The 126,417-nt window shown below is 32.3% G+C and overlaps 6 protein-coding genes and 1 pseudogene across 9 annotated transcripts in view; 5 read left to right on the forward strand and 2 right to left on the reverse strand.

Moving 5' to 3' along the window:
• The window catches only part of LOC127698502 (cdc42 homolog), a 6,421-nt gene extending 3,132 nt beyond the window's left edge, over nt 1-3,289 (forward strand). The window contains exons 2-3 of the mRNA XM_052202011.1: nt 1,125-1,213; nt 2,599-3,289. Of these exons, the coding sequence (XP_052057971.1) occupies nt 1,125-1,213; nt 2,599-3,012 (503 nt within the window). The 3' untranslated portion in view covers nt 3,013-3,289. The remainder of the gene's footprint in view (nt 1-1,124; nt 1,214-2,598) is intronic.
• An 11,980-nt stretch (nt 3,290-15,269) lies between these two features.
• Nucleotides 15,270-30,379, forward strand: LOC127698489 (arginine-hydroxylase NDUFAF5, mitochondrial-like). Its single transcript, XM_052201988.1, has 11 exons — nt 15,270-15,593; nt 17,068-17,108; nt 17,785-17,896; nt 18,124-18,230; nt 20,821-20,860; nt 22,454-22,564; nt 22,981-23,067; nt 23,777-23,837; nt 25,656-25,739; nt 26,296-26,375; nt 30,223-30,379. Exons 1-11 carry the CDS (start codon nt 15,369-15,371, stop codon nt 30,331-30,333), a joined length of 1,059 nt encoding a protein of 352 aa, XP_052057948.1. The 5' UTR covers nt 15,270-15,368; the 3' UTR covers nt 30,334-30,379.
• Nucleotides 30,380-34,471: 4,092 nt separating this feature from the next.
• LOC127698486 (threonine aspartase 1-like) lies at nt 34,472-56,629 on the reverse strand. The gene is made up of 13 exons (XM_052201981.1): nt 56,529-56,629; nt 52,766-52,833; nt 49,956-50,024; nt 48,876-48,996; nt 45,899-45,983; nt 45,450-45,529; nt 44,995-45,101; nt 44,107-44,253; nt 42,978-43,056; nt 41,018-41,131; nt 40,457-40,540; nt 34,970-35,043; nt 34,472-34,569 (listed from the first exon to the last, which is right to left on the reverse strand). Exons 1-13 carry the CDS (start codon nt 56,545-56,547, stop codon nt 34,492-34,494), a joined length of 1,125 nt encoding a protein of 374 aa, XP_052057941.1. The 5' UTR covers nt 56,548-56,629; the 3' UTR covers nt 34,472-34,491.
• On the forward strand, nt 56,598-82,687 carry LOC127698456 (protein transport protein Sec23A-like). Of its 4 annotated transcripts, XM_052201909.1 has the most exons (22): nt 56,598-56,729; nt 59,326-59,553; nt 60,384-60,441; nt 61,201-61,287; nt 61,844-61,921; nt 62,583-62,741; nt 63,211-63,305; nt 66,991-67,135; nt 67,509-67,667; nt 68,331-68,446; nt 68,653-68,776; nt 69,565-69,735; nt 70,146-70,252; nt 71,112-71,265; nt 71,524-71,675; nt 72,454-72,541; nt 73,064-73,150; nt 76,574-76,729; nt 79,087-79,152; nt 79,524-79,538; nt 80,259-80,288; nt 81,864-82,687. In XM_052201909.1, exons 2-22 carry the CDS (start codon nt 59,333-59,335, stop codon nt 81,954-81,956), a joined length of 2,361 nt encoding a protein of 786 aa, XP_052057869.1. In that variant the 5' UTR covers nt 56,598-56,729; nt 59,326-59,332; the 3' UTR covers nt 81,957-82,687. The 4 variants fall into 4 exon arrangements, with proteins under 4 accessions (XP_052057869.1, XP_052057871.1, XP_052057870.1 ...); XM_052201911.1 differs by lacking the exon at nt 80,259-80,288; XM_052201910.1 differs by lacking the exon at nt 79,524-79,538.
• A 7,352-nt stretch (nt 82,688-90,039) lies between these two features.
• On the forward strand, nt 90,040-92,256 carry LOC127698460 (macrophage-expressed gene 1 protein-like). Its single transcript, XM_052201919.1, has one exon. It carries the CDS (start codon nt 90,040-90,042, stop codon nt 92,197-92,199), a length of 2,160 nt encoding a protein of 719 aa, XP_052057879.1. The 3' UTR covers nt 92,200-92,256.
• Nucleotides 92,257-96,896: 4,640 nt separating this feature from the next.
• On the forward strand, nt 96,897-99,430 carry LOC127698461 (macrophage-expressed gene 1 protein-like). The gene has a single exon (XM_052201920.1). The coding sequence runs from the start codon at nt 96,919-96,921 to the stop codon at nt 99,067-99,069; it is 2,151 nt and encodes a 716-aa protein (XP_052057880.1). The 5' UTR covers nt 96,897-96,918; the 3' UTR covers nt 99,070-99,430.
• A 19,416-nt stretch (nt 99,431-118,846) lies between these two features.
• LOC127736985 (uncharacterized) lies at nt 118,847-120,210 on the reverse strand (annotated as a pseudogene).
• Between the last annotated feature and the right edge of the window lie 6,207 nt (nt 120,211-126,417).

Raw genomic sequence — 126,417 nt, forward strand, 5'->3', positions numbered from 1 at the left:
ACATCCTAATTATTACAGTGATGTTATTTATCGAGCCCGTAAATTTAGATACGATCCGGGTAAACTTATCGATCCTTCGTATAAGCTTATTCTAAAAGGTTACTAATTCAACACTGTAATTAGATCTTTTAATATTCTTTTATCGATATAAATATTGTTTTTAGTATCAGTAAATTAAAACCAAACTAAATATTAGTTGTTTTACAAATATGTACTTTATTTACGATTCTAGAATCTGTCGATAACTATATTTTGCCATTGCACAAGGTCGTAAACTTCTCTGACTGTTAAAGTTGTCTTTACACTTAATCAATTGAACATTGCATGTGCATTGATTGATATTTTAGTCTTAGACACATGCTTTTCTATTAGTTGTTATTGGCTTTTAACTTGCTCTCAGTAACTGCGAGTACTCTCAGATCTGTACTTTGTTTCTTTTGTGTTTTTGTTAGGATTTGTATGTTCTTTGTATCGATCTAATGAGTGTTTGTTCTTTTGTCGTACTGTTACACCACTGTTTAAGGTTAGGGGTGGATTTGGCGCCAGCAAAAATGAACATGTTTAACCCAGCCACATTACGCATGTGCCTGTCCCATTAGACCGTTGGTTTTCCTATTTGAATTGTTTTACACTAGTCATTTTGGGGCCCTTTATAGCTTGCTGTTCGGTGTGAGCCAAGACTCCGTATTGAAGGCCGTATTTTGACCTATAATTGTTAACTTTTTATACATTGTGACTTGGATAGAGAGTTGTCTCATTGGCACTCATACCACATCTTATTATTTATGTTGTCGTTGTTTTCTGTATATCATATTTGTTTTTCTTGTATTGCTTTGTACTTAAATCAGGCCGATGGTTTTCTCGTTTGAATTGTTTTACATTTGTCATTTCGGGGCCTTTTATAGCATATTATGCGGTATGAGTTTTGTTCATTGTTGAAGGCCGTATGGTGAACTAAAGTTGTTAACTTCTAGGTCATTTGGTCACTGGTAGAGGGTTGTCTCATTGGCAATCATACCACATCTTATTATTTTTATATCCGATATCTCGATCGGAAACGAGAGTCATTAAAATGGTGTATGATAAGTTATTGATCAGATGTGATATATATCTATGTTTTTCAGCTGGAAACAGTAACTCTTTTGAAGTGCCAGTGGTTGTTGATGTAGATGAAGAGCAATATAAACTTGGTCTTACGGATACAGTTGGTCTGGTAGGTTAAGTATATACACTCTTTGAATCAATGTTTAAATAAACAAATATATATTGATATAAAATACATTTGAGTGGTAGTTTAATTACTTTTGAATGATTTTATACCTCCATGATCTAGAAAACTGGTACTGTTTACTGAAAATCAAGTACTTTGGATTGTCTGGTTATTCATAACATTTTATTAGACCAGTCTCCGAGTGATACTTGGTCAATGCCTATTATATCTGATCATTTGCCAACGGTTCTTTTCACAAAATACTCTTAACAAATAACGAGCCTTGCTAATCATGAAAACAGTTTTACTTCGATCAATTCTAATCGACAGATTTTTGTTTTAAAACATAATTTATTGAATATACAGCAACATCAATGTATTGCTGCCGGTATATCAGTGTTGTAAGGCCACAGCCGAAAATAAAAGTATGTATATATAAGGCGAGAATTACTTCTGTTATACTTGTGTTGTAAGGCCACGGCCGAAAATAAAACAATGTTTATACAATAAGATGAGTATAACTATAGAAAGACCATCAAAGGATGAGAAAGGGAAGATCTAAACATCTACAAGTCACCATACGTCCTCAGAAACGGACCCATACCATTTGATTAGCAATAAGATCCAAAGTAATACAAATCTAAAAATTCAGAAGAGGTGGGGTGGTATACTAGAAAAACTATAATTTATGATGGCGTGATACTAAACACCTAACGGGAGGGATTGTGTATTATTTTTATATGATGAAAACATAATCTTTCGATATCTTTCGATCAGTTTAACTGCTAGTAGTCCTTTGTTAAATCATATTGATCATTGTCATATTGCTTAGTTTTTTCTGTTAACTATTCTAACATCGGACTTGGACTTATTTCAAACTGAGTTTTACTGTGCGTATTGTGTGTTTGTTTATTCCACATTGGCTAGAGGTAATGGGGAAGGGTTGAGATCCCACAAAACATGTTTCACTCCGCCGCATGTTTGCGCCTGTCCCAGGTCAGGAACCTATTGTGTGTGTGTTTTTTAAAAATTTTGGTTCATTTATATGTTTCGGAGTTCAGTGTGGCGTCCATTTCGCTGAATTAGTATACATTATTGTTTACTTACTGTTGGTGTTTATCCGTAGTACAGAGGCTTTTGATGTCTTCATTTTTATTCGTATTAAGTTTAATGTTCTTGACTGAGGCTGTTTGTTGTCTATCTACCTGGTAATCGGTAGTCCCCACCCCATCTACTGTCAACATTGATGGAGTTACTAGTAACTCTTTTTATTTATTTTTTTCTGTGCATTACTACTTATATATTGTACTTAAATATTCTTAATATAGAATACAGATAATTAATCTGGCTTAGCTGTAAGAAGCTTATATTGTATAATTCTATTTTAGGACGAGTACAGACGGATGAGAGAGTTATTTACTGTAGGGACTAATGTATTCATGGTGTGCTTTAGTGTGACGGACCCATTAAGTCTAGAAAATGTCAAGAAAAACTGGCTCACTGAAATACGAATTTTATCTCCTAAAGCCTCATTCATTCTTGTTGGAACTAAAACAGATTTACGGGAGGACCAATCGATAATAGATGAGCTTCAGTCAAGAAATGAAAAGGCTATTTCGATTCAGGACGGTATTAAAACTGCAAAGGCTGTTGGTGCAAAGACATACGTTGAGTGTTCGGCTGTTAATAGTATTGGTTTAAAGGAAGTTTTTGAGACTGTGGTGAAAGTAGCAACGGATAAATTAAACCCCAAAACTACAAATGGTAGCAAGAAACCAAGTAGTCCGTGTGTCATATCATAGGTTATCAAAAGTTCACTATTAGCAATGGGCTTCTTTATGTATATATTGTAGATGTTCATCATAGTATGAGGTTGGGAAATGTGCAATTGAGAAAGTGTAGTTATAAAAAGATTGTGTGCATAATGTAAATAGCAATTATATGTGTGTTGCATATTAGGATAAATAGTGATAGTGCGGTTCCTTTAAGATTTCAGCAACTCCACAAAAAGTCATAAAGCTTGCATGCAAGATCATACTTTTGCCGAATACTACTAATTAAATCTTATTTAAAATTAAATGTAATTCTTTTTTCTATGTTAGATCTGCATGTTTTCATTAGTAGAATGGTATATAGGACGTAGTTTTATTTACAAATATAGATACTTAGTACGGAAACTCATCTGTCAAGAAGCCACGAAGCACGATCGGAGATAAAAAGGCTTGTAGATTTAAGACATTTTCATGACGGGTAAATCCCTTGGCAAAAACCTTGCTTGAATTGAAACTTCTACATAGACATCAACCATAAACACCGGTTATAACTGTATGATTAATTGATTGTTGTTTGCTTAATTAGCGTCGGGGCAAATATTTCATGCATATCCAGGACGAGAACAAGTAACAATAAATTCAATAGGTATTCGGCAAACTTGGTCTACCGGGATAAAAGCGGGAATTGTTTTACTGTCAATGGACCAAAGACCGTATGATAGAAAGGGACTAAAAATATGTCTTGAAAAAAGCCACCTATGTATACAAAATAGTATACGGATACACCCACATACTATCAGTGCGCATCAAATTTTACGATACATCGATAAAGAAGTGGATAATACTTCAAAATTTTCTGAAATTTAAATTTACCAATAAAATTATGAATTAGTTAAACATGTTAGGTTCAAACGTTAATAACATGTAACATTTTGATAATGAAAAACTACCAGTAATTTCGTACTCGTATACACATTCTACCAGATGTCTTATCTTCAATTATTCGTCTTTCACATCAGTAGTAAATATTAATGATAATTATCCGGAAACATTGTAACTGCTCAGATTCATCATATATATCTATCATCCATGTACGTGGTCATTACCGGTAATATGGATATCATTCAAGTCCAAGATATTAAGAAATCATGTTTAAAGGGAACAAATTAGAAGGCATCTTGATAAAATATCTTTTGATATAAAAATAAGAAAATATTTCAGATAATTGAACGAAAAAGGGAAAAAAGCTATTAAAACGCTTTAAATAAATTAAAAAATAAAGTGAAATTACATTGTTGACAAACGTATCAGTACTAAGAAACTAAATAGAGACTGATAATCAAAAACTGTTTGATCTAAACTAAAAGACAAAATAATAAGTATGCTCTGACAAGGCAGCAAACAACTTGTGTTTGTTTGACGTAAGTATTACATCGACGTCTAACGTTAAGAAATTCTAAATTGGGAAAACTTGTTTCGTCTTCAAGCGTCAAGTCAAAACCACAGTATCCTTAAAGTGTCACTGCTTAACTCAATTACACAAAACAGCTTATAACTCTAACTTTTCTCAAGTGTACTACTATTAAATTGTATGCCCTTCTGACTAGTTCACTTTCTATCATTAAAAATCTTATTATTCAATATTGCAACAAATTAAGTCTATCAAAACCCATACTAAATTCTCGTTTAAAAAAAAATGAAAGTAATGATTTTCTGCCATATACACTACTCTACCACATAATCTGAAGAATAATAAACTTGATAAGCTAGTTTAATTTACCTTTGATAAATAAGCTAGTCTTGATTCGTGTGTTGTAATAATAAACGGTCTTTGTTAAATCATTGTCCCTTTCGTGTGTTGTAATAATAAACGGTCTTTGTTAAATCATTGTCCCTAGGTATACGCGTAATACTTTGATCTTCTTGCTTGACAATATTTTTTTTCGTTAGGGCAATGTTTTATATCGCCAGTCAACTTATCGGATTCCTACGGCTACGAACTGCGCACCTTAGTCTAATGGCCGATATTTTCTTTGTTGTTATGCATTTTCTTTCATTGAAAATTTTAGATAGCAAAAATGAAAACTTCTGACAAATTAATCGACATTTTTATAAGTCGGAAATAAACTGACAACGTCATGGCTAAAAAAAGAAAAGACCAACAGTATACAAAACACAACATAGAAAACTAAAGACGGGGCAACACGAACACTACTAAAAGCTGGGGGTGATCTCAGGTGCTCCAGAAGGGTAAACAGATCCTGCTCCATATATGACAACCGTCGTGATGCTCATGTACGTACAAATCTGGTGATAAGTCTAATTCGGTAGGTCACATTCGGGGAAAAGGGGACGGGATTGTAGTTATGATAATTTGAACATATCCGTCGTCATCTGTGAAACAGATATTCCATAACGGTCAACCAACCCGTGATGGCGTCCGTAAAATTTACGAAGGGATGATTTCAACTTAACCCATTGGAACTCTTGGTTTAATAGCTTCCTTGTGAGCAGCAACCCTCAATCAAGGAAATCATGATAGGAAATACACGCCCTGGAATATCGTATCAACTGGGAGATTAATACAGGTACTGCTGGAATGTTGCTCCATAGAAATGGAAAGTTCACAATAAGGAAGCTGAAATCATCTCTTTTGTCGTAAAGTTTTTGTTTTCAACCGATCCTCGTTGTCAATTTCTAGATGTAAGTCAAGTTATGAGGCAGACTTAACTGTATCTGTTGTATCCTTTATCTCAAGTTTTATGGGATAGATGCGTTCAACATAGTCACCAACTTTTGAATTATTTAATGACAGAACATCATCTATATAGCGGAAAGTGATGTTTAAGGATATTGTTAACTTCTTTTCTCTCTTCCTAAGAAGACCCTGTATGAAGTCAGCCTCATACGAATAATGGACCAAGTCGGCAAGAAGAGGAGCACAGTTGGTTTCTATGGGAATGCCGATTTTTGTTGTTGAAAAAAACACGTCCTCAAAACGTAACAAATATGTTGTAAATATTAGTGTTGTCAACGGTTGACCGATTAACCGGTTAACCGTCGGAAGGACCGAATATCGAATACCAAAAACGCTAACCGGTTAACCAGACCTCCTTTCAATTTTAATAGATTCGATATAATTGTGTATTACAGTCATTAAATTTGAATTTTGTTTGAACTTTTTAATAATATATTGATTGCTTTTCAATTACCTTGAAACCATTCTAATTTTACAGAATTGATTAGCACAAAAACAACTTTTTTATCAGCTTGGGGTAAGATCTAAAGTAAACATAATTAGCATACATGTATTTTGAACAATCATAAGCTGATAAAATTTTACTATTTACTTCATTATTCAATTTTTGATTTAATATTGCGTAAATTTGCCACCTCCATCGTCCAAGGCTTTCTCATAATTTAGTCGAATCCTCCGCTCAGAAACGGGGAAATGTAAATTCTGTGAATGGAACTAACATATACTATGTGGTACGAGTTACACGCTAATCATCTCAAATTGAAACACCCAACAGAATTATCATACTTTGTCAATTCCCCGAGATCAAGAAGATTTTCATCTTCTCTGTCTGAAGTTATTACAAACGGTACTGTAGATATGGTAGTATTTGATTATTAAAATAAAAACTTCACCAGGAATTCTTAAAGCCAAGCCATATAATGGCCAAGAATTAACTTTAATTCATCGTATCATGAAGCCGTGCATTTTACCCCCGCCACATTCTATATGTGCCTGTCCCAAGTCAGGAGCCTGTAATTCAGTGGATGTCTTTTGTTGCTTTATATCATATTTGTTTTTCGCACATAAATCGTCGTTAGTCTTCTCGTTTCAATTGTTTAACATTTTTCATTTCGGGACCTTTTATAGCTGACTATGCAATATTGGTTTTACTCATTGTTGAAGACCGTACGGTGACCTAACTTCTATATCAGTTTGTCTCTGGTGGTGAGTTGTCTCATTGGCAATCATACCACATCTTCTTACTTTTATATTTGTAGAGTAGTGTAGACAAAGATTTTAACAATTAACTTTACTACCGGTACCGTTAAATCGGTTGAAATATTATCCGACTAACCGGTTAGGTAACACTCTGTAATTTGACAACACTAGTAAACATGTTGTCAATCAAGAAATCAAGCATCTTGATAATGTCAGTTTCAGAGAATTTTTTGTTTAAATCATAGTGATTTTCTACAAAATACGATTTTTCCCTTCCTAAGACAAGATACTTGTATCTACTTTGGCCATTCATTTTTGTGAAATACAGCAGGACCAACTCTTTTAATTTGTCTTTTAGTTGGAATGGAGAATACTTGTGTTAAGTGTGGAAAAGTCAAATGTTTTAATAGTAACTTTATTAAGCACAAATTACACCCATAAGGGGGTACTATTGCGAGATGAAAGAGTATTAGATTGTATGTACTCTAAAAGATCTTTGAATTTTTTTAGTATCCACATCTGATTCACGCCATCTCTGAAATTAGTAGTTTCACAATAACTTTGAAGCCCGGCTTTGATTGCTGATGAAATTTATGTTAGTAATTTAGAAAGAGCTCTCGTTGAGCATTTGAATGACCCAACAATTTAACGTTGTTTGTAAGGACACTTGTGTAGTTAAGTATCCAATACAGTTCTTCATCTTTGGTTGAAATACCAAAAGGAACATAAAACAGACCTATGAGTATCCAGGATTTCCTCCTTGGTAAGTGTCGTGGGGGTATATGTTGTGTTTCCAAATGAATTGACAATACCTAATTTATTTATCAAGTAGTTTATGTAATGTGATTTACAAACAAAAACGATGTCTGCGGGGACAACAACATGTTTGTCATGAAGGTATCACAGGTGTTTTGCTACATTTGGGTCTTTAAAGATTGATGTAGCATAAATGTAGTCATCCAAAAGAACTTCAGTTTAATTAAAGCTAATAAAAATAGTCGTACATGTAATTGTCCTTATAGACACATCTGTATTCAAGAGTACAAAAAAATGAAACTAAAAATAACAAAATTCCCTTTTAGTCGGCGATGTTCCTCTTGTGATATCCTATGGCGTGTACATTACCCAACTGGTAAGGTATCTAATGAAGATGACTTTAATGAACGTTGCCGTGCTACTACATTTGTACTTGAAAACTAAATACAATTGCTATCAGCATCTTTTCTGTAAATTTGACAGTATTTCTCACACTATACCTTTTATTTTACTTTCGTTAACAGAATAAAAAGATCGATAATATTCATCTTTCAACAGGATGAGCCGTACAGGCGTCACTTATTCAATTTGAATGATTTTTCCTTCTGTTGGTCTAATGAGTATACATACTGGCTTCTCGCAGATACAGCAGATTTCAATTAAATTTCATGACAATTTTTTGTATACTGTGTACTACTTTTTTGCTTAAATGCATGTACATATGCTTGTAACTTTGTTAAGAAGGGTTATAAGAGGTTATTTAAAAGTTTGAACTCGTTGACCTGTTTCAAAGAAGAAAAACAAACAAAACATATCCGATTGACCCTTTTTTCAAAAAGGCACTGTATCGGATTTTGAAATGTTGCCCACTTGCTTTGGAAAACACGCCAAAATGGAGCAAAAACGGTGTTTTGACAAAGTGATGATTTACCGTCAATATTTATAATTTTGGTGTATTTTGTATGTGCGTTTCCTGTAAAATCTACAATCTGGCGTTTCCCCAAAAATTGTTTGTGCGTCTTACCTGTACAAAACACAACTCTTAAGATTTCTATCCTTATTCTGTCTGCGGTATCCAATCAGATTTGTGATATCTGTATTTTGGGACAATCGGAATTTCGGGGTATCACCTTCTCACGTTTTCAACTTTTCCTTCATATTTTGTTACTCGATGAACTTTTCTAGGCAATGCATTAACATAAATTTTCTCAGCATCCCTTAAATTTGTTAATAGTTTTTATCATCATGCAAATCAAATACGCTTTTGACAATAAACTCATCATACTAGTAGATACCAGGATTAAAATGTTGTACGTAAGACGCGGGTTTCATCTACAAAAGACTCATCGAAATGCTTTCTACTTCTTGTCATTTCTATTGCACCTTTCCCTTTTTCTATACAACCGTAATGTATTTGGTCTCGTAGTAGCGTACTCTCCTCGGGTGCGAGAGGTCTTAGATTCGATACCCCGGTCGAGTCGAGCATTACATTTGCTACTTCTTCACAAAGCACACGGTTTTTAATAGTAAGAAAAAAGTCTGGTCAGCTTGGCGTCCCTCAGAATAAAGTCGTGAGTATGTCTCGGAAAGGATTTAAATTGGTCTTGGTAAGACATTATTAATGAAAAATTAAGTTTGAATTTCAGCAGGAAGCATTCTTAAAACGAACTTTTATATATTTTTAGTGCAGTTTCAATCACTTAACAGGGTTTTCCATTGAATCCCTATATTTTCAATAGCATACGGTGGAATTTAAATGAGTTTTTGGCAACTCTGGTGGGTTTTCAGTGAATATGACAAGATTCCACGGGTACAAATGCGTTTTGTTTGTAAACAGACATTGTTTTTGTCGAGCCTGCAACATTTATGTAGAGAAAGCGAGACATATCGATCCTAGATTCCGTCGTCGGCGTCGTCAACATTTAGGTCAGTCTGAACTTTCTCAAACCTTCATGGAATTTTAGGAAATTTGGACAGAAACTTGTTTATGACCAAAATACAGTATCCAGAGCAAACTTTTGAAAATATCTATTTTCATTTTCCGTATTTTACTGATAAATGGACTTAGTTTTTTTACAGTTAACATTCAAATTTAGCCTGAGGTTAAAGTTTTTCAGTCATCAATAACTTTGTCAAACCTTCATGGAAATTTAGGAAATTTGGACAGAAGCTTGTTTTGACCAAAAGACAGTATTTAGGGCAAACTTTTAAAATATTTATTTTAATTTTTCGTATTTTACTGATAAATGGACTTTAAGATTTTTTTTACAGTTAACATTCAGATTCAGTCTGAGGTTAAAGTTATTCAGTCATCAATAATTTGTCAAAACTTCATGGAAATTTAGTAAATTTGGACAGAATCTTAGTTATGACAGTAGTCAGAGCAAAATTTAAAAAATAGTTATTTTTATTTTTCCGTATTTAACTGATAAATGGACTTTTTTTTTATATTTTAACAAATAGATACAGTCTGAGGTTAAAATTTGTTACACATCAATTACTTTATCAAATCTTCATAGAATGTTATGAGACTTTGGCAGAAGCTTTTTGATGATTAAGAGATAATGTCTGAAGCAAACTTTTGAAATATTTGTTTTCATTTTCAATTTTTTGTTCTGATAGATGGACTTAGTTTTTAACAGTAAACATTTACAGACAGTCTGGGATTAAACTTTTTTGACATGATAAATTTGTAAACCTTCATGGATTATTATGAAACTTGGACAGAAGCTAATCTTCAAGACCATGAAATAGCATTTAAAGAAAAAGTTTGAAATTTTTGTTTTAAATTCTATATTTTACTGATAAATGGACTCACTTTCTAAATCAACATTACACTTTAACACTGACAACAGCAATCGCAAGCGAGACACAGGGTTCCGCGGAACCCTTTTACGATTTTTTTACCAGCTTTGTTGGTGAATGAGCTATCAGTCTCAACGCTTTTTATATAGGTGCAGTGGTCTGCTATATAGGTGTAATAAGAAAAAAAATAGTATAGTGTATTAATTCATGACACAAAACACAACATGCACATTAAAAAATAGCAAAGGAATAGCGCTTTTATTGTTCATCATCTCAAAGTTACCGTTAGGTCTTTAACATTGAGCAAAAACTCTCATGTTACTGCAAATTCAAGAAAAACGTCAACTTGAGGAGAAATGACAACACAGGCGTATCAAAATCTGAAAGTAGAGAAAAATTTGATAAGCGACAGAAAAAGCAGAAATACTGATCCGATCCACCAATTTAAATCGGCGGTCACAATCGAGAAAGGAACAACAAAAGCATGCAAAGAACGCAAATGAAACAACAGAACCCATCTAAATCTAACCATACGATAAGAACACTTACAGATTATCGGGTTTTCTAGATATTGGCTTCGCGTTATGTCGATTGGCTAATCAGGAACAGTACTAGGACATCAACTCTTACTATGTTTAAATGATAAAAAATTATCCTGTCTCCAAGTACCTATTATGCTGGCTAACTATATTATCGGTGACCGCTGTGGATAGTAAATTAGGAATTGATTGTAAAAAGTAAATGCATGTTATTTCTATTATATTTGTGTTAATATATCGGAAAAATGCGAAAATAATTGAATTTAAAAGAATAATAACAAAATAACGGATTTAAGAAAAAAGGGGGAGGGCTAAAAAAAAAGCTCTGTCCCCAAGTACATATTGGGAAAATAAGTAAAATCAGTGGTTCAACACTGAAAAAAAAAACCTGGATAAATAACTTATGACTATGTCAACTAAACCTGAACCTGAACCCCAACACTATCAAATCTGATAAATTAAAAATATCCAGCAATGGATCGTCGACTGAACAAGCGATACAAAACTGGTCAGATAAGATAAGATAATCTGTATTTCAGACACATATATTTAAAATTTGATGTAGCGGCTTGGTAATTAGCATGATCATCCTTTACGACAGACAAAATAGCTGATCTGAAAAGTACACCATCTACTTGCCACTATACATCATGTACTGTGTTACAACCCTAGATAAAGCCGACGAGGAAAGGTATTACATCGACCACCGAAATCTATATTTTTATGTAGCCTAGGTGGTCGAGTGGTCTAGGGCGCTAGACACGGAGTAGGCTGTGTTGCCATTATGTCACAGAAGCAAGAGTTCTTATTCCGCTGAGGGAAGAACAAAAATTTGCTAACGTAAATTTGAAGATCTAACATTGTTGGGCTAAATTTGAGACGAAATATATATATATATAAGTTTGACCTATAATGGTTTACTTTTATAAATTTTGACTTGGATGGAGAGTTGTCTCATTGGCACTCATACCACATCTTCTTATATCTATATAAGTGCCTATAAATAGCAACACATAACATACAAATCTATTTGAGTGTGGATTAATCAGTACAAAGATTAATACAATTACACAAATGATATTATAAATTGCCTAAATATATATATATTAAAAGTCTAAAGATTTGCACAACGGTACTTTTTAGATGGTAATATGCGAAGATGATTTTATAAAATCGTAATGACAAATATTTCGGCTTAACAAATAGCCTTCGACAGTGTCAATATTTTTTATAATACTAATTGTTTGTGTAAAATAACTCCGTAATACATTTCTCAAGTACTCCGGAAGGTTAAACAGATCCTGCTCCACAGGTGGCTTAAAATAGATTGATTTATTGCTTGTTGCATGCTTAACACCTAGTGGCGAACAATTCATGCATAGAGATCCGTAAAAGTAAAATTAGTTAGATGTTGAACTTGATACGTGTACATGTATCATGAGACATATGATTAAACTTTGTTATTTGTCAGAAGAAGTTCTCGATATACCTCTGTCCGTTTGAATTTCAATTATTTTATTAATATTCCTAGAAATGGACGCAATATTAACACAGTTGTTTGAATAAGAATTACTTTAACTTCTGCTCAGATTTACAACATTTTTACAATGGAATAAAACTTTTTCTTTAATTACTTACGACATCCTTTTCAATTTTTTTCGATGGTGGACGAAATTTTAGAAAGTTTATAACCTTTCAATCTTGAACGATGTTGAAGTCTAATGTAATAGCACCAGTTGAAATAGAAATAACATCTTTGATGTTGGACTGTTAATGTCATGTTGAAAAGGGTTATTTTCTATACTGACAACTGATATAACTGCCGCATAATTGATTGAAAGTTACTCCTCAATTTGTTTTTTGTAAGTGTATATGTTATTTTGAAAATGAGAAAAACAGTTTTGAACGATGGAGTCATCAAATATAATTGCTTTTTTAATTGAAGCGATATCTGTTAATGTATTTATTAAAAGACAATGCCTTTAAGGATCTTCATGTTTATCAATACGAAGGAACAGCCTTTCGTGTAATTGTATATTTACTACTTAGTATTTCACCTAGTGTGTATAATAATTGAAGCCTTTCATTAACATTGAACAACAGTTCATTTAGGGATTGTAGCATGTTCAACGTCCAGTGACGCATGTTTCGTGTATAGTGGTCATTAAGTGTAAAATTCGATGTAGAAATAGTTTATTTCAGTTGTGTGAATGTTTTAAGAGACCTGCAATTATAAGTTGTCTTTAATCAACAAATGTGTCCTACATAATGAATACCAAATTGTACGTTTTGTTCATGTAACCAGATTAACAGGGTCAAGAATTTTCAAATTGTGCCAAAAAGAGTTTTTAAAAAAGTATTCCGTTCGCTGATGACCGCACAGTACTACATAGCTATATTGTGAGCTTGTCTGTTTAATTTCTGGTTTTTCACGGGAATATTGGTGTATCTCCAAGTGTATATAGTATACGCTAAAAAAATGATTCTGATAAAAAAAAAAATAGGAGGTGCAAAAAACATTATATAGTTAAGATTATGAGAAAGTTTTAATTTATTGTAATAAAGGGTCTTAGAGGATTTGTGGATACACACTGGATACCTCCCAAATAAACCTTTGGCAAAACAAGTCCATGTTTTAGTAAAGGAATCAAAAAACAATTCTAACCAAAAACACTACTAGCATATTAATTGCACTATGACATTATATGGTAAAGATTATGTCAAAAAAATATTACATTTTGATTAGGAATTTTGTAACAGAAGGGGATATATCAATGGGTAATATAATGAGCAGATATGATGAAGTCCATTTCCTCCAAAAGTAAACACAAAGACAACTTGGAGACAAAGATACAAACAAAGAAGAAATGAAATACATGTTGTGTACAAGTTATCATTTTGTACAAATTATAATTTGTACACAAAAATTGTGCAAATTATGATTTGTATTTTGACTTTTTGTAATTTGTCCAAAAAGTGCTTGTACAAATTACAATTTGTACAATATAAGACTTTTAAAATTCACTCATAACTTGTAAAATAATTTCTGATATGGAATGGGTTAAAAAAAGCATTGAAAAACACAACAGAATTTTTTTTAATGACCCCACAATAAACTTTATTACAAAATAAAAAAATAGTTCTGTACATTGTATCATTTGTTTGAGCATGTGAGTGAAGTATGGCAACATCTTTTACTTTTTACATTAACAGTTAGAAGTGCTGCAACCCTTTTGGATTTACATGAAAGAAATCCCTTACCACCAGTTTTTGAAAGCTTTTTCACTGATACATGTAGCGAAAGTTTAAGCTCAAGAACCGTTCCTGGGAATAAATATGTGTCTTTAACAGCTTCAATTTGATTTATAGATCCAATGGAGCTAAGCCGAATATCTTACCAAGAAAACGAAAAGCAAACTAAGTTATCAGAACTTGCTGTGGGCGATAATATCATTGTAATGGAATTGTTAAATCTAGAGGTTTTGGGTACTGCAAAGGAACAGCAGCATAGGAATTCTAACAGCTTATTGCCTACAGTATATGTTTGATCAGATATCTTCGGCAACGTATTAAAACAACTGACCCCAAAAAAGTGAACAGTTGAAAAGTGTTCAAGAAGAGTTGAATACAAAATTGTTTTCCCGCGCAAGGCAATAACTGTTAAAAATACATAAAAGATCATAAAAGGCCATCATTTTTATCATTTTAAAATATCCGGCATATATCCTTTGTACAAATTAAAAGTGAATTTTAGTAAAATTTTGTACAAATTGTAATGTGTACAACCATCTTTTGGACAGATTATACTTGACTTTGTACAAAGTTAACATAAAATTTTTTTTTTTTTTGTACAAATTATAATGATGATGTATGGCTGATTTACGTCCAGCGGCAAATTAATATACATATTAAGGACGAGAACATGATGATCATATATGAAACCTGAGACTACTATATATGTGTTATAATGGTCTCTGATGAAACTTATCTTTAAAATTAATTGATATTTGTAAATAAAAATTTACTAGCAGTTACGAGAGTATGGTATTCTAATTTTGAAAGAAATCGGCACATTCGCCTGTCTGAGAGAATTTCAAATCATTATTAATGGCCGTTTGATATAACAATAAATAATTGATATTTGTGGTCTTGAGATAACTACAATACAGTGTCAAGCAATTTGATTCGTTCAAATTACCCAATCACAGGTACTTTAATGAAGAATTTTCGGTGTCATTACAAAGATGGCGGCCGAGGAAAGTTGAAAGTGACCTGGTCCTGTCTGATTGTCATAAACACTAATTGCAAACCAAGTGAAAGAGGTGACCATGGTCTTAACTGTATCATTTGGTTGTTCTTGGTGCCACCTTACATGGCTATACAGAAACTGTGCTAAAACAATTAAGAACCCACATTTTATGTTGAGGAGATGTTTAGCAACCAAGAAACCAGAGACAGTTATGAATGTTTTCGATAGAAATGCGAAGAAGCTTCAAAAAGAGCGGACTACACTTTTGAAAGACTACAAAGTGTATGATTACGTAAAAGAAGAGGTAGTTAGATTTTGCTAAGATTAGCTGACAACAAAATGCTCGCTGTTTTGTAGCCTTCTTGCTGCCAAAGAGACATAATGTCCTGGCTTGTACACACAAAAATGTTACTATATATATGTTTAGGAATCACCCACAGAGAACTTTCAATGGTGGAACTTATAGTATAGAATCATTATTTCAACTGTTTAAAAGTATTAATAAATTTTATACATTTTTCAATACTCTTAAACAGGTCCTGTACATCCAATCAGGTAATAATGGTAATACATACCTTTATAAGTAAATTATTTGTAAGATTTTTCTTTTCAAGGTTTGAATTATCTCCCCTTAGTCTTCCCCAAAAATTTACTTGTGCAAGTAATTCTTTTATTTTTTACAACTCCTTAATTTCTCAAGTTTTGGAAAGTCAAAACATGCCTTAGCTTTATTTTTGTGGTTTGTTAATTATTTTTTTTTATTAAAGTTCAATCTTTTTATCTCAAAAACTTAACAAAGAAAATCTACTGCACACAGATGTTTACATGTAGTAAATGTACATTTTGTAACTCTGCAAGGCCTTCAAAAATTGCTCCCTGGAGGGTTGTAAATTAGCAATATTTTGAAGATAACAGACAAATGGGATTTTCATTGTCCATGAAATTATACTTTTATGAATAGTAAGGACAACTATTCATGACAGACAATTAAACACCATTAGAGCAATGTAGTCAAGATGAATTCAAGAGAAGAATAAGACTTTTTTACTCGTATAATTTGTTTGTAAAAATCTGAATGTCTAAGGGATATAACTCTACCTCCAAAATAATTTACCTGTACAAGTTAATAGAAAAAAAACACTTGTATAAGTATTTCCCCTGACTGACATCTGCATCTATATCACTCTAATTAATATCCTGTGTCCAAAGAGTTTTTTCTGGATTTTCCTCTATTGCAAGGACTATATTCCGTTTTTCCATATTTTTCTATTTTCACCTTCACTTAGATTCACTGTTAGAATGTTAGATGATCTCTACAAGGGGAAATTTCAATTTTTAGTTCAAATTTCTAACATTTTAAGTAATTAGAGGTAATGAGGACTAGAGCATGTTTTGTTTCAGAATTGAATATAGAATAATGGGGAAAACAAAACAGCAAAGAGAAAAATGGACCAAAAAATAAAATTAAGAATAATGAGGTGCTAAAATGTAGAGAACATAGAGTATATTTCAGTCATTTGGTCTAATATTTACAGAGCATTCACAATTGAATTGATTTCAAAAACTATTTTTTACCCCAAATTTCTTAAGAATGACTTAAAAAGAAATGTCGAGTGCACATCAACTAATACCAAACTAGACTACGGTTTCATTATAAAATTTTGTTTCATTATAAAATTTTGTTTACCCGGATGCCATTTGAAATTTCTGACAGCAATACTGTAATTTGGGAATCACAATTAGGCAAGTTTTGTTTAAATTATTTTATTGTATTTTAGATTGGATACAGAACTTTTGATAGAATATGTGACATAAAAAGGTAAAGTAGATTTATATAAAGTTTATGCTTCTTTTTTAGATCATTATTTTTGTATAAAACTTTATTTAGCTGTGCCTTATAACATGTATAATGGTAAGGTAGATGTACAATGTATTTAATAAAACCTTGAAATTTTAGATTTATTTCGTGTTCAGAAGTCTAATTTTGATTTTAGGTAAATAAGTAACAAAAAGAGGAAAAAATAAAGGTTCATGACTCATAAAATGAGCTAAAACTCATGTACCTATGAATTTGTTATTTAAAAATAATATTTATTAATAAAATAGTTTTCTAACATGTATGACTGCTTTTATTTTTGGGGTGCCTTCAACATCGATTAAGAAACATAATATGTTGAAAGACATCAAAATTATGTAGTTTAATTTATGCAGACTTAAAAAGTAGAAAGAAGCAACCATTTTGGTAATAAAAAACACAAGGCACAAGTATAAATAAAACCAACACTATTGTCAAAAGGTAAAAGATGAACAGACAAACAACAGTGCACAAAGCACTACACAACTAAAGAATGAGCAATAAAAACTATGCCTTAAACTGGGTTCAACTCAGATAATGAATGTGTAGTTAGCAATAATCAAACAGACAGCAATAACAAGTTTGCATAAAAATCATGTAGACTTTTTGAATATGTAAAAATGTATTTTTTCAATTGCAGGGAATTTGATGTTCTTGTAGACTTGGGCTGTGGTAGAGGATATGTTTCAAAACATCTCCAGAAAGAAATGGTAAAGACTGTCTACCAGTGTGAAATAACTGAATTACTACTGGTAAGCATAGCTATTCTTCATTAGGACAATGCAGTGTTTATGAGGAGATTGTAAGTATTTATTTTTAGGAGTTTGACTTCCTTGTAGAAAATTAGTAGAAAATTACTTCATAATAATAAAGACTCTGTCAAGTGGTTTAGCCATTTCAGTGAAAATTGTTTATTTTATAAATGCATACAAAAATGTCAGAGAGCACAAGCATGATGCCTTTCTGTTCTCTTTTACAGAAACAATGTGAAAAACCAGAAGATGTTATAACACATCATATGGTTGTAGATGAAGAATTTATACCATTTAAAGAAAACTCTATAGATATGTATGTTAGTAGTTTAAGGTATGAACATCATGAACATTATTATTTACTGTAAATTCAGAAATTATTGCGTGCATTTATTATTCCGATTTTTGGAGAATGGACAAAAATGTGAGACTATTTATTGCGATTTCAGGAAAATCTACATACTAATGTATGTATCAGATATCTGAATGCGAGTTCTTATTATTGCGATACTCACCTTGTCGCATTATTCGCAATAATAAAAACCTCGCAATAATTTCTGAATTTACAGTATTGTATTGAAAATACACCTTTTGGTGTCGAACCAGAACTCGTCATTTCTTGAATATGTAAGTGAAGTACTGAATCATTATCAAAAGGCATAGCAACATGTCAATTTGGTCTGATGAGTCAGTGTTGCCACCAAAAGTGTCAGTTTTGATGAATTGGATTAGAATAAATAGCTTTTATTTATAGACACTGAAATATAAAATGATAAAATGGAGAAAAAAAATGATATTTGGTCTTTTATCAATAGGTGAAATATAACATCTGAACTAACTGAAAAAAAGGTAGATTTTTATGCCCCCGCTTATGCCCCCGCCGTAGCGGTGGGGGCATTAAGTTTTACCCTTGTCCGTCTGTACGTACGTCCGTCCGTACGTCCCGAAATTGGTTTCCGTTCTCTAACTTGAGTTTGCCGCAACCAAATGTTATGAAACTTATACACAATGCTTATTACCACAAAACACAGATCCGCCGTAGCGGTGGGGGCATTAAGTTTTACCCTTGTCCGTCTGTACGTACGTCCGTACGTCCGTCCGTACGTCCCGAAATTGGTTTCTGTTCTCTAACTTGAGTTTGCCTCAACCAAATGTTATGAAACTTATACACAATGCTTATTACCACAAAACACAGATCAAGTTTAAATTTTGGTGGTGTCACTTTAACCGTTCTAGAGTAAAGTCCCTTTATAAATGGAAAAAATGCAAAATTTTTAGTTTCCGTTCTCTAACTTAAGTTTGCCTCAACCAAATGTTATGAAACTTCTCCACAATGCTTATTACCACAAAACACAGATCAAGTTTGAATTTTGGTGGCGTCAGTTTAACCGTTCTAGAGTTATGCCCCTTTATAAATGGAAAAATTGCAAAATTTTTAGTTTCCGTTCTTTAGCGTAAGTTTGCCTCAACCAAATGTTATGAAACTTATACACAATGCTTATTACCACAAAACACAGATCAAGTTTGAATTTTGGTGGTGTCACTTTAACTGTTCTAGAGTTATGCCCCTTTATAAATGGAAAAATTGCAAAATTTTTATTTTCTTCTAAATATCAAGTAATTTTTAAAATTGGAGTTATCTTCCTTTGTCCATGATTATAGTTGAATCAACTACAATCATTGCTTTATACAATGCAATGTTTAATTTTGACTTCCACTGATAAAACACAGATCAAGTTGAATTTGGGTAGTGTCACTTTTATTATTTAGTTATGCCCCTTTATAAATTGAAAGATTGCAAAATTTTTAGTTTCCATTCTGTAACTTAAGTTTGCCCCAACCAAACATTATGAAATCTATACACAATATTCATTACCACAAAACTAAGATCAAGTACAAATTTTTTGTTTCTGTTTTCTAACTTTAGTTTGCCTCAACCAAATGTTATGAAACTTATACACAATGCTTATTACTACATAATACAGATTAAGTACGAAATTTGGTGGTGACACTTTTACCATTCTTGAGTAATGTCCATTTATAAACATAAAAATTGCTGAATTTTTCGTTTCCGTTCTCTAACTTTAGTTTGTCTCAACCAAATGTTATAAAACGTATACACAACCGTTCTAGAGTTATGCGTGTTTACAAATAGAAAAATTGCTGAATTTTTAGTTTCTGTTCTCTACTTAAGTTAGCCTCAACCAAATGTTATGAGACTTACACACAATGCTTATTACCACAAAACTCAGATCAAGTTCAAATTTGGTTAGCGTCACTTTTACCGTTCTTCAGTTATGTCCCTTTATAACTATATGATATGCAAGCGGGGGCATCATCTGTGTCCACATGTGGACACTATCCACATTTATTTTTAATTGATTTTCAAATATAGGCACATTATAAAACGGTACACTTTAATTTCAGTCAAAAATTGTAGAAGAAATTCCTGGAAGCTTTAAGTGTCAGGGAAAAAGATTTAATGCATTGTTTAGACAATTATCAGAAGACTTTCAGAATATAAGGATAAAGTGATAGTATTAGAAGGTCTTGAGTAACTATGAAAATGTAACACTATCAATTCCAATGCATTTAAGGTATGGGTAATGGAGATAAATGATTGTTTCTTGATAATCTTCATTTACATTTAAGATAAGGAGATATTGTATGAAGTAAATTTTCAACTTTCTTTATATGACTGGTTTAGATTGATGGTCAATATGTTTACCATATGTAAATATCTCATTAACATATCACTACTTTTGTAATTTCAGTTGAAACTTCTTTCCAGATATCTTATACAAGTAATACCGTAATAATATTTAAACTGATCACAAATAGCAAGGTTATACAGATATTTAGAAGTTAAACAATTGAGATTTATAACAAATGTAAAAGAAAATAGTTTGGTTTTTATTTTTCAGTTTACATTGGGTTAATGATCTTCCTGGTTGCTTTAGACAAGTAAGTTTATTTTTCTGACATCACTGACATGACAAACATATGTGGTGTATTTAGACGTAACAACAAGCTTAGCTCTCTTTTTGTTGTCTTGATGACATGTATATTACTTGTTACCTTCCATTGTATGCTCTTAATTTATTTATATGTTCATCTGTATAATTGTTACCTTCCATTGTATGCTCTTAATTTATTTATATGTTCATCTGTATAATTGTTACCTTCCACTGTATGCTCTTAATTTATTTATATGTTCATCTGTAAAAGTTTTTGTAAAAGTTAACCATAGTAAACTTACAAATCATAATCAAAATAAAAAAAAATAAAAAAAATTACAAAACATTTATCACATGTTAATAGGCGTTCTAGGTTTCAGCTCATGAAAATTTCAAGATGCTCTTGGCAACTATTAGACAACATTTGAAAAAGTAATTTAGATGTTTATTATTTCCACATTTTGATATCCTACTTTACCCCATTATGGAACCGTAGTATTACAAAATCTGTTTTAAGTGTCTAATTTTGAACCCAAAAGTGAATATTTCTAGACCAAAATTATACAATGGATTTTTTTTGTCCAACTTGCGACATTTTGTTGCAAAAACTAGACAAGAGTGATCATACATTCGGTCAGTAGCCACAATAGGTTCAGCCTGTGGTTACAGAGTTTTTTTCTCGTCTGTGACAAATGTTGCAGAAGGTGAGACATAGGTGTTGCTTTTCAGGCTGACGGGGCAGTGTCTTCGTCATTAACCGTGTCACCAATTGTTAAATTTTCTGCTGAAGTCAGATTGATCGGAACTACTTGTTTTAGATGTCAATATAAAGCTTTGACAAACCTACTTTTTTCAAAACTTGGTATGCCAGATGCACGTTTGGTTTACATAAGACCCATCAGTGGTACTTGAATCAAAACAGTTACAAAACAAAATCATATATTATGAAGTTAAAGAGCATTTATAATCTAAAATTCAAAAAGGACAAACAGACAGAACTCAGAGCAAAACTTTAAAATATTATATATAAATTTCAGAATTTAACAGCTAATGGACTTAAATTTTTTTGAAGTTTACATTAAGAAACAGTATTAAGGTTTGAGTTTTTCAGACATCACTAACTTTGTCAAGCCTTCGTTGAAAATTTAAAAAACTTTTTTTAAGATCAGGAGACTGAATCAAAGGAAACTTGGAAATTTTTTTTTCAATTTTTTTCTGTATTTTTACTGATAAAATTAGGTTGTTTTTTTTTTTGCAGTTACTGTGATTTGATTTTAAATGTTTCTCTCCACTTATTTCAGTTAATTCTTCCTTTCCCAATTGCAATTTGATTCATCAATTGAAACTGTTAAACTGCTGTAGACAAGTCATCAAAGTGCCAAGAGAGGCTCCCAATACAAATTTTAGTGCTTTTAAAGCCCAAACATTGTAAATTGTAATCTACCTTAATCTAGTGATTTTTATACAATGTTTAAAAAAAAGCACACATTATTTCCTTTGGTTTGCAAAGTTTGTTTTGTTTTATTGCTTATGTTTTATGTATGTTGATTATAGATGGAGATAATGCATACATTCATGATTGATTCTATGTTTTTTACAGGTGCAAAACTCTTTAAAAAATGATGGTGCTTTTATTGGATGTATGTTTGGAGGAGACACATTATTTGAATTAAGAGTTTCATTACAGTTAGCTGAAACAGAATTAGAAGGGGTATGTAAAGTATTAACTGTTGTGAAATTAGTAAGCATAATAGGACAAATGCTTCTGTTCACAAGATTAATGTTTATCTTTGGTTCTCACTGACTGTACTTCAGTGTAAGGATGACTTTTGGTAAAGATAGTACCTTTGTAGTGTTTTATTGAATCACCATAACATATATGCTCTGTTGTTTCTGTTTTTGTTAAATTTACTGAATGTGTTGGATTAAAATTGCTTAACTGATTAACCATAATCAGGAAAGCTCAGTCACTAATTTGGACAGCCAAAGATGTATAAATGTATATGATTAAATTTAAAAGTGCTAAAAAAGAATATAGTCAGAACTGAAAAGAATTTATTCTATTATTTCTCAATATTCATGATATTGAAATAATGAAATGTTAAATGTATCAAGTTTTCTTTGCAGGGATTTGCACCACATATATCACCGTTTACAGATGTTAGAGATCTAGGTAGTTTATTAAATAATTCTGGCTTCACCTTACTAACTATAGTAAGTAAGTCATTTTATATTACACTCTTTCATATAATAAGTGAATACTATTTATTGAATGAGTTTTTTTTTTTTTTTAAGTTTATTTATATTTCATTTAAAGCTTAAAATGTAAATTTTGAATTAAATATATCAAAGACTGGAATTTAATCACTTGCATATAGGAATTTTAATTGCTCTACCAATGTCACAGATATATTTCAGAATTATTTCCGTGTTGTTTGGATATCAGTTTCATTATTTGCACTGCAAACGTAATTTTTTGTCTTCAAAAAAGTTTTTAACGTTTCATTTCTTCTTTGTTTATGTTTAATGAAATAAGAATATAACATTATATCATTGATGTATAACAAAACATGTAGATTTCATGTTAAAAAAGAATTAATCAAATATTTTTTAAAATGATATATTTCAGAATTACAAAATTTGCATATAAACCAGTATATTTATGTGAAAGCACATTGCAAAATTAATTATGATTGACTTGTTTTCTTAACATCCAGTGACAAATAATAAAATTTGAAAACAACAGCTGTTTTAAGAACTAATAAAAAGAGTGTTATAAGTATGTCTACTTGGAAAGCTTCTTCTATTTAAGAATTACAACATAATTCCGTAATAATTAGGCTATTTAAAGGACACTTGTCCAGCATGAAAATAACATCAGTCATGAAAAGATTAGATGTCAATTTATGCTTTATGTTTGTAGGATGTTGATGAAATGACAGTTATTTATCCTGGAATTAAAGAGTTGATGCATGATCTCAAAGGTTAGAAATTTGAAATGTATTTTTTTTTTTGAAAAATCAATCAGACTGTGTGGATATATGCATACAATCACAACATTGTAGTGTTGAAGGGGAGATAACTGTACTTATTTGATTTGTAGCTCATATTTCCAAACAATTGAATTAAGATGATCTTGTATTAAACTTGTTTCAAGAGATTTGAGAAATTGAGGCACTTATCAACCATAGTCTTTTCAAGTGATATATACTGTAAACCAACTAATTTTCGCGAGTAGAAAAATAACATGAATATAAATCGTCGCGAATATGTAAAACTGAGATCTTTCCTTATTTAACTACATCAAGGAAATTAGAACGTCACAAAATTAAATCGCAGCAAAGTGGACTAGAAAGGGCTTAATGCGAAATAAAGTATCTGTGAAAATTAGTTGGTTTACAGTAAGTAAAAGAAAAGGTATAATAAGACCATTTTTGGTAACTTGAAATTTTAAATAAAAAAGTATTATTCATCTATCAAATAATGTCCCTCAAATGTTCACAAGTTTGTCAGATTTCATTATTTATGTTTTTGAATTTTATCTGACATATTTGCTAAAAGGGTTCAAACTTCTTTCATTCAATTAAAAAGCTGACTCACAATGAGATCTTTTCATTGATATTTATCTATGAACCACAGTCTTACCTAAAAAGACTTTTAGCAAATAGATGTCTTGTACAAAGATGTTGATGTGGTTCAAATATTTGGGAGGCTGAGGAGGCTGTGGCTCATATCTGAGTTTGCCAAAAAAATACGTAAAATTATTTAAATGGCCATTTTATCAATTTTTAACTTGCTCATGACATTGTAGTGACAGTATAATTAAAATTTCAGCACTGGAGTGTTTAGACTACCAGATTATCATCCTATTGATTTATAAATAAAATTAGAATAATTTGAAAGGAGGAAATAGCACTATTTTCAATTTCAGACGTAAAACAAATGGCTCTTATTATACCCCTTCTTCTTTATGTTTGTGAAAATTCAGTATGCAAATAAAATTAAAATTGAGAATGGAAATGGAAATGGGGAATGTGTCAAAGAGACAACAACCCGACCATAGAATAGACAACAGCCGAAGGCCACCAATGGGTCTTCAATGCAGCGAGAAACTCCCGCACCCGGAGGCGTCCTTCAGCTGGCCCTTAAACAAATATATATACTAGTTCAGTGATAATGAACGCCATACTAAACTCCAAATTATACACAAGAAACTAAAATTAAAAATGATACAAGACTAATAAAGGCCAGAAGCTCCTGACTTGGGACAGGCGCAAAAATGCGGCGGGGTTAAACATGTTTTTTTGAGATCTCAACCCTCCCCCTATACCTCTAGCCAATGTAGAAAAAACAAACGTACAACAGTACAACAGTACGCACAGTAAAACTCAGTTTAAGAGAAGTCCGAGTCCGATGTCGAATAGGAAACAAAAAAAACAAAACAAAAAAAATAAATAAACAAAATGACAATAATACATAAATTACAACAGACTACTAGCAGTTACTGACACGCCAGCTCCAGACCTCAATTAAACTGATTGAAAGATTATGTCTTCATCATATATAAAAATATATTTTATCATGTAATGCTTTAAAATTGAATGGCATTGGTATGGGTCAATTTGACTTCTTTTACTTTTTGTTTGGAAAACCACTTTAGTCTTTCTGAGGTGCTATAAAGTGTCTGTGGAGTTACAATAAAAATGTCTATCATTTCTGTTTTGTTTGAAATTCTTGAATGAACATGAAATTTCTTTAAAATAGCAGTATTATTGATAGCAATCTATCTTTTTATCTTTCAGGAATGGGAGAAAATAATTGTGCCTGGTCAAGGAAGCCTATGTTGCATAGAAATACTATAAAACTAGCTAATGAAAAATATAAAGGTATGACAATTTGATAGAACAAGTTACATAATAAAGATATGAACAATAAATTACAAGGTTCAAAATCAAGGAGAAAAATTTAACTGCAAACACTCAAAATCACAAAAAATTATGGTTTGGGTTATTTTGGCAGGTGTTCAGAGCTTTAAACTCACCTTTTGAAAACTAGCAAAATAAGAGAATGTACCAATGGAAAATTTTATTATTTGGGTATATACAAATGAGACTGAGGCTTTGGCCTATTTTTGTCTTTGCATGTATGTGATTTTGTCATTTAGGCAAGAAATACTTCTGAATTAAGTTTATTAATTGTATGAGGATTTCCGTATCCCTTATTTTGACAATTAAAAGCATATGTATGGCTCTAAATCCTAATCTGACAAGATATATATCCAGTTATGTTTTTTTGAATGGTGGAACATCAATATTTTTTTACTGAAACTACATTATAAGAAGTCAAACATCCAGAAAGATATTCCTGATGATATTCAGGAACATAAAAATAACATTATAGAAACCATAAATACAATGCACTCAATATGTAACTTCATTTCAGAAATGTTTGGTAAAGAAGGTGGTATCCCTGCAACTTTCCAAATAATAAATTTTATAGGATGGAAACCAGATCCTTCTCAGGTAATTTTTATACGACCGCAATATTTTTGGGTTTGTATTATGTTAGGGCGAAGACTGTGTCGTCGTCCACAGACATTTGTCGTCCAAAGACATTTTGGTTTTCAGACAATAACTTGAGTATAAGTGTATGGATCTCTATGAAATTGTAGCACACAGTTCCATAACACAATAGGAAGGTTGGGATTGATTTTGGGGGTCATGACTCAAACCTTTTAAGAATTAGGGGTCGAAAAGGGGCCTCAAACTAGGATTATCTGGTTTCTGGACACTAACTTGAGTATAAGTCTACGGATCCCTATGAAATTGTACCACAAGGTTCCATACCATCAAAAGAAGGTTGAGATTGATTTTGGGGGTTATGACCCAAACTGTTAAGGAAAAAGGGGCCAAAACAATACTTTTGTAATACTTTGTATAAATTGCTTATTTCTTGACCAATTTCAATGGGGTTTAATTCAAAGTCTGGAATTCTTGGGGTTTTTAAATATACTGAATCTAACCGTTTTTTTAGAATTTGGAATTTAGGAACCTATTTTTGAATTGGTTCATAATAAGATATAAAGGGTCCAAAATTAAACTTTGTTTGATTTCATCAAAAATTGAAATATTGGTGCTCTTTGATATACCGAATCTAACCGTGTATTTAGATTTTCAATTTTGGGGCCTGTCTTCAAATTGGTCCACATTAAGGTCCAAAGGGTCCAAAATTAAACTTTGTCTAATTTTAAAACAAATGAATTCTTGGGGTTCTTTGATATGCTGAATCGAACCGTCTTGATTTTTGGGGCCTGTCTTCAAATTAGTCTACATTAAAGTCTAAAGGGTCCAAAATTAAACTTTCTTTGATATGCTGAATCTAAACATTTATGTAGATTTTTGATTTTGGGCCCAGTTTTCAAGTTGGTCCAAATGGGGGGCTAAAATTATATTTATTTAATTTCAACAAAAATTGAATATATGAGGTTCTTTGATATAATGAATCTAACCTTGTACTTAGATTTTTGATTTTGGGCCCAGTTTTCAAGTCTGTCCAAATCGTGGGCCAAAATTAAACTTTGATTTCAACAAAAATTGAATATATGAGGTTCTTTGATATGCTGAACCTAACTGTATTTAGATTTTGGGCGTTGTTATCAAATTGGTCCACATTGAGGTCCAAAGGGTCCAAAATTAAACTTTGTTTGATTTCATCAAAAAATTAAAATTCTTGGGGTTTTATGATATGCTGAATCTAACCTTATATTTAGATTTTGGATATTGGACCATAATAGGTAAGTCCAAATTTGAATGTAGTGTCCATACTTGCCCAAACTGTTCATGGTTCGTCCTCTGCGGTCGTTTGAAGCTGCACCCAGCAAACTGGTTTTTGTTTGATTCAAGTTCACTGGCCTTTCAGAAATTTTGATATAATGATCTTTCCTGCTTGAGGAAAATAAGAATTATACAAAAATATTGCAGACCAATCTGTTTTAAAGAAAAAGGAAACATTTTGACTTTTTGGATTTATAAATGGTAATGTTTACAAATCAAACCTGAAATTTGGACATACCGGTATATGAGAAATAGTCAGTCGTTTGAAATTATGAAAAATGGTAATTTTGTCATTTAGTCATTAACAGATCAATTTATCATGAATGGAATATGGCCTTTATGTGATCAAACTGACATTCTTGCTATTCTTACAATTTGACTGTTGGTTTATTGGACATCACCTTTACCTAGCTATATATCGGTGTTTAAAATACATGGCAAGCAATTATTGGTAAGAAACATCAACACATATAACTTCCATTGTTTATTGATTTATAAATGAATTGTAAATTATCAGTCATTGCTTATATATAATTAAGTATCAGTATTTTTATTTATCATTCACAACACTACAAAATTGTGGAGGTATAAGATTTTTTACCCATTTGTCTTTCTGTTTGTCCATTGCCTTTTAATATGTCAGTCAATCAGTCAATAAGGATTTCTGGGTGACTAGGAAATCTTACATAGGATTATATTATAAAGCCATTAGATTTACCCCCAAGGCTGTCATTTTTGTCTCGCCTTGACAGAGTCAAAAAGCGAGACATAGGTATGCTGTTTCCGGCGTCGGCAGCGGCGGCGTCAACAATGTATTAGTTTGTGATTAGGTCTAGTTCATGGTGAACCACTAGTGGTAGGTCAATGATATTTGGTATGCAGTTGTATTAGCATTGGCACATCTCATTACCATGGAGATTATTTGACCCCGCCCCCTCAGTCAAGGTCTATTGAATTTGAAACTTTTCATAGTTTACATGTATTAGTTTGTGATTAGGTCAATTTATGGGGAAACACTAGTGGTAGGTCAATGATATTTGGTATGCAGTTGTATATGCATTGGCATATCTCATTTCCATGGAGATTATTTGGCTCCGCCCCCTTAGTCATGGTCTATAGACTTTGAAACTTTTGCTTAGTTTACATGTATTAGTTTGTGATAATAGATCAGTTTAAGATGAACTGCTAATGTTAAGTCAATGATATTTGGTATGCCAATTTATTGGCATTTGCAAGTATCATTTCCATGGAGATTATATAGCCCCACCCCTGATCATGGTTCATTGACTTTGAAACTTTTACATAGTTTACAAGTTAATGTTCGTGTTTAGGTTTGTTTAAAGGGAACAACTTATAATAAGTCAATGGTATTTGGTATGCAGTTGTATTAGCATTGGCACATCTCATTCCATGGAGATTGTTTAGCCATGTACCTTCAGTCATGGTTCATTGACTTTGAATATTTGCATAACTTACATGTTAAAGTATTGCTATTTTAATTTCAACATTTGCATTATCAAAATTACAAAAAGACGAGACATCTCTCTGTAATAACAGTTTATTTGTTGACGAACAGCAAATACCCTCTGTCCCCCAGCACCTCATCAGAGTCATTAAACAACTTCTTTTTGGTTAAGTTCATGTTTTACAAATTGTATAATTATACTTGCACCTTGCATAAGAATGATAAAAGAATCAACCCTAGTTTTTCAACACAGTTTGAGTTTTCATTTCACTCTGTACTCCTAATACTTGTGTTTATACCAATGCATATGAGCACAACAAATCATAGCTTAGAAAGCAAAATAATTTGATGTAGGTACTCTAAAAGAGATCCTTTCTCCACCTTTTTGTTATTTATTGAAAATAAGTTTCTAAAGTGGTAATTACATTTAGAACAGTGGTAGCCAATCAAAAATATTTATTTAGGAATTTGAAAAATTATGAAGAATTCCTTATATAATCATGATATATATATATATATATATAAGCCTATTATTACCCTTGCATATGAAGAACACATTACTAAAGGGTTTCGAAGGAAATAAAAAGTATAAAGTTGCATTACTATCAGTACATATCAGATTGACGATTATTTTCAGGCCATGCCTACTAGAAAATGGTCCAGCGTCGGAATAAATAAATCATGTTGCTGTCCATCAGATTGTCTTTTTCTGAATTTTCTACCAACAGAAGAGACATATCTCTGTGTCAACAGTTTATTTGTTATTAGGGTCAAATTTTCTTGGTCTCCACTGATTTTGCTCTGGTGACATCACAAATAAAGGTGACGATGTCTGATGGAAGCTTGAGGAAGAATGTATATTTTTGCATATTATTGTACCTATGTTGACTAAAAAATAACTAGAGAAAGAGATTCTACTATCTATCTAAATTTTAAATATTTAAATACCACAAGTAGAGAATTATCACATTTCACTTTATGCAGTGGTATAATCCATATACACTTAAATTGCATATTTAAATGATATTCTTTGATGCTGATTTTTCACAATCTTCACATTTTATTTTATAGGCTAAACCAGCGAAGAGAGGTAGTGGTCAAGTTTCCTTTGCTGATTTACATAAAATAAATGAAGATACCAAGGAGAAAGATATTTCTAATGATGAAGACAAACATTCTTAGTGATTTAATATTTATTGCTGGCAATAAAATATAATAATAACAGTAATTTTTTTTTTGCTTTATAGTGAAGTCATAGACAGGGTGTATGAAAAAATTCATAGGGAAAGTGAAAGCTTTATGAAAAAAGCTTTAATAAAAACTATCAAGGCTCACAGTAGTTTTATAAGGTAAAAATGTCAATATAATAAATATTGCAATTAATATCAGGATGCACCATCAGGTCAACATTTCAATATAAAACATGTGATAATATTCTAGATGTAAAGGCTTCAAGGAGCAATATGAATCATTGTATTTTTATAATTCAAGTAAATCCATAGTGGTCTCCACAAATTATTCCTATGTTCTTCAGATGGAAAAGTAACTTCATCTTTAAAAGACAGGATTGTTGTACACCATTCTATCTAATGAGGTCATATGTATCAACTTTATATGCAATTATAGCCATACAGGATGTAGGGGAAAATGTAAACATTGTTTCTACTACAGTATACTTTGAAATGCAAGGAATTTGAACAGTTGTTCACCATTACTTGGAGAAATTTGTATGGTCACTTTTATCAGTTTTTCTAGCCTTATTATGCTACTATGTAAAAGGGGTATATTGTTGGAATTTTCATAGATTTTCAGATTATTTTAACCCTTTGTTAACCTACTCCATTGAGTGTCAATCTTATGGAATATATCTCAGATAAACAGAATATTGACGAATGAATCATAAAAATGAGGTCAAGGTCAGATGAACCCTGCCATACCACATGCAATCATTCCATACCAGCATAATTATAGTTGACCTACTATTTATAGTATCTGAGAAACAGACATAACAATGAAAACTTGACATTAACTTATGAACTATGAAAATGAGGTCAAGTTGGATGAACACTGACAGACCAACATGTACACTTTACAATCATTCTATACACCAAATATAGTTGACTAATTGCTTGTAGTATCTGATAAACTGACAAAACCATGGAAACTTAACATCAACCAATGAACCATGAAAATGAGGTCAAGGTTAGATGAAACCTGCCAGTCTGACATGTACACATTACAATCATTCCACACACCAAATATAGTTGACCTATTGCTTATAGTAGCTGAGATACAGACTTGACCACAAAACCCTAACATTGATCACCGATTCATGAAATGAGGTCAAGGTCAGGTGAATCCTGATATGACAAAATATAATTTTTGAACAAGCAGTTGCTGAACCATGATAATGAGGTCAGGGACAATGCTGAAGGAAACTTCATAACATTTTAAAGGCATCTGCATACGAGGTATGAAGCATCCAGGGCTTCTACCCTCTGAATTATATAGCTTTATACAAATAGTTTATGCTATCCCCATCCATTGCTGGATTGGTTTCCCTATATCACGAATTCTGTGACTCATTGCAGGCAAGACAAAAAAAATCTTGAGTAATGATGGCCTTAGTTGTTGGCAAGTATGGGTGAATTGATGCAATTGTGAAAGTTGAAAAACACTAATGGAGTTTTTCCCCATCATTAATCTGAATTGGCTTACACATAGGATAACAGAACTTCAGAAACATAGTAACTTTTAAATCATGAGACCTTAATGTATCATTGAAAGCAGAAGGACTTTCACTTACGGTAGAGTTATTTGACAGGGGTGTAAAAATACACAGCCTTGTCGAGTTGGAAAGAGCAATTTTAACCTTTTATACTATGCTTTGAAAGTGCCACAGTTTCTGTGCAGTGGCTGAGTGGTCTCGGTAGTCAAACTGCAGTATCACTAGCCTGTCAACACTGAGGTTGTGAGTTCCAACCCTGTAAGTGGCAGGTGTGCTCAACTCCAATCTTAATTGACTAGATTGTCATTTTTCCTGCCTAGGGTCTGTGGTTCTTGCCGGCTTTCTCTACCAATAAAAATTGACCATTGTGCAGAAGGTGGCGTTAACTACCAATCAATCAATTTGTTTCTAAAAATTATAAAACCGTTATGACAACTCTTTATGTGGAGTCTATAGTTTAACTGTTGACCCTACTATTTGTTGTCTAGTGGCAAAGTACTCAACTATTCTCTTCATCAACTAAAAATAGTACCTACTATATTTATAAGTTGTACAAATTTTTCTTGTCCAGAATATGAATAATTTAATTGCCATTGAATATTAAGCAAGCAAAAATCATCAAAATTGGAGAGCATGAATCATAATACAAATTCACTTTGTTTACTCTGGATCTTTGTGTAACAACGCAGTGTTCTAACAGGCCGAGTTAAAGAAGTACTTCCCTAGCTCAACCTCTTATGGCTGGCTTAGTATCTACTACCGAAGGAATGCAATCCCGTCACAATAGCTATATTGGTATCTTCAACACATATTCCAAGCGCTAAAATCTTAACACACCAAAGATCAATAGTTAATTAGCACTTTCAGCCATATGACTTAAATATAGATCTTCTATTGCTGATCATTTTTTGCAGTTCACATTTTCTGTCTATCTTTTAGTTTACAAGTTAATATAATAGGAAAAATGGAAAAATTAAACAACAAAAAAACCCTAATTTCAGGGCAATAACTCCCTTACCTATCTAAGATGTCTTGGTTATCTGAAACCATGTTTGCCTATTTTATTAATAGGAAAACAGAACTGAAACCTGCAAATAATTATCACAAGAGTGCACATGCTGAAATGTCTCGCCTTCTTTACTAACCATTGATTTATGTTGATAGTCCTAAATACAAAGCTTTACTACAAGTAACACATACACTTAACATGATCCAAGAAAATGAGGTCAAGGTCAGATAAACCAAACAAGAAATACATGTACACCTTACAATCATTCAATAAACCAAACATAGTTGACCTCTTACTTATTGTTTCTAAGAAACAGTCTTAAACAAGAAAACTTAACATTGACCAATGAACCATGAAAATAAGGTCTATGTCAAATGAACCATGCAAGACAGACATGTACACCTTACAATCAATTTAGGCATTAAATATAGTTGACCTATTGCTTATAGTATCTAAGAAACAAACTTAACCATGAAAACTTAACATTGACCAATGAACCATGAAAATGAGGTCAAGGTCAGATGATACCTGCCAGACAGACATATACACCTTACAATCCTTCCATACATCAAATATAGTTGATCTATTGCTTATAGTTGAAGAAAAACAGACCAAAACAAAAACAATTAACACTGAGAAATGAACCGTGAAAATGAGGTCAAGGTCAAATAAAACCTGTGAGACTGACATGTACATCATAAAATATTTCCATACACCATTTATAGTTGACCTATTGCATATAGTATTAGAAAAAAAGACCAAAACTCAAAAACTTAACTTTAACCACTGAACCATGAAAATGAGGTCAAGGTCAGATGACACCTACCAGTTGGACATGTACACCTTAAAATCATTCCATATACCAAATATAGTAGACCTACCGCTTATAGTATCTGATATATGGACTTGACCACGAAAACTTAACCTTGTTCACTGATCCATGAAATGAGGTCGAGGTCGACCTTGCAAGGTACACACATACTAAATATAGTTATCCTATTACTCATAATAAGAAAGAAATTAACATTACAAAAAATGTTGACTTTTTTTTCAAGTAGTCACTGAACCATGAAAATGAGGTCAAGGACAATGGACATATAACAGACGGAAACTTCGTAACATAAGGCATCTATATACAAACTATGAAGCATCCAGGTTTTCTAGCTTCTAAAATATGAAGCTTTTAAGAAGTTAGCTAATGCCGCCGCCGCCGCCGCTGCCGCCGCCGCCGCTGGATCACTATCCCTATGTCAAGCTTTCTGCGACAAAAGTCACAGGCTTGACAAAAATTACTATCCAGAAAAAACTTTCTTATGGTAATTATCAAGTGAACCTGTTGAATTCATGAAAATGAAGATAGCTGATTAGGTTCCATCACAAAGAGAAATGTTATTTTCATGAAAGACTAACCGTTAAGTACAATATTTTTTAGTATAGCTTGTCTTTCCTTACAAAATTTTAGGATTTTCTGATTCATGTTATAAAACTAAATACACCTTAGTCTTCAATGTAATAAATGTGTCTAGACAGATGGATGGCCGTGTTTCAAAATATCTAGATAATAGTTTTGCACCGATACAAAATAAAATTGCCCAAAATGATTTTATTTATAAATCTGTCTTCCTTCCATTGTGAATGATTTTCCAGGTATGCTCTGTGGTGGAAGTCTTGAAAGGAATACCTAAAAGTAGATGTAAATTTACAACAGATTTGTCTTTATAAAATGCAAGTAGAGGATAGATAGATATTGAATTTTCTGTTTCCATGTATCTTTTTTTTAACTGATAAAACACTATTGTCAATTCTTATTCATAGGTTTATCTACTATATGAAACATGTAAAGAATATAAAAAGACCTCCAAACTGTGTATCAATTTCTAAGTCCTGACAAAAATTTATGTATGCAACATATCAAAATTTATTCTAATCCATAGATTTGCTAGCTGCATAAGTCTGCCTGACAGGTGTGGTCTAATCAGAACTAAGATATCAATGATTCAATAGTGTTTGCAGATTATGAAAAGATGTTCAGAAGATAACATTCAAGTTAATTTACAATCTAATGGTAGGAAAAATCTTACCTTTGGTTTTTTATCTGATAAAGACATAAAACCTATACACATGCTGTCTGTTGTATGTCCCCATATAAGTTCTACTGCAAATAGTACACAAAGAATTATTAGAAAACCATCAATACACATTTTCTGAAGTACTGTGTTTAGTAAATATAAATATTAGTTTTCATTTGACCTAACAGTTATTTTCTCTGCTTCATGCAAGTCATTATAAGACTAAACACTAAATAAATAGATTCTATTTTATAGGACATAAAATACAGTTACAGATGTCCAAGCTTATAACTCTAAATTAACAAATTTGGTGAAATTTCATTGAATATTTGAAATCATTTGAAAAGTTGTGCTTTCAAGATTCAAAGGACAGACATGCGCAAAGCAACTCTTATGTACACTCATACTTTAGTTCCAAGATAGTCCATTTTGCTGAGTCATAGCATTTTACACACAAACGTCACATGATAATGTAAAAATTTTATGCATTGTAGGGATCAGTACAACATTGTCTACAAGAAACATCAACATATGGATGATGTCACCATACTATAGGTTTTCAACAGGGTGAGGAAGTCAAACTGGAACAGTGTAGTCGACTTTTTTATGTGGGAATCCAATTAAATCATTACATTTGCTTAATGTGCCTGTGTAAAAATCTCGGCGTTTCCATAGAAAAATGTCATGTGATATATATTTTTTTTTCTAATCTCCACATTGTAACAACAACTATCCCTTAACGTTCCTATTCCTTCAATTTGGGATATCATTATGGTTGTTGTCATTCCAGATGCTTTCAAGTAAAGTAATTTTTATTTAAATCTAAAATCTAGCACATGTGCTGATAACTTTGGAGTATCATTAAATTTGAAGATAATGTTCACCTTCAATTTTCTGCAAATTTCATTTAAAGACCAAACAGCCTATTGTTGATGCGCATCAACTAACGCAACTTGGTAGTGACATAAAAGCTCTATGACGTTGTTTCTAGCCATGAAAAAAAACGTCAAATTATAACGTCCTATTTCGCGTTTTTAACGGATTCCAACATAGTACACGCTTAAAACTACGTCTTCCAAGAAAAGTAGAATTAAGCGTCGCACTGATACCTAGTGGAAATAAAACACAAATGGACACAAAAGATACTACACTATCTGTAACCTCCGTTCTAATAAAAATAATAATAAAAATATAAATTTTGAACTCGGCTTTTTGCATTTGCGCCGATCTGCATTTCACTTTTTTTCCTTCACTTGCGCCGATTTTGTCTTTCATTTGCGCCGATTGTGTACAGGTAAATTATAGGTGAAAGTTATTTTTTTATTTATCATATAAACCTCTTCCGTTAGCCAGTTGTACATATGTTTTGAATTGTCAATTATAACATGTATATAACTGTTGTCCCCTGCTCACAAAAGGGAGGTGGGAGTAGAATTTCGAGCAAGATAGGTCAATTTAAAAGATATTTGTGCACTGTTTACATCCACTAAAATCACGGAGTAAAATTCTATTTACAGCATTTCAAAGCACCACAATAAAATCCATAAAAATGTAATACTAGTACAAATGAATTATTATCTTGCCGAGAATTTATATGCCACACATCTGATATATTCCTTTCTTGTCATTTTATCTTTTCTATACTTGTTGTACTTGCCAATAACGAAGTCCATCTTTTCTTTCTCGTGTCAAAACGAAGTTCTCGAACAATATGACCAACATTATCTTAAACATAAGGGAACACTATTTATATCCATATATTACCATGCAATATACATTCTAGGTTTACTACATGTACATGTATTTACTCGTATAGCAAATAAAGTATCGGGGCTAGTGATAAAAAAATAAAATAGGCGCTAATGAAAGAATCAAATTAAACATCGAAATTTTTTTTTAAATCGGCGCAAATCTCGTACGCCCGTGTAACTTTACACTGGTAAATTTATATGACTTACGCTTAGAGTTTTAACTTAATATGTGATTTTCAAAACTGAGTTTTCAGAAGGTTAGGCCGATAAACAATACTTTCTAGAAGTTTCGATATACTGGCTATATGCATGTTGAGATTAACTTTCTTCTTTAAGATTCTCGTAAAATAATGGTGATCTTGCAATGAAGTTAAATTTTATCTATACTGCTTAATTGACAAAATCTTATAGTAAAAATAAAAATGATAAAGGTTCATTGTCTTTTGTCATTTGTTTCATTTCAAATTGTCTCAAGGGGAAATGATAAAGATTTCGCCTGATCTCACAGAAGCTTAAGGCAAAAAATATAAGAAATAAATATATACTCAGTGAATGTGAATTAAAATAAAAATTTACGGTTTTAAAAACTAAACTTGTTGTAAATTTAACTTATGACAAAAAACAATTGCTTCAAGAATAAAATCCAACATAAAATTTCTCACTTTCAAAAAACTACAATGACCGGAAAGATTGAAAACAAATTTCGATTTTCAATGCCGGCAATCTATACATACAACCTTGTCGTTGTTTTAATTTCCAAAATGAGCTATTTAGATTCATAATATTTCATCCTGTTTTGAGAAATACTTTATATAGTTTTCAACGGAAAATTATTTCTTAGATTCTAAACCAATTTTTGAATTAAAAACTTATTTGTATTTTATATTTACTGTCTCGTTTATTCAAAACACGTGAGGTAGTAATAACGGGGATCGTATTTTATGATAGGTTAAATGGATGTAAAACGTTTTAGAATCAAAAACTTTAATTCATATATTATACCTATAATTTTAATTTTCTTATATTTTAAATATTCAGAAATAATGAATCCACAAACTAGATGGAATAATTTGTATACGCTCGTCTTAGTCGGGACACATAATGGTATAAAGAAGTCCGTCCGTGCTAATGTCTGTCCGTCTGTCAACAGTAGCGAAAGAGTGCGCTAGGGCGAAGTTCTGAAACTGACGTGACAAAAAACCCACACATCTAGTCTAATATAGTCAAATAGTCTGTAAGTAAGCCAGTGTCATCTTTCATTTCTCTTTTTATTTCCAATGTTTTAGCTAATGAGAGGGAGAGGACAAAACTAGATCTAGACTTTCCTTTCTAAAGCGTCGTAAAAGGTTATTTCGAACAATTTTTCATTCCGACGGATGATTTGTCTGAAGGTTAATTTTGTGCGGCAACAACATCATGAGATCTGATACTGATATATACATATGATCTCTTGTATTACCGGATAATAAAGTAGGTGAATATAGTTGTTATTCTTGATTCTTGAAAATTTAAATGTGGGTTTCAAACGTCCAATTTGCAATTTTTTTCAAACAGTACGCCAGCAATGAAAACTTGTACTATGACGTCAGATTCAATGTTCTGAAGAAAGACAACTCTTTTCTTCAAAACGAACGAGAAAAAAACATGAAAATTCATCATAACTTTTTTGAAAGGTCGGTGACATATACATTTTTTTGCTTTATTTTGAAGAGTACACATGGCACTTTCTTTCCTGAAATTTTTATGAAAAAATCACTGGTAGATATTTTTTAATACTTGAAACGTTTTTCATTCTTGCGTTTTATTTTTGGCGGGAATGAAATAAATCATATTTTTTAAGATCAAAACAATAAGAGTCTTAAACTCTTGAACTTGTATTTGATAGACACAAATCTACTGTTTAACGTGAAACAAGAATTATGCTTGTAGGTTTGATATAATGGGATTTTTTGAGAGTTTAAATAACAAGCAAATATCATGTTAATATTCGGGAAAACACGAAACTGAGGTTGCTATAGTGACAAAACTAAGTCGGTGACCCCCAATTTTTTTTATCATATTTTGTTCCTCAAATCATGAAATACCTTCACACAAAATTTTAAGGAAAAATCACTGGTAGAACTGAATAGGCTGTTTGGTCTTTAATGCCTGTACAATACTGTATATAGCAAAAACTTTGATTGGTTCAATGATTTCTAGCTTATAAGTTGAAACAAGACTTATTTTACTAAACTTTGTTATTAAAGATGTTGGCTACTCTGTTTCAAAATAACAAGCTTTTTAAAAGACTGTTATTGTTGTCAAGTCATTAAGGATTGCATATTTTGGTATTAATATTGATTCACTCATAGGGTCTTTGCATGGGAAATAAACACATTTATTCTAAAACCAGTTGTTGACATGATACGGGTTATGTTCTTCTCATATATTTTATGATGGTATGATACTAAACCCCTAACGGGAGGGATTGTACTTGATTTTCATATGATGAAGACATACTCTTTCAATCAGTTTAATTGAGGTTTGGAGCTTGCATGTCAGTAACTGCTAGTAGTTCTTTGTTCATTTATGTATCATTGTCAGTTTGCTTAGTTTCTTATGTTACCTATTCTGACATCAGACTCGGACTTCTTTTAAACTGAGTTTTACTGTGCGTATTGCTATGTGTTTCTTTTTTTCTACATTGACTAGAGGTATAGGGGGAGGGTTGAGATCTCACAAAACATGTTTAACCCCACCGCATTTTTGCGCCTGTCCCAAGTCAGGAGCCTCTGGCCTTTGTTAGTCTTGTATGTTTTTTAATTTTAGTTCATTTATATGTTTTGGAGTTAAGTGTGACGTCCATTTTCACTGAACTAGCACACAATTTTATTTAGGGGCCAGCTGAGGACCACCTCCGGGTGCGGGATTTTCTCGCTGCATTGAAGACCCATTGGTGGCCTTCGGCTGTTGTCTGCTCTTTGGTCGGGTTGTTGTCTCTTTGACATATTCCCCATTTCCATTCTCAATTTTATAGTACATGAATGAATAAAAGAAACTGAAAAAGCAGAAAAAAATTAAGGGTCCGTGTGCTTGTTTTCGAGATATATCCATTGAAATTTTGGTGGGAAATAATTCTCACTAGATTTTTTTGGTACCTTTTTTCTTTCGAAAACGATGAAAAAATAACAAGGATTTTATAAGATTTTAAAAGATTATATTTCAAACTATATGTAATCAAATTATGGAAAGAAAAGTAGGGGTTAATGGTCAAAATTTTTTAATGGCACTACATGGATAAAACCAGAGGATTCCGAACATCTGACAAAAATTCAAAAACCCAGAGGAGTCAACATCCTTAATTTCTTTAAAGTGTCAATTTAAACGGAAAAGATTCTATTTGGAAAAGTACATTTTATCATTATTTGGTATTTATGATAACAAGGATTAAGACTGAGATATCTACATACTAATAAAGCAAAATTTCAGTGCCATTTTTTTTTGGTGTGGCATTGCAGGGAATAAGCTTTAACATCTTCATAATGCACTGGTCTATCCACAGCATGTTAATGACATTATTTTTATCAAATGTAACCCCAAGACTTGATCAAACATGACAACTGTGAAAAATCTGGATAAAAATTGTGATGGCCTGACAAAACATATTTGTCATAAAAAAATTGTGTCCTACCAATGTGTTGTGAAAAATTGAGTAGTGTGACAATATTTTAACAGTTTAACTGTTTATTATAAATAATTATATTCATACCAGACTGTTTATCATTGTATTTATCTTGTCTTAAAGCTATAGCTCCACCAAATTTGCAGTCAAGGTGTTTCAGGAATTCAGACTCTAAAAAGATATATATATATATTTAAAGATATTAGTTCATATATACTTATATCTATAATGCCACGGCCAAGCTGTCTATAAAATAAAGTTATCTGAATGAAAGATATTTTTTCATCCATCAGGTAAAGGAGTTTGAGGTTTAAGTTACCATCAAACTATATTAAATAGCTTTTAGCTTGTTAGCCCAATAATTTTATGAAAGCATAGAAAGGACATATTTTCTAAGAAGCTAAACATTTGTTTTGTTATGTTTCATAAATTAGGAAGAATTGGACATGAATAGTAGGTCAAAATACAGTCCGGAATATATTAAAGGTTCGAGAATGTTTCTTATCATTACTAAAAGCTCAATGGGGCCTTAATAACATTAATACCATTCTATCATTCATCCTTTAGGACCCTTTGGTTCTTGTGAGCTACAAAAGAGTAAAAACAGACATGTAAGATATATAAATTTAAACAACACAAATTAGTCACCTAAAAAGTGGTCTTTGAAAGCCAGACTAAGGCCAAGACTTCCACTGTCCATATTCTGTATACAACTGGCACACTCTTTGCTAAATAATGTTTTCATAAGATGCTCACCACTTCCTAAAACATGCAAAGAAAAATAATTGGTTTTACAAAAATGTACCTTAAAGGAGAAAATATTTATCAATTCATTGAATCTATTTTATGATTAAATTAAACTCCGTTTGGTGAACCAACGCCTGTGTGAATCATTTCCATAGAGTCCCTGAAGTGGATACCTTGGTATGCGGGGTTGTCAAATTATGCAAATGAATGCACCATTTAAATAATACTCAAAATTGACAACAACACTTTAAATGGTCTGCAATTTTATTTGCTATGGTCTACATGTTTCACCTGCAGGGCAGGCGTCATCAGGACAATTTTCATACAGAAATTAATTACTGAAGTACTCAAAGTGGTACATTGAATTTGACGTTGTCATGGTGAGAGAAACAATGAAAAGTGAAAGTAGCAATAAAAAGTTATAAGTAGATAAGATAAATATAGAAAAATAAAGTTTGTTTACAATGTAAATTGAGTTCGTTTTACTTTTATATGATACATGACATTGTTCTAAAGGCTTGGTATCTAAATGGACGATCTTCCCATGGTTGAGTATTATTATATGATTAGTTGAAAAAATATTCTTCAACAAAAAAGTTGATTGATTGTTGGTGTTTAATGCCACTTTCAGCATACTTGGCTATATTGTGGCGGCCAGTTTTCATTGGTGGGAGAAGCAGGAGTGCAGGAGAGAAACCAAAACCTTTGGAAGGATAACTGGTAATCCAAGTCTATTCGGATGGGAATCAAATGCACCTACCACATGTATGTCAGTATGGACAAGCTAGTAATTGCTGTTGATGAACTACTACTCCACCAAGGTCGCTTTTAACTCATGAAAATGATAAATATAAAATTGATATGCCATAGCAAAATTTCCCTTTTCCCTTATAGTGCATTGCAATAATCTCACATGTAGCTACTATAGACTGTAAAGAACAGTTTCATCCATTAAATTATCATCCTAGTTTATAGCTTTTGTAATTATCCCAGGAACTGCTGCCATTGCCCAAAAAACGTTACCACTTTGAGAATATAAAGAATGTTGTGATATTTTTTTTGGCAGAAATTGTCAGACAATTTAAGGGTTTTCCTTAAAACAAAAAAAAAGACATGGCTTCCGAAGCTACACAAAACACCTTACAAATATAGATTCATTTCGACTTCAAGCCATTGTTCCACTACTAAATTGTCTATTCTTCTTACCAGTACACTTGGTACAATCAAAAACCTGATAATAAATTGTTCAAATAAGGCCTTCGAAAATAGTGGAATTAATAACTTTTGGAGTGTCAAGAACTCGTTGGAAGTACTTGATAAATTACATGCATATATTGGTGATTTTGAATCTGTTCAAAGTTTTGATTTTTCTACCCTATATACCACATTGCCTCACATTCTCATTAAAAAAAAATTCACACACCTAATTAAATGGGCATTTAAAAAGTCAGAATGTGAATATATATGTTCAAACTCTTTTAGGTCATTTTTTAGTAGCAATAAACAAAAAAACTATGTCAATTGGACATGCTTTGATACTATATATGCCCTTGAATTTTTACTAGATAACATTTTTGTTCGCTTTGGAGATTCCGTATATCGTCAGGTTATCGGAATTCCAATGGGAACTAACTGTGCACCACTTATCGCGGACCTTTTTTTGTATTGCTATGAGTTACAATTTATGACAAAAATCAGCAAAGACCCATCGAAACAACATCTGATACACAAATTTAATAATACTTTTAGATATTTGGATGATATTTTGGCTCTCAATAATGACGAATCTAAAAATAAGATTTGCAATGACAAAATGTACAAAACAATTCCATATATAACACATTAAAGATTTATATCATACCTGATGTTGCTATGGCAACCCCTGGTTTGATGTCTGATGACCAGTTGTAAGCCCAACATCCTGAACCATAGGTTGCAGCCTACAGAGAAAAGATACTGCAATGAATGAATGAAGTAATTTAATTTTCAGTGGAAATAAACTGAAAAAAAGTTATTTGAAAATATTACAACAATAAGCGGTAAATGATAGCGTGAAAGGATTACAACAGATAACGGTATATGATAGTTTAATATTGAATGCATACATCTTTTAAAAAACTGTTTTGTTCCACAAGTACCTGTTCTTCCTATTTTATATTGACTTATTTTTGTGAACATCTGATGTGTACTGTTTACTCTCTCTCATTTTCTGTTATAAATTAGAATAAACTTATTTCTTACAATATCAATGCAAATGGATTGGAACAAGTTTCCTACCAACTAAGTCATCTTAATATGTCATATAACCAAAACAACTGAATCTTGATAAATATATTTAAAAAAAAGTGTTATTTCAATGAAACAGTAACAGTTACACAAATCTGATAATAAATTAAGATTCTTTTTGGACAAGTATTGAGGAAAATAAAAGCTTTATCCACCCTTGTCCTATAAGATAGATTGCAAAATTATAAAGTCTAAGCAAGGATAAAATGTTCTGATGTTCACTTTCTACGAGTGTTGTTTAAATCACTCTTCTCTACACAGAATCAAAGTACTAGAATATTTAATGGAGTAGAAATGAGAATTTAGCAAATTAAAGAACACTTTAATCAATGTATAAGCACTTTTAAGTTAGTGGTTGAAGAGAATTTCAACTACTGTAAATTCAGAAATTTTTGTGATGTTTATATCGTTGCAAAAATTGCAATGGGATAAGTTTTGCAAAAAAAGTTGCATTTTACATTTTGAAATAAAATTGAGAATGGAAACGGGGAATGCATCAAAGAGACAACAACCTGACCAAAGAGCAGGAAAACAGCCAAAGACAACCAAAGCATTATTTATATGCAGTATTTCCGAAAATCACAATAATAAATCTAGCATTTGATTTGTGTCCATTATTCAACAATCGCAATCATAAATGGATGCAAAAAATTTCTGAATTTACAGTATTAAACTTATTTTATCAACAACAAAAATTTACAAACTGGTCCAAGTCTGCCTGGTTGTTTAAGGGATATACCACCACTTGATACAGCTGCTGCTAGGTTTCCACAAGTATCCACGGCGATTGCTCCAACTGTGTCTTGTATAAAACTCTGATCACTGTCTCCTTCCTCATTCTCACCTATTTCCTACAAAAATATATTGATAAACATGTACATTTACAATGTATATTTAACATTGTGTAAAGTTATGAATGAACATGTCAATAAATATCAAAGAGTATTATCAAAGTCATCTTTTGTCTTTTAGAAAAGGTTAATTCACATTTATTATTGAAGGTCTTATTAAACAGCTAGCTAAAGATATACAGTTTAACCTATTTTCCCATACTTCATATATTTTTATATCATGTATAATTACCACAAACACTACCATTTTTTGTTATTTAAATTTTTCTTTTCTAGCACATTTTACCATTTTTTTGCTGACATAACATTCCATTCTGCTATTGCCTTCACTTAGTGTCTGACATATATTTTTTTAATTTGAATTTTTACCTATGAAACCATAGGCAATCATTCTGTGTCCAAGTTAGCAAAAAATAGAGATAAAATGAAGAGCTTGTACAAAGAGATAGGACTATGGTGACATAGAATTTTATTTTTTATCTTACTGTGACTTGACTGTAAGTGATGCTCTCCACCTATTGCAATTTATTCAAAACTCTGACCAAATTGCAATTTGTTTTATCAAACCAAACTGTTCAGTAACAGTAAGAAAACCCTCTATTACCAGTTGGTGCTGATCCTTGTGCAGGGTCATTGTAGATACTACCAAGATTAGCATTGCAGATCTATAGAGCCTTAGTTTATGAAGTCTATGAATTTCAAACGGTAATTTAAACATTTTTTGTTATTATCTAAAAAGACCTCTTGTTTGTCTTTATTCTGATGAATCTTTCTCCTTTTGTTGTTCACTCTATCCTCGTGAAGTTCTAGTCTTCTTTTGTACTTCAGAAACATTCTCTTTGATTCATCTAAATTAAACATTACAAAAACCAGATAATTAGTATGTAATAGAAAGTGCATGATACTTAATATATAAGGACAATCTTTATATGTCAGCAAAGTACATTGTTTGCTAAATGTTTTTTTAAGCATTTTTTTATAATACTGAATAGCATAAATGCAAGTTATGTTCATTCATTTTATAATTAATTACTTGTATATAACAAAAACACAGTAAAACTGGTAAGGCAAAAACATTCCAAGCAATGTTATTCACTGTTCAACTAATGTAGAGGTTGAAAAATTTAGAGACTAATCAATGCTATATTCTAACTGAGTCTATAAATGAATTCTTTATTTCCAATCAAAAGAGTTACCTGTAATCAGGTTGCAATTAGTGTTGACATGAGGATCATTTTCTAATATCCATTTCTCTACTCTCCCTCCTACCAAAATGCTAAAATAAAATAGATTCAAAAGAATGTTAACTATATAATTTTTTTATATTCATCCAATATATTTGTTTATGAACCATTCATCAAAATCTGTATCAATATGTAAAACTTATGATGTTGGCCTCTTAGGGCCTCTTATAACTTGAAAACCCCATAACATGAACCAGTAAAAACTTCAGACCAGGATTACACTTTCACAGTTTTACAATTTTCAGTGATTGTTTAGTAAAAATGTATCTCTATTCTAAAAGTATCATTTTACATAATATACAAGCTATTGAAGCAATAACTCATACCATTTTCCCTGACCGTTCCCTTTTCTGATTCCCTACAGCAAAAAAGAGAACCAGTTATATATATTCCTTACCTACCTTGGTGGAATTCTTCCTAAGGATAAATTGCCTTGTTTTTGTTTCTCCACAAGTAGCCTAGCTGTTTCCACTGGATTTTTAAATCCTGTACAAACAAAAATGATTTTAATTATTTTTCGTACACATTTTCAATAATAAACTGTTCACACAGAGATATGTCTCGCCTGTTTGTTATTTTGATAATGCAAATGTTGAAATTAAAATATGAATACTTTAACATGTAAGTTATGCAAATAAAAAGTCAATGAACCATGTCTGAAGGTACAGGGCTAAACAATCTCCATGGAAATGAGATGTGCCAATGATAATACCACTGCATACCAAATACCATTGACTTTTCATAAGTTGTTCCCTTTAAACAAACCTAAACACAAATATTTACTTGTAAACCATGTAAAAGATTCAAAGTTAATGTATTATAATGAGGGGGTGGGGTTATATAATCTCAATGGAAATGAAACTTGCAAATGCCAGTACATTTGCATACCAAATATCATTGACTTAACATTAGTGGTTCATCTTAAAGTGACATAATCACAAACTAAAACATGTAAACTAAGCAAAAGTTTCAAAGTCAATATACCATCACTCAGGGGTAAGGACCAAATATTCTCCATGGAAATGAGATGTGCTAATGCTTATACAACTGCATACCAATTATCATTGACCTACCACTAACGGTTCCCCTTAAACTGACCTAATCACAAACTAATACATGAAAACTAAAAAGCAAAAGTTTCAAAGTCAATAGAGCATGACTGAGGAGGTAGGGCCAAATAATCTCCACAGAAATGAGATATGCCAATGATTTTTCAACTGCATATCAAATAATATTGACCTACTGCTACTGGTTCCCCATAAACTGACCTAATCACAAACTAATACATGTAAACTAAGCAAAGTTTTAAAGTCAGTAGACCATGACTGAGGGGGCGGGCCAAATAATCTCCATAGTAATGAGATGTGCCTAGCTCCTAATACAACCGCATTCCAAAGATCACTGACCTACCACTAGTGGTTCACCATACACTAGACGTAATCACAAACTAATACATTGTTGAGGCCGTCGCTGGAAACAGAATACCTATGTCTCTCTTTTTGACTCCGTCAAGGCGAGATAAAAACAAATGTAGTAATTAATTTTCTTCAAAGATATTGACAACATGGAATCATTCCATGTATTTTTCAAAATGTATCACAAATCTAAAGTAAAAATGAGGTCAACTGAAATACCATCAACTCTGATGTAAACTTTTCAAAGGACTAGTGAAATTTAAGCAGAAAAAAAGAAGCAAATTTTAATAGGACACCATGCTGGCTTACACTATCATATTTCCATGTTCATTCAATCTTAACTTCTGGGTCAAATCCTAATATTCCATATAATTTTAATAATTTCACATCATCATAAACATGTGCACTAAGTTTCAAGTTGATGTGACCACAACTTCATGCCATGACTAAGACTTAGATACATGATTTTTTTATTTAGTTGTTATTGGCTTTTACCTAGCTGTCAGTAACTGCAAGTATTCTTTGATCTGTATGTTGTGTATTTTTTGTTGTTAGGGATGTAAAAATACCCTGTCACATCCAGACTGTGTTATTGTTAAATCTTTTTCTGCTTTGTATCAATCTGATAAGTTAAACCCTTTTCAACTGATTTTTAGAGTTTGTTCTTATGTTGTGCTGTAACACCACTGTCCCAGGTTAGGGAGAGGGTTGAGCAATCACATTTAACCCTGCCACATCCTTTATGTGCCTGTCCTAAGCCAGGAGCCTGTTGCTCAGTGGTTGTCGTTGTTCATGTCTGTCATATTTGTTTTTGGTAAATTGTTTTGTTATAAATTAGGCCGTTAGTTTTCTCAATTGAATTGATCCATATTTTTCATGTTGGGGCCTTTTATAGCCAACTATAAGGTATGGGTTTTTCTCATTGTTGAAAACGATACGGTTGCCTATAATAGTTTACATCCACTTCATTTAAACTTAGGTGGATAGTTGTCTTATGGGCTATCATACCATATCTCCTTATTTTTATATTGTATAGGACAAATGGACAGAGGTATAAAGCAGAAAAACATAATGTGCACCCCTTCTTCCCCAGAATGGATACTACAAGGCTGATTTGAAGATTTCCTCCATTCCATTTGATTGAAACATATTGAAATCTGATTAAAATACATATCCTGTGTCCAAGCTTTGCTTATAAGGATCTTAAAATGGCTCTTTTTTCTGTTTTAAAGCCAATAAGGGATCCTCTGGTTTTGTCGGATAAATACATACCTTCAAAAATTTGAATGCTGAAATTTCATTGGCTGATGTAATAATAACCAGAACAGAAAGTAAAACAGAGGGTTGTCAGATCCTTGTAAGCAAAGCTTGGTCACAGAATCTATATTTTAATCAGATTAAAACATATTGTAACATGCAAAAATCTGATTGCAACCATCTAACTCTGACCTCTCAATTCTTAATCCTAATTACCAACTGGATACCAATTTTCATATATTTTGATGCATCAACAGAGTTCTTCAAATATTTTATCCCTGGTGGTTCTTGAATTAAGAAAATCTGCTGGTCCTCACTATTACTTCTATTGCAAAATACTAAAATTGTGTCTATCCTCTGCAAATTTTGGTGGTCCAAACAATCAGGATGAGAACAGCTTAATTTGATATGATTATCAACCCTTTTTGTACTTTATATGCCTACATTTTGAATGAGATCTTTAGTGTACAACTAGTTGTTCACAAGGAAAAAGTCTGCAGGAAGACATTTTCTCCCTTGTGGAGACATTATTCTGACTCCAGGCTGATCAGTCTTTGCTCATAACGACAAGTTTTTATTATTAATTTTCAAGTCTTTGGTTTGACTTAGTAGGGGATTGAACTTACAACCTCACACACTCAAGGTAGGCATGCTTCTACAAGACAACAGAGGTGGTGATATAAAATGTAGAAGTAATGTTACCTACCATTGACACAACCGACAGCTCCAAACTGAAGTGACTGGCCATCCATAACACTTGCATCACACTCAACAGTCCCATCCATGGTCAGATTTGATCCTAATCCTGCATTTGTATTAGGAGAGTCCTAAAATTGAAAAAAATGGCACATTATATCTAACCCATAATGCTATATTGACTTTGAAACAAGTGTAATCAATAAGTTCAATATGAAAGTTTCACCTGCTGAAAATATTTGAAATACATTGTATGAACATATTCTGAAACTGAAGGTCAAGGTCAAATAAAACTGTCAGAGATCCATGTACTTTTCAAATTATTGTTATCCAAGCATGTGTAATATTTAAGAAACAGTAAAATAGGTTTAAATCCATTTGACAAAATGAAATTTGGATAAATTGTTGTGGGATATTTGGGTGGCTTTACTAAAAACAAAGTGGTTAAATGCATTAAAATGAGGTTATGAATAAATGACATATGACAGACATACATACTCTTTACAAAAAATCCCATAATAAATATTGATGCCCTGTCACACAACTTACTGAGGAACAAATCTAATCCTGACAACTTAACATTAACTAAAACTAAAGGTTGACTTATATAGACATTTGTCTATTATTGAATACTGTAGGTTGGTCTCAAGATGTGTTTTGCCTGTTGTCCTTGGGTTGCTGTCCAATGGACATATTTACAAAATTTCTATTCATACTTTTAACCTGACAACGGACCACAAAACTGAGGTCATAATAAGGTGATAATACTAAATGACAAGAACACATTAATTATCAATCTTTGACAAATTAAATTTAACATGTAAGCAACTAAAAAAACTGCATGGAAAGTAATAAATAAATCATTCTGTGATATTGTTGCATGCCATAAATCAATTACAGTAAAAAAGTTATTGCCCATGTACATCCAGAGTCACAAAATTTAAACAAATTAGGTTACTTTGTTTTCCAATTTAAAAAATATATATTACAGCAGTTTGAAATGTTGGCACCTATGTATTACAGACTTAATGTGTTACATATAGGTGTGAAGTGTGATGTGTAATAAATTAATACAGGTGTGTTTACTAACCTCCAAACATTTTACAGCTATGGTTACACAGTCTACTGCATTCTTCCCACTCTTTATTGCTTCAATAGCCTAAAATCATGTTGAAATGTTGATATTAGTTGAAATTACATCAAATTTCAAGAGTCTTGTTGGTGCCAACTTAAATAATAATGAATGATACTTGTAATGAAAAGATATGGGATAAGAAGAGAAGGTTTATGAATGCCTTATGTAGATCTTTAATATCAAAGCATTGCAAAGACATTGTTTATACTGTCTGATCAAACCAAATTAATGATCGAAAGATGTAGGTGTACAAGGGAAAACATAGTATCTGTAAACTAGAGGCTCTAAATAGCCTGTGTCGCTCACCTAGGTCTTTGTGCATCTTCAACAATGGCAACTCTCCAAAATAGCAGACACAAATGTAATTCATGATTTGAATCTCTTTATGTATTGCTGATAATTTTTTTATAGATTAAAAAAAGTATCATTTTAGGACAATAACTCCTATAAGAAGACATAGTTATTTGCAGACCTTGTCTGACTGATCATTTTAGCTGTTTCAATTTTATATCTATCTATAACTGCACATGTTTTCAAGATAATAGGAAAAAACGCAATATAAAATGATAACAACAGTGCACATGCTGAAATGTCTCACATGCTTTACTGACCATTCATTTTATGTTGATAACTTGATAGTCCTAAATATAAAGCTTTACTACAAGTATCACATGAACTTAACATGATCCAAGAAAATGAGGTCAAGGTCAGATAAACCAAACAAGAAATACATGTACACCTTACAATCATTCCATACACCAAATATTGTTGACCTTTTGCTTAAGGTTCTTAGAAACGAACTTAACCAGGAAAACTTAACACTGACCAATGAACCATGAAAATGAGGTCAAGGTCAGATGAACCATGCCAGACAGACATGTACACCTTACAATCAATCTATGCATTAAATATAGATGACATATTGCTTATAGTATCTAAGAAACAAACTTAACCATGAAAACTTAACATTGACCAATGAACCATGAAAATGAGGTCAAGGTCAGATGAAACCTGCCAGACAGACATATACACCTTACAATCATTCCACACACCAAATGTAGTTGACCTATTTCTTATTTCTTAAGAAAAACAGACCAAAACATAAAAACTTAACACTGAGCAATGAACCAAAAAAATGAGGTTAAGGTCAAATAAAACCTGCCAGACTGACATGTACATTGTAGAATATTTCCAAACACCAAATATAGTTGACCTATTCAATATAGTATTAGATAAAAAGACCAAAACACAAAAACCTAACTTTAACCACTGAACCATGAAAATGAGGTCAAGGTCAGATGACACCTGCCAGCTGGACATGTACACCTTGCAATCATTCCATACACCAAACTTAGTAGACCTATTGCTTATAGTATCTGAGATATGGACTTGACCACGAAAACTTAACCTTGTTCACTGATCCATGAAATGTGGTTGAGGTCAGATGAAAATTGTCTGACAGGCATGTGGACCTTGCAAGGTACGCACATACTAAATATAGTTATCCTATTACTCAGAGAATAATTAACATTACAAAAAAAATCTTAACTTTTTTTTCAAGTAGTTGCTGAACCATGAAAATGGGGTCAAGGACAATGGACATATGACAGACGGAAACTTCATAAGATAAGGCATCTATATACAAAGTTTGAAGCATCCAGGTCTTCATCTTTCTAAAATATAAAGCTTTTAAATAGTTAGTGAATGCCGCCGCCGCCGGATCACTATCCCTATGTCGAGCTTTCTGCAACAGAAGTAGCAGGCTCGACAAAAATGTTTCTATCTATTATGATTTTCAAGATATTAGGGAAAAATTGAAAAAAATGGTAAAATAAAATATCGTCATTTAAGGGCGATAATTACTAAAAGAAGTTGACTATTTTGATGAAAATGAACAGTAGGTCTGAACATTTTTTCCACTGTCAGATTTTCTCTGAAAAGCAGTTTTCAAGATAAAAGATAAAACTTGCATTTTACCTCTATAATAGAAAAACAAAGGATACTGTAAATTCATAAATTATTGCGTGCATTTATTATTGCGATTTTTGAAGAATGAACAAAACTGTGAGATTAATTATTGCGATTTATGGAAAAGCTGCATACAGATATATGTTTCATATATCAGAATGCGGGTTCCTATTATTGCGATACTCACCAGTCGCATTATTCGCATTAATAAAAACCTCGCAATAATTTCTGAATTTACAGTATCTATGTTCTGTGTTTTTAGCAATTGGCAATGTTGATTGGCAGGCATGCAGGGTCATCAGACACATTTTTAAAACTAGATACCCCAATGATAATTGTAGCCAAGTTTGGTTAAATTTGGCCAAATAGTTTAAGAGGAGAAGATTTTTGTAAAAGTTAACGCATAACAACAACTATAGATGATGGAAGCCAAGTGATGAGAATAGCCATTTTGGCCCTTCAGGCCAGGTGAGCTAAAAATAATTTGTTGAATGTAGCCAAAGCTTTACAATATAAAATCTGTCAAGACATAGTCAAAAGATCGTTTTAAATAATTTTTCTGATCTTTTGAGTAAGAGTAGATAATAACGATAGCATCAGTCAAGATAAGTTATTGAAATGATTTTTGCTGTTGATTTGATACATGAATATAAAAATAAATTCTTAAAATAGTGTCATATTTCCAAGTTGGAATTTTCTTATGGATTTTCAGTACTTTTACTTACCCTTTGTAAATTTATTAGTATTCTTTTTTTTTCAATTATTTCTGTCATAAACATAGATTTACTTCAACATACCATTAAACAGGCTTGTTTACAAATACTTTTGTACAAATCTGATTTTGATTCTGAATGGTAACCAGCACCTGCAGGATGAGAAGAATATGACAATAACTAATTATTGAAAACATGAAAAAGAAAGTAAAGAAATTGTCTTAATTGATGACTTCAAACCAAGGTTATATTCTTATATGAACTGGAATGTTGTGTCAAATTTTTACTTTAGAACTGGAAAGGGCTTAACCTTCTTCAGGCAAAGTATTTCTTTATTTCAAACAATGGTAAATTCTGCACAATTTTTGGAAAACATTAATTTAAAATAATGTAATAGGGTGCCCAATAGGGGATAAACTTTGCCATGCATGATCTGTCATATTGGTGGGCAAAAAGATTCGTTGGAGGTAATTATCATCCTAGAGACTTTTTTTTTCATATGCAACTGTTTTAATACAGATGAGATGAATATTTGATCATTTACTGCATTTTATCATGATGCTAGATTTTTTTAAAGAAATTAAACTCTAATGTATATTATAGTTCTAAATTGCACTAATTTTCACCAAAACTATTGAACTGATTATGACAAAACTTGATAGTAATGTTTAAGAGTATTTATAACAAGTATTTCAAAGGAAAAATTCACATAAAATTTATTTGACATTTTATGTATACTTTAGGCACTATCTGCATGACCCATAACTACTGCAATTACAGTTTATCTAAAGTCCTGCTAAAATTTGACAGATCCTAATCTAAATTTTCTTTGTTTAATAATTGCACATGTCTAGTTTATTAACACAAGATTTAGTGTATTTAGGGTTTGTTCAAAGAGGCATAACTCCTAGAAAAAAAATTGAATCAAAATTTCCTGTCGATGTGCACATCTAATTCATGTAAATAGTATGTCCTAATTATCTACTAAGTTTCATGAAATTCTGTTGTGGTGTTTCAGAGGAGTTGCTATGACAAACTGTTGCAGTAGTATATTAAGGCAAAAGTTGTAAGTTCAAAGGGCATAACTCCTAGAAAAAATATTTTAATCATAATTCCCTGTCAATATGCACATCTTCATAGTATGGCCGTATTATCTAGTTTCTGTTGTGTGGTTTCTGAGGAGTTGCAATGACGAGAACAGAAATGACAGACAGACAGACAGCAACTGTGTTGCATGGGGTATACTTAGATATTTTTCAGATGTATATATATCAAAATATTTATATTTTCATGAATAAAAATTCATGATTTTTGTTTATAAATTATTTTTTACTGATTAGTTGATTGATTAATTGTTCATTATTTATGATTACGGTTTTTTGGTATTCAGTGCTGTCAAGTCTCACGCATTTTGCATGACACTCACGCATTTTCATACTTATTTGGCAGCATTTTCCTTTGATCTATTGTTTTTTCTCTTCCATCTTTACAATTTTTGCCAGATCTCACACATTTGCTTCATGAAAACTTGACAGCCCTGGGTATTTACAAATCTATAAATTTGATATTATTGTCATGATTGTTTAATATGTGTCTGAAAAAATCATGATTGTTGTTATACTAGCTTTGATGTAATGTAAAATACATGTAGTTAGCTTGGAATTAGTAAAAACAGTGAGGATTTTAAATGAAAAACATGAAAGATAATTGTTGCCATGGCATAATGTTTTCTTTATTGAGCCTCCTCGTGGGGTTTTTGATTATGTGATTACTTGGCTGTTTTTATAGTGATTATTTGATTACCAGACCAAATACTTCATGGTTATTTGATTATTTGATAATCTAGGACTGTATTTTTGATTATTTGATTATCTTGTTTAAAAAAATAATTAATGATTATGTGATTATATTGGCAAAAAATTTGTGATTATGTGATTACTTGGACACCCCCATGAGGGGCCTCATTATGTTCAAATGTTAAATGAAATGGATTTCTTTACTCTGTAAAATAGTTCCTAAATAATTGTATATATATATATATATATATAAACAAGTCTAAATTGAAAACAACGTTCAAACCTATGATTGCGTTGGATAAAAACCGCAATTTTTATACGTGTGCATGCAAAACAAATTTCTTGGTAGAGGGGTCCAAATACAGCACAAACAACATTTTCCAAAAGACCAAAAAGTGAAAAAGTATATTTTAACAAAACGCATTTGACTAGCAGGTCGAACAACGGATGTTCTTAAACCCTGCTAACTGCCATGGCGATTGCCAAATAAACGGATCACAGATGTAACAAAATGGATCTTAATTTTAATTTAATACCAAATAGAAAACAAAAAACTTGCGGAAAAGATGGTATACCGCAAACATGAGGTGCAAAAATTTGTACACCATATCCGGATTTCGACAATTAATGTCTCTTCAGTGATGTTAGGAATCGAAACGGTATTTGGAAGGCCATATAATTTACCTCAATTTGGGATTGACTCTTGAATTTTGAAGAGTCGAAATAGGATGAACGGATCATATAAACCCGAAGGCAAATATAATACAAGCCCAAACGAAAAAATATAAACAAGTCTAAATTGAAAACAACGTTCAAACCTATGATTGCCTTGGATAAAAACCGCAATTTTTATACGTGTGCATGCAAAACAAATTTCTTGGTAGAGGGGTCCAAATACAGCACAAACAACATTTTCCAAAAGACCAAAAAGTGAAAAAGTATATTTTAACAAAACGCATTTGACTAGCAGGTCGAACAACTGATGTTCTTAAACCCTGCTAACTGCCATGGCGATTGCCAAATAAACGGATCACAGATGTAACAAAATGGATCTTAATTTTAATATACATTAAAATATTTGACAGTTTCATGCATATTTTAATGTATATCTTTTTACATGAAGCCGTTTCAGAGATTTGCTGTAATCCTGTGACAGCAAATTTTCTTTGATTTTCATTCAGATAAGCAGACAACTTTTTGCGCACAGGGGAATACTTAGTGTAAATTCAGAAATTATTTCGTGCATTTATTATTGCTATTGTTGAACAATCAATAAACATCGAGTTAAATTATTGCAATTTCATGAAATGCTGCATACAAATAATGCTTTCAAAATATAAAATAAACCTGTGCGTTTTATACCCATTTAATTGGGCCATTTTGTCCGAGCAACCTTAGGCCATTTCCTTTTATTTGTACCTAGTGTGGAAAAAAGTTTTGCCATATGGAATTTTTTACGAATTAAAATTGGGACTGGGTAGGCTTGCAATACCCCAACTATGGTTTCTTGCCTGCTTATCGGAAACTGAAATAGTTTTTATTGTTGTGATTCCAACCTTTTCATGTTAAATCAAATCACTCTTTATCTAATTTCGGTATCCAAGTTCTACGACAAATTAGTGAGCCTCGTCATTAGGTTTTTGGTTATGTGATTACTTGGCCGTTTTTATAATGATTATTTGATTACCAGACCAAATATTTCATTATTTGATAATCTAGGACTGTATTTTTGATTATTTGATAATCTAGGACTGTATTTTTCAATTATTTGATTATCTTGTTAAAAAAAATAATTAAAAATGATTATGTGATTATATTAGCAAAAAAGTTGTGATTATGTGATTACTTGTACACCCCCCATGAGGGGCCTCTTTATTGTGGGTTTTTTTTTGCCAATTTTCCGGAAAGAAAACAGAGTTTCTACGCCTTTGGTTTTAACCTTTACACACTTTATTTTCGATTGTCGCCCGAAATAAAGGCGCTTTTCCTTTTGTATTCCTTTTGTGTACCAGAAAGTATTAAGGATTTTGTGTAGCTTGTTATTTTTCTACCTGCATGAATAGCTATCATTATTATGATCTAGATCTGTAGTAAACTCAAACGATGCAAAAATGAAAGTGCCTAAAACCGGAAGGGATATCCCAATTGCGTCATAACTTGCATTTTGGGAAATTTACGTGGCATCACAGGAGATTTCTCGTGTGTGGATTTGACAACTGGAAAAATTCAACGTCATTTCGTTGTCTGTGGAAGTAAGTATTCCAAAATACAAATAAAAATCATATGTTTGAAATTCTTGGTTTATTTGTTAAGTGAAAGACACCACTTAAACTTCAAGTTTTGTAATTTATATAATTGAGAGCACCGGCTTCCATCTGCAGCTGACAGTGACAGTACCAGAATAATTTTTTACAGTTTGTTATAACATATTTTAATAAGTATAGTTCGTTTACAGTACAATCATTGTTATTCAAAATATCGATTTTCACAGAGAATGAAAGTAGAATTTTCACCCAAGACCAAGTAAGTATACCAGGCATATTTTCTGTACACTTTATATTTTTATGTCAATATTTTTTTTACCACTACCAGTGAAGATTGAATGCTAGTCGTTTCGTAACCTGGTCGATTCGTACCTGGTCGATTCGTAACTAGGTTGATTTGTAACTGAGACGTTTCGTACCTCGTGTAATTATATATGGTTATAAAGTGTGTCTCTATTAGTTTTGTCTCTGGAAGTGTTTATATTTCAAAATTGTCTATATATTGAAGCCAAAATAAATTTCTTGAGTTTTGTTCTTGTTATTTATACTTAAAAATGATCAAACTGTGCATCTAATAATAATAATATTGTTATAATTTAAATTCTTGGCTAATTAATGATTACGCTTAATGGTTTTATGACAGGTGATAAAAAGTAATTAGGTGTAAAGTGATTAAGAAGAGGATTAAAAAAATGGCTTATGATCTGAAAAAAAATATTTTCTACTTTTTTTCCTTACTATTACATGCAATTATTGAATAACATTCCTCCTTTTCACGCAGACTGGGGACCGGTAGACCGGCGTTTTTTTTTTTTTTTGTTAATCGTCATCCTTTAGAACATTAACTTCACTATGTTGTCCTTTGTTTGCATGTTTATACTGGCATAAAGCCTGATTTATTATTTTTAATCGAAATATTTAATAAACATTATTTCCATAATCTACAACTCATATTATTAAATATTGGTATAAGGTTACTAAACGTTTCAGTTACAAAATGAACTAGCTAGTTACGAATCGACTAGTTACGAAACGACCAGGTTACGAAATGACCTGCACCCTGAAGATTACTGTATGAATATTTTTAGTTATGTACAATCTGATTGAAATACATATGCTGTGTCCACACTTTACTTAAAAGAGTCATGGCTTTGGTTTTGATTGTTTTGAAGAAGTTTTCGGGATTCAGGACTTGAGGGGGTTTATTGTAATGATAATAAATATAATAATAACACACAACACCTTCAAATATTTGGAAAGATGAATTACATACTTACATGTACATGTAGCTTATTATATTCTTATAAGGGAACCATGTACATATGATATGTATTTTAACATATTTAATCAGATTGCACAATGACATTATATTATGGGACTTAGCATCTTTGACTGACCATAACCAAGATAACTTTTCAATGGTTGGCAAACTTTGTTTTAAGAATCAGTGATCTATCCAGGAGCTTGATTATAGCAACATGGTACCATTGTGGAACTTCCGAAGCGACTAGATATTAAAATAGAGTGTATTACAAATGTGGTGTCGATGTAATTTTGGGGAAAGTCTGAAATACTGCCATTTTAAATCCCATAGTGCTACATGTACATGTATTTAAAAATATTGGGGAGAGCACTGAACAAGTTGGAAACTATATTTTTGAAAAGTGATGGCAGTTAAAGCTTGATATTTTATAATTGGTTGATTTTCTTTGGGATAACTCCTTTTGCCATATTCTTCATGCATTTAACATTTAAGATTTTAACTAAAATGCATTTATTATCTGTTGTCTGAAATAATTGAGTTAGACAGATTGCAGGTTGTGATTGTTCTTCATACATGTACATGCAGTGTTCTCCCCAGGGCCTTAAAGCACCATGGTACCCTGGTACTATATTTTCTACCATGGTGCTATCTTGGATGATTTTGTAATGGAATGTATAGGGGCCATGCATGGTGCTATATTTTTTTGAAAACCAGTATTATGTTAATTTCCATGGTACTATTTGAAAATTCTGGGGAGAACACTGGACTACATGTCTAAAATTTCATCATAAAACCATTCTATTTAAACAAAAAGAAGGTGGAATCGAATGTGTGTGGTTTTATTGTACTAAAATCTACTTTCTTTGTGGTAAATGGCAAATTGGGATTTTGATGACACTGCATTTGTAATCTTTAGTTGTGTATTGTACAGTGTACTTATGAGTTCTGTACATTGTAATATATAATGAATAAATATTATTTGATTTAATTTGATTTATCTAGTTTGATAAATTGTATATTGTTTGAATTTGTAACAGACATGACAGAGTTGCATTAAAATACCATAAATTGTGACTGTAAGTGACTTAGTGTCAATATTTGAATGAGTTTGATAAAATTAAAAAAGGAAAATGGATACAAAATTATCATTGGTATACAATATTGTTACATTGTACATCCATGTATTCTTTCATGTATTCAAGAAAAAATTGATATGAAGATATTCATTGATGCTTACAAATTCATGTTCAAAACTAAACTTAAAATTTAGTTTGTGATGTTTGTTTTACAACATTTTTCACTTGTTTACTTTATTTATAGAGCCAACATGGCAACATATCAAGAATTCATTCAACAAAATGAAGATCGTGATGGAACAAGATTTAGTTGGAATGTTTGGCCATCTAGTCGGATAGAGGCTACACGTATGGTTATACCATTAGGATGTTTATTGACACCTATTAAAGAGAGAGCAGACTTACCACCAATACAGTATGATCCAGTATTGTGTACAAGACCTGCATGTAGAGCTATACTTAATCCATACTGGTAAATATGATAGATATTCAGATTCAATTGTTTTGAAATACATTACATTGATATTGCTCAAAGATTCAATGTAGATGTACTGACATAGTGGATTGATTGATTGAATGGTGTACATGTTTTAACACCACTTTCAGCACTAGAGAACCATGACCTTCGTTAGGAAAACTGGATTTGAACTCACAACCTCAGTGTTGACAGGCTTGTGATACAGTAGTTCGACTACTTACAAAATGTAGACCACTCTAGTACTGTGGATTTAAGATTTGCCACTTTTTTGGTGTTAGTTAAACTAAACTAAACCAAATAAACTGTTCCTTAGTTTTGTTGTGGCATGTCATTATATACATGTTAATTATATGTATAGTGTCCTGGTCCTGGTACTCTCCGCCAATAAATATCATATGGCAGTTTACATTGATTATATTGAAAAATCCTGTTTATTTACAATGACATTTTCAACCTGTCAATTATAAATAATCATGGCTTTCCACCATAACAATAGTGGAAAGAATTCAATTGCCATGACACAAGAGTTAAAAATCTTAAATCCACCATGTTTAATAGTACTGTAGCTCTTTGGTACTTTTGATATTTTGAGGTCCGCAGCTAGTTAGTATTGTACCACGAGGTAAATGTGTAATATGCAAGTACAATGTTTATGCAAGGTAGTGTACAACAAATTTCCATCTTTAGCAATATTTACAGACATGACAGAAGAATAAGTTTTATATAAAACGTCTATATTTTTTTATTATTCAGTGGCAATTATCCTAGATTGTCAGACCTAGAAACATTTTTTTTTTCATGTATAGATGTTTATGTCTTTTCAGCCAAGTGGATTACAGAGCAAAGATTTGGGCATGTAACTTCTGTTTCCAAAGAAACCCTGTAAGTTGACATCTACATTATGACAAAATAATTCACTGTAAATGATATGGGTGATTGTTAGTGATTAGCATTGTGTATTCTCTGTAGCTTATGTCAAAGGTGTACATTATAAATCCATTTCTTTAATCAAAAACCCATTTCACAGTAGTTAACAACAGACATATTTTAACTTAATCAGCCTGTGTGACAGTACATCAGTTTAGATCTTAGATCAAGTAAAAATTATATGTATTTTAGAACACTTTCTATTTGAATGTTCATTTACATGTTTAAAAGTGTTAGACTTTGTGATCTATAAGGACTTGATCCATGTAAAAACATAAAAACCTGTTTCAATTTGCAATTTAAAAAATGCAGAATACTCAGCAGAAAATGGATTGTGAAATACATCTACAAATTACAGTGTACTAAAAAAATTCAGTAAAGTAACTTTGAATTTTACTTTCTGAAATGAAATGTATAAAAAATTTGATTTAAGATGAATACTGTACATGTAGTGTTATATATATATTGTGCATGAAGCTTCATCATGACCTGATTCATGGTATGCTAGCATTCAGGTGATCATCAATTTAGTTTTTCCATGGAAGTCCTTACTGGGACTTAAAAATTATAGTTTTTATATCTTTGAGTGTATGTTCAAATGGACAACCCATTTTTTTCTAAATAGCACAAATATTCAGTTAAATAAACAAAAATAACCATAACAAAATGTTTTAAACAAGTTTGTTATTAATGTATAACTGTATTTTATTTCAGTTTCCTCCACAATATGCAGCCATCTCAGAACAACATCAACCTGCAGAAATAATACCTCAGTTTTCTACATTAGAATACACAATTACTGTAAGTATATCATTTTGCCTGTTACTTGCATTAATTGTACCACATGGAACAGCTTCATTCATTACTGTAGCCATTCCAAGTAATAAATGAATTTATTAACCACTTTAAACCATGTTATCAAAGACAATTGCAAAAAGCAAAAGTAAAAGATACTAGATTATGAAATAAGTTGTTACAACTTTTGACATTTTCAATACTTAAATTTTTTCCAGTTAAAAGAATGGTCAAGAAACTTTACAGGTTTCTTCCACATAAAAATTGGTTTTCATGTAAAACATTGAATGAGTGTCATGTAAAATACTATTCAAAATAGTGATACACCTAGATGAAATGACCCTTGTTCAGATTACCTCAAAAGAAAAGTTTTAAGAATATGTAGCAAACTTGTTAATTATACCAGTACTCATTGAAAATGCTGCATAAAATATATTTAAAAAATTGTTCTGTAAAATGCATCATAAAAAAGTTATTCTAGGAAATGAGATAAAGTAAATGGAAAATTGTGTGACATTTTATTGCACTTAAATGAGTAATATATTGATTTCTTTCATTGCAGAGAGCCCAATGTCACCCACCTGTGTTTTTAATTGTATTGGATACATGTATGGAAGAGGAAGATTTACAAGCTGTAAAGGTAAAGTCTTTTTTTTGGGTCAGCATATAAGAATTGTCAGGATATGCTACATATTTATAATCATATACAAACAGTATTTACCCAAACAACTGTTCCTTTTTCAAATTTAAAGAGTAATGTTTTCTGTCATGATATTTACTTTCCTTTTCTATGAAGTGTTTAAATTAAAAAAAAACTATTTTCAAGGATGTTAAACCCAAATAGATCAGCTTAATTTGTCAGAAATTAGAAAGTTTTCAAATATGAAAGTAAATTGGGGAAAAAGGAATAATGGAAATAGTTCTATCATGATTGTCCTAAGCTATGTATGGTGCAAAACAGTTGTAGCCTCAACTGGATCTGATATAGCATATATGATTTTAAGCTACACTTAATAATATTCATTCATACAAGAGTAACATTGACACAAGTGTATGGTTAAAGTAGAAAACTGGGAATCAGATATTTACATAGATTATTAGTGACGTCCATCCTAAACGTGTTTAGGAACATAATTAGCTGGATTTTTCTGGTAAAATAGAAGACAAATCAGTAATTGAAAAATGTTCAGTCAACAATTAAAAATACATTGTCTTGTCAGATGCTTGAAGAAAGCTATGTAAAGTCAATACTTTTTCTAATAAGATATGAAAACCACCTATCATATGACTTTTCTTTACAGGAATCATTGCAAATGTCCCTGAGTTTGTTACCACAGAATGCCTTGATAGGATTGATAACCTATGGTAAAATGGTACAAGTACATGAACTAGGGTGTGAAGGATGTTCTAAAAGTTATGTCTTCAGAGGAACCAAAGATTTGAATGCTAAACAAATCCAGGTAAAATTACATACAAATATCCTATATATACCATGAAAAGATTGTTCCAAAATATTTTACAAGATATAATTCGCACAAGCAGTTTCCAAACACTTTATGAACTTTAAATTCTGTCATCTATATTAGTATAATTTCTGCTACTGATGTAATTTCCATGGGTTTATCTTCGTGGAATTATAAGTGTATATACAGTGATTTATTATGTATCAAAATTTTGTTGTGGTTTTCAGTTTCAATATATTGATAAATCCTTGAATGAATGATTATAATATTTCCTGCACAGTGAATATTAAATGTTACAGTAACATGTTACACAAACTTTTAGTTGATGTTTAAGTTTTTTACATTCACTTAATTAACCATCTTATTGAATGAAATAGAGAAAATACAATTACATAAATTAGAAAAGCTTTCAGCTATCACTTTGTTCTAATTCAACTCCATGATGAACTTGTAACTTTGCTTTAAGGATATGCTTGGCATTGGCAAGGGACCAGCCCCAGTACAACAACAGAGAGGAGGAGGACCACAGGGACCTCAGCAACATCAGCTTCCATCAAATAGGTAGGGTGGAAGTATTATTAAAACAAACTGTTGATTTTTGTCTCACCTTGACGGAGTAAAAAAGCAGGACATAGGTATGCTGTTTACGGCGGCAGCGGCATCAACAATGTATTAGTTTGTGATTAGGTCTAGTTCATGGTGAACCACTAGTGGTAGGTCAATGATATTTGGTATGCAGTTGTATTATCATTGGCACATCTCATTACCATGGAGATTATTTGGCCCCGCCCCCTCAGTCAAGGACTATTGACTTTGAAACTTTTCATAGTTTACATGTATTAGTTTGTGATTAGGTCAATTTATGGGAAACCACTAGTGGTAGGTCAATGATATTTGGTATGCAAATTTATTGGCATTTGCAAGTATCGTTTCCATGGAGATTATATAGCCCCACCCCTGATCATGGTTCATTGACTTTGAAACTCTTACATAGTTTACAAGTTAATGTTTGTGTTTAGGTTTGTTTAAAGGGAACGACTTATAATAAGTCAATGGTATTTGGTATGCAGTTGTATTAGCATTGGCACATCTCATTCCATGGAGACTGTTTAGCCATGTACCTTCAGTCATGGTTCATCGACTTTGAATATTTGCATAACTTACATGTTAAAGTATTGCTATTTTAATTTCAACATTTGCATTATCAAAATTACAAAAAGGTGAGACATATCTCTGTGATAACAGTTTATTGAAGTCTTGAAATTAAATTTGCTTTCAACTACATCTTCCTGGAAGTTGGAAAGGGTTTCAATATTAATGGTTCAGAGTGTTTGAAATTAATCCTGTCAAAAACCTAAATATTATTTTTTTTAATACTGTGAAAGTAATTTTATTCGTGGTGTACCAATTTTCGTGGTTTTTGTGGATGGCTTTATCAACAAATTTAAGTGTCCAACAAAATATAATAACTGTTGTACAAATCAAGACATGGAAAAATCCCCATGTAGGTATTACTACACGGATACAGGCATATAATCTAGAGATTACATCGAATATCAGCAAACATACTATGAACTATGTATACAACTTCAGATAGGATTTTATCCATTTAAGCTTCTAAAAACCTAAACTGTACGACTTTTAACCTTTTAATTCACATGAAAAATTAGTTTTAATCGATGAAAGTTGGACTTCTGCTGATGATATGCAATGATGAAGTGTTCTTTTTATCTCCTGATAATTCTCATATGAAAAAAAAATCATTTTGGCTTTTCTTTTTTTTATTTCATACGAATTAATTCTACAATTCAAAGTATTGTAGCATTTTTTTTAATGTAAATTTTTTCTTTAAGTGACACGTTTATGGCCCAATTTACACCTTTGATGATCGTTAATCTTTTGATCATTCAATCTAGGGTTAGTTAGTGTCATCACTTCTGATTACATGTGTGCAACAATCAAAATGTTTGCTTTGCAATTTCCTTTAATCGGGACAACTTGTAAGCAAAGGTGAATCAGCTTATTTCCGTAAGCAATTATTTTATTACAAATTTGATGAATGTTGTCAGTAATGAAAGACGAACAAGTCAAAATGAAAACTTGATTTTGCAACGTCCACAAATCATCTTTGAACAACCTACGATTATTTTCAATTATCTTCGTTTCTAATGGCTTCAAATTCTTTACTTGATTTTTGTCGAGCCTTCGACTTTATTCGAAAAAGCGAGACATAGCGATCCTACATTCTGTCGGCGTTGTCGTCGGCGGCGGCGTCCACAAATATTCACTCTGTGGTTAAAGTTTTTGTAATTTTAAGAACTTTCTTAAACTATCCTGGATTTCTACCAAACTTGGACAGAAGCTTGTTTATGATCATAAGATAGTATCCAGAAGTAAATTTTGTAAAAAAAAAAAATCCATTTTTTCCTTATTTTACTTTTAAATGGACTTAGATTTTCTGCCAGGAAACAACACATTCACTCTGTGCTTAAAGTTTCTAAAATTTTAATAACTTTCTTATACTATTTTGGATTTGTACCAGTCTTGGACAGAAGCTTGTTTATGATCAAAAGCTAGTATCTAGAAGGAAATTTTGTAAAAAAATAAATCCATTTTTTCCGTATTTTACTTTTAAATGGACTTAGATTTTCTGCCAGGAAACAACACATTCACTATGTGGTTAAAGTTTTAAAAATTTTAATAACTTTCTTATACTATTTTGGATTTGTACCAAACTTGGACAGAAGCTTGTTTATGATCAAATGCTAGTATTTTGTTTTCTTCCAGTTAACATTACATTTAGTCTGCAGTTAAAGTTTTTAAACATTTATTAGATTCATAAACTATCATGGATTTTTACAAAACTTGGACAGAAGCTTCTTACAATCAAAAGATAGTATCAAGAGGAATATATTTATTGATTTACTTCCTCATTTTTGTTGAGCCTGCGATTAACAGAAAAAGTAGGCGAGACACTGGGTTCCGCGGAACCCTTACGATTTTTTTTTCAAAAAACTAAAATCCACGAATTTAAGAACCCATGAACATGTAACTTTTGCTCATACCATAAAAATTGATACCCAGGAATAAAAGTACTTTCACAGTATATAGTAATTATTGATGCAATCTAAATAATGCGAAAAATGTCATTTCATGGAAAGATTAATTTGTTTCAAAGTTATATGTTAGTACCCTTGAATTATGTGTACGTTTTATAAAGGTTGAATACACAGATTTCGATGAAAGTAATTTGTTATAAGGAAATAACTGGACAAATACAGTCGAACCTCGTTGTGTCGAACTCGGTTGTGTCGTAAACTCGGATGAGTCGAAGTAATTTCTCGGTCCCTGTTAAATTCCCGTTTGATCAATGCATAATTACCTCTGATGAGTCTAACTCGGTTGATTCGAATACTCGGTTATGTCGAGTAAATTTTATAGTCCCGTCGATATAAGATTAATGTAAATTGACCCCGATGTCTCGAAGTTCGAAAGTGAGAATTTTTGAAAGATGCAGACCTAATGATAAAAACTCAAATCGGATGTATTTCTTATGTAACCTAATCATTTTCAAAAGAGATTAAAGCTGAGTAAACATACTTGTTTGTATAACAGTTAAATTGACATGTTTATGGTTGCCGGTAATTAACACCTTTCTTGATTGTTCAAGCAGAGGAACTTTAGTGTGTTGAACATATTTCACATGAGATAAAAACGAAACAAATTTGAATGACACTAGCCGAGATTAAATCAATCGTTAGAATTAAAACTCATTAATTACAATAAATAAAGGATTAAGACAATTATGATAAATTCATGATAATTTAATGTACAGCAGACACCCTCATCAAAGACCGTTCAGAACTTATTTCGTTCCACGAATGATTTCATAATTTATAGTGACTGACCTTTATAAATATTTGTGTAGACTATTGATTTTATTTGTGCATGATTTGTTTCTGTTCTTGTGTGCTTGATTATTATGAAGGACCAACAATGGCGATTGCATACACAATTATGAAGTGTGTCATATCGAAAAAAGGCACACTGTTCAAAGTATCTAGTTTATTACGCAAATCTCATACCGTATTGCTTGCATTACAAATTTTTGACGACACACTCGACCTCGGATGAGTCGAATACTTTGGTTCCGGTCCCTTCGACTTCGACACAACGAGGTTTGACTGTATTGAATTTAGGAAAAATCATTGAGAAAAATAGTTATATTCTTAATATTGAATTTCAGATTTTTGCAGCCAGTACACAAATGTGACATGAACTTGACAGATTTATTAGGAGAGTTACAAAGAGATCCATGGCCTGTAGCACAAGGCAAACGTCCACTTAGAGCTACTGGTGTAGCTCTTTCAATAGCTGTTGGACTGTTAGAGGTACATAAGTGATTGTTCATGCTTTTTCAATGTAATATGTTAAGCATTTCAAAAAATTTTATTTCAGTTTTAGTAGTAAAAATATAAGCACATCATTTATTATCTGACCTGAAATTTTAGAAGAAGCTTTGTATTAGTAAATAAGTACATATTTTATTTTTTATCTGTCTTTATCACATGTCCAGTTTGTACTTTTAAATGTTATTAAGAAATTGTCCACATGGTTTTTGGATGTTTTTTTTTTTTTAAGTCATCTATATTCAGTATGTTTCTCTCGATTACGGTTACATTGTCTGTTTTTTAAGCACTAGCTCGATATTCAGATAAATCTTAAATTTCTAAAAAAATTTCATACCGATATACATTTTTTCAGTGTACCTTCCCTAACACAGGAGCTAGAATAATGTTATTTTGTGGTGGACCATGTACACAAGGTCCTGGTATGGTGGTTGATGATGAACTTAAACATCCTATCAGATCACATCATGATATAGAGAAAGACAATGTCAAATATATGAAAAAAGCAATGAAGGTATGTTTGTTTAATATATGTCACAATGTTTTAAACAGCACTCTTACATTTTAAGTGTATGCAAGATATTACATCTTGTGTTTGATACAAAAAAAACAATTACAATATCATATAAACATAGTTATATTATTTTATATATTTTCTAAGGGCGGGTCAAGATTTAATGTGGGTGGTTGCATTTTCTTTATAAGAATTTTTTAAGAATTTTAAGTAAAATGCAAATTTTATATTTTGGGTAGTTGGGTTCTAAAATAAGTGCCTCCCATCCCCCAATGTGTTTATATCATAATATATGGAACAGCCCCACAATCTTTGAATTAGATGTGGTATTTGCATGCCAATATTAAGTATTTTAGTTTGGTTTTTGGTTTTGTTCATTGTAGAAATGTCTAAAATGTCAATAATATGGCAAAAATATATTTGCATATCATTTAATAGATAGAAACATTTAGTATATTTGAAGTAAAGGAGATGTGGGGTATATGACAATAAAATACAATACTCCAGCAAACTTGACAACACAATTAACCAAAAGATCGCTCTGAAACTGATTACAGAAACTCTTTATGGTGTATTATGATTTCCTGTTAATTATAAATTTAACATATAATCTAAGTGATGTAATAATTGAAGATTTTTTTTTATTATTTTTTTTGGTATCAGCACTATGAGGCCTTGGCTAACAGATCAGCAAACAATGGACATATTGTAGATATATACTCCTGTGCTTTAGATCAGACAGGTTTACATGAGATGAAGTTTTGTCCTCGATATACTGGGTAGGTATATACTAATTGAAAACTAAGAATCATGAAGGAATTTTTTTGGCAAGAATGGCTAATAAACCAGGTAATGTTGCTCTGATATTGTATTGTGTTTTTTTTCTTAAATTTGTGATTAAAAGTAAAAGGACATTGTTAATGGTTGTGTATAAGCTTAAAGAGCTCAATTCAACGTATCATTTATGTTTTTCTTCAAATTTTAGGGGCCACATGGTAATGAGTGATTCTTTTAATTCATCCATGTTTAAACAGACTTTCCAAAGAGTATTTTCAAAAGATGGTCAACAAGAATTCAAAATGGGATTTGGTGCAACAGTGGAAGTCAAGGTAAGGCCAAAAATAAAATTTAAATTGTTTGATGTTGCCTACCTACCCACCTAAAGAGCAGACTACCCGAACATATTTATTCAACATTTATGACGCAAATTTTTTATAACCGATTTTTTCTTGCCCTTGCATCGTTTTCTTGTCTAAACCATGTAACTTAAAAAAACAAAATCCCTACCTACCTACCCAACCCTACAAGGCATGGGTAGGCAACATCAAACAAAGAACTTCTTAAGGGTGGCCTTATTGTTTAGAAATAAATTTATCACATATATTTTCTTACAAAATTTGTGGTGTGTATTTTCTCATATGCATGCATAAATAGAACAACACTTATCTGCACCAGTAGGATTACATAAGAGCTTATGCAGATTCCTATAGAACCTGAGTTTGAAGTGTGTATGATCCATCATGTGCATTGAAATATTCTTGCTATCAAGTATAGAGATCCAGAGATCTGTTGAATGTACTTGTTTTGTTTAAAATTTTAGATCATTCAGTGTTGAAATCTATAAATTACCATGCCGTTGATGCTTTAGAGCGTATGTTATTCTTTAATGCAAGGGAATTCAATATTTCAAGTCCAATAAGAATCACTGGTACTGATGGTGGCTTTTTGATATGTCTCTTTCAGAAAATAAGTAGGTGATTTTCCAATGCTTATATGAAGGACCAGCTTAATGTTAAAAGCAATGATCTTTTTATTTTCTTGTAAACTTATAGCAGTAGTCTTATCAATTACATAAAATACACTGCTTACCAGGATGGATTTATTTTTTGATTTTCAGACATCAAAGGAACTTAAAGTATCTGGAGCTATTGGTCCATGTGTATCTTTAGGTGTGAAAGGGGCCTCTGTGTCTGATACAGAAATGGGCCTAGGAGGTACATCTCAATGGAAGTTATGTGGACTATATCCTAACCTCACTCTAGCATTCTTTTTTGAAGTGGTTAACCAAGTAAGTGAATTAGTTTTATTTTATATGAATTAATAGGGCACTTCAACTTCTGTTTTATTATTTTAGAAATAATTTGAGAGATACTGTAAAGAAAATTGTTTTTAACTTTTATTTGGTTAATTTAGATAAAAGTTATTGATGTTGACTGTCATAAGAAGTTGTAGAGCTGCACTGTGTTTTCAAGACGTGTAAGAAAAAACATGTCTACAAATAATACTGGCATTGAAAAATTGATTTAAGTTTAATTGACTGGTCATTGTATGAAATTTAGAATTGTTAGTCTGCTATATATCAAATTGTTTTTAATTGATTAAATTAATATGAGACAATTTTGTGTTTTTATGCTTTTAAACATAAAAATCTATTTGAAAATGGAAATAACATTATATTCTAAATGATATGTGTTTCAGCACAATGCCCCTATACCACAAGGAGGTAGAGGTTACATACAGTTTATTACACAGTATCAACATTCTAGTGGTCAGAGAAGAATACGGGTATCAACAGTAGCTAGAAAGTAAGTTATAAGTTGTATACCATCATCTATCTGCTATTCAGGGATGTATACATGTAAGAATTTGATATTCACTTTTATATACAGTGCATGATCATACTTCTTAACAAACTGGAATAAGCAGACTAACCAACTTTGGTTAAATGTGCTGTATTTCATATCTGAGAAACAGACCATATATGCCCTCAATTTTAGAATTCATTCATACATTTTTGTATTATTCAAAATTATCAGTCAATATGTGTTCTACAAGGATCACCAGTCCCTTACCTTTCATTTGATACCTTAATTACTAAAATATATTCTACATAGTTTTGATATTTACACCTATGCATGGGAAATGTTTTGTTTTAAATATGTACTACTTTCCAGTATGTTCTTTTTTGACCCGGCCCAATTTGGTGGTTTGGCATCTTACAAAGTCTATCCGAATTATTTTTGAAAAGAATTCCACTCAAGCTGGTGCTAGGGGCCGTCTTTAACTTGCAGTGAGGTGAGAGTTTTTTTGCTCCTTGTGGAAGGCCTCACTGTGAATTTGAGATGAAAAACAGCAATAAAAGCGCTTTTCCTTTGCTTTTTGTATGTTTTTTGCCGTGCATGTACTGATTTTGTGTCATGGATGGATACCCTATATCCTTTGTTTTTCTATTGTAGACTAGTAGAAGGTCTCAAATGGATGAAATTGAGTAACATCTAACCACCCAACTTTATGTGAAAATATAAGTGGTATATAGGCTATTTCTATATAAAGTTCTTGTACTTAACTCTGACTTGTATCAATCCATATTTAGTGGTTTCAGGTGAAAGCGCTTATATGAATTCACTTACATCTAATTAATTATCAATCCTTGTTTTATTGTAGTTGGGCAGATGCCAGTGCCAATATACAACATATATCTGCAGGCTTTGACCAAGAGGCTTCAGCAGTTTTAATGGCAAGGTTAGCAGTGTTCAGAGCTGAAACTGATGATGGTCCTGATGTTCTCAGATGGTTAGATAGAATGTTAATTAGGCTGGTAAGTTCTCAAAACCTTGACTTGCTTTAGAGCTTTGTTGTTCAATTTAGATATAAAATCAATGAAACAAGTGAAAAGTTCTGAACATACTATTTGAAACTTAAAAGAAATGTAGGCTAATAAAGAGCTTTTTTACATAGAAATTTTTTTTTTAAGGTTGTCAAGCTGTATTAGAAATGTAGAAATTCTAAATTCAAATTACCATTCAGTGTTTCTTTTTAAAACAGATATTTTATGTATTTTTCATTTTATTTTCAGTGCCAGAAATTTGGAGAATACCACAAAGATGATCCAAACTCATTCAGATTTTCAGAAAATTTTTCATTATATCCACAATTTATGTTTCATTTACGAAGATCACAGTTTTTACAAGTATTTAATAATAGTCCTGATGAAACATCATATTACAGGTAAATATTATAAAATTTGTATTACCTTTTATTTAATTATATAGATATAGGAAGATGTGGTATGAGTGCCAATGAGACAACTCTCCATCCAAATTACAATTTATAAAAGTAAACCATTATAGGTCAAACATGTTAATTTATTTTGAAAATATCAGCAGTATGTTCCCGTGAAAATCCCAAATATGATTATTTGTGTGTCTGTGGAATAAATTTGAATGTTAAAATTGATACTTCATTAGAAAATAGTTTTTAAAAAGAATATCATATTTATATAATAACAATATCTTGTATAAAAGTTTTCTGTTTGATTGAGTACAATCAGCATGTTTTTTAACACCATTTAAAAGAATGTACCGAAAGGCATTCAGAAAAACTTGTCACTCAGTTTGATTTGAAAATAAGAATAGTATTCTGATTAAAGAAGTTCTAACTTGAACCCTAAAATGTACAATAAAAAAGTAAGAGTTGTGATGTTGCAAGTTATTATTTGACATGTTCCTCGCAATAATTGTTATTTAAAATGACAAATCAATTTCAAATTCATACTTGGGAATACTTACAAGCTTGTTTTTATCTCCAGGTAAACTGGAGCATGTTAAAATTACAGTAACTAAACATATGTAATAGATTGATCCAGCATTTAGGAACATTTTCCAACTTTAAGAAAAATGCATTTTTTACTTTTGAACAGCAAGAAGTATAACCACTATGAACTTGTAATGAAATAAGACTAAACATTAAAAGACAAATTACATATAAAAATATATTTGTGTTTTAGACATATGCTGAATGTAGAAGATTTAACACAGTCATTGATAATGATACAACCAATATTATACGCTTACTCATTTAGTGGTACACCAGAGGTAAGTTTAATAGTTAATCATGATTGAACCCCATAATCAAGTTTTCTACAAATTGACTCTTGATAATGCAGAAAATAACCAAATTTTAGGTTTTTGTTCTATAACTTTGGTATGCTTCAATAAAATCTTCAATAATTCAACACAATGCTAGAAACCTCTATTAAAGCGCATATTCAATAATAACTTTACACATTTCATGTTTATGATTCCTAAATAATGCCATTGATAATAAAGTTCAAATGTTTTTTTTTTTCATTTTGAAACCATCTGTATGCTTTTGAGTAATGTATCCATGTCCAAGGATTCATTCTTCTCTTTTTGTCTTCATTTTAATTGTTAAAAATACAAAATTTTAATAAAGAAGTTGCCTTTAGGAATTTTTTCTAGTATTGCAAGATCTCATTCTTCATAACTGTTTGAAAATACCAAAAATTGGTATATAGAGTTATATTCTTATATTTTATATTTTAGCATTGTTGTTACTGAATTATGATATTATATGCAATATTATTATGATTTCAGCCTGTATTATTAGACACCAGTAGTATACAACCAGATAGAATATTATTAATGGACACATTTTTCCAGATAGTTATCTATCATGGTGCTGTAAGTATTCTATGACAAGTAACATTTACTGGATTTTTTAAAAATATTTTAATATTACCACCTTTTCTTAGCTCATTTCATATATCCAGAACAAATCATTTTCAGTGAAGAAAAGGTTTCCTCTTATAAATGTCTTTCTTCTTTTAAACTATCCCTACAGATTATGTTTCAATTCTCCAATGATAATAATTTCTCAGTAGTTATACCCCACGCAACGAGTTGCGGAGGGTATAATGTTTTTGACCCGTCCGTCAGTCCTGTTTCTTGTCATCGCAACAGAATTTCACGAAACCTTTTTAGATAATAAGGACATACTATGTAGTTGTGCATATCGACAGGAAATTACGATTCAATTTTTTTTCCAGGAGTTACACCCCTTTGAACTTATTTGCCCAATATACTACTGCAACCTTTTGTCATCGCAACTCCTCTCAAACCACACAACAGAATTTCATGAAACCTTTTCAGATAATAAGGACATACTACGTAGATGTGCATATCAAAAGGCAATTACGATTCATTTTTATACGACCGCAAAAAAAATTTTGTGGTCGTATTTTGGTATGACGTTGGCGTCGTCGTCGTCGTCCGGCGTCGTCCGAAGACACATTGGTTTTCGCACTCTAACTTGAGTTTAAGTGAATGGATCTTTATGAAATTTTACCACAAGGTTCAATACCACAAAAGGAAGGTTGGGATTGATTTTGGGGGTTATGGTAATAACAGTAAAGGAATTAGGGGCCAAAAAGGGGCCAAAAATAAGCATTTTTGTAACTTCCAGACATAACTTGTGTGTTAGTGTATGGATCTCTCTGACATTGTACCACAAGGTTCCATATCACTAAAGGAATGCTGGGATTGATTTTGGGGGTAATTGCCTCCAAATTTTAGGAATTAGGGGCCAAAAAAGGGGCAAAAAACAAGCATTTTTCTAGTTTCATGACAATAACTTGTGTGTAAGTGTATGGATCTTTCTGAAATTGTACTACAAGGTTCCATATCACAAAGGGAAAGCTGGGTTTGAGTTTGGGGGTAATTGCCCTAAACGTTTAGGAATTTGGGGCCAAAAAGGGGCCAAAAAACACATTTTTTTCTAGTTTCCAGACAATAACTTGTGTTCAAGTGTATGGATCTCTCTGAAATTATACTGCAAGGTACCATACCACAAAGGGAAGGCTGGGATTGAGTTTGGGGGTGATGAATCATAATGGGGGTTCAAAAAATTTGGGGGGGGATTTATTTTTTTTTCCTTTTTTTTCTTTTTTTCCTTTTTTGTTTCTTTTAAAATTTTCCATTTTAAGTTGGTTATTTCTGATTTATATTTAAAATCAAATAATAATGATATGGTAGGAGATACACACCAAACAGGATGTGTAAATTATTATATAATAAGTATTGTGCAATAGCAAGAAATTTTCAATTGCACAGTATTGCACAATAACAAGAAATCTTCAATTGCACAGTATTGCGCAATAGCAAGAAATCTTCAATTGCACAGTATTGCGCAATAGCAAGAAATATCCAATAGCACAATATTGCGCAATAGCAAGAAATTGTCAATTGTACAGTATTGCGCAATAGCAAGAAATATTTAATAGCACAGGATTGTGCAAAAGAAGATACTTCCTATAAATTGCTTATTTCTTGACCAATTTCAATGGGGTTTTATTCTTGATTTCATGGGGTTCTTTAATATGCTGAATCTAACCGTGTATTTAGTTTTTGGATTTTGGGCCCCGTTTTTAAATTGGTCCACATTGAGGTCCAAAGGGTCCAAAATTAAACTTTGTTTGATTTCATCAAAAATTGAATTATTGGGGTTCTTTGATATGCCGAATCTAACTGTGTATTTAGATTCTTAAATTTTGGTTCCGTTTTCAAATTGGTCTACATTAAGGTCCAAAGGGTCCAATTTTAAACTTAGTTTGATTTTAACAAAAATTGAATTCTTAGGGTACTTTGATATGCTGAATCTAAACATGTATTTAGATTTTTGATTATGGGCCCAGTTTTCAAGTTGGTCCAAATCGGGGTCCAAAATTAAACTTTGTTTGATTTCAACAAAAATTGAATATATGGGGTTCTTTGATATGCTGAATCTAACCATGTATTTAGATTTTTGATTTTTGGGCCCCGTTATCAACTTTGTCCACATTGAGGTCAAAAGGGTCCAAAATTAAACTTTGTTTGATTTCATCAAAAATTGAATTATTGGGGTTCTTTGATATGCCGAATCTAACCGTGTATTTAGATTCTTAATTTTTGGTTCCGTTTTCAAATTGGTCTACATTAAGGTCCAAAGGGTCCAAAATTAAACTTAGTTTGATTTTAACAAAAATTGATTATTAGGGTTCTTTGATATGCTGAATCTAAACATGTATTTAGATTTTTGATTATGGGCCCAGTTTTCAAGTTGGTCCAAATCGGGGTCCAAAATTAAACTTTGTTTGATTTCAACAAAAATTGAATACATGGGGTTCTTTGATATGCTGAATCTAACCATGTATTTAGATTTTTGATTTTTGGGCCCCGTTATCAACTTTGTCCACATTGAGGTCAAAAGGGTCCAAAATTAAACTTTGTTTGATTTCATCAAAAATTGAATTCTTGGGGTTCTTTGATATGCTGAATCTAACCATGTATTTAGATTTTGGATATTGGACCATAATAGGTGAATGTCCAATTTAAAATTTTTAAGTTCTTAGACCACATTCAATCTGTGTTAGAAACCTATGCTGTGTCAAATATTTAATCACAATCCAAATCCAAAGCTGTATCAAGCTTGAATGTTGTGTCCATACTTCCCCCAACTGTTCAGGGTTCGACCTCTGCGGTCGTATCAAGCTGCGCCCTGCGGAGCATTTTATTTTTTCCAGGAGTTACGCCCCTTTGAACTTATTTACTTTAATGAACTACTGCAACAGTTTGTCATCGCAACTCCTCTCAAACCACACAACAGAATTTCATGAAACCTTTTCAGATAATAAGGACATACTACGTAGATGTGCATATCGACAGGAAATTACAATTCAATTTTTTTTCCAGGAGTTATGCCCCTTTGAACTTATTTGCCCAATATACTACTGCAACCTTTTGTCATCGCAACTCCTCTCAAACCACACAACAGAATTTCATAAAACTGTGTAGATAATAAGGACATACTATGTAGATGTGCATATTGACAGGAAATTATGATTAAATTTTTTTTTCTGATACAATTTTTTTTCTTACACTTATTTTATTTCTCAAATGACAATGTGGGGACGTGGGGTATGTGAGCGCGCTCACTAAGGTTCTTTTATTGTTTCATGTTAAATGTGTAGTAGTAAGTTTGATTGTATGGCAATATCCAAAGTCTATTTTTACTATGACTTACTATTTGATATAAGTTGGTTAGTGGATATTTATAATTATTATTTACAGACTATACATGAATGGAGAAAGCAAGGCTACCAAGAACAACCAGAGTATGAAAATTTTAAACAGTTACTACATGCTCCGGTAGATGATGCACAAGAAATATTACAGACTAGATTTCCAATGCCTAGATATATAGATACTGAACATGAAGGATCTCAGGTAAATTCCTTATCCTTAGATATACAATCCTGGAGTCGGTTTCACAAAAAATCTTACGACTAAGATTGGTCGTAAGTCATGAACAATTCAGTATACTTACGATCAATCTTAGTTGTAAGTTTTTTTGTGAAACTGACTCCTGACTGTTAGTTCTGTTCATTTAAAGTTATTTCAACAAAATGAACTGACTAAAAGGACAAACGAAATTAATGATTGTATAGATACTGAACATGAAGAATCTGTGGTAAATATATTATAATATGATTATGATTATAGAAATACGATAATGATGAACACAACAATTGTTCATAATGACATATAATTTTGAATACATGTAAAACATGTCAGCACTGAAACTGAGGAATAACACTTGTTAATATTGATTTGGAAAACTGGTCAGTAAATATTACACATTAAAGTACTAGAAATATCTAATTAATTTTATTATACGACCGCAAAAATAAAAAAATTTTTGGTCGTATATTGGTATGACGTTGGCGTCGTCGTCTGGTGTCGTCCGGCGTCGTCCGAAGACACATTGGTTTTCGCACTCTAACTTTAGTTTAAGTGAATGGATCTCTATGAAATTTTACCACAAGGTTCAATACCACAAAAGGAAGGTTGGGATTGATTTTGGGGGTTATGGTACCAACAGTAAAGGAATTAGGGGCCAAAAAAGGGCCAAAAATAAGCATTTTTGTAACTTCCAGACATAACTTGTGTGTTAGTGTATGGATATCTCTGACATTGTACCACAAGGTTCCATATCACAAAAGGAATGCTGGGATTGATTTTGGGGGTAATTGTCTCAAAATTTTAGGAATTAGGGGCCAAAAACAAGCATTTTCCTAGTTTCATGACAATAACTTGTGTGTAAGTGTTTGGATATTTCTGAAATTGTACTACAAGGCTCCATATCACAAAGGGAAAGCTGGAATTGAGTTTGGGGGTAATTGCCCGAAACGTTTAGGAATTGGGGGCCAAAAAGGGGCCAAAAATAAGCATTTTTCTAGTTTCCAGACAATAACTTGTGTTCAAGTGTATGGATCTCTCTGAAATTGTACTGCAAGGTACCATACCACAAAGGGAAGGCTGGGATTGAGTTTGGGGGTGATGAATCATAAGGGGGTTCAAAAAATTTGTGGGGGGATTTTTTTTTTTTTATATTTTTTTCTGTTTTTCCTTTTTTTTTTCTTTTAAAATTTTCCATTTTAAGTTGGTTATTACTGATTTATATTTAAAAGCAAATAATAATGATATGGTAGGAGATACACACCAAACAGGATGTGTAAGTTATTATATAATAAGTATTGTGCAATAGCAAGAAATTTTCAATTGCACAGTATTGCGCAATAGCAAGAAATATCCAATAGCACAATATTGCACAATAGCAAGAAATTGTCAATTGTACAGTATTGCGCAATAGCAAGAAATATATTCAATTGCACAGTATTGTGCAAAAGAAGATACTTCGTATAAATTGCTTATAACTTGATCAATTTCAATGGGGTTTTATTCTTGAATTCTTGGGGTTCTTTAATATGCTGAATCTAACCGTGTATTAAGTTTTTGGATTTTGAGCCCCATTTTAAATTGGTCCACATTGAGGTCCAAAGGGTCCAAAATTTAACTTTGTTTGATTTCGTCAAAAATTGAATTATTGGGGTTCTTTGATATGCCGAATCTAACCGTGTATTTAGATTCTTAATTTTTGGTTCCGTTTTCAAATTGGTCTTCATTAAGGTCCAAAGGGTCCAAAATTAAACTTAGTTTGATTTTAACAAAAATTGAATTTTTAGGGTTCTTTGATATTCTGAATCTAAACATGTATTTAGATTTTTGATTATGGGCCCAGTTTTCAAGTTGGTCCAAATCGGGGTCCAAAATTAAACTTTGTTTGATTTCAACAAAAATTGAATATATGGGGTTCTTTGATATGCTGAATCTAACCATGTATTTAGATTTTTGATTTTTGGGCCCCGTTATCAACTTTGTCCACATTGAGGTCAAAAGGGTCCTAAATTAAACTTTGTTTGATTTCATCAAAAATTGAATTCTTAGGGTTCTTTGATATGCTGAATCTAACCATGTATTTAGATTTTGGATATTGGACCATAATAGGTGAATGTCCAATTTAAAATTTTTAAGTTCTTAGACCACATTCATTCTGTGTCAGAAACCTATGCTGTGTCAAATATTTAATCACAATCCAAATTCAGAGCTGTATCAAGCTTGAATGTTGTGTCCATACTTGCCCCAACTGTTCAGGGTTCGACCTCTGCGGTCGTATCAAGCTGCGCCCTGCGGAGCATTTTATTTTAGATCAAATGCTATAACTTTATTTTTCTATATTCCAGGCTAGGTTTTTATTATCAAGAGTAAATCCATCACAGACACACAATACTGCTTTTGGTTGGGGACAGGTAAGTTACACTTATAATTTTGTTTGGTTTGATTTTCCATATTTAACCTACTACAATGAATTCATACTCACCAAATATATTTTACACACAAATTATAATTTTATGCACAAATATAGCCAGCAGTCTAATTTGCTTGCCTTATCATATTTTAAGTAATAAAGATTTCTTGTTAAGCTTTTTAATACGTAATGCATTATGATAAATAATTGAATGATACTTAGATAAGATCTTACCAATATGAAGCACTTTGCTCCAACATAATGTTATAGAGCTGTTTAATAGCTATAGGATTCAGTGCATGGATTTCCACACTTTAGTAATTGCATTGCAATCTTTAAACCCTTTTTACTAATCATTATTTTAAATTTTAGTCCACAGCAGGAGGGGTGTGTATATTTGTAATAAAAGTTTTACAAGGGGAAATAATTCAATGTTGTCAAACAAATGCATGTTAGAAAAACCCATTAACCTTATTTATGATACAAAACCAACTCACTTTTTTCTCTAGTATACTGAAGTTTAACATTTAACATGTGTAACTTGTTAATGAATGATATATTATTTTAACATGAAAATCACCAGTTAACCAATAGTTAATTAATTTTTATTCGTCCATTTATGAATGTTATGATTACAGAGAGAGAGAAAGACAAAAAATTTCAACTTAGAAATGAAAAATCCAAAGTTATATACCTCTTCTGATATATGTAGAAACAACTTTGCATACAAAAAAGCATACATCCTTGAAAATTTAAACTGTGCCCAGCACTCTTCCTAGAAAAGTCCATACAAATTGATAAAAGTCTTTTTAAAGGATAGAATTGAGTCTCTATGCAAATATCATTGAATCATGAAGAAAAAAGAGTCCAAGCTTGATTCAGCCACTACTACTATGGGATGTTTTCCCACCTTGACTACCTTTAAGGGTCTCACACTGTCAGCTGATTAAGGCATTGCCTAGTACATTGAAACAAGTGTGTTTCTTCTGAACTTTGTTTCAGAAGGCAATGCTATTAAAAAATTCACACAATTTTTTTATAACTTTTTAGTATTATCCCCTTCACTATGCTTAACCCTGTATTAACATGCACCCTTATTTATGACAGATAATATCATTTGGAGGTGGTAGTTCTGAGGTAGTAATCATTATTTACTATTATTGGGTGATAGTTACCAACAATATATATAATAAAAATGAGCTGTACTGATATGCATGAATTTTACCATCATTTAAATGAAAAGGCTCTGATATTACAGGATTTTCAACAACAACAAAAAACAAACTTGAAATGAAATATTGTACATGAAGTGAATACTTTAAGTTCTGAAATTTTTGCTATGTTTTTGTTATCGCAAAAATTGCAAAAGGATGGGTTTGACAAAAATATGAAATTTCACTTTAATTTCCCTTAGCATTATTTTTATGCAGCCTTTCCTGAAATATGCATTTTTGTCCAATGTAATACAATTCCAATGAATAATGTAACCCAAAATTTTCTGAATTTTACAAGAACTTACAATGACATTTTGCACCAAAAGGAAAAACAAAAAACTATAAGCTGACCACTTAAACTGGCAAAATAAAACTGCTCTTAATTCATTGGTTCAACTTGGTTAAGATTGATTGATTGGCCAGCAAAAACTATGGAACTGATTAGTTTGTCATCTACTATGCATGAACTGAATATGTGTACCTTTAAAACCTAATCAATTAACAACAACAAAATCCAAACTCTCCAATAAAATAGTATAGGAACAACTGAAACTTGTTTCTTTACATGCATAGTAAGCATCTGAATGTTATTTTTAAAAATGTGACTAATTGCATGTTAATATATGGAATGTAAATGAATGTAGTGTAAATGTGCTTGGTCATGGGCTGTCTATGTATACTGAATATATGGTTGTGTTCATTCGACTCAAAAATACATGTACTTGAATAAGTTCTCATATTATTTCTTAACACTACAATAACATGTAATTAAATTATACATTCTGGTAATTTAAAGAGCAGAACTTAAAAGAGCCTATACAATGATCAAATATCTAAGAAGGCTGTCCTTTAACATACCAACAATTAAAAATTATTCATAATTGTTTCAGCATCAGTTTCGGTTGAATTAAGCATTTAACAATATTTTTTATAATTTAGCATATACAGTTTGTATCATGCTTTTGCATGAAGTGCTTGAAATATTGTTTTTTTTTTTCAGTTTACGCTTAATATGTAAATTAGTCCTAAGATTATACTATGAATTGTAATTGAAAGATTTTAACTAACATATGATAAAATGGTATTCATGAAAAGTCTGCATGCAAAGTTTTTAGCTTTTTTATTGAAGGATAGATTAATTGTGTCAGTTTAAGTCACAAATGCTATACTGCAGATAAAATGCTTTTCCCCATCAAGAATTGAAGCAAAAATAGATATAACAACTACGATAAACAGCACACAAAGGTACATGCGAATACAACATAGCTAAAATGAAATAGACAAGTAGAAGAATAATGTTATTGGCACTTGAACTACTTAGACCAGCCACATAGGCCCTCTTTCAGTTTTGCTGCTATTCCACCTCACCAAACTTAAAAAAAAAAAACCCACATTAATAGAGATTTTCCTTCAACAGTCTGGTATACCTAATAAGTGATAAAGGATATTCTAATTTCATATTTATTTGATTTTACATATCGTGTATTATATTTTTCAGGATGGTGCGGCAGCAGCTGTACTAACAGATGATGTCAGCTTACAAGTATTCATGGAACATCTGAAGAAATTAGCTGTATCAAGTTCTTCTTGATGATGATGCTAGTATAAACTTTGAACATTGAATATCATTAAGAGGTCATGACCAGAAATAACCAGGAAATAAGTGACCAATAAGCATGTTGTGATAAGAAATGTTTATATTTGTTGATGGAATTTTGTTTTAAAGGAAGATACAAAATTGTACTTATTAAAGATGCAACATGTCTTCATTCTCATTGTGTGACAGGTTGTTTATATGAACTACTCAGAAGAATACAAGGAATTGATGGTTGTATGTTGTTATCCCAGAGTAAATGTGTTGTAGATTATATGCAGGACAATTTTTTTCCTTTTTTCCTTTTCTATTTTGAAATGTAAGTACTGAATCAAAGTACACTTACTGTTCTAATTCTTGCAGTTAAATTTTCAAAATTAGCAAGCAAAGTAAATGCATTACAGTAGTATTGAATTTGATATGACGTGTTTACTCTTGTAAACAAAAATAGATAAACTTAATAATTACTTGTATAATGGATGAATGTGTACAATAATCGATGTTTAAAGGAAAAAGCAGTTTCAATAAAATTAATCGTAAAAAGATGTGAATCGTTTCAATACATTTACATGTTTGAATGAAGTATTAAGTGCTGTTTCATTTGTTTATAATGATCATTTGTCTATAGTGCCATTATTTATTTGTTTTTATGAAAACTAAGTCTAGTTGATGTTAATGAATCAGCAGCATTTTATCATTGATGAAAATAAAATATTGTAAATAACAGATTTTTTGCATTCTGTCTTATTTGATCATAGAATGTGAACTGTTACATATAAAATCATTTGAGTGGGAATTGTTCTATTTGAGAGAAATTACAAAAGATTGATACACTGTTCATTAAAACTTCTTTTAATTGAGAACTAAATATATTCCCTTTGAAAAACTTAAATTTTTCAGTCCAAATATATAACGTGGACTATGAATAAAGGTAATAATTTGGGCTTTTGATTCTATGCATGCCTTGAGAACTGTTAAACCAACTGGCATTCATTGTAAAGAGATAAAATTCCGGAGTTTTTCCAGATAAGATAATGGATGATCATGGCTTGTATATTAGAGAGATATATTTCAGCATCTAAGAAGGAAATTATTACTCCATTACATTTCACAATTAGAAACTGCTATGCATTTGGTTATAAAGTACAACTGCTCAGCATTCTGTTATAAAGTGCAATAAAAGAAAATTGCTAATTGTAACACTGGTGTCCAACTCATTTGTGGCTGACATCATAATTCAAGGGTTTGATGTCACTAGGGATTAATGTGTCTGTCGACTTTACCAATAAAAAATAAGATACAGAGTTTTAGTGCTCCTTTCATTTTTCTTGTAAATTTTATCAGATATAATGGACAAATAAGATATAAACTATTGTGAAAACCAACACAAAACAGGAGATAACAGAACAACCAAGACCATATCAGGTCAGCTACAAAGAATCAGTTCACTTTCTATTCAAATGTAAAATAGACAGTATATGTATATGAACTTTTCATTTTACAATGAGACGGATGGTAAATAAAAAAGTGGTGTGTTTAATTTCTGGTGATGCTAAACCATATATGTATAAGTTAGATTGTATTTCTTGTTCTATAAGCACCCAGCATTCTGCAGAATGAGTGAGGCATACACAACTTGTAATATAAAAATTAAATTCTGTGTGCAAGCAGTAGTCTGGTACAAAGAAATGTTAGTATTGCATCAGTGTTGGTATCCTCAATATGACAGAAAGATTACAAATATCGATTGTCCATCAAAATGTGCTGTTAGTGGATTAACCTGATGTAAGGATGTCTGTATTCAGTGACATTACTTGACTAAAACGCTGCAACCACAAACAGACAAATTAACCCCCCTTATAATCTGTTGTGTGTAATTTTTATTTATTACTGCATGTGAATCAAAGATGCTGATATATATCAATGACTGATCAATACAACAACACACAGCCAAAATACTACAGATGACAAGATGGTATAAACAAAGAGTGAGTGTCGATTGCATATGACATTCATTTAAAACCTCAGAAAGTACCAAATGTTACATACACACTTAATTTTCAATAGACACACAAAAGATTATGACATGATATTTCACATTTTTAGCGTCAGTTTGAACATAGATAGTAAACTATTGTCGTATAAATTTACTAGTTTTATAACTATTTATGATCCTGCACCATAATTTTGTCCTTTTCCTATTTTACAACTTTTTGCCAAAACTCAAAATGGCCGCATCAAGTACACATTTTAGTCTTTATGGCAAAGATTGAACTGTATTTTTTCATGAAATAGCAATGATGAGTGATATTTTTGAGACTATTCTAACCACTTTTTTTGTAACTTTTATCTTAAATATTTTCGTTTTCACCTCTAAAACAACATGGCTATGTGGGACTAAACTTAAGCTAAATTTTTTCTAGAAGTGAGTAGCTTTGTTTTTGGGAATAGTCAGCTTTAAACCATCAATTCCCTATAGGGTTGGCCAGAAGTTCTACTTTGCAAGCCCCCCACAGGTCAACCATTTTGTATTTTATAGTTCGAAATACCTAAAAATTTCATACTCATTTGATGAAGAGATAAACAAATGAACATATTGACTTTAAACACTGTGTTACACATTTCTCTTCTTTTTATACGTGAAATTATCGAATCTCGAGCTCTATTTTTGACTATTTACGTTTTTTTTACAATCCCGAAAAATCAGTATTGCGAAATATTTCAAAAATATCCAACCTAGTGACGTTATGGTGGTATTTCCACACTTCGTAAAAACAGGGATATCCTGTGCTAATCAGTAGTGTTAAAATCATTCGCAGAAATCGTGTACGATTATAAAATTGGTATTTGTTTATTAAACACAATTATAAATGAAGTTTCTTCATGAAACGGACAACTATCTTCGTGTGGTACTTCCAAATTATGTTGGACGTATCTTAACCTGGAATAGACGTATCTAAAAGAAATTGGAAGACACATTTTTCAATTTTAATGACAAGAAAATTTATTATGATCCGTTTTTGTTACGATTTGCTGAAACATTCCACAACCTTTCCGAGTAGAATTTTCAATTTATTATCATTCCGTCGACAAAAAAAGCAATGTCTGAATATTCTTCCCAAGTACTTAATGTTTGCTAGATAAATAGAATTGCATTAGCATAAATTACTCTTCAATCTTTTAAATCTCTCTGGCAAATTTCAAACAAAAGAAAAGTATGCAAAACATTTATTAGGCTTAGATCAGCATCTCAAAAAACTTAAAGGTCTACACAACATAAACTATACACACAACACAAAAAAAACAAATGAGTCACAATAGAGGTCGTGTAACTTACTAAAACAGAAGGTACAAAAACCTATCTTTCAAAAAACCCGCTATACACACGGGAGAGAAAATTCTGAATGAAAATATAATTAAAATAGGGCTGGGTTAGCGGGTATTTCAAAAATTATAAATTTAAGTCGATCGACGCGTCAACTTAATAAAAATTATGACCTGTTCAGAGAAAAGTGATTAGAAGAATGACTATACGAATATAGTGACTTGAAAGGAAAACTTTACTAAGTAGAAATTACAAGCAGGATCAATTGAAATGGACCAGCGAGGTAAAATGTAAAATTCACTGAGAAAAAATGTATCACTGACTCTAATCGTGCATGCGGATTAACTGAACCAGCACTAAGGAAAAGTAAATGCTAATAGTTATAGAAAACAAATAAAAGATAAATGAATTTTAAATATGCATTTTTAGAATAAACATTTTACGATTAAGTACCTGGACTGGAAATCAGAAATCTCAACAATGTAATTGACAAAACAATTCGTCGTTACTGGGAAGAGGCAATCAAACGACTGAAATGTGATTTCCTGTACCTACAATGTATTTAACAGTAAGTTTATTGATTTTTAAATCGAAGAATGTGTATCATATAATAAAAGTCTTTTGTTGGCTGTTTCTGAATCGGCCCTTTAATAGATTCATGATCATATGTATTGGCCCTCAACCCTTTGAGTCTCGGGGCCAATAAGCTAATATAACCTTGAATCTATAACGGGGTCAATACAGAAACAGGCAGTATTTAAAGTATTGAGAAAGTTGTAGGGAGGCCGAAGGGGTGTTGAAATATTCATGGCTTTTGAAAAGGGGTCTTGAATTTGTTGTCCTTCAAGGTGGGACTAGAAAAATATAAGAAAAAATCTAATTTTTCCTTCCAGAAAGTCGCAGAATGCAAGACATAGGGATTACAATCCAGCGGCAGCGACGGCATAAACTATTTGTATATAAAGCTTTATATTTCAGAAGGTAGAAGACCTGGATGCTATATACCTTGTATGCAAATGCCTTATATTCTTATATTACGAAGTTTCCTGTCAGTCGTGTCTATTGCCATTTTCATGGTTTAGCAACTGCTTGAATATTTTAAGTTCCCTATCGACGAAGTTCAGGTTTGCACTCCGTCCGTCTGGCTGTCTGTCCATCCTTCAAACAGGCAAATCAGTTTTCCACACTTTTTTCATTCGTGCTTGAAAATATTGATTTGATATTTGGTATATAGTTTTATCATTACCAGCTGAAACTACTATATTAGTCTCAGTTACCAGTTACAGATCAAATTTGATTTTTGTTCTGGTATGATGATTTTGTGCAGAGTTACGGTCCTTGGACTTTGAAAAATTACGCAAGTAATTAGTTTTCCGCACTTTTTTTCGTCATGCTTGATATTTGGTATATAGTTTACCATAACAAGTTATAGATCAAGCTCGATCTATTGGTTTTGTGCAGAGTTATGTTCCTTGGATTTAGAAAATTCAAGCAAGTAATCAGTTTTCCGCATTTTTTTCATTATACTTGAAGATATTGATTTGATATATAGTTAAACAATGACAAGTTACAGATCAAGTTTGAATTTTGTTCAGTTTGGATGATTTTTTTTTGGAGCGTTATAGTCCTCGGACTTATAAAATTCACGCAAATAATCAGTTTTCCACACTTTTTTGGTCATGCTTGAAGATTTTTATTTGATATTTATTATTAAGTTTAACCATGTTAACACCAGGACAAGTTATAGATCAAGTTAGTTGTTTCAGTGTAATAAATTTTTAACCGGTGGGGGACTATGTATTGCTATGCAATAATCTCAGAATGCTTGTTTAACAATTTAGTTGTTTTGTAGCTGTAAAATACTCCCTTATTATGAGTTATAGGGTAACTATATTTGGTATATTGGGTGCTAGCAAGGTCTACATATAACCGTCAGACATGGATCACCTGACCTCAACCTCGTTTCATGGATCAGTGATCAATTTTAAATTTTCGTGGTCAGGTCCGTATCTCAGATACTATAAGCAATAGGTCAACTATATTTGGTGTGTGGAATGACTGAAAGGTGTCCATGTTCGACTGGCAGGTTTCATCTGAACTTGACGTCATTTTTATGGTTCGTTTGTCAATGTTAAGTTTTTGTAGTTTGGTCTGTTTATCAGGTACTATAAGCAAAAAATAAGCGGTATTTGTTGTATGGGATGAATGAAAGGTGTATATGTCCGTCTGTCTGGTTTCATCTGATCTTGACCTTTTTGATTGGATACATTGGACAATGTTTTAAGTTTTTCCTGTTTGGGCTCTATCTATGATACTATAAGCCATAGGGCCACTATATTTGGTATATATCATGGAATGATTTTTCATGGTTTTGTCCATTTATCTGCAAGCCATTGGTCAACTATATTTGTTGTAAGGAGTGATTGCAAGGTGTACGTGACTATCTGGTAAGGTTCATCAGACCTTGACCTCATTTTCATGATTCATGGTTCATTAATTAAGTCAATGTTCAATTTTGGCAATAAGGTCTGTTTCTCTGGCCCTTTGACTTACAGTATTTGAGTATATGCAATAGGCCAACTTTATTTGGTATATGGTATGAAATTTAATTTAATCAAGTAAAGCAGGCGAAACATTTCAGCATGTGCACTCTTGTTGTCATTTTAGTTGCATTTTATTAGTTAGTATTTGTGAGTATAAAAAAAGTTCACAAAGACTTTTAATAATCTGACCTCGTCCACCATATTGAAATTCAAAATATTTCACAGTGGCTAGCTTAACTGTACTTGCAACTTTCTCTCTCTAAATATTGATACCCCAAACAATGGAAACAATAGCCGTCTTTTCCCACAGAGCTCCCAAGCTCTTTGATTTAAATTTTCCTTCCGATAAAATTACTTTGCTTCTGAAAATGCAGATACAACATAGAGGTAAACAATCAATTTTCATACCCCTTTAAATAGTAGTTTATAGTTATTCATATAAAATAAGGATTTGCATAGTAAGAACATACTTGGTAAAACGCAACATTTGATCTACTTTTGATCCAATTACAGTTCTGGAACAGAGAGAATTTCCTTAGATTGTTCATAGACTATTATCATCCTCAGTCACATCTTGTATATAAGTGACAATTTTAAACAGGCAAAAGTAATGCTATCTTATATACCCCTTTCATTTTTATCTGAAAATGTTCCACAAAAGGGGCTGGTATTACATTTTAGATTATTTTGGCTCGAATGATTGCAAATATCACAAAAGATAACATGGAATTTGAATAATAGATGCTTGATTCAGCAGCATTGTATGCTTTGCGTCACAGTAATCACACTATGGATTGCGTTTTTGTCGCCAGAAGTCGCTGAAAGCGAGACATATGTATTGCTTTTCCGGCAGTGGCGACGACGGCGGAGGAGGATGCGTCAACAATCATTAAGGTTTCTGCTTAAGTCAGTTTGATAGGAATTACTTGTTATAGATCAATGATATTTTGTATAAAGTTGCATTACTGTCGGTACATATCAGTTTGACGGCTATTTAGAGGCCTTGCCCCCTAGGTCAAGGTCCGGTGACTTTCAATTAATAAGCAATTTTCAATGTGAAGTTTTCTTCTTAAGTTAATTTGATAGAAGCTACTTGTGATAGATCAATGATGTTTTCTATAAAGTTGCATTACTATCAGTACATATCAGTTTCGTGACTATTTCAAGGCCCTGCCCACTAGGTCATGGTCCAGTGACTTTGAATTGTTTCAATGTTGCTGTCATTCCGTTTGTTTTTTTTCGAATTTTCTGCAAACAGGCGAGACATATCTCTGTGTCAACAAGTTTTTCAGAGTGAAAATGTCCTGAAATATAATCATACAGACTTCCTTTCTGGTAAGAGGTGAAACAGATGTTTGAACTAAATAAAAAAGATCATACAATGTTAGATTAGTATTGGCGAAAAAAATAACCTTATTGTGTTTTAGAACAGCTAAATTTAGCCTTACAATGATTTATTCCAAAATACAGAATAAAGCCCTTTTTATACACATACAAATGCAAAGCCAAAGGAAATGCACATATGAAATCTTTATATCCTAACAGACACTTTACAAACTTTTTTCATATCTTGGTATTTCCGAGGGCAGTTCGGGTTTCTTCAGTAGCGTCCCAGTTAGTGTTTCTTCAGGAGTGTCCAAGTTTTATCGAGTGAATAAACATTATTCTTAATCTTATGTGTTAACATGTCTAAAAGTGCATTTACGTTTGAAAACTAATGCAAAGGTTCAAATAAAGTATTTTTAAAACACAAAAAATTTGCATTACACGAGTTTGATAATGCTGTATTTACGCTTTTCACAAAAAATATACACCAATCATACAGCTGGTAAATTTGCTTGCTGTGGACAAGCTTTTAGATTATTTCAAAGGGATCATATTTAAGCTTATATTTATTTATTGCATTGTGTATTATTTCCAATGTACGCAGTTGATCAGTACCATTTGAACAGAACAGCATAATTAATAATTACTTTCAGTCAATTCACAGTAAATTATCGTATCAGCTAGTAAAAAAAATAGATTTGGACGATGAAGCAATGTATTATATATAAACAGTGACAATCTAATCTCATGATCGCCCTACATCTCTATCGACGGAAAATATGATATAACTATAGAACTTATCATACTTGTTTATTAATCATAAATATTAAAACAATGTGATAAAGTTTTAAACTAATTTGTTTATATTAGAGTAGTGTCATTTGAAATGATGAAAGTGAAATTGCTGTTTTCTGTCGTTCTGACAATAACCTTTTTAATAGAAGGGTACGCCCTTTCCACAGCTAGAGACTGTCTTGGAACCAGCTTGACACATTATGAATATGCAAACCTCCCAGGCATTGGATGGGACAACTTATTGAACGAAAATCGCGGAAAAATAATTCAGTACAAGTATTCTCAATGTAAAACAACAGATGATGGCTTATATCTTATACCGGACAATGTGTTCGTGTTACAGGTTAAATCTAGCAACGTAGACATTTTCTCAGAAATCATTGACAACTGGAAGAATTACACGTCTGCTACATCTAAATCGATCAATGTTGGCGGAAATGTTGGAATTCCGTTCATCTTTGATATCCACGGGAGCTATTCATCAGAGTATCAAGAGGTCAAGACAAATCAGATAAGTGACAATTCAATGACAGTAAGGGTAGGGGCTAGATATGAAAAATATGTGTCTAAACTGCAGTCTGAAATGGATCTAGATGACGCTTTTAGAGATCGAGTTCTCACAATTGCTGATCATTTGCTATCCGGACAAAAACACACGGCAAGATACGAAAGCCAGTTACTTGTCAGAGATTTTGGAACACATGTAGTGACAAGCGTTAATGCTGGAGCATTAGTCTATAAAATTGAACAGCTGAATCGAACAGCAGTCCAAAATAGTGACATTAGTAGATCAGACATTGCAAAATCTGCCGGATTTTCATTTTTCGGAAGTGGAATAGAATACAATCATGCTTCATCGACATCCGATACCACGGTTACGAAATATCTGACTCTAAGAACACATTCATCAGTTCGTACTCACGGAGGCCCGTTATTCAAACCAGTCAATTTCAGTATAAATGAATGGGTTGATGGTATTGGTAGTAATCTAGCTGCCATCGATCGTTCTGGGGATCCGCTCAGCTTCGTGATAAACTCTGACAATTTCGCACAACTTCCAATTTCTATTTTGGAACAAACGGCATCCATGGTGGAAGAATCTATTGCTACATACTACAAATTCAACACTATTAAAGGATGCACGAATGTAAATTCTCCTAATTTTAATTATATAGCGAACGTTGACGATGGTTCTTGTCACGATGCTGGTGTGAACTTAACATTTGGTGGTGTTTACCAAACTTGTAGTTATAATGGTGACCTCTCGGAAAATTTATGTGATGCCTTGACAACAATTAATCCCAAGACAGGATCGGATACTTGTCCAGAAGGATACGAATCGGTCCGTCTTTTCTCCGGTAATACATCTAAAACCGAAATGACACAAGAATGTAGTAACTATTTCATCTTTTGGAAGAAATGTCAAAATATACCCCATTATGGTTCTGCTTCTTTTCAATCTTACTGGTGTGCTGCTGTAAAAAACAATGTTCCAGAAAATTCTGGTTACCTATTTGGAGGACTTTTCACAACTGTCTTTCCAAATCCTTTGGCAAATGCTCATGGTTGCCCATCCGTCTTTACGCCTTTACATATAGCATCTGATTTAACAATATGTGTGAGCGATGATTATCAAAACGGAGAAAGATATTCGGCACCATTTGGAGGGCTCTTCAGCTGCCAACAAGGTAATCCGTTGGCAAACAAGTATTACACAACTGGGTCTCCCCCTAAAACTTGTCCAAGTGGTTATAGTGAACATGTTGCTACTGTAGATGAAGGTTGTGAGGTCAATTACTGCATGAAAACAAAATCTTCTGTTCTCTCATCTCAAATTAAAAGCCCGCCATTTCTTCGTCAACGGCTGGAGCGTAATGACAATAGCAGTTACATAATAAGCAATGAAGGAACAAGTTGGACCAGTATTTACCTCGTTCCTGCAGATTTTACAGGTTTCGTCGAGGACGTTAAAGGATGGATTACAAATGATGGAAAAGACTTAAATATCCTTGAATTGCTAAAGGCTAAAAATGGCGCTACAGAAAGTAAACAAACACAGTTTTCCGAAGGTCCTAAGGAAAGACTAAATAGTATCGGTGCAACGAAAGCGAGAAAAGGTACAAGGAAAATGTCTTTGTTTGAAATAGCGATTGTTGCAGTTGTGTCCGTTATTCTGACATTGATTTGCATTCTCGTTGCCATTGGAGTTTTATTGAAGATTACAAGAAAACGTAACCAGAAGGTGGAGTAATCCCAAATGTTCTGTGAAGTTTTGAACTAAAATGAAAAGCAGTATAAAATAATTTGTTATGGCTTATTTTTTCTTTTTTTGATAAATCATTTATAATTATTCACACTCTTAGTCTTTTAATGTCACGAAAACAAAAAAGACTCCTGTATAGTTGGGAACAATATGTCACAATGAAATGCCAACAATGTCACCTCAAAATTTCAAATCCTAGATTTGAGATAAATATAAATCTGCATCATTTATTCTATATCAAAACTGAAATGATGCACAGCGTGGGCTTATTTCTAATTCCTATTTTAAAACATAATGGTAAAAATAATTTACATACTAACGAAAGCAGAGTCTTAGCACAATAGATTTCAGAATAAGCTGTCATCTCACAATTAAGGATACCACTTTAAATCATAGGCCATAGACCTTCATCACTTGTTCCACAGTAAATGCTTTTTGAAAAAAAAGATTTTTAAAAGTGTAATAGCTATACTTAAATGTGCAAACGCTTTTAAAAGCTTTATTTCAAATCATACATCATTTAAATAATTATAATCTAATGATAATACAATTCTGATTTCTGCGCAAATGGAAGTATGCGCCGGAATATAATATTTGAGAATTACAATTTTAAGTCGAACAAATTACAGACCAATAGCAAACAGGTTAACAAAATAACACAAAACACAAACCCCACTTAAAGAACTGAGAGTGAAAACAGGTATCCTAGAAGGGTGACCAATTCCTGCTTCTACACGAACCCTGCTTTTAAGACTGAAAGTGAAAACAGGTGCTCTGGAAGTATAATTTAAGGAGCTCCTGCATCCACATCGACCCGACATAAAACTGAGACTGACAATCAGGTGCTCCGGAAGGGTTAGCAGCTACACAAATCCAACTTAAAACTGAGAGCAAAAACATATGCTCAGGAAATGTAAGCTGCTCCTGCTTCTACACGAACCCCATTTTAAACTGAACGTGAAAACAGCTGCTTCGGAAGTGTACGCAGCAACTGCTTCTACACGACTGCTACTTAATAACGAGGGGGAAAACAGTTGCTCTCGAAGAATAAGCAGCTCCTGCTTTTACACGAACTCCCACTTAATTCAGAGGGTGAAAACAGGTGCTCTTAAAGGGTAAGCAGCTCCGGCTTCTACACGGTCGCCACTTAATACCGAGGATGAAAACAGTTGCTCTCGAAGAATAAGCAGCTCCTGCTTTTACACGAACTCCCACTTAATACAGAGGGTGAAAACAGGTGCTCTTAAAGGGTAAGCAGCTCCGGCTTCTACACGATCGCCACTTAATACCGCTGATGAAAACAGTAGCTCTGGAAGGGTAATCAACTCTTGCTTCTACACAAACCCTGCTGAAAAACTGAGTGAAAAAAGGTGCTTTGGAAGGGTAAGCAGCTACATGCACAAATCCAACTTAAAACTGAGAGTAAAAACATATGCTCAGGTAGTGTGAGCTGCTTCTGCTTCTACACAAACCCTGCTGAAAAACTGAGAGTGAAAAAAGGTGCTTTGGAAGGGTAAGCAGCTACATGCACAAATCCAACTTAAAACTGAGAGTAAAAACATATGCTCAGGTAGTGTGAGCTGCTTCTGCTTCTACACGAACCCCATTTTAACCTGAATGTAAAAACAGCTGCTCCGGAAGTGTATGCAGCAACTGCTTCTACACGACTGCTTCTTAATACCAATGGTGAAAACAGTTGCCCTCGAAGGAAAGTAGCTCCTGCTTTTACACGAGCTCCACTTAATACCGAAGGTGAAAACAGTTGCCCTCGAAGGAAAGTAGCTCCTGCGTTTACACGAACTCCTCTTAATACCGACGGTGATAACAGGTGCTCTTACAGGGTAAGCAGCTCCTGCTTCTACACGAACGCCACTTGATACCGCGGATGAAAACAGTTGCTCTGAAAGGGGAATCAGCTCCTGCTTCTACACGAACCCTCCTGCAAAACTGAGAGTGAAAAAGGTGCTTTTGAAGGGTAAGCAGCTCCTGCTTCTAGATGGACCAACTGAGCGTGGAAAAATGTGCTCCAGAAGGGAAAGCAGCACATGCTTCTACACGAACCCTAATTAAAACTCAGAGTGAACACCGGTGATCCGGAAGTGTATAAAGCAACTACATCTACACGAACTCCTCTTAATACTGAGGGTGAAAACAGCTGCTACGGAACGGTAAGCATCTCCTGCTTCTACACGACCCCACTTAAAAATAAGGACTAAAACTGGTGTTTCCGAAAGGTTAGCAGCTCCTGTTCCTAAAGTTACATCTGTCGTGTTACTACTTTTCAAACCCAAAGAGTTATTATTGGAGACATCAAGAAATCCTACAATCATACAAAACAAGTAATCAAATATAACGGGCTTAATTTTAAGATGTGGCAAACTAGTGAGCTGAAACATTTAAATTTTTGTGTTGTAATCTACCATAAGACTCGAAACTAAAAGCATATGAATAAAAGGAGATGTAGGCATACGTCAATAAGTCAGAAACCAAACGACGCAAACACAAAAGACAGTAGGTTTTATATTGAACTGTATGCCAATGGTTCAAATGTATTATTAAAAAACTAAGGTTCCAACTCCCTCAGAATATGTTTGAGTAGAAATAGAAACAGGTCGACCAAAATGTGTAAGACTTTGAAACCAGAGCCTTTCCAAACAAAGATAAAATGAAATAACGATATCAGAATGTGCTCAGAATATGTTTGAGCGGAAATAGAAACGGGTCGATCAAAATTTGTCGACCTTGACACTGGATTGAGCTGTCCTGCTACACGTGTGAAAATTGTTTAAACACAGATTACAATGATTGCTTGAATGTTGATCAAATGGTAATTACCAATAAAGATAAATTACAATTTTTGTAGTTGGTTTGTCCGAAGCGTTTTTCTGGATTTTCTTCATCAGTTTCACTAAAATATTCGAATATCAAGGATGTATAAATCCTGGAGGAGCTTCATTACCGAAGGGGCATACAAGAACAGCCAAACGCTTTTAATATCAACTGTGCACGAAGGAGTTGGAATCTTAGTTTTTTTTTTATTTGTTTCTTATTTTTCAACGAAAAATTTATGTTTTTTTTTTAAATTTAAGAAGTAAATTAAATGTTTATTGTAATATTCATATTAACCAAAATTTATATTTATTTGATTGTTTATCACCTTTTTTGGATGGGACAACTCGAAGAAATTTGCGCATCCTCACTAACGATTATTCAAGACATTTGCATGTAATAATAATGATTTTGGTAGTAAATCCATTTTAATCAACTACTTGTATACAAAATATAACATGACCTTTGCTTACTTATCGTATACAAATATATTGTTTACAGGTAGTGCCTGGTTTGTGTCTAGTAACTTAATTAAAAAACTTTTGAAACAAATGGGCTCCAAACAAACAAACAAAATGTATATTTCTTTTGGGTATGGATAAAAGTAGACACGGGATACACGTTTATGAGACAGCAAGCCAACATTACGATATAAAGAAGCAAAAGACCCCTTGAAATCTACAACGCTAGACAGAAGCAATGTCTACGCATTATACCAAGTTCAAAATTGACACCATGTCTATAAAAGTTGTAAATAAGATAAACATATACCATAAAAGATATTCCATCAAGCTAAAACTTATTATACGTATGTGCTGGTTTCTCATTATCACACAGAAAAACAGCAAGCTTTCGATTTAATTCAGCACTTAATTAGTTCCCGCTTTACATCAATTTTACTATTGCTAAAGAACTTTACTTTTTTTTTGCTTTATAATGTATTAGACTTAAAAAGGCAAATGGGCACGTATCGGTATCAAATATTTTATCTCGAGAAGTGCAATAAGTATATGAACGTAGAATCAAAATCAGTCTAAAAGGAAAGCAGTATACAATTAATTTCAACAAGACAAGTACAAGCAAAGAAACCAACACAATACCGTGTTTTTTTTTCATTCAACTTGAGTGACCATTGAAAAAGTGTAAAGTCTGTCCTAGATTCGCTCGAAAAACAATAAGTCTTTAAATGTAAAATGTTTTTTTTTCACATTTTGTCTTGTTTGTTTGTTTGATTTACATTTTTTGTTTATTTGTAGTTGCTTTTTTCTTTTTTTTCTTCATTGTTTTGTGCTGTTGGTTTGTATGTTTTGTTTGTTTGGTTTTTTTGAAGGGGGACGGGGGTATTTTCTTTTTTTTTCTATAGTTGTTATAACATGTGCAATCATTGGAAATTGGTAATCTAGATTTCAGTTTATAATTAGACCAAATGTTCTTAGTCATATTCATCCACGTGTTTTTATTTATTATTAAGATATGAATAATATTTACAAATTTAAGTCAACTGTGATATATAGAGCGTAGAGATTTGAAACAGGGGAAACTTTAGGGTGAATCTTCCAACTGAAAAGAAGGAAAATGAACTAAATGACCAGATGAATAGGTAAAAAAAACCCAAATATAATGCTAAGAAATAACATACATGTATATAACAGATTGAATTTTCATTGATTTCTTATGTCCTTCATCAAACTTCTTTTTATTTTGTGTCACTTTTAAGTTAGATCCCCTGAATATCCACATTCACAGCAAACGAAATGAAATTTGGACATACTGATAAAAGAAGATAAAGTAACGGTAATATATACCACTATCAAACCACCCTGCACTATAAACTGTGATGATAAACATTAATAAACAATTATATATTGGTAATCAAAAATGGTGAGAGCAGATATTTTCCTGACTGCACTATTTGCTCTGATTGTTCCAAATCTTTGTCAGATAATTCCTAGGGAATGCCAAAATAACAATTCTACTGTGTACCAATATGAAGTTTTACCGGGCAGTGGCTGGGACAATTTGAGGAATGAAAACCGAGGAAAGGTCGTCCAGTTTATATACTCGACATGTCAGATGACGGACGATGGCGTTTTTCTTATTCCTGACAACGTCAATGTCATTCCTATAAGGTCAAGTAACGTCGAGAGATACTCTCAATTTATCGAACACGTCGAAAACGCAACATCAGACATTGCAGTCTCAATTAACCTAGACGGAAGTATAGCTGTTGATGATATTCCAATAAACGGTAAATTTTCATTTGATTTTCAAAAGTTTAAGAGTAACATGATCAATGATAATTCAATTGCAATGAAGGTTAAAGCTCACTACGTCCAATACAATGCCAAACTTCAACCAGATGTCAATTTAGATCCGTCCTTCAAATCAAAAGTAATGAGCATAGCCAATCATATATTGAATAATCGAACATCAACTGCAAGATATGAGAGCCAGTTACTAGTAAGAGACTTTGGTACACATGTGATTACTAGTATTGACAGTGGAGCATCGATAGTAAAAGTAGACCATGTTAAACGAGACCTACTGCAGGACGATACAATCGATAAATTTCAAATATCCGCTGCTGCAGGAGCCGAGCTTTTCGGTATACAAGTTGGAATTACAATCCCCGCTGAAGTCATGACAAAATACCTCGCATCAAAGACACATTCTTCGATTCGTACACATGGTGGTCCTTTATATTTACCCGTAAACTTTACAATCAACGACTGGGTCAGTCAAATAGATCAGAACTTGGTGTCAGTAGACCGATCAGGGTATCCACTGCATTTCATCATTAACGAATACTCGTTCCCAGAACTGTCGATTTCCATTGTTACTGATACAGCCGCTGTTGTAGAAAGTGCCATTAAAACCTATTACAAATTGAATACTCATCGCGGATGTACGAACAGGGATTCTCCAAACTACAATTACCTAGCGAATGTCGATGATGGAACTTGTGAATATAACCTCACCATTACTAATACTAATTTTGGTGGAGTATTCCAAACATGCAATGCAACTGGGAACATCAATGGGATATGTAATACATTTTTAAGCAAAAATCCGTTGACTGGAGATTTTTCTTGTCCGACCGGTTTCGTAGCGGTACCATTGTATTTGGGACATGATAACAAACAGGAAGTGCATCGAACATGTTCAAAATATATGATCTTCTGGAAACACTGCGAAACAACTTCGAACCTTGGAACAGCAAGCTATCAGTCATATTGGTGCTCTCCCCAAGGAGGAAATCAAAGATTCCCGGGATACTTGTTTGGGGGCCTGTATACAACTCAACTACCAAACGTCGTTACGCAACACCAGAGTTGTCCACAGTACTTCACTGCTATTGGACTCGCAGAAGATTTGAAAATTTGTGTATCAGATGATATTGAAAATGGATTCCAATATTCAATCCCGTTTGGTGGTTTTTTTAGTTGTCAAGATGACAATTCGTTAGCCGCAAAACAGAACGCCACTCATTGTCAGGCTGGGTACAGTGAACACTTAGCAACAATCGTAAACGAATGCGAGATTAATTATTGTGCTACGCAAAAATCCGCTGCAACTGCATACATACCTATAAGAAGTCCACCTTTCATGCGAAAACCGTCAGGCCAAAATATCTCATCAATTCACGTCATTAGCGAAGATGGTCAAAGCTGGACGCAGATCTATTCAGTTCCAGAGGGATTTAACGGTTTCAATGGAACTAATACCAGCTGGATTGTAGATAGTGGTGATTTTCTTGACAATAATGAACTTCTGATGGCGAGACAAAAAGCAAACGGAGATATTCCAGATAAGAACAGTGGTTTGTTTAGATCGACAGAAACACAAGAAAAAAATGGAAAAGAAAAACAAAATGACTCCGAACAAATATCAACTGAACAGATTCTTGGAGTAGTTGGTGGCTCAGTTGGGATCACGTTCTCTTTTGTAATTTTTATAGGTTTTTTCGTTTATATTCTCTCCCGTAAAAGAAGTCCAACAACTGATAATTACACGAAAATGAAAGCCTAAAATGCATGTTAAGAATTCTGTATAAAAAAATTGTTATTTATGGCTATTCCTCATTTGATTATTCAGTGTATGCTTTTATCTTTAACTGCCTTTAATTTAAAAGGTTTATTGTTGAAGAATGTAATATGCCACATTATTATATAAAATATTTCCAATTAACCTCTATTTCTTTACTCTTCTGTTCTAAATCATAAATATATCGGCATTTATCAATGGGAGAAATTTTGAAAATGTTCACAATTAACCATGTTGTTGTGACGATCACAATAAAATAAAACCATGGAAATTATAATTCTACGTAATGATTATCCATGTTTAACCAGTTCACAAACAGTTTCCTAAATACACCAATTATATTTCATTGATTTTGTTTATTTCATCTAAGCCTATATGATCCGTTATTTTGCAAACCAGTTTTGAAATAAGGAATGGTATTCCCTTATGCATAATTCTGATTCCTTGTCCGGTTTGACATTACTTCTGACTATTTTTGGTATAATCAGCTCTTCAACGTTTGTAATAGAAGAGGGACTAAAGATACCAGAGGGACAGTCAAACTCATAGATCGAAAACAAACTGACAACGCCATAGCCAAAAATAAAAAGACAAACAGACAAATAATAGTACAGATGACACAACAAAGAAAACTAAAGACTAAGCAACACGAACCCCACCAAAAACTGGGGGTGATCTCAGGTGCTTCGGAAGGGTAAGCAGATCCTGCTCCACATGTGGCACCCGTCGTGTTGCTTATGTTATTACAAATCCGGTAAATAGTCTTATTCGGTAGGTCACATTCGTGAAAGGGAAGGGTATTGTAGTTACGACATAGGGAACATATCCGATATCATCTGTGAAACGGTTATTCCATAACGGTCACCCAACTCGTGATGGCGTCCGTAAAATTTACGAAGGGATGATTTCAACTTCACCATTTGTAGTCTTGGATTTTCAAATTTCTTGGTCACGGTCATCACTGAAGAGACATTAATTGTCGAAATGCTCATCTGGTGCTGCAAGATTGTTTACCGTTAATGTTATAACTAACACTTGGTCGATATCTCTCCCGGAGGACTGTTCGTCCATGATGATATCACCAGCCCAGTAGCTTTAACTTCTGTACTGGCATGAAAATATGGGCATTGTAAAAATTGTTTTAAAATTATTTTCAACTTAGGAATGTATCTCCCGTATGCATAGCTCTAATTACTTGCTTGGGTTTAGCTACTAATATAAACTTTTTTGTCCTTTTTTTTGTTATATCGGCTCTTCAACGTTTTTATTTGGTTTTGGATTTTCCTTTTTTTTTTAACTCGACTGTCACTGAAGAGTCATTAATTGCCGAAAAAAACATCTGGTGTAGTGAAATTGAGACCGGTAATGTTATGACTACCATTTGATCGATAACTCTGACACACTGTCAGACCTCGAGGTTATAACCAGACCGGTAGTTAAAACGTCAGTTCTGGCATTTAAATACGGGTATTGTTTTATTGAAATTTGCAGTGATACAATTTTTAGATTCATTTAAAGCTTAGGGGACGACTACTATTTGATTCTCGGGGAGGGGGTGGACTGGGGTTGCAAGAGGATCTATGAATGAATATCCTGGCCTGGTAATATGCCTTGGTAGAAACTGACAAAATTATAATTTTGCCCAATACAGGATGGAAATGAATATTCTGTAAAATACCCCGGTATAATACAGAAAATAATTTTGTACAAAAGTGGTAATAAATGCCACGCGAAATAAATAGTCCTACCTGGCAAAAGGAGAAAATAAATAAACCCGCCCGATAAAAAACTATTGCCCCCCCCCCCCCCTCCCCGAAAATTAAATGGTCGTCTCCTAAAGAATGTATCTCCCTCATGTATCACTCTGATTCCTTTTCGAGTTTGGCTATAATGTTGGTCTTTTTTGTTTTATCGATCAGCTCTTCAATGTTTGTACTAGGTTTGAATTTTCAAATATTTTGGCCACGAACATCACGGAAGTAACATTAATTGTCGAAATGCTTACCTGGTGCAGTACAATCTGTACCTTTAAGCATGTAGAATGTAATACATTAAAAAAAAACGGACCACTCTATTTCACCTGTTTATATCGTCGTGCTGTTAAATCTGCATATCTATTGTAAATTCAGAAATTATTACGATATTTGTTTTAATGCGAAAAAGCGACAATATCAGGCTCGCAATAGTAAACACTCGCATTCATGATTTGAGTAGTGCTTTTTCTTCAATAAATTCTTGCAATCGCATTGATAAGATCTCGCATTTTTACCAATGATCAGTGATTCGCAATAATAATTAACTCATCGTAGATACCAAAAATAAAAATTGTGTACGCCAGACGCGCGTTCCATCTACAAAAAACTCATCAGTGACGCTCGAATCAAACAAAGGTAAAAAGGCCAAATAAAGTACGAAGTTGAAGAGCATTGCATGAGGACCCACAATTTCGAAAGGTTTTGCCAAATACAGCTAAGGTGAATATATTCCTGCAGTAGAAGATCCTTATTATTTCACGCATTAATTTCTATTAACTGTACTTTGGATTTCATACTAAGTTGGACCTATGTTCATATGTACTGGATGTAAAACTTGTTCTAAATGATTAAAAAAAAAAGATCAAAGACAGTTTCTGCATTGTTCTAAGATATTCTGCCTTTTTTGCATACAGTTTAAAGAATATGACTTCCACAGATTACCATCGCAATCTTTGTCATTATAAAGCAAATCTTATTAAATCAAATAGTGTTCACATGGATTAAGATATATATGTATTCAAAACTGCATTTGAAATGGAAATTAACCATAAATTCCATATGAATTTATATCTTTCTATCAAGTTTATTTCATCTTCCAACACGGTGGAAAGGAATTGTTTTTATTTCTTAAAATTCATTCCGACAAAGCTAGTTTTCAAATATTTCTTTAATCGGATTACATTTTTAAGGGGTTTCTTGTAAATCTAACGGAACAAAGGCACATGGACATGGGACATGTATCGGTATTAAATTAGTTTTTGAGATATCAGCAATTCCCCTTTTAATCTCAAAAAGACATATAACAAAGGTCACATAAAAGAACGAACAATAGAAAGGCAGTATACAATAAATAACAACAACGAAAGTACAAGAAAAACAACACCACAATATCGTGTTTTAAAAGAATCAGTGTCCTTTTCATTCTTCTTTATGAGTGACCATTAAAGTAATATTCACGTTGACTTAGATTCGCTCGAAAAAAAAAACTATTGGTCTTTAAATGTAAAAATAAGATGACAAAACTTCTCGTAAAAAGCACAAGTAACTGGTGTTCTTACCCAAAAACTTTAGTGAATAAAGCCTCGAACATCACTGACGATACATTAATTGTCGAAATGCTCATCAGGTGAAGTACAATTTGTACCTTTACCCTTTTTTCCTCTTTCCTCGAATGTGACCTACCGAATCAGACTTATCATCGGGGTTTTACTTATACGAATAACACGACGGGTGTCAAATGTGGAGCAGGGTCGGCTCACCCTTCCGGAGCACCTGAGACCACTCCCGTTTTTTTGGTGGGTTCTTGTTGCTCAGTTTTTAGTTTTCTATGTTGTGTGTTGTGTACTGTTTGTCTTTTCATCGTTTATCGTTTACTGCCATGGCATTGTCAGTGTGTTTTCGAATTATGAGTTTGAATATCCCTTTGGTATATTTCGCCTCTCTTTTAAGCATTTAAAATGCAGTAACCAAAACGGACATCTCTGCTGCACTTTTTTGTGTCTGCGTGCCGTTAAATCTCCATTTCTACTTCTTACAAAGCTGTACCATTGTTCGATATCTGTAATGGATATAAAAATTGTTCTAAATGAGTTTTAAAAAAGATTAAAGACATTTTCTGCATTATTCCTTAGCTTTTCTGCTATTTTGCATGAAATTTAAAGACAGCATTTTATTACAGTCTGATTATTTTGAATACCATAAATTACCATCGCAATCTCTGTACTTAAAAGCAAAGATTATTAAATAAAATGATGTTCATCTAGATTAAGATATGTATTCACAACTGCGTTTGAAATGGAAATTAAACATACATTTCATATTGATGTAAATCTTTCTATCAAGCTTATTTCATCTTCAAACATGACGGAAAGGAATGTGTTTTAATTACTTAAAATGCATCCCGAAAAAGTTCGTTTTCAAATATTCATTGCATTTGTAAGGTTTACTGTCAATCCAACCGAGTAGAGGGGTTTCAACCATACATACATCCACAGATAAGTAATACAGGGCTTCCGTTTTAGGGTGTAATCTACACGGTGCTCATCTCGAAAGACTGCCGATATTGCTTTTAAAATATGTTCATCGTAATACACTACTTAAAAAACAAATTTGATAAAATCTGCCAACCAAAGAAAAAATAAAAAAATATGCAGTTATTTAAGTTTCAAGACAGTTGCCAGAAATAGATGTATGTGCTTAATAAATTATGAATGGTTCCTGGTCGTTTGTAGTACGTCGAGCCTTTCCTAAAGTAAGGCATGCCCAAAGACATTTTTACTTTGATCTCGTTGTTTTTATATTCAGAGGTCACTTCAAGTTTCTGAATTTTGCAACACCAACTATCGCCTGAGTGTAATTGAAAGCCTTGTATATAGAAATACAGTTCTGACTGAATTGTGCATTGATAAAATAATTGATCAAATACTTATGACCTAAAATATTAAAAACCAATATTGAACATTATTTCCATTTTGATTTGTTTTCCGAACTTTATAATTTTCTGCATGTTTATCATGATACATCTTATGTTACCTGTGAAATAAATACGCGCAAACTAACAAAATATTCCTACTGCGTGCAAATATAACACGCCCATCAGTCACATCAATAAACAAAGAAATTTTAGTGACCTTACTTCTGAATATGTCCGAAAATAAACGGAATTTGAATGCATTCCAAGTGTGTTTTTAGAATAAGTTTCTTCTGGTAGTTTCGAGATAAAAAGTGTTGGCAGTAAAATGCTTAAAACGCTTTGGCGCAACAAGAAGCCAAAAGCAAAAATAAACAGCCGAAGCGATCGGAGAAATGGAATTAAGCTAGGCAACATTTTTTTTACATAATTTTTCCATATTTCATAATAACCGTCATTAGCAAAAACAGTTTCTTTATCATTCTTAGAAAATGCTTTAAATCACGGTACGGGAGAGAAAAATGTATATTCGCATACCTTTACAAAAATGAGCTTTTTACAGCTCTTCTATAAAAGCATGTAAAGCAAACCTTTGATCAACTTGCTTGCTATGTTTGTTTGGATGTTTGTAAACAAAAGGTAGGTAGTCTGTTTCATTCTGTTTACTATTTACTGGAATTTGATTGGACAATAAACATTAACTTCATTTCATGTCAATTTTTATTGTCTAATTAAATTCCAGTATATACAAAACAGACTGAAACTCCGCCTACCTATTGTTTGCAAACATCCAAGCAAACATAGCAAGCAAGTTGATCAAAGGTTTGCTTTGCATGTTTTTATAGAAGAGCTGTAATGGAGCTTTTAAGTACAATATTACTGGATGCAGCAGCGGAATTCTTTAATTGGTAATTTTCCGTATATGATAATAGTATTCCGATGTCAGTTATCAGCCATGATATATAAAACAATGGTTGCATGCTAAGATTTGAAATCAGCCAAAACCCCACCAAATCCAAAAAGAAGTGAAGACAATTGCGTGGATATGATTAACACTACCTTCTATTGGCATCTACCACCCGTTATACCATTCACTATTCATAGCACGTCGACGTGATATAACATTCCCTGCTATGTACATATACAAATACATATACTTATAGAGACTCACATTTGCTTAAGGGATTGCTTGAAAAAAGTAGATATTGATTTTCCTTATTTATTTTTCCCAAGGTAGTCTTACATCATTTGGTATTTTCTGGTTACAAAATCTAGGCTATTGATTCAACACTTTATTTACCATAAAATCCTGTAATCAAACAATAGCACTTGGTAAAATGTCATACCTCATTTTCTTAATGCTACTTTTCACAATCTAAAACAATCAAATCATTATTATCTTTAAATGTCTTTGATATTATAAGTTCATCACGTTGGAGGCGACATTGTTTAATACCAATAACCACAATCTATATCAAACAATTGAAATTGCAATTGACAAGATTAGATTTTCCTCCTAAAGGCGTGTTGCTAAACATTTGACCGATTGTCGTAACAATACTTTTTGGTTGGTTACGTAAACAAATTCAGTTAACTATTACGCTCAATCGTCATCCAAGGAAGGATGAAAGCTTGCTAACTCATATAGCATCGTTATTATAGGATTAAACGCCTTTTTAAAGGAAATTATTGGTGTATAAACTCAACCAATTCACCTTCGAACTTTTATGATATGTTTGTGAGTGACTTAATTGGTCCAGTTTATACACCAATAAATCCCTTTAAAAAGGCGTTTAATCCTTATAACTCTTTAAATTGGAGACAAGGAATTTATTTTTTCACACTCATAACCTCTTTCACGTGTAAAGTGTATAATTATGTCATTGAATTAGCCTGGCGCATGAGTATATTTATTTGTTAAACGCTAATCCGGCCATGTTCTTTATGCGCCGGTCTCTTTTTTTTCGATTATTGTTTTTGCGAAAACTAATCCGTTGGTTTTCTCTTTTGAATTGTTTCTCACTTTGACATGCCGGGACCTTTTGTTATATCTTACTATACGGTATACGGTATAGGTTTTGTTCATTGTCTAAGGCTGTATAGGTGCCCTTTAGTTAGTTGCATCCTCGTCCTTGTCCTTTCGTCTCTAGTAGCTACTTGTCTCATTGAAATAATACCACATATCCTTATTTATGAAGGAAATAGGTACATTTATTGCTTTTGAGCAATGTTAAACCACCTAAGCGCACAGACGAAGACGAAGACGGAAAATTGGAATGGGCCAATGAAAATCACGGGGGAATGCATATTAAAACAGATTTGTTTTTAATCGAATGAGATACCCGGTATCAATAACAAATTATTCAATAAAACAAACCATTTAATATTTCTCCAACCAGTAAAATTTAACCAACAAAATATAGTGTTTGAAGTCATGGAATCGTTGATGACGTGAGCTAGCCAATCTTACTTGATCACAAAAGGCATTATATCCGTACATGTAAATTATTACATCATAAATAATTTCATCACAAATGGGTTATCCAAAGCAAATGTTGGAAGCACTCTTTTAAAGTATTCAAAGTAATTTACATGGAACAGTTTGCTGTACAGTCTCTTACTTTTATAGATCTTATTCTAGCAGAATTTTGTGATATACAACAGTTAAGTAAGGTTATGTCAACTGTTATTGTTTTGATTATCGCTATTAAATTGTATTCCTTTGTCTTAGTTTACTGTGACGTGTGCAACCAAAACTTTGACGACATTGACCCGAAAAATCCATTTGATCATAATTTTTAATTTCCAGATCCAATAAGAACTTCCACAAACGCAATTTTTTACTACGTTGCTTATCGGGGTTTCTAATAAGCAAATTATGTTCTTGTCTTGAAGCTTTGTTAACTAGAAGATCTGATTCATATCTTTTCCTCGATATTGACACAGATAGACCGCTTCAAACTAGAATCTTTGACAAATGTGAGGATTTCCTTTTCTCAGTAGTAACATACCCTCTACCCTAATCGTATGGCGTTTACATATCTCAAGTATTGATACGCCCCGACTGCGCATGTTTACACCATACCAAACTTAACAAGCAGGGTAGTGCTTTTTACACATAAAAAGTGCCTCGACTGAGTTATGATGAAGAACGACTGTAATCGAAACGAAAATAAATGTTGATGTCCCCATCACGAATCGATTTACCGGTAGGATATTTCTATATCGTAACTCGCTATCGACATGTTTTCGCAGTCTTAGATCTTGAGATACCAGAATAGTAATCTAGTATGTAATTTTATCAATTGTGTCATATTTACGATTGTTACAGTTTGGCTAAATATAGATTCGCATTGCGGGTGATGCATGCAGAGCAGGAGACGCCTATACTGTCGACGCTACCCTTCTCTATCCTTTTGAAGTTCATGCGATTTCCTCAGTTTATGTTAGTTACTTTGACTTGTTTTCTCAATCGATTTATGAGATATAAACATTGGTAAATTACTGTTGACATTATTAAACAACAAAGATAACGGCCCAAAATGGAGTGCATAGAAAATAGCAATTTGGAATCTAATATTATTTTTGACGAAAGGCAAGACAATGACATTTCGTCAAAATAATAGAAAGAGACCAATTGATGTGCCAGAATGCAGCAGTACTTGAACCACTCTAGGCTCAACAAAAATTACAAACAAATCATCCTCCCTGATTAAACCCAAATTTAGCAAATTCAATAATTTTTAATTCATCCAAAATTTTCCACGACCTCGGCCCAATTGAACAATGTAAAATACTTGTTCTTTATGCATGTTCAATGGTAAAAAATGATTGAAAATCCGATAGATAAAAATCATCTTTAAGTCTTTCAAGCATATTTTTGAAACTAACCAGATGTAAATTTTGATTAGATATAAAGTATTTACGAGTAAAAAGAGAAATGTCTATCTAATTTTGGTTTCATTCAATTTGTGTGAACTAAATTTTTTTTCAGATTCATTTAAAGAAAATAATTTTGATTGGTTAAATAGGTTTATATTAATTATCACAGCATCTGTTAATCATACTTCAAGTTGAAATAATCTATCGATAAGGTAAGGTTAACTGTTGTTATATGTTAAAAACATACATGTTATTCGAATATTTGTAAGAACAAAAAATGGATGAAAATATCAAAATTGTTAAGATAATAATAAATAATTTGATATAAAGGAATATTAAAATAAAATGATAAAAGAGCATATTCTACACTACCTGACATATAAACAGATACACATTTTAATTTTAGTATGAAAAAATTACTGTGGTAATTTTGAAGTTGTAATTCTTGCGAAAAATGTATACCTTATCTTCGAAAGAAATGTATACAGTAAATTTTTACATGAATTAAGAAACAAACAAAACAGTTCAGTTATTAGATTTTTTTTTACTGAACTATTAAAACATTTCAACTATTAGTGCGAAATACAAAAATATAAACCTTTGCTATTTGTTAACAAGCAAAATTGTCTTTATTAACTTTTTAACTATAATCGTAGATTAAATCAAAGAGAAGTTTTCAATTGCATCAAATAAATTCATACATGTTTCTATTCCTAAATTTGTTGTTTATAGTAAAGTGTTTCAATCTTTTTAACATTACTTATGTGCTTCTGATAAATGATTGGGATGACATGGTGCAGTTGAGCTGTCACTGTACACATTATTGTGTTTGTGTTTTCCTATACGCCATTTCTTATATCCGCGGTTACAATATCGACGAAATTCGTTTGAAGATATTCTGGGGGTAGATTTGTTATTTTTTTTTTTGTCATTGCAAGGGAATATTTGTGGAAATCCACGTGTACTTTTCGGCAATAAATTTTGACGACAGTTCCTATAGGCCCAATACGACCAAACTCAATTATTAAGCCAAATTCGTTACCAAAAATTACTTAAAAACGTTTACTAAATTCTGTCATAGATACAAAGAATTCTTATAAAAATCGGGAAATAAAATCCTAATTTTTACGATAATTTTGTTTATAAAGCACGTAAACTTTAATACTATCTATGTTAACGTATTGATCGTTTGAATAAACTTATTCTTAAAGTATATCATTAAGCACTGTAGTATATTCCTTTGAATATGGTTTTCATCGGTACCAAAATTGTTTTTTCTTTTTATAAATTGAAGCAACAAAACATGCATTGCTTTGCTCTTATCAAAACTTATGGTCCGACATCCTGTCGATATTATGTACCTATATTATGACATTACACAATGTCATGCTTATCTCAGATAGTCTATGACGTCTTTACATTCAGTCTGTTGCATATGAACTAATTGATACTTTAGTCTGGAAAAGAAATGATTTATTCATTAGTTGTTACTGGCTTTTAAATAGCTTTCGGTAACTGCGAGTACTCTTTGATCGGACCTTTGTGTCTTTTGTCTATGTTAGTTGCTTTTGTGCTTCGCGCCGATCTAACGATTCAAGCCATGTCCAACTGATTTTATACAGTTTGTTCTTGTTTTAAGCTGTTCCACCATTGTCGCACGTTAGGCTGGTTGAGTTTTCACAAACATGTTTAACTCCGTCACATTTTTTATCTGCCTGTCCGAAGTCAGGAGCCGTTAGTTTTCTCATTTGAAAGAGGTAGTACCAATTTTGCCTAAACTCACTTCACTTTAGGGTTATTTTCAAAAAGTTCTTCCATCTTTGTTAAAATTTAAAGTCTTTCATATAGCACTTTGAAGTTGTAACAATACTATAAAATTGAGAATGGAAAAGGGGAATGCGTCAAAGAGACAATAACCCGACCAAAGAGCAGAAAAACAGCCCAAGGCTACCAATGTGTCTTCAATTTTGTATTACTGAAAGTTTGAGCATTTGAACTAAACAAATATTTAGAAGGGCATTTTTAACCTAAACCAATATTCTATAAAATGTAAAGCTGATCATTGTCTTTAGTATACACATTAATTCACTATGGTTAAGGATGTCCTTCGAAAAACCTACAAAAGCAATATACCCCCAAAACTATCTTTAACAGCAATGTGCATCATTTTGATTTTGTGGAATTTTGGAAACATTTTACAAAATCTTTTCAGTATATTAGCAAGATTCTTTCATATTCAATTTCCTTTAGGTTTCATCAACTTTCGGATTTTGTCGTTTTACTTTGAAAGTTAAAATAAAATGAATAAATACTTTCTAATATAATTCACAAACAAAAAACAAATATGAAGCTTAGAAATGGAAAAATATTAAATACTAAACTCGTTCAAAGGGTATCTACACGTCTCAATCTTCAAAATCGCTTATCTAAAAATACTACCATCGCTAACATTTTTAACAATAAAAATCGTGGTTACCCTTCTATCGATAAGTGTCATGCCAAAAAATGACTTACATGTTCCCGTCTTTCCACCAACAATACGGTAAGGTCCACGTTTAATGGTCGCACATTTTATTTCAATTTTGAAACTGATATAACTTGAAAAACAAACAGTATAATTTATTTACTCACATGAAACAAACCGGGATGCGGTATTCAGTACGTAGGTGAAACTGGACGATATTTATCTAAACGCACTCAAGAACATCTGTATCGTTTTAAAAGACCCAATAAATTCAAAAGTATCATTTATCAACACCTTAAGAAGCACAATCATCCTATTAAATATTTAGCAGTTCAACCTTTAGAAGTAGTAAATAAGCAGCCTGGTGAATCTCATTCAAAGTTTGTACGATCGCGGAAAATAATTGAATTAAATTGGATTAAAAAATTACAGACAGTCTACCCTCTCGGTCTTAATGATAATATCATGGGAATTGGTAATATATCAAGAACCGATTCTGTTAACATTTTGGATATAGTTTCTAAAACTGTTCGTAAAAACCGTTCTCATGGTCGTAGAAAAAATCGCAATCAAAGAAAATTTCGGACCAATCATACCAATATTTCGGACCTAATTTCTATTTCAAAAAACAACGGCAGACATTATCTGTTAACAAAGCTCTGTTCATTACCGGTTAATAAGTTAAATAAAATTTTAGAGGATTGCAACACAATTTCATATAGCAGTCTAAGTATGAAATCGTTCAAATTATAATGGCATATTGTTATTCTAAACTGTTTCCCAAAATTGATCGCCCTGAAGATCATAAAAAACAGTTTATTAAAATAAAGTATGTCAATAAAGGTTTTGATTTTGTAAATATTGCCGGTATTTTTAACGACCATTCTGTTAAAGAACAAATTCCGGGATATTTTGATAATACTGAGCTCCCTCTTATTTGTTATATTTACAAGAAATCTACCCGGAAATTTGTGTTTAATTATAGCCAATTGTGTAAAGATGTTAATATCAGTGAAAATACACCTACTTCATGTAATTGCAGTAATTCCGAATACATTTATGGACCCATTTCCCATGTTATAACAGGAGATCTTAACATCGTTCAAGACCGAGAGTTAAAATCATTCCTCAGTAAAGGACCTAAATATCGTCCCCCGTCAATTATTAATTGGAATGAGTGTCGTAATATCATCCACGACTCACTCCATACTTACTGTTTGAAATGGATAAAACGGGAAAAAGCTGACAAAAAATCTTTGGACTCTTTTTTTAAATCAGTAATGAACATAGTTGATATACGTATTCAACATTTTAAAGAACATTTTACTCTTAACAATAACCACAATAAACCTATTTCTCGTATCAAACATAAACTAAAAGAACTAGCCAAGGAATTTGTTTTTGTCAAGGCCGATAAAGCTGCTAATAATATTATTATTGTTTGACGTAAATTTTACATTGAGGTTCTGAAAAAAGAAATCACCAATTCACCAACATTCCAACTGACTCCATTTTCAGAAAACGACATCTGTAACAAACATAAACTTTTAGCTACCGCTTTACAAGCAGAACCAAATACAATGAAAGTCCCAACTATGTATTGGCTTCCGAAGCTACACAAAACACCTTACAAATATAGATTCATTTCGTCTTCAAGCCATTGTTCCACTACTAAATTGTCTATTCTTCTTACCAGTACACTTGGTACAATCAAAAACCTAATAATAAATTGTTCAAATAAGGCCTTCGAAAATAGTGGAATTAATTACTTTTGGAGTGTCAAGAACTCGTTGGAAGTACTTGATAAATTGCATGCATATATTGGTGATTTTGAATCTGTTCAAAGTTTTGATTTTTCTACCCTATATACCACATTGTCTCACATTCTCATTAAGAAAAAATTCACACACCTAATTAAATGGGCATTTAAAAAGTCAGAATGTGAATATATATGTTTAAACTCTTTTAGGTCATTTTTTAGTAGCAATAAACAAAAAAACTATGTCAATTGGACATGCTTTGATACTATATATGCCCTTGAATTTTACTAGATAACATTTTTGTTCGCTTTGGAGATTCCGTATATCGTCAGGTTATCGGAATTCCAATGGGGACTAACTGTGCACCACTTATTGCGGACCTTTTTTTGTATTGCTATGAGTTACAATTTATGACAAAAATCAGTAAAGACCCATCGAAACAACATCTGATACACAAATTTAATAATACTTTTAGATATTTGGATGATATTTTGGCTCTCAATAATGACGACTTCAGTATGTATACTAAAGAAATTTATCCTGTTGAACTTACTTTAAATAAAGCTAATACTAACAATGACCACTGCCCTTTCCTCGATCTTGATATCTATATCATTAACGGAAAGCTTAATACTAAAATATATGATAAAAGAGATGATTTTGTCACCATCTTACGGTGTTTATATATCTCAACTTGTACGATTCGCTCGTGTATGTAACAATGTTTTAGATTTTAACGAGAGAAATTTATGTATTACTGAAAAATTATTACACCAGGGTTTTCGATATCACAAACTAGTCAAAACATTTACTAAATTTTATCATCGGTATAAGGACATCATTCGTACATATAGCTCAACATGCAGACTTCTTATACGTTCAGGTATTTCACATCCAATTTTTTATGGAAATATTCTTTATAAAGCACAAAAATGTCAGTATTCACCTCTGAAACTAACAAAACCTTTAAATAGACTTATTAAGAAGGGATATAGTTACGATACTGTTGTCAGGTCATTAAAGATTGCATATTTTGGTGTTAATATTGATTCACTTATAGGGTCTTTGCATCGGCACTAAACACATTTATTTAAAAACCAGTTGTTGGCATGACACGGGTTATGTTCTTCTCATATATGTTATGATGGTATGATACTAAACCCCTAACGGGAAGGATTGTGCCTGATATTCATATGATGAAGACATAATCTTTCAATCAGTTTAATTGAAGTCTGGAGCTGGCATGTCAGTTAACTGCTAGTAGTCTGTTGTTATTTATGTATTATTGTCATTTTGTTTATTTTCTTTGGTTACATCTTCTGACATCAGACTCGGACTTCTCTTGAACTGAATTTTAATGTGCGTATTGTTATGCGTTTACTTTTCTACATTGGCTAGAGGTATAGGGGGAGGGTTGAGATCTCATAAACATGTTTAACCCCGCCGCATTTTTGCGCCTGTCCCAAGTCAGGAGCCTCTAGCCTTTGTTAGTCTTGTATTATTTTTAATTTTAGTTTCTTGTGTACAATTTGGAGTTTAGTATGGCGTTCATTATCACTAAACTAGTATATATATTTGTTTAGGGGCCAGCTGAAGGACGCCTCCGGGTGCGGGAATTTCTCGCTGCATTGAAGACCTGTTGGTGGCCTTCTGCTGTTGTCTGTTCTGTGGTCGGGTTGTTGTCTCTTTGACACATTCCCCATTTCCATTCTCAATTTTATTGTCGGGTGAAGTAGCATCAATATAACGTATACAACGACAGCGTTAAAAATTAGAAATACTGAAACCGTATCGTATTCCTTCGATCATTTTAGTTAGCCAAAATGTGTATGGAGGTTGTCCATGATATTTTGTAATCCCTAGTTATTTGCATCTTCTTTTGTGGTCATTTTCAGTTTTCAGTATTAGGTTACTTGACTTTGAACTCATTTGTCATATTCTAAACCTCCAACGTTACCATGAGGTATAGAAATTGATCCTAGTTTATCCATTTGAGCAGAGGTATGAATCCTACGCTAGGGGAACCTGTTTGTGATGTACATATAAGCAGCCTGCTAATGTCGGGAAGAGGGAAAATCCGATGCTAGTCTAGCGAAATTGGTAAACACTCTGTACGTTAAATACCCTTAAAATAACTCTTTAAGGGGTCCGTAGATGGTTGCTCCAACACAAAAGTTCTGCTCCTATTCAAAATGCCCTCACTTTCAAGTTTACAGCTTATTTTTCGATCGATCCCCTTTGCAGAGTTTCCTTCAAACATTTATTGTAAGTTTTTCTGTTTTCAATTTACATGAAATATTTGTCACTGGATGTTAATTAAACATCGTACAGTTATGCGTACTCATAATGTTACACCCTGTCGATACTGTTTTCTTATATGTTGGCATTGCACAAGGTCATTCGTTTCTTAGACTGTTTATAGTGTCTTTAATATAAAACCGTTGGAAGTGTACTGGTTGATACTGGGAGAACATGATTTATTTATTAGTTGCAATTGGCTTTGAACTAGCTTTCATTGAGTTAAGCCATTTGCAACTGATTTTTACTGTTTCTTCTTATGTTATGCTGTTACAATACTGTCAAATATCAGGCGAGGGTTGAACGCTCACAAACATGTTTTACCACGCCATATTCTTTATGTCCATGTCCCAATTTAGGAGCCGTTAGTTTTCTCGTTTTAATTGTTTTAGATTTTTCATGTCGAGACCTTTTATAGCTAACAATACAGTATGAGTTTCTGTTATTGTTAAAGGCCGTGAAGTGACCCTAATTGCTTATATATTTTATGTGGCAGATTAGTCAACCAGTTGACGCTGGCCACTTACCGGAAGAAGATATACGTCATTTGAACTCTGGTGGATAGTAATATCATTGGCAATCATACACTATACCACATCTCTTTTTTCTATGTAGAGCAATCAATTGTTGTTTTAGTGACCAGGACACGTTTCCAAGCTTAGGTTTGTTAGATAATAATAATTTATGAATGGTTAACAATATTAGACAAATGAACCTTTGTTTAGAATGTATATAATTTTATGACAGATGTCGTATGTCCTTAACCTCATTTTCACACTGTAATGGTTGTATGCAGTTTTTTTTTTTTTTTTATTAATAGATGATTGCAGTAAGCATGCTAGACAAACATATCAACAATATATTGATATGGCTTTACTGTAAATAGTATCTTTGTTATGACAACATTTTTCATTTTGAAATTCGAAGTCTTAGATTTAAGCTTTGGATTAGATCACTATCATGAAAGGTAAAACTATTTTGTATATGAATTCATTAGGATTACTATGCAATGTTAATACTTCGAATTCGACAACTAATTTTCTCATTTTGTTTTCAGGGGAAGTTACAATTCAGTCTTTTAATATTTTATTCCTCGCATTGTGATTACTCTATATCGACTATTAAAAGCTTACAGAATCCTCTCGGTAAATGAAGACAACATAGTCAGAATTAAAATGATGTCTACCAACATTTATTGTATTATGGTTTTAGCACTGTTATCAATCCAGCGAACTGCTACAACAAATAATTCATCAGATCGAAATGGTATAGCCAGATCTGAACGACAATCCACTACTAACTTCTTACAAGATGGATCTAATGTAACAGTCGCTTATAGGATAAAGTTCACTTCTATTTCAAATGTGACCAGTAAAAGTGATGATATGAAAATGCACGAGGTAAAAAACTCAAATATCTCCTGGTCTCTAAACTTAAATGAGGATTCGTTGGAAAATACCTTGAAACAGATCAATTATTTCCAAAATGTGTACATTCTTCCACCAGTTTGTTCTGTTGGTTTGGTTGGAAATTCCTTAGTTGCATTAGTTTTATTTGAACAAAGTCGTACTAACTCATCATTTGTATATATGTTGGCACTGATTGTCTCCGACATCATCAGCCTTATTTCAGATATGTTGGTCTCTTTGTCGTTGATTCTTGAACAGTTTGTTTCTGAAGCATCAAAGGCAATACTTATCCAAGTCCGCTATTGGAATCTGATATTTGTATCATACATTTTTCGATGTACTGCTATCAATATTTTGTGTGTACTGTCTGTTGAAAGATTCATAGCTATTAGATACCCATTTCACCTGAAGTCATCTATTACAGTGAAGTTTCCAATACTATTCCTGTTTATATCTTTATTTCTGGCAGTTTTTGCTAATATACCAAAAGTGATAAATATCAAATTTGCAGATGTTGATGTAGAAGGAACAAATGCTACTGTCTTTAAACCTAGTTGGACGCATTTTTACATGCAAAATAAGGAACAGGCTGGTACAATTATTCTTATCTCGAAAATTCTAACTGGACCAGTCCCGATAGTCATGTTTTGCGTAATGAATGGACTCATTCTACATGGAATATACCTTAACAAGAGAATGCTTTCTGCCCTAGGAGCAAGTAATGTTAGCCGACACCGAAGCATTAAAAATGTTCAAATCAAGTTGTGCAAGATCTTTCTTGTACTTTGTCTGACAAACATATTCGCATTCCTACCAAACTCTCTCATCATTTTTATTGGGAGACTTTTCCCTGATTCCGGACTGAACGATGTGTCATCAGACACATCAAGATTTTTCATGCATGCTGGAAATATTCTCCGTGTCCTCAACAGTGCTAGCGATTTCATTGTCCTCATTGCTATGTCCTCTGACATCAAGGATGCAGTAAAGAAGAAGTTTATATGTAACAATACACAATTTAGTAATCAAGAAGACACTTCGTCTACGTTAAAGTTTCAATCTTCTAAAGTTGAATAAACAATAAATGTAATTTCAACCGTTTGAAGGAACTGAGTTAGATTGAAATTAATTTCTTCTAATTGTCTGCCCATAGACCGTTATTTGTATTCCCGCGCTTCATGGGATATAACCATTCAGCACGACAGGGCCGACTCGAATAGACGTGTTTCACAGTTAATTTTTTTTTATCTTGCTTATGTGAATTTATTAAATGTTATATTTATGTTTTGATTTCGGTGGTATTTATAAATTACTGACTATATTTTGTCGACATGATATTATGTATCATAATGTGCAATTAAAATCAGCACATGGCACTGTCGTGTGGGTATTCAATTTGTGCTTTAGTTTGGTTTTTATTAGTGTTATGAGGCTGAGGTTATGTGTATAGAGTTGGGTAGTCTATGGGCGTTAGTAATTGTAGAAGAAAAATGTACATTGATAATAATGTTACTCTTTTTATAGTTACCACATCGATAATAATGTTCCTTTTTATAGTTACCAGATTGATAATAATATTCCTCTCTATCGTTACCGGATTGACAAAAAAATACTTTTTATCTTTACCACATAGATAAAAATGTTCCTGTGTACCGTTAGCACATTGGCAAAAATGTTCCTGTGTATCGTTAGCACATAGATGAAAATGTTCCTTTGTATCGTTACCACATTGACAAATATGTTCCTGTGTATCGTTACCACATTGACAAAAAAATTCTTGTGTATCGTTACCATATTGACAAAAATGTTCATGTGTATCATTAGTGCATTTACGATAGGTAAAGAGTCCGGTTGGGTTTGTATTTTTCGTGTTAATTGGTCCGGGTTTATTTTTTCGAGTGCAGACCAGGATCAAATCGATGAACTCTTATTTCGCAAGTGTATCATTTTTATTCATGATTTACAACTTTTTTTTATTGGTAGACAAATTTTTAGCACAAAAGATGCATAAATTTCTTCCTTTTCACTTAAAACACAGTCTTTTACATCGTTCCGGTTTTTTTTGCGTATCCGGGTTTTGTAAGAAAATATGAACCATAAAGAAGGCATTTAATACCTTTAGGACCTGTTTCTTATTCATTACTGTGAAGAGTAATACTATATAGAAATTAAAAGACCAAAAAAATATAACTATACAGATCAATTTCAATTGTTTTCCAATTTAATGTTAACCTTCTGTTCGGACTACATTTCACCATAATCTCGAAGTGATATGGTACCAAACGGCCATTAGAACACAAAGAACAGGATTTGTGCCATATTAATTTATATAATTTTGTACTTTTATCTGTCTGTCCATCTGTCAAATTATGTTATGAATTCTATCTCAAAGATCGTTTATGCTGTTTTTCTTAGATTAACACGGATAGGTAGGTACCAATGAAGGAGTGATGCATGACCCTATGTCAGTCAGTTTTAATTCAAGCTGGTGGAATGGCGGCCATTTTATTATTTTTTACAACTCTTTCATGCTTTCAGTTTGGTTACATGTAGTTCTTATATTTTGATATTCATTTTTTTTTTCTCTAGAAAGTCTTAAGATAATAAAATGGCGGCCATTTTAATTTTGCTAATTAGAATATGTCATCACCTTTAGGTGAATAATGATTTGAGATATAGCTCGCTCAATTTGAACTGACTGTAATGTATGAAACACATAAGGAAATGCCTGTACCAAGTCAGGAATATGACAGTTGTTTTCCATTCGTTTGATGTGTTTGAGCTTTTGAATATGCCAATTGTTACGGGAATTTCCGTTTTGAATGTTCCTTGGAATTTGGTATTTTTGTTATTTTAATTTTGATCCATTTCCGACTGTTTATATGATATCAGGAAAATCCTTGAAATACTTAATTTTATTTAAGATACAACTAAAATCCAAGACAGCAGTTTAGCATAGAAGCCTATGAGAAAGACATACAAGTAGCCTTTTCTCAGAAATCATCTCACACACTTAAACGAAATCATGCGCAAACGATACTAAGGTGGTTAATACCATTGAATACTAATATAACATTATAGTTAAGTCCACTAATTCATTTATAAAAGCTTGTTAGATCTACTCTAGATTGTAGATAAATAAAGGGAATTATCCTCCAAAATATTAAGTATAAAATTCCGAAATATATCATGACAGAAACCTACTAACATTAACCTATTACTGTCCACACTCATCTGTGTCCACACTGAAAACATTAAACGAACAACCATTATAACAAACGACAACCAACAACTAGCACTTTATTCGTATTGTTCAATGTAATACAATCATACACCTTTTTAAATAGTTTCCTATAATTTTGTTAAAAATAGCTCTCATTTATATAACAGTGTTGTACATTTATAACTGTATACTGTACCAGTTGAGAGATAATTGTTACTTAAATGAAACATTGAATTGGATTGCATATGTTCAAATGTCAAACTTACAAAAGAAAATTTACTTTAATATTATAAAGTTTCTGTAATTTCTTCACGAAATTAGAAAACTGTTCATCGGAGCAGGAGGTGAGGTTTTTACCGCTAAGCTCCTCATTTGTCATCATACCTCTTTGCAATTCCTTGTTTTCCCAATCTGTGTATTTTTTGAGTAGGTAATAAATGGTTCTTTTCATGTATTCACATTTATCAGTTATTGCGTACCATTCGCTCATGTCCGGAATATTTTCCTCTGAGATGGCGTTCTTGACGAAATGGATAATTTTACACCACAATTTCACCCACAAGAAGCAAAATGCTTTTCTTCTGGAGTCATAACAATCCCAACCTGTCCAGCTATGGACTGGAAATTCCAGGATATGTCCCCAAGTATTCATGTCTCTGGCGAAGAAACATGGCATTCGTAGATTATAAAAACAGGAAGACAGATAGTCTAGAATTTCGTTAATGCATTTTGCATCCAATCTGGAATAAGTCGTTTGTTGCTCCCGTAAACATGAAAAAGGAAAACCGTTTTAAGTACATAAGAAGATAAATTCATGCATTTTCCTTTGAAGTTCATTTCTGCAGTAAGAAGAGATTTTAACATCTTGTAGCATTTCTTGTGATGTTCGTCAAGGTCTTTCATAAGTTCAAACTCTAGAGCTGCAAATGAAATAAAGTAACATGTCGGCTCTGGAAAGTGTTGAATATGACAGGATTTGATAACAACGTGGCAACAATACTTCATCAGATAATCTTTGTAATCCGATGGAAAACCTTCACATTTAGCTACCGATTCAAGACATGGATGTTACATTGACATCATAAGATCAATTCCTGTTGCATTCTTTGTATTGGAACAATTAACCCACGGTCTTTGTCTTGGCTTGTTGATTCAGGAATTCCAGACCTTTTAATATATGTAAATAGCAATTTATCACTTTTTGTTTCTTCATGAGTTACGATCCCCTGGGGTATTTCAACAGTTTTGTCGAATTTTGAAATTTGGACACAGAAGTCCAAAAGTCTGAGACGATGAACTTTGGAGTAAGCAAATGATAGCGATAGTTGTAAGTAGTATGCTCGTTACGAACACTACAGCAATATCTTTTGAAACAGTGATTCTCATCTTTTATCTCAATTCGTTTATACCAAGGATTACATCCATCATGAAGTTCAATATCATCTCCTGATAGCTCTTGCAAAACAATCATATAGTCGAATTCGTCTAAGTTTCCTATTTTAGTTCCTTCATAAAAGCTTCCTGATGGTACTATTTTTAGAGATTTTAAACCAAGAATATTCTTCTTCGACTGAACGTAATATTTTGTGAATTAATTCCCGGACGGCCGATTCAATGGCTATTATTTCTACTTCCTTTTGTTCTATTTGACACTGATTGCAAAAAAGATTTCTAAGGACTCCGCATTGATTTGATTAATCTTGAAAAATAGAAAAAAAAAGACAAAAAGATTAACATTAAGCAAAGACCAGTTCAACTAAATGTTTAATTCAGTACAAATTAATAAAATCACAAAATCAAATGTATCTGTTGAGCTATTCGTACAGTATTCATGCTCGTCTTGTGTAAGTTCAAAATTTTATGTACGATAACCGATTATTTTCAATTCATTTTTTTCTCTTAGATTACTTACCAGAATACTACTGCTGGCAGGTTTATAGCCCCGATAGTATCATCCCTTAAGCGTCAATACTTTAAAGTTGACCAGATTTTTTGTTCCAAGGTTATAGTCTATGCATTAGTCCTGTATTTCTTAATAATAGACCTACTATATGTATTGGTTACCTAAACTACACACACACAAAAAAAAACAACAGTAAAATGTCGTTTCATCTCGGCCTCTAGTAAGTGTTCTACAACTAATCTTTCTTTGCTTTTAACTAGTTGATTAACTACTATCAAAGAACTTATCATTAACTTTTGTAATAAAATATATGAAAATAGTGGAATTGGAGTGTAAAAAATTCTTTGGATGTTTTAAATAAATTACGTGCTTTTGATGGTCCTTTTGATTCTGTTGACAGTTTTGATCTTTCAACCCTTTCACTACACTTCCACACAATCTTAACAAACAAAAGTTTTCCTATTAAATTAAATGGTCGTTTGGTAAATCGGAATGCAAATATATTTGCTGCAACTCATTTAAAGCCTTCTACTCTAATGAGAAAGGTAAAATATGCTAGATATACTTACTGGAGATGTGATGAGACGATTGAAGCTGTTAATTTTCTCCTTGATAATATTTATGTACGTTTCGACTATAAAGTTTATCGACAGGTTGTATGTATTCATATGGGCACAAATTGTGCCCCTTTAATAGCAGACTTGTTCTTGTACTGTTATGAATCACAGTTTATGACCAAACTCAGTAAAGACCCGTCTAAATTGAATTTAATTGATAAATTCAACAACACTTACCGTTATCTTGATGATATTGTTTCGTTAAATAATCAAGAATTTTCTAAATATACTGCCGAAATTTACCGTAAGTAAATTACTTAAATAAATCAAATATGAACGGTAATAACTGCCCTTTCCTAGATTTAGATATTTCAGTTTTACAAGGGAAACTCTACACTAAAAATAAAAAATTTTCGTTCCCTATTGTTAATTTTCCTTTTTTGGACGGGGATGTTCCTTTGACACCATCTTACGGTGTTTATATATCACAACTTGTTCTCTATGCCCGTGTCTGTTTTGACGTTTTTGATTTCAATGAACGTAATCTATGTATTTACTGGTAAATTATTAAGTCAGGGATTTCGTTACCACAAATTACTTAAAACCTTTACTAAATTCTTCCATAGATATAAAGATTTGGTTTTGAAGTTTGGTTGTACCTGTAGAAAACTTATTTCAAACAGGATAGCACATCCTCATTTTTACGGAGATGTTGTTTACCGAGCCCGGAAATTTAGAAACGATCCGGGTAAACTTATCGATCCTTTAAATAAACTTATTCTAAAATGTTACCAATTCAACACTTTGAATATTGTTTTTCTTGGTATTAATATTGATTTTGTTATCAGTAAATTAAAATCAAACTAAATATTATTTTTATATATATATGCAAATTCATGGCTCTACAATCTGTCGATACCTGTATCTTGGCATTGCACAAGGTCATGTTTTTCTCCGACTGTTTATGACGTCTTTACACTAAACCATTGGATGTTGGATGTGTACTGATTGATATTTTAGTCTTATATGCATGATTTTTTGTATTAGTTGTTATTGGCTTTGAACTAGCTGTCAGTAACTGCTAGTACTCTCAGATCTGTACTTAGCGTCTTTTTGTTGTGAGGATGTATAAGTACCCGTCCACGTCCGCTTTGTGTTTTTGTTAGATGTATTTCTATTTGTATCCATCTGATGAGTTAAGCCTTTTCCAACTGATTTTTATAGTTTGTTCTTATGTTGTACTGTTACACCACTGTCTCAGGTTAGGGGAGGGTTGGTGCCTTCAAACGAGTTAAACCCGCCCCATTTTTTATGTGCCTGTCCCAAGTCAGGAGCCTGTAACTTAGTGGTTTTCGTTTTTTGCTGTTTCTCATATTTGTTTTTCGTTTATTGTTTTGCATAGCTTGTTCTTATGTTGTGCCATTACACCACTGTCTCAGGTAAGGGGGGGGGGGGGTTTGGCGCCAACAAACTAGTTTAAACCCGCCACATTCTGCATGTGCCTGTCCCAAGTCAGGAGCCTGTAATTCAGTGGTTGTCGTTTGTTGATGTGTAACATATAATAATAATAAAGTAATAGTAACTTGCCTTGGATAGAAAAAGCTTTGAGCTTGGAATTTAATTTTAACATTTTATACGCAGTAAGTAAAGAAAATGACCGCATCATAGATATTTCATACCAGCACAGAGGCGCCGGCTACTTTGGCCGGTGACAAACACTTCCACCAGCATTTGCATTAACCCAAAGGTTGTAAAATACATCAAATATACTAGTCTTATAACTTTAATCATGCCAGTTGCGCGTATGCTTGTAAAACCCATCACTGTACTATAGGCTTATATAGAACATGATTATTAGTTGTAATTCGCTTTGATTTAGCTTCCAGTAACTGCGTGTACTCTTAGATCGGTACTTCGTGTCTTTCGTCTTCAAGTTAGTATTTGTTTTGTCCTGATGAGTCAAGCCATCCCCAAATTATTTTCAAAGTTTGATCTAATGTTGTACTGTTATACCACAGCACAGTTTAGGGTAGGGTTGAACGCTCATTGACATGTTTAACACCACCACATTCCTCATGGGCCTGTTCCAAGCAAGGAGCATGTAGTTCAGTGGTGTCACTGTAGTTGCTGTCTGTCACATTTGATTTTTATTTATTGTTTTGTCATAATTCAATCCGTTGGTTTTTTCGTTTAATTGCTTCATTCAGTTTCAGATTTTGTCTCGGACGGGAAAGTTGAGTTCTCATAAACATGCTTTACCCGGCCACATTCTATATGTGCCTGTCCCAAGTCAGGAGCCATTAGTTTTCTCGTTTGAATGGTCTTAGATTTACATGTCGAGGCCTATTATATCTTACTATACGGTATGGGTTTGTTCATTGTTGAAGGTCTTTCCATTCTATAATAAACCCAGACAGTCATCAGAATAGCCATACACAGTCGCCATTACTGTACTGAAAATCATACTGACTATATACTAGACTCAAAGCAAAAATAGGAATATTTTAAGACACAAATTAATTGACCAAGTGATATTTACAAATATATTCATGTGCTATCTATATAACAACGGTTTTATTTTCTTTAAAACGTATTTAAAGTATACTTCCTCAGTTACTTATAGCACCTATGAGGGTGTGGATGGGGGTTTACAGAATAGAGAATAATGGGTAAAAAAATATAAAGAATAGAGAAAAATGGCCTAAAAAAAATAAAGAAGAGAATAATGAGGTGCTAAAATATATAAATAATAGAGAAAAATGGCCTAAAAAATAAAGTATACAGAAATGAAGGACCCCCATCCAGACCCTCATCTATAGCATATATGGGTCATTTTCAAAAAATGTCGAATTTTCAGTACACTTATTCTAAAATTTGTATTTCTAATGGAAAATGCAGTTGTAAGTGCTTAAATGAAAGTTTGTAGAATTTATGAGTCAGAACATTAATAATACACACGATTTAGATCTATTTTAAAAAGATTAAAATATATTAGTCCGATTTTTGCGTAATGTATGTGCGTACAGTGTCAGAGTAACACATTTCAAATGATTTTTTCCTACTTCCTGATTGCCTTGATATCTGCAAAAGGGACTTTTTTAGAATGTTAATAATATCTCTAACGAAAAATCGCAGCTTCTTTATTATATGTAACATTTTTTTTCTACAAACTAAATTCAATTAGCGTACATGAAGTTCATGTCCATCCTGTTACCGCTACTTAGATCAACTGTTAAATTGTTCTCCCAATGGATATTGAACTAGTTAGTGTTGATTTCAAAAGCGCAAAGTAACCTAGCACGTTTCTTGTATAACAGTGTAGGAAAAAAAAATAAAGACATTTAGTGAAAAAAATAGTGGGAACCCTTTTGTCATGTCTATGCTGTTACCAACATATTTATTACACCAATATTATACTTGTAAAAAGTGCAATAACGTGTTGGAAACCAAAATCACAACAGAAAAACATTATCACTTCATCAAAGGGAGTAGTTATTTTACAACAGCATTCAAAGAGTAGTTATTTTACAACAGCATTCAAAAATGAAGAAATTTGTCTATTCTGTTATGTCTATCCTGTTACTATGGTTGCTATGGTTACAGTAACAGGATAGACAAATACGTCTTTAAAAAGTTTATAATTACATATAGTTGTACACATAAGGAACTGTTTCGTTGTTTGAACTCATCTAAAGGTTATAACGTCTTAATCTTCGCAATTTAGCATTTGTAGATGCAATACTGCTATCGGTAACAGGATAGACAAAAAGGTAACAGGATAGAACTTTATATGGTGATATATCATTAACGTACGTTCCTGTTACCAATCAAATAAAGACAAAAGTAAACCAACATGCGAGGGAATTACTTGATGTTGGGTTTATTAGAAAGAGAGAAAAATGCTGAACATTATGAATTGAGAGCTTAGACTTGCATTACTGATGGTTATTTTTATAACCTTTAAAAACCAATTTTTGGAGGCAATTTTCTGTACAGCATGGAAAATTGACAAATAATCTATCATTTAACAGAATGAATATATATAGAAGTTTTAACTCTTGAAAACCATCTTATTGGCTACGAAAAACAAGCTTAAAATTTTATCTAAACCTCTTCTAAATAACCCGAAATTTCTTTTGAACATGGTAACAGGAGAGACAAAATATTGCACCACATATCAAAAAAAGTTTCAATATATTCTTGTATGATATTATCAAGATTGCATCTTTTTATATGTTGTTGTATAAGTACTGTTTGTTTTGATTTGTTTATGGCGAGGGTTGTTTGAATTGGTAACTTTAAATCAAGTTTGCAATTTCAAAATTCGACATTTTTTGAAAATGACCCATATGTGTTATACTGTAAAATATTTACATGTAACTGTTTACATAGCAGGTGAAACAAATTCCAGTTTTCTTAAATCCATTTTATAATAAAAAGGGACATTTTTGTGAAATACTAAGCAATCATCGTTTCAATAAAAATCACAATATCATTTAGGAGCAATTAGAAAAAAAAATGTGTTAAATCTGTAATGTTCAAGATAGTACTGTGTCTTTTTAAAACTGCAATATCTGAAGAACAAAAAATAACAGCTATAAAAGAAAATTCGTAAAAAGACTCCAAGAAGAGAAAAAGGTAGAACAAAGTTATGGAGCATTCTTTAATTGAAATGAAATTAAGGCATATTGAGAGTATTTACAAATGTGCATACTTTGTGTCTCAATCACATATTTCGCTTTATGTTTTACTTGAAAATTTTGTGCTAAAACAGTAGTCATCTATAAAATTATTGAAAATTATAAGTTGCATTTATTAACCAAATGAACATATTTTACTAAAAAAAAAAAACGCAAAATGTAATAAAAATATAGGAACGCCTCTGTCCCATTGGAGCCCCATTATACATATTTATTTAACTTGATCAAGCAAGTATAACCGGTTTACTGTAAATTGCAATCTCGTTGAACATAAATAAATATAACAACTTTGTAACGGTGTTCAGACAATATCATTATCACATTTTACAATTAAATCAAACGTACTGGACAGTTGTTTGTTTTAATCTGTCGTAAAATAGCTATTGCTTGCGTCCATTTGCGATCAAAACTTTTCCACAAGGCAGAGAGTAAGCCGAGAATATTATAAAATGACGTACAGATTTAATCCGGG

Source organism: Mytilus californianus, unplaced genomic scaffold (assembly GCF_021869535.1).
Source record: "Mytilus californianus isolate M0D057914Y unplaced genomic scaffold, xbMytCali1.0.p SCAF_4, whole genome shotgun sequence".
Taxonomy (NCBI): Eukaryota; Metazoa; Mollusca; class Bivalvia; order Mytilida; family Mytilidae; genus Mytilus; species Mytilus californianus.

Bases quoted from the DNA above. Each gene is read 5' to 3' on its own strand.
- LOC127698486 (XM_052201981.1), bottom strand. The intron at 41,132-42,977 runs GTATGATATAAA...TGCATGTTTTAG, and splicing joins GGTTGCCATAGCAACATCAG to GAAGTGGTGAGCATCTTATG. The intron at 35,044-40,456 runs GTATGAATATAA...TACTATTTGCAG, and splicing joins ATACAATGATAAACAGTCTG to TAGAACTTATATGGGGACAT.
- LOC127698461 (XM_052201920.1), top strand. From the start codon at position 96,919: ATGGTGAGAGCAGATATTTTCCTGACTGCACTATTTGCTCTGATTGTT.
- LOC127698489 (XM_052201988.1), top strand. From the start codon at position 15,369: ATGGTCTTAACTGTATCATTTGGTTGTTCTTGGTGCCACCTTACATGG. The intron at 15,594-17,067 runs GTAGTTAGATTT...ATTGTATTTTAG, and splicing joins ATGATTACGTAAAAGAAGAG to ATTGGATACAGAACTTTTGA. The intron at 17,897-18,123 runs GTAAGCATAGCT...TCTCTTTTACAG, and splicing joins AAATAACTGAATTACTACTG to AAACAATGTGAAAAACCAGA.
- LOC127698456 (XM_052201909.1), top strand. From the start codon at position 59,333: ATGGCAACATATCAAGAATTCATTCAACAAAATGAAGATCGTGATGGA. The intron at 63,306-66,990 runs GTAGGGTGGAAG...ATTGAATTTCAG, and splicing joins CATCAGCTTCCATCAAATAG to ATTTTTGCAGCCAGTACACA. The intron at 71,676-72,453 runs GTAAATATTATA...TTTGTGTTTTAG, and splicing joins GATGAAACATCATATTACAG to ACATATGCTGAATGTAGAAG.
- LOC127698460 (XM_052201919.1), top strand. From the start codon at position 90,040: ATGATGAAAGTGAAATTGCTGTTTTCTGTCGTTCTGACAATAACCTTT.